Source organism: Neomonachus schauinslandi, chromosome 1 (assembly GCF_002201575.2).
Source record: "Neomonachus schauinslandi chromosome 1, ASM220157v2, whole genome shotgun sequence".
Lineage (NCBI taxonomy): Eukaryota > Metazoa > Chordata > Mammalia > Carnivora > Phocidae > Neomonachus > Neomonachus schauinslandi.
This window is the reverse complement of record NC_058403.1, coordinates 164,440,839-164,585,017: the sequence shown is the minus strand read 5'-3', so window position 1 is coordinate 164,585,017 and position 144,179 is coordinate 164,440,839. Positions and strand designations below refer to the sequence as shown.

General features: G+C 40.3%; 2 protein-coding genes and 1 pseudogene across 2 annotated transcripts; 1 reads left to right on the top strand and 2 right to left on the bottom strand.

Annotated features, from left to right (window-relative positions):
• Positions 1–37,644: 37,644 nt before the first annotated feature.
• RAD18 (RAD18 E3 ubiquitin protein ligase) lies at positions 37,645–135,852 on the bottom strand. Its single transcript, XM_021695067.1, has 13 exons — positions 135,802–135,852; positions 130,372–130,453; positions 114,750–114,811; positions 113,278–113,348; positions 98,334–98,668; positions 95,757–95,856; positions 92,475–92,659; positions 84,326–84,402; positions 82,974–83,034; positions 73,701–73,838; positions 68,153–68,327; positions 47,508–47,570; positions 37,645–37,979 (listed from the first exon to the last, which is right to left on the bottom strand). The coding sequence occupies exons 1-13, from the start codon at positions 135,850–135,852 to the stop codon at positions 37,877–37,879; spliced, it is 1,503 nt and encodes a 500-aa protein (XP_021550742.1). The 3' UTR covers positions 37,645–37,876.
• LOC110585056 lies at positions 75,016–77,339 on the top strand (annotated as a pseudogene).
• Positions 79,888–80,204, bottom strand: LOC110584880 (general transcription factor IIH subunit 5-like). The gene has a single exon (XM_044916541.1). The coding sequence runs from the start codon at positions 80,148–80,150 to the stop codon at positions 79,935–79,937; it is 216 nt and encodes a 71-aa protein (XP_044772476.1). The 5' UTR covers positions 80,151–80,204; the 3' UTR covers positions 79,888–79,934.
• Positions 135,853–144,179: the final 8,327 nt, after the last annotated feature.

Below are 144,179 nucleotides of genomic sequence, written 5' to 3'. Positions count from 1 at the left end.
CACATGCTCTTATCATACAATCAAGCAATCGTACTCCTTGGTATTTACCCAAATGAACTGAAAACTTATGTCCACACAAACACGGCACATGGGTGTTTCTAGCAGCTTTACCCACAACTGCCAAAAGGTGGAAGCAACTAAGATATTCTTTAATGTGTGAATGGAGAGACAAACTGGGTATTTTGGATATTAATCCAAATGATGGAATATTATTAAGTGATAAAAAAAAATTAGCTACCAAGCCATGAAAAGACACAGAGAAACCTTAAATAGATATTGCTAACTGAAAAAAGCCAGTCTGAGAAGTCTATATACTGTATGATTCCAACTATATGACATTCTGGAAAAGGCAAAATTATAGAGATAGTAAAAAAAAAAAGTCAGTGGTTGTCAGGGGTTTGGGGGAAGTGGGGTGAGATGAAGAGATGGTGCAAGGTCTTTAGGGCACTGAAACTATTCTGTATGATATTCTCATGGTGGATACATGACATTATGCATTTGCCAAAACCCACAGAATTAGACAACACAAAGAGTGAATCTTAATGTAAACTGTGGACTTTAGTTAATAGTAACATATGAATATTAGTGCATTCATTGCAACAAATATACCTCAGGGGTGGTATGTGGGAACTCTCTATACTATCCAACTAATACTTTTAAAAAATAAAAATTCTTCTTAAAAGGTACTCAACCTCACGCAAGGGCTGTCAATTTCAGATGAAAAACACCACATGGGAAAGTACAAGAGCAAGAAAATAAATGCAAAAGAGCCAAGAGGCAGGAATTGTGCAGGAACCAGAGAGAAGCAGACACAAGTTGGGAATGCAAACTAAGCTGTAATGAGATACCACTAAACACCTGCCACAAGGACTAATATAAAAAAGACACAATATCAAATGTTGGCCAACATCCGCTCACATATTGAAACCAGCATCTCATACAAGTGCTGTTGGGAGTTGAATTTTGTAAGAGCGTTCTGGAAAACACTGAACATTAGCTAATGACGAGGAACATATCCTGTACTTCATGACCGAGCAATTCCATTCCTAGTTACATACCCGACAGAAATGTGCATGCATGAATGCCAGGAAAATGCATTCGAGAAATGTTCACAGCAGCACTGTTCACAGAGCCTGAGTCTAATATGCGAAGTGAGAAAAACAGTAACTCCCCCCCAGGACTGCTGTAAGGGTTCAGTGTCACCTCCATGAAGCGCCCGGTGCCCCGCCCGGCACAGCTACCCACTTGGGCAATGGAGGCCGTCCTTTATTATTATTTGTGGGCTGCATCGGTCAGGTTTTCGGCTGCAAAAGCAAAAACACAAGCATTTATTCTGACTCGATGCAGCAAAAGAGGTAATAGCAAAAATGGAGAACGGAGCTCAAAAAAAAGGCAGAAACCAGGAGGTCCAAGCGGCAAAAACACAGCCCAAGTCTGGCCACTGGGAAAGCTGGGTGAGAGTATTTCCCCTGCACAGCTGCTGCTACGGCCCGCCTGTGATCTCCGCTGAGACCTCAGCTTCTCCACTTCTCCAGCAAGAATTATTTCTCACGGGACCATTGTTTTTATGAGACTCCCTCAAGATTCAAAGTTCAAGGTGAGAGCATCTGGCTACGCCCAGGTCACATGTGCCAGAGAGGCCAGCAGCTGAGGAAAGGGAACATCAGGTCCCTGCTTCGGGAGACAGGACCGAGTCTATCACCAATGAAGGATTTCTCCCAAATAAGAAAGAGTTCTGGATGCTTGCAGCCATAAAACAACTCATGTCCATTACAAGTATCCAGCCCAAATCTGTTCTGTTTGGACTTTATATCCCATCCAATGCTCTTAGTCCCATAGGGACAAGATGACCACATCTGGAAACACAGCACCTGCCTTCAAGGGGACTATGGTCTGGACAGAGAAACTATCTAAATCCCACCTCTTGGGTGGAGTGGGGGGACCGCGGCTGCAAGGTGAGTCCCGAAGGAGCAGGGCCAGGATGGCTGTCACCCCCAAGTGCAACTCAACCCAGAAGAACGAAATACACGGTCGGCTGTTGCTTTGCATAGGAAGCCGTATCCACGCAGAAGCCCTTCTGGAAGCGTTGAGATGCAGGGGCCAACAATTTCAGATGAGAACCACCACCTGGGAAAGTACGAGAGCAAGCTAATAAATGCAAGCGAGCCAAGAGTCAGGAAGTATGCAGGAACCAGAGGGAAACGGGCACAAGTCGGGAATAAGCAAGAAAGGTCTGGAGCAAGAAGACAGGTGGGTGGGTATTCACAACATTTATGATCTGTCGGTTGACAGGGATCAGTGTGTCCAGCCAGGTTAAAGGAGTAGGGTCAAGACAGACAAAAAAACAGCATTCAGTACCCATTACCGTGCCCCTCTGACGGGCATGGTTGGACCAGAGGTGTACGCCTGATCCAAATCTGGCCAAATTTCCTCTCCCCAGATCCAGAACTGGGACACCTGTAGAAAGGATCAAGCACCTCAACTAAGACTGTAAATACCATTGTATTTTATACAAGAATGGGGGGGCATCTTGTCTGGCACTTAGCAGGAGGACACCAACCTACGTTTTAAGAAACGTTCTTTTTGTTCAAGCTATAGGATAACCAAATCATTTCTTAAGATCCAAACTATCTGGATCTTTCTCAACTCAAAAATGTGATGCCCATGGTAGGGATGTCCGTGAACAACAAACCCTTCCATTCCCATGGAACTTGACAGTTTATGGTGTGGACCCTCCTAGCAGCCCTGTAAGGGACAGGCATTTTTACTCTATTATAAACGTGATAAAAATGAGGTTAAGGAAAAGGAAGCCACGTGCCCAAAGACACATAAAGCAGAGCGTGTGGTGGATTTTTTTTAAATGGCAACAAATTCTTCCCATTCCTGTGCGCATACCACTTGGCAGCCTCACTTTGCTTCTCCTTCCCTTAGGAAGTGGCATCTCTCTCTTTTCAGCCTTTGAATCTCTGCTGGCCCTTGCATTGCATTAGCCAGCGTGCCCCAGGTGGGAGTCTGAGCGCCTGTGCGGGGAAGTCTGCTCCGTCTTCCGCTGGGAACACTGAGACCCCATCGGAAGAAGCCCGGGCTGGCCTCCTGCAGGATGAGAGACCATGCTGTCAGCCATCACAGCTGCTGTCTGGTTTCACATGTGAGTTCTATCGTGGTTCAGGTGCGGTGAGGCCAACAGATCAGTGCATGACTGCCACTAAAAAGAAAGTTACAGTTCCCAAGAGGAGGGGGCTCGCCACGGCCACAGGGGGCCACGTGGGGAAGCAGGCGGAGGAGCCAGAGGGAGACATGAAGGGCAGACTTTACTCTGGTTTCCATGGGAAGGAGCGGGCAAGGCAGAGGAAGCCGGTTTAGGATTGGCCGGTTTGAATAATTTCAGGGGCTCTGGGACATAGGGGCTGTCCCTGGTTGTCTGGTACCTGCCTTGGGATAATCAGGGCAGGGGGACAGTGGCCCGGAGTACAAGAGCTCCACAAAGGAGGTGGTGAGGAGGAGTATGGGCTCTGGGCTGTTTGGTTTCCACATGAAAGGTGAGCCCTTATAGGAGAGTCTCCGGGAATACAGGCTAATTCTGGGAGGGGCAGTCCCTTGCAAGGCCCCAAGATGTCAAACCATCAAAAATACAGAAAGGGGCATCAGTCGGTTAAGTGTCTGCCTTCGGCTCGGGTCATGATCTTGCGGTCCTGGGATCGAGCCCTGCATCAGGCTCCCTGCTCAGAGGGAGTCTGCTTCTCCCTCTTCCCCTGCCCCTCCCCCCTGCTCATGTGCACTCTCTCTCTCTCTCTCTCTCTCAAATAAATAAATAAAATCTTAAAAAAAAAAATACAGGGGCGCCTGGGTGGCTCAGTTGGTTAGGCGTCTGCCTTCGGCTCAGGTCCTGATCCCAGGGTCCTGGGATCGAGCCCCGCATCGGGCTCCCTGCTCAGCGGGAAGCCTGCTTCTCCCTCTCCCACTCCCCCTGCTTGTGTTCCCTCTCTCACTGTGTCTCTCTGTCAAATAAATAAATAAAATCTTAAAAAAAAATACGGAAAATAAGAAGGCATGATTAATACACTATCCCAACTGAGGATCCAGGGGTGTGAGTGAGGCCACTTGAGACCATCCAGTCCCAGCCAAACCAGCCAAACCACAGAATTGTGAGAAAGAATAAATCCTTTTAAGCTGCTAAGTTTGGGAGTGTTATACAGCAAACATTAACTGAATCAGAGGATGACCCAAAACTGGCCTCTGACTAGTCCCAACATATTCCACTCCCCCTCCTGGTGAGCTGGACGGTAGGGCAACTGGGGGGACAGAGAAGGGATTACCAAATCAGAGCCTAGGCTGCCAGGGGGCAGGCATGCAGGAGAGGTCTCTATACATGGAGACACAACCCTCTGGAAGCTCAGGGGAAACAGTGCTCCCACCACGTCAAAACAGCAGCTCTTGTGCAAGGTAGTGACAACAGGGTCACATGGGGACAGATTTCCTGTGCCTCACTCCTCGGGATGATGGCTCCAAGGTCTCCGAGACAAAGCCACCAACATCGCCAGGAGGGTCAGAGGTCAAAAACAGGTAGCAAGTTATGTGTCCGCTCAGGAGACACCTCCAGGCCCAGAAGGTTCCTCATTACCTGCTCAAGCTGTCCCCCCTCCAGTGGCTGGCTGATGCTCAGGATCCAGGAGGGGAGAGCAGCAGGACATGTGTGTGAACGTGGCAACCTCTCCGAGTGGGGCAGGAGGTGGGGGCCGGATGGAGGAGGGAGCCGTGGGGTGCAGTGCAGGGAGAGCCAAGTGAAGGAAGCCACCTGGGTTTGGAGAGGCAGCGGTACCCGTGTGTGTGACCTGAGGCAAGTCAGATTCAACCTCTCTGAGCCTCAGTTTCCGTATCTGCACAATGGAGATGGCTAACCTCTCTTCACCCAACTTCACAGGCTTGTTGCTTCCAAGGAGATGAAGACGGTGATGGTGACGCCGAAGAGGAGAAACTGCTACCATATACTGAAGACTCGTGCGTCAGGCACCATGCTAAGCTCTTAACATAACGTGTTCCGATGAACTGTCATAATAATCTTACAAGGTGCCTTACTGCTATTTCCGTTTTGCAGATGAGGAAACCAAATCTTAGGCTACATAACTTGCCCAAAGTCACGGCTTGTACTCGGTGGAGCCAGGATTTGAACTAGGAGTGGCTGGTTGTACAGCTCAAGGTCAATGGGAGCTGCCAGTTCTAGTCCTGCCCAGCGTGAGTACTGATGGCCTGCCTCCCACCAACTGGGCTCAGGCAATCAGGATCAGGCAACACTCACAGGCTGGTGTGTAAGAATCCCCCATCTGCTTATCACCTCAAGGAAGGCGTCCCCCTTGGTTCCAGTTCTGCCTCTCACAGCTCCCCTTAACACCAGGCAGCCCCCACCGTCTCCAGCCCCTCTCATCTCAGCGAGGGAAGCCACAGGCGGGGGGCAAGGGCTAGGCTGGCGTGGGGGGAACCGGGAGCAGGAGGGAGCTGAGCCTCGTGTCTTTGAGGAGCTTGGCAAACATGTGACACGGATTCCAGATTGCCCACATTCTTCCCTGTGGGAAAGGTATGTGAAGGACACTGAACTAAAGGTCATTGAGGAAAAGAACCGAACAGAGAGATTGAGGCTCGAGCTCTCCACTGGAGACAGACTGTGGAGCTAGCCCCTGGACACCTGGGGATGACAGTCATCCTATTCACACTCTACCTGTTCTGGGGCAACTAATTATCCCACTATTTTAGGCCAATCTGTGCCCGTTCAGGGACTGATGCCAAGTGTGACTCAGGAGGGCCAAGAAGACCCCCACCAAAAGTTGCCTTTACTGCATCTTGTCAGAGCAGTGAAATCCCTCTGGCAGACATCCAGTCTTGGGGTTTCAAAGCTTTGCAAACTTCAGAGTTCTCTTAGAAAAAGAGGAGCAACACTTTAAGGCGTTTTAGTTACAAGAGAGGTTTCCAAACGTTTTCAGTTCACGGTCCCGTTGGCATCACTGGTGTTTTTTTGCAGTGCCCCTAGGCCAAAAGAAAGACCTAACAGTTCCATTTATGATGCAGTTAGATCCAAGCAGCTTAATAAGTATTTGTGTCCTGGCAACAAAAAATAATACACAGAAATTAAAAGAAAGATAATCTTTTTATTTCATTCTTAAAGAACCACAATTACTTCCTAATGGGACATATGTGCCTGTTGGGCACTGCACAAATTCTCAAGCGTTCTCAGTCTGATAGGACACTGCCACCTTTGATTCCTGTTCTACATGGATTTTTACTGGCTCTCATTTTTCACCACTGCAGACACTGAAAACCCCACTTTGCAAAGATATGATGTCATCTAAAGGAATGCAGAGTGGTCTGTTTATCCCTTTCCTGTGGGGTTGGAGAGATGTCACACACTGCTCTGTTTCCCTCAAACTTTCAAAACAACTGACTGAGCTCCTGTGAGTTCCCAGCAGCACCCTGGGCACCTCGTACCATGTGGGAACTGCATCTTAGTAGGTACGAGTCAGAGCGGCAAAACACGAGGGCCTTTGATAATGCAATACAGGATAGGGGCCTGGGGGCCCCAGGGAGGCAAAGAGGTGCTTGGGGGAGTGAGGGAGTGAAGGGTGATTGTGTAAAAGAGGCCAGAAGAGCCTAACCATCATTTAATCTCTGAGATTCTTTCCCCTTTGGTAAAAGGGCTCTAACCGCGGCCATGTCCTCCTGCCTCCCTTAAGGGTTATCACGAGTTCAAATGAGGGAATGGGTTTGGCAGTGTTTTACGAACTGTAAATCTTGGACCAAGTTTGGGATATTACAGCCAATGCACTTCCTCCCCCTCAGAGACGCCTGGAAGGACCCTTTCCCACGGATGAATCACGTACCTCCAGCACCTTGAGGGAACATGGCAGATTCTAAATGAAGCTCAAACCATATTTTGTTTCTTTTAGGTAACACCCAGCTGGTTACTTATCAGGTCTGCTGCAGGCTTCCGAAAGAGCTGTTACTGCCTCAAAGGCAAGGCGAGAGCAGATTTCAATGGCCAGCAGGGTCACTGAGGGAAGGAAGAGTAAACCCTGAATGCAGGCAAAGCCCCCCAGCATATTCTGAAACCTTCTACACGATTTCATAAACTCTGTACCCGGCTTCCCTCTTGATTACACAGGTTTCCTATCAAATATGGATGAAGAGGAGGTTGACTATATTACAAAATTAATCATGTAGCTGCCAAAGGCATTCATAACCTTAATTGCTTTTGCATGCATTCTCTTGAAAGCAATTTCGGGTTTGTCAAGAACTAGGAATGAAGACTCTCCTTGGATAATTACAGGGTCAGGCACAAAACGGGGCTTTGCTGCACACAGTTAAGTGTTGCTCTGAAAATATGTGTGCTCGAAGACCAATAAAGAGACTTTTATTTGGCCGACAAACACAGAAGAGAACACATTCTTTAAGAGAAAAATCTCCTACTCTTTGGCCCCAGGTTTTAGTTTAGAATTTCATGGATGGTTGCCAAAAGCTACCTGGGTCATGAAGAATTTCAGACTAAAGAGAGATATTATATAATCTCTACAGTCAACATATGATGTTTGCAGGGTCAAAGGTACTGGGAAGGGTAAGTGGGTGCAGTCTGAATCCAATGGCATTACAGCACTGAAAATTCCACTCATTAGATGTACATTTAGGGCTAATTCTAGGGTTCTGGGAGAAAGGAGGGGGGCTGCAAGTCTCCCCTCAGGAGAATAAGAGGAGAGTCTTCTTGTGAACACAGGACGGAGTCTCAAGCACAGACTTTTGGAGCCACTTCTTTTTTTTTTTTTAAGATTTTATTTATTTATTTGTCAGAGAGAGAGAGAGAGTGAGCGCACAAGCAGGGGGAGTGGGAGAGGGAGAAGCAGGCTTCCCGCCGAGCAGGGAGCCCGATGTGGGGCTCGATCCCAGGACCCCGGGATCATGACCTGAGCCGAAGGCAGACGCTTAACTGACTGAGCCACCCAGGCATCCCTGGAGCCCCTTCTAAGGGACAATGAGAGCAAGTCACCTGAGTTAAGAGACAGACCTCTCTGGGGCTCCCTGTAACAGATGTTGGGTCACAGAAGAAAGACTGTGACTCCGCCCCACCCCCAGGGTCTGGAGTCAGGCACCTGTGGAGTTCAAGTCCCACCTGGCCTTGAGCAAGTTGCTTCCTTGCGCCTCAGTTTCCTCATCTGTAAACTGGAGGCAATAATCCCTACAGGGTGCTAAGTTCCAGCACGGCTGACGTAAGAGGCAGAGCTTCAGAGTCATAAAATCTACACAGAAATACTTTTTTTCCTTTCTGGCTCTGGGTCCAAGCAGTCATGGATTGGTGAGCTGCCCCTGATCATCAGTCTTTTCAGTCCCTCCCACTCGGACCTTCCCCTACCCCCGCGGTTCTCCAGCTCTGGTGTGTCTCAGATCCCTCGGGAGCTGATAAAAACAGAGGCCCCCACCCCGTAGATACAGGAGGCTGTGTGTGTGGCCTGGGAGGGTTTAACCAAGTTTTCCAGGGAAACCCGATACTGTCCAAAGGTAGAGAACACTATCTAGATGTACATAAAGCCCAGGAAAACATCAGGGGAAAAAAAAAAAAAAAAAGTCTTACAGAGATCAATTATTTAAGTTAGTTTCGTGCTTCTCAAACTTGGCCACACAGTACTCGCCCGAGGTTCTTACACGACTGAGGCTGGAGACCACTGCCAAAGAACCCGATTTAATAGCTAGAGAATGCAGCCAGGGCACCTGGGATTTTAGAGCCCCCCAGGTGTTCTAATGTGCAGCAAAGTCTGAGAAGCACTGAGTTAGAGCCAAGTGAAGTGTTTGGTTGCCTCTCCTCGCCACTGCCCTTGTCCCCTCTTCTCTGCCCCAAGGCAGCCTCTGAGGCATTGCCACCAGACCTCCCGGACCTCAAGAGGACAGTGTGCCAACAAATTGGCTCCACATTTGGCAGAAATGCCCTGCCAAGCTGGTTTGTCTCAGCACATGACTTAGCCCTGGCCGAGTAGGGCCGTAGTACAGAGGGGAGCACAGCCAGACCATAGGATATTCTGGGCAGTCTGCCCCCAGCGTTGTACCCCGAAACCCCTAGGGCCTGGCTGGCAGCCTTCCTCCCGCCACTGGAATATGGGCTCCAGGGGAGGAGGGGTTTCATCGATTTCTCCAGTCTGGAGGACAGTACGTGGCACTTAGGAGGTGCTCAATAATTACCAGCTGAATCAATGAATGAATGAGTGCACGGGACTGAGAATGGGGTACGGGCTGATTGTACCCTTCCCAGTAAAATCGCATTCTGGAAAGCCCAAAAACCTCTAAAGCCCCCAAAAGATGGGATTCCAAGTATCTACTAGGTGGCTGGCCAGGAAATTCCTCAGGGTCACAAACCTCGATAGAGCTCAATTCACACCAGGTGTGGTATATACAAAGGGACGTCACCTACACCGTCCACCTGCAGTCGGCCCAGTTCGTGGGCTTCAAGCTGTGTGCTATGGAGCCCTGTGGCTTCCCGAGATCCTTCACGGCCTCCATGGAGGGGGTGGTGGGGCTGAAAGGGCAAGACACCCTGCCCTCAACACTGCCATCAACCGGGAACGCCCTATGGCTACCTGTTTTGTATTTTCAGCTCCAAGTAAGTTTCCACTGAAAAAAAGTATTTTGTTTTATTTTGTGTTTAAAGTTTGAAACAGCCCTAACTAGACTGTTTTGATAAATGAGTAAATTACACTTCCTTCATCAAGGCTGAGCACTCGTCTCCCAACTGAAGGGAAAGAAACCTGCTCACACCAAGGTACCTTCCAGAGGGATGCTTCTGTTGGGTGCTATAGGTCCCCGCAGAGTCTCTCAGTTCAAGAGGAGGAGGGCCCAAGACCAATCCCCAGATGCTCCACGTTCCTACATCCTTAGCAATTCTTATCTTGTCAATCCACACAGGAGACTTGGGGAATAAGAAATGTAATGTCATCACTCCTCGGCTCAAACTGCCCGAAGACTGGTTATGGAAAATCCCAAGGAAGATAGGCCCATACTGCCTTGTGGATGGGGTCCCAGGCCACAGAGGTCTCGCCAGCCTTGTTCTGCCTGCCGTGGAGGCAGCAGTAGGATCGGGTGATATATGTTAAGAAAACCCTCACTTGAACTTCAAATATATAGAGCCTGGGTAGTAGTGATAATAACCAATGTTACAAACCTTTTCCTCCATTAGACTGTGAGCTTGTTAAAGAGAAAAAACACTTCTTTATGTTTTCATTCCCGGAGCCCAACATGTAGTAGATGGCCCACAAATTACTGTTGTTTCACTGAATGTTATATACGTCACTTCATAGGCCAAACAATTCTAGGTTGGAGATCTTGCCGTCAACTGCCCTTTGTAATCCGGGACACTGAGCATCAGAGAGGGTGGATGATGCCCAAAGGACAATTAGTCTCAAATGGAGCCAGGAAGAGAATTAGAATCTTGACCCAAATCTTCTTGGTCTAAGTCCTAAACTCTTGTAAAAGCCTAAGCATCATGGGCAGATTCGAAACAAAGTACATCCAAAGGTTCAGTGCAGTAAAGACAGGAGTTCACGTCCGTGGTCCTAACGGCTCCAGGGAGAATCTCACATCTGCGAAGACCCAGGGGAACCATTTCCTATGGGCTCTTGGCCCAGAGGGATGAAGCTCTTTCTAGGGCGTCTGTAAGAGCCCAGCATCCTGCCTCCCCCTGCCCTGTCTCCAGCTCTGGGTCACACTTGTCAGCCTGTTCCCAGTATTCAGACTGGCGCCGTCGGCAGCTGGTGCCCTGACTCACCTGGGGAAACAGAAGAGACCTTGGCTGCCCTGGTCTAGCTCCCCATCCTTTCACATCAGTGAGGAGCAGGACATTCACCATAAGACCCTGGGAAGTGCCCCAGGCTTTGGGCAGGGTCTTTGCTAAGGTGAGAAATCGGACTGTCCAGGAAAGGGTCCCAGGTCCGTGCACCCCAAATGCCTTATGATCGGCTCTAATAATAGAACCTATCTCCAACTAGTAGGCTTCAGGGTTACACCCTAAAAAAGGCACGAACAATTCCCAATGGGAGACACAGGGTGATGGAGCTGGGTATGGTCCCTGCGATATTCACAGGCGTCACCTACAGATAAAATGACATGTGGTGGAAGGAGGCGACATCTCGTCCTGCGTACTTCTTTTTAAGGGCGTGAAAGCTCTTCCCCAGCAGACATCCCCTCCCATCTCCTCACAGAACAGCATCACATGCAGGTGCCTAAACCAATCTCTGGCAGGAGACATGGGGGCCCCCATGACTGACTCACCCCCAGTCAGGATTTGCCCCTGGAACTGGGGATGGCTCGCTCATTTCCTGAATCCTCAGCACTGGGGGCGAGATGGACAATGGAGCAAAAGACAAGGAGGAGGAGGCCAAAAACGGTTCCCTAAACAGCCGCCAGGGTCTCCTACAAAGTTCAGTCATTCTACTGCTTGCTGATCCCATGATGCAACTGCTAAAGTAACTATAAAAGGGATGTGACGGCATGGGCAAAATCTTACAATTGAATAAGAAGAAAAGAATTGGGAGGCAAAAATACATGCGCACTAGGGTGGCAGCTCACAATGAAGTCTGTATGAGGACAACACTGGGAGACCGTGTGCCGGGATGAAATTAATTCACAGATGGATTAAGACTAATGCACTTTTCGATCTCCCAAACACCCTGCCATATTAGAAAATATGAATAATTACAACCATGTGAATAATTAATAAAACAAAAAACAGCCTCACTACCGGCCGTGCTGAAGTATGGTCAAGATACTGAAATGCAAGCAGAGTGTGTGGATATTCTAGCCTAGCTCAAGGGCCACAGAGATTCTTCTGAGAGCCAGGCGCTGCGTTGGAGGGAATGACTTATTTCTCAAGGTGAAATGCTGAGCCTCTGGGCATCTCTCTAAATAAAATTGAGTTTGTCTTTTGTTTTAACCACAGCATGTTAAAAAAAAAAAAAAAAGCTTGATGGCTACATGAAAGAAATGATATGTTTTGGGTGGGCAACCTGACATTAAATAAAGGCTACTGGGTCCACCAAGAATTCACTCTTGAAGGTCCCAGAGGGAACTGGAAAAGATAAGTGCTTATCTTTTAGAGCAACTGGGACTGAGGCCTGTGTGCTACTCGGTGGGGGGAGACAAACGGGGGTTTCGCAAACCAACAGGGAGTCTGAAGTCTCAAGGGCAGACACTCTGCTTGTAGATGTTAGTTAGCAAGACCTCAGGGTGCGTAGCGGATTTTTATACATATATTAAGTAATAGTTAATAATGCCCCTGGACAACTCCAGCTGGTCCTACAATAAAAAAGGATTTGTCTAAAACAGAGACATTGATTGCCCCCAACTAGACCCAGCTTAGGAAAGGCCTGAGAGCCAGAAGAAAATGGTTGGCTTGTACTGGCAATCACAATCTGTTCTCAGAAGGGACATCCACACTCAGGAGAGCCCTGGATGTGTGCCAGATGGGTGACATCTCTCGGAGGGTCCTCTTTCCTTTGTTTCTGGTAGGAGGCTAGCAGCTGCTCGTAAAAGAATATGCCAACACGAACAACATGAATTACTTCACATAAGAAGTCCAGAGCTACGGGAGCAAACACAGCTGCCCAATGACATCATCCAGGATGTGGATTCTCTCCATCTTTTTGTTCCACTGCTTTTAGCCTGGACTTCGTCTTCATACTCACTCCCCCTCATGCAGCGAGGTCCTCAGTGTGGCATCACGTCTGGACACGGTAACATCCAGAAGAAAAGACCTCCCAGTCCTGTGTCTGTCTCCTTCTGACGATAAGGAAGCCTCTCCCAGAAACCAGCACCACACTTGCTCTCCCAGCTCCTTGACCATCCTGCACCAAGTGCTCCCGCCTAAACTAACTAGCAGCAAGGGCATGGGGCAGGCGCGGCTGTGTGAAGGGTGGCCGCATCCGCGGGAGCAGCGTTCCGTTGGACAGGGGGGAGGTAAGCAGGGCAGGAACCAAAGCGTTGCTCTCCCTACATACCCCATGCTCTTGGCATGTCCCCCTTCCCCTACAACCGAAAAACACCTCCCTGACCCCTTTTTTCATGGGCCAAACTATCCAGGCATCGGAAATTCTCTGTCTAGGTAGGTCTCACTTGGAGCAGACCGTGGCTTCTGTGGAGCTGGGAACTCCCTCTCCTGCATCCCACACCACCGTGCTTATAGTCACCACCGTCAGTCTCCTATTCTAGTCAGTTATGGGCCACCTGTTTTCCCCAAACTGGCTGCGAGCTTCCGGGGGACAGACACTATGCCTCATTGATGTTTCCATCCCCAGTGTGCAGCTCTCCACCTGGTGCTCTGCGTTTATTCACTTGAAACCACCAGAGCCTTGCATCAAGTAGCTGAGACCCAAGGACCCATCCAGCACATCCATGTCCTGCTACGCAAGCCAATGCCTATGCTCCTAGGTAAAAACGCGTGCCAGGCTAGGCAGGAGGCTGTGCCCTCCATCTGCCTGCTAGTTCCAGCACCTGTGGACGCAATCTGCATCCTTGGGATGTTCCTGAGCGGCAGATGACAGTCACATGGGCCACAATGAGCATCCCCTGCTGTTTCTCCCACCCAACCCCAGGGCAAAGAGGGCCCGTGTTCCCTCACTGCAAACATCTCAGAAATGCACAACTTGGAGGACATGGGCCAATTCTGCAGCACTGATTTCAACTCTAAAACTCAGTTCCAACCAGATCATTGTTCACTCCTATTTGGTGAGTGCTGTCCTGCCAGTCTTCAGGACTTGGCTTTACAGCTCTCCCTTCTTGCACCCAAGAGCCCATGACGCCGCTGAGGACAGGTCTCCCACCTCCCATGTCTGCTGCTGAAGCTAAGGCCTGTAACTCCTTCACGGCTCTACGCGGGATGGTGGAGATCCTCGCAGCCACCTGGCTGGCCTTGCTTATCCAAGAGCACGCTAGCTTGTCAATGTCCTCCAAATATAAGAGAGCAGAACCCGATACTCTAGTGCTGGTGCAGCCAAAGCAGAAAAGAGGTGGACTTCCCCTTCTGTAGATGTTAAAGTAACCCCAAATCACACTAATTGTCCAAGAAACTACTTCAGTGGCCATTTATGTTGAATTTACCAGTTTGCCACAAGCACTGGATTTGAAGTCAGAGATAGGTTCAAATCCCAGCTGAGCCACACTGATTAGCTGCTGCGTTACCTAGAACAAGTCAGATCACGACTCTCTGAGGGTTGGTTCCCTCATCTCTAAAACACCAATCAGGATATTGATTGATAGGGGTGTTGTGAAGACTTAATTAAAAGAGAGCGCATTCAAAGAACCGAGCATAGAATATGAACTCAACAGTGGGAGCCATGACTACTAAAAACATGAACCCCTAGGTTGTTTTTCTGCATACTGTGCCTCTGTCCCTTACCAACATGGAGACTACAGGGGTCACAGAAGGTCAGAGGTGGAAGATACCAACTTAGCTCAGGGGATAGTTCTCAGCCCCAGCGGAGTCCTATAGAGAGCTTTCCAAAAAAAATCATCTCACAGGTCCAACCACAGACCGCTTAAATCAGGATCTCTGGGGACAGAGTGGAGGCACCTGTTTTCTCTGACCAGTCTCCTCGCGGAACAGGGCGAGCACCGGAGGCCCAGAGAAGTGAAGCGATTCTCCGATGTTTCCCAGTTTGCTACTGTGATATCAGCCCTGTGTTTCAGATACCGGAACATCTTAGGGACTCTGATTCTATCGGCCAACGCCAAGGGCCCTCCCAGCCCACATGTTTGACTGGCTTGTTTTCCGTACCCTCACCCAGCTCTCTTCCGTGCGGACTGGGCAAGGCGTTGGGGGCGGTTTGTGTGATGGGCAGAGATGGACCAGATGATGGGGCGCATTCCAGGAAGCGGGAATAGAGGGGCTACTCACCTCTGCCTGAACGCTCAGTCTTCTCCTCGTGTCCCGGCCCAGCTCCCTGAAGTCCAGCACACGCTGCTCTCCCAGGAAGAAAGCATTTCCTTCCACTGCCTGTTTCCTGCTAACTTTGCAGCACTTCGGCACCTTATCCCCAGCCTCAGCCCCTGCACGAGTCAAAGGGCCCCAAGAACATTCGGTAATTGAAGCGCTACTCACTGAGCTCTTGCTCTGTGCCAGGGGCTCTGCTAGGAACGCAGATCTAACTAGTCCAACAGCGGGGGAGGCCGACTCGGGACGTGCCCTTATGGTGCCATCAGTCTAGTGAACAACCCCCTTCCGAGGAGAGGCCACCAGCCGGAACCTCAAACCAGACGCCGAACCGTCCGCCAAGGGAGGGATTGCGCTCCCTGTGGGGCACACACGGACAAACACGAGCTGCTCGCAGAGGTCCGGGGAAGCACGGGAGGTCGGGGCAGACTCCCGGCAGAGGGAACATCTACGGATTGGTTCATTTTTAGCTGTGGAACCCTGGTTACAGAAGGGTCCCTCGAGTTCAGCAGCTGTTGCTGATTGGCCCACTTTCAACGGTGGGGGAGGGGCGGCACTGGGGGCTGCTGCTGATTGGCTGTTAGCAGCACGGTCCCCGGCGTGAAGCTGTCGCTGATTGGCTGACTGTAGCCACGTTGTTGCTGAAGCCTGGACCGGGTGTGTTAACAGGTGCTGGAAGTAAGCCAGTGTGCTGCAAGGAACTCTAGAGGAAAAATAGCCAGTGTTTTCTTTCTTGATGTTAGCATATGAGATGGTTTATTTTACCCAGCTCCCCCTCTGGGTTCTTTATCCCCCAATTCTGGGTTCCAAAAGGGGGACGGTCCAGTCCCTAATCCCAAGAAGTTCATACTCTGGTTAGGAATTCAGGACACACTCCCAAAAATGGAACCAGTAGTGCCGGGTTTGGTGTTCACTCAGCAAATGTTTATGGTATGAGCTCCATCAGTGTTTTAGCCTGTGTGGAAGCACTGGCAGGGTAACCTCAAGACCAAAAGGAGAAGGGTCAAGAACAAAAGACCAAAATAAAAATAAGGCCTCTGGAATTGAAGCATTTCCAAGGAGAGGCAAAACTGACAAGAGACCACAGAGTGTGTGTGCTCCAGCCTCCTCATTTAAATGGTAAGAAAACCTGATTCCCGGAGGAAGTAAAGCCATACTCATGTTCACATAGCATGTTTCTTGACAAAGTGGGACCCAAGTACCCTGACTCCTGGTCCAGCGCTCCTTTACTGAAGCCTGCTGCCCACACACAAAGACAAAGAAGCTGGCTGCTCTCATTTAGGGTGATGGGGAAAGCCTCACAGAGGGGGTGAGCTTGCAGCTGGGCTTTGGGAGAAGGGCATGAGTGAACGTTGAGGACAGAGCCCCCTGGCACTAGCTCACCCAGACACTCCAATTCCTCACACCAGCCCTGTTCTTTTCTCCTCCCTCTGCTTGGTGCATTGCTCCTTCTTGCCGGAGCAGTCACAGCTGGGGCCCTGCAACCCAGAAGGCATGTCAGCTAGGATTTCTAAACTGCATTCGAAAGTCTGCCCCCCTGGACCTCTCTGGGGAAAGCGGAGGATGAAAAGACACAGCCTCTGCATCAGAGAGGTGAGAGGTGACCCAGCTATTGGGCAGGCACCCAGGGCGCCCCCCCCCCCGTCCCCTTGCTTCCGGATCAGCTCTTCCAGGGTCCTCTACAGATGCTCCTATGGGTGCGGCATAAACAGCTCATGTGTTAGCAGCAGCGACCCCAGGCTGGGAGTGGCATGGGATCTGAGAGAGGTGATGCAGGCAAAACTTGCCCTTGATGCCCAGACACCTCATATCTGAGCCTGCCCCTACCCTGCTCCCTGGCTCCTCCTAGAGCCCCTTACCCCTTCCCTACACCTGCTCTCCGATATAGTCTTCCTTCCCTTTTACAGAGGAACACATGTCCTGGGCCTCCTATATGTTGTGTGGTGGAGATAAAGAGACAACATCAAGGTGGGATCCTTTGGCTTCAAGTAATCATGAATAAGTCAGAGAAAGAGATTTAATGAATATATACAAAAGACCGACAACATGCCAGGCCCAGCGCTAGGCACTTCCATATTTCATTTCACTCCCAGGGCTAAGAAGCAGATGGGTTTGTGGCAAATAGACTCCTAAGATTGCCCTCCAAATTCCCATCCCCTGGTGTACACACTGTGTGTGTAAAATCCCCCCTCCTTGAGTGTGAGAAGGGCCTGTGGATATGATGGGGCATCACTCCCTTGAGTAGGTTACATTGTACAAGACTCTGATAGCAGACTGGAGATTCTCCTGCTCGCTTTGAAGAACTAAGCCACCATGGCTTAGTCACGTGGCTAGGACCTAGGGCCACATGGCCTCCGGGAGCTGAGAAAAACCTCCAGCTCACGGCCAGCAAAAAAACTGAGACCTCAGTCCTGCAGCCACAGGAACTGAATCCTGCCAACAACCTGAGTGAGCCTGAAAGAGGACCCAACTTCTAGATAATGCAGCCCTAGCTAATACCTCGATGTTAGCCCTATGACACCCTAGCTACGCTGTGCCCAGACTTCTGACCTGCAGAAACTGGGAAATAATAAATAGGTGTTCAGTCTCTGATTTTGTGGTAATTTGTGATGCAGCAAAAGAAAACTAATGCAGGGTGATATTCAAAATATTTAAGAATCAGCAGGGCAGGGGCACCAACGATCAGAGTGGACACAGGCCTTATACAACCGATAGGGTGGTACTGGCAGATTAGCCTCGAAGGAAGGCTTTATAATGCCCACTTTATAGATGTGGAAATGGATGTTCAGTGGAAATTAATTAGCCCAAGGCTTTGTAGCTGTAAGAGGCAGAGCCAGACTCAATCCCAGGCTGGAAAGCAGCTTAGCATAGCGGAAGAGAACAGGTGTTGGTGTGGTGAATGAAGAAGGGCTTTGAGAGCCATCCTTAGGGAGAAGAGTGAGCCACAGATAAACATCAGTAATACACAAGGGTCCAGCAGAAGCTTGAGTATGTGGAGGCGACAGGATGTGTGTGATTAGGAGAGGATTTGATTAGAGAAGTGATACGGAACACAGTGTTTGATAAAGAGACTAGGCTGTAAGCAGTCATGAGGGCTGGTTAAGAAGGCTAAGCAAAGCTGTGGTCTTTGCTTCCCACTGGGGACCTGGAGGCATAGGTTAGTAGTCAAGTCGGAGAGCCAGGTGTGAAGTAGGGGAGCGTGAGGACTAATGGGAATCCATGTGGCTGCCCTGCAACCCAAGAGGCAAATCTGGCTGAGCGCGCGGGGACAGCGGGGGCCCACGCCTGTCCTTCCCCGCCTTCGCTGCCACGTGCATGTGCAGCTCCGTGATGAGGCACCCCACTTTCTCTGGCATCGTCGGGGCTGGCGACCGGGAAAGACATCATCAATTCCCTACAGTTCCCTACTCCTCCGTGACCTAGAAAAACAGACCAGCAGAGAAATGTCATCCCATCTGGAGTGACAGAGAGCTCTAGGAAATATTGCACTTTATCTGGCTCTTAAGGAAGCCCTGGGAGGAGAAATGAAAAGGGCAGAACAAGCGACGCAATATGCACTTTACAGCAGTCACTGGCTCAAAGCGTTTCCTGGCAGGACGGATCATTCTGTGTCTGAGAAGACTGAGGCTCAGAGAAGGAAAATGATTTGCCCTAAATCTCACAGAAGAGATGTAGCAGAGCCCGGCTTATGGCGCAAGCGCCCTCTGTCTCCTATAATCGAACCTTCCATATTTCCTCCTTATCCCACCCCCATGCGTGTACACGAGTACATATATATATATATACACACAGACACATACACACATGTAGAGGATTCGCGATAGATGCATTAGAGACAATTTAGGAATACAGAAAACAACGAAGAAAATGAAAATCATCTAAAATGCCAAAATTCAGAAATTACATGTTGGGGTGTTTTTTTTCTATGTACACACAGAATACAGGAATAATATATAGTATACATTTTTGAGCACTGGAATTTAGTATAAATATAGATTTGCAATCTCTTTTACTCATTTACTATATCATGAGGTGTATCTACAAATATTCTTCCAAAACACTTAATAGCTTTAAAATACAACACCATATACATGGACCATATTTATTTAACTCTTCCCCTATGGATGATCTTGAGATTATTTTTATTATTTTGCAATTTAATTCACAAGGTGATGGGCAACTTCCACTTCCAGCCAAAGTGGAGTAATAGAGATCAGATTTATTCTCCCACCTGATAAAAAGTTTTCAAAACTTGCAAAAAAAAGGGGGGGGGGCGTTTAAAACAGCAATTGTCAAGAAACTGGCCCTGAGGCAATGAAGGATAGTGATCCCTGGGAGGTGGGAAACCACCAAGGGGAGTAAGCCTGTGGGTTACTCCAGCTTGTCACCCTGAGAGAGTTTTCAGGTCACAGCACAGGGATGGGGAACCCAAGCAGAGCTTGCTGAACTCCCTGAGATGAGCAGATGCAGCTGAGAGTCCAGAGAGACCAGTTAGAGACACAGAGAGATTTCTGCATAGAGAGCGAGCCCTGGAGACCTGCAGAGGGTCTATCTTGAGTCTTCAGGAGAATATTAATCAGCACACGTAGAAAGAGCTATTTGTAAAGATTAGAGGTAACAGTGCCCAGCGTTCACATACAGCTGGAAACGGCTTATTTCCACAATTGGACACAGCCTATTTCCACCAGCCAGACTGGAAATATTCATAATTCACGGGGCATTCAGCACAGTGGTCAGGAAGATCTTGACTCAATAATGGGGAAACATCAGCCTTAGACTGAGCCTTGTTCTGAACCCACCAAAAAGATCTTAAGAACAAGACCCAAAAGAATCAAATTGTTTCCAAGTAACTCAAATGCATCCCAGAAAAATGATCAAGATTATTTATAAAGATACAAAAAACATTCAGGGCCCAACAAGGTCCTGATTCACAATATCTGGCGTCCAATAAAAAATTATCAAGCAGGCAAAGAATTAGGAAAATACAACCCATAATGTAGAAGTCAATCAATTAAAACTGATCCAGATATAACACCGATGTTAGAACGAGCAGAAAAGTTCATTAAAACAGTTATTGTAACGGCATTCCACGTGTTCAGATAATTAAGTAGAGACATAGTAGAAGAGACAAAAAAGATCCTAATTACTTTCTAGAGATGAGAACTAAAATGTCTGAGGTGAAGAGTACAGTGGTTGCAATTAAAGGCAGATTAGAAATTGCAGGAAAAAAAGATTAAATAACTTGAAGTGTAGCAATACAAGGTATACAAAATGAAACATGGAGAGAAAAAAATTGTAATGACAAGAACAATAGTGAAATATGGGACAATTTCAATATTCATGTAACTGAAATCCTCAAAACAGGAGAGAGAGGGGAGGACAGAGAAATAATGGTCAAACTTTTCTAAATCTGATGAAAACTATAAACGCTCAGATCCAAGGAACTCAACAAAGCTCAAGCACAAGAAACATGAAGAAAACGACACCGACGCAGACTGTCAGAGGCATGCTTTGGAGACACTGTGGTTTCAGTTCCAGGCCACCACAATGAAGTGAAGTGAATGAACTTTTTGGTTTCCCAGTGATATAAAATGTATGATTACACTATATCATAGTCTATTAAATGTGCAACAGCATTATGTCTAAAAAATGTACATACCTTAATTTAAAAATATCTTATTCCTTCATCAAAAAATTAAAATTAGAAATACCATGCAATCCTATAATTCCACTACTGGGTATTTACCCAAAGAAAACAAAACCACTAATTTGAAAAGATAGAGATTTACATACCCCTATGTTTATTGCAGATTATTTATAATAGCCAAGATATAGAAGCAACCTGTGTCCATTAACAGACAAACGGATAAAGAAGATGTGATATAGATACACGCGCACGCACGCGCACAATGGAACATTATTCAGCCAAAAAAAAAAAAAAAAGATGTAGATCTTACCATTTGCGACAACATGGATGGACTTAGAGGGTATTATGCTAAGTGAAATAAAGACAAATGCCATATAATTTCACTTATATGTGAAATCTAAAACAAACAAAAAAGCAGAAACAGGCCCATAAATACAGAGAACTTCTGGTGACTGCCTGAGGGAAGGGTGGTGGGGGATGTAAAATGGGTGAAGGGGCGGGAGATACAGGCTTCCAGTTGTGGAATGAATAAGTCACAGGGATGAAAGGCACAGCCTAGGGAATATAGCTAATGATGCAACAGTGTTGTATGGTGACAGACAGGAGCTACACTTGTGGTGAACAAAGCATGACAGAGACAGATGGCCAATCACCCTGCTGCACACCTGAAACTCATGTAACACTGTATGTCAACTATACTTCAATTAAACAAAATATTGCTAAAAAATGCTAACCACCATCTGAGCTTTCAGTGAGTTGTAACCAATGATCACAGATCACCATAAATAATAATGAAAAAGGTTGAAGCACTGGAAGAATTACCAAAATGTGACAGAGACACACAGTGAACAAATGCTGTTGGAAAAATGATGCTGATGTCTAGTTTATGCCACAAGCCTTTAATCTGTTAAAAAAAAATTAATATCTGCAAAGTGCAATAAAGTGAAATACAATGAAACAAAGTATTCCTGTGTTACATTCAAATCCAATAAAAAAGAGAAAATCTTAAAAGCAGCCAGAAAAAAAGACATGTTACATACAGAAGAGCAGGGATAAGGATGGCAGAAGCTTTCTCACAGGAAGCAAAGCAGGTGAGAGGACAATGGTGCAATATTTTAAAATACTGAAAGAAAAAAAAGTCAACCTGTAATTCTATACTCAGATAAGATTTCTTATAAAATTCAAAGACATCCAGATTAGAAAGGAAGAGATAAAATTGTCTTGATTAGCAGACTACATGATTCTCTACATAGAAAATCTAATAGAATCTACAAAAAAAGCTACCAAACTAATAAGTTCAGCAAGATTGTGAGACACATGATCAATATGCAAAAAGCAATTCTATCTCTATAAGCAATCAATGCACAATCAGAAGCTGAAATTTAAAAAACTATACAATTAACTCTTACAACTCAAAGATTAAAAAAATTTTTTTAAATGGGCAAAGAATCTGAATAGACACGTTTCCAAAGGAGACACAGAATTGGCCAATAAGCACATGAAAAAATGCTCAACATCATTGTTACTGGGGAAATGCAAAACAAAACCACAATGAGATTCCACTTCACACTCACTATCATGGTTATAATAGAGAAGACAGATAACGACAAATGTTGGAAAGAATATGGAGAAACTGGAACCCCAATTCACTGCTAGTCATTTTGGAATATAGTTGGGCAGCTCCTCAAAATAAACAGTTACCATAAAAATCCTGAAATTCCATTCCCAGATGTATACCCAAGACAAATAAAAACATATATTCACAAAAAACTTGTACACAAATGGAACATTATTTTGTAATAGTCAAAATGAGTAGAAACAACCCAAATATCCATCAGCTGACGAATGGATAAACAATACTTAAAATGACCTATCACTAAGCAGTAAAAAGAAATGAAGCTCTGGTATGCACTACAACATGCTTGAACCTTGAAAAACCTATGCTGAGTGAAAGAAGCCAGAGGCAAAGGGCCACGTATTGTATGATTCCATTGATATGAAATGTACAAAATAAGGAAATAGACCAACAGACAGTCGATGAGTTGTTGGCTGGGGCTGGGAGGGATGGGAGAGTTGTGGGTGACAGATAAGGGGTTAAGGGACAATGAAAATGTTCTAAAATTAATTATGGCGATGGTTGCCTACTCTGCATATACTAAAAGCCACTGAATAGTATGTTTTAAGTGAATGAATTGTACATTAAGTGAATTGTATGTCAAAAAAGCTGTTAAACAAAGTTGGTTTCCAAGAGGTAGTTTCCCAGGAATTGAGCCTGATCCTTGTATGAATCTCCACAGGATCCATGGACACAACCCAGTTGATATTTCCTCCTTTTCAACCTCTTCATCCCTCCTGTTCCCTCCATTACAGGTCTCCTAAGTCTAGATACTAGTAACCCACCTACTGAGCCCACAAGTAGATGCGTGGCAGCCTCAGGACATCCTTACTTGTGCCTCAAAGGAACTGGACAGCGGTCCTTCAGAGCAGGAGCCCTTTCTCTCCACCCAGCAACAAGACGAGACTCAGACTGGCCAAGGAAATTGCATGTCACCAGGACACAGGCAGCCCCACAGCCACTGTGTGCCCTCTCTTAAGGTTCCAGAGACTCTTCCCACATTTGAGCTGTCCAGCCTCAGAGGCTGCGTTTTTTTTATCCTGTTACGGAAGCACCCAGAATGAATGCCTTCCCTTCCTGGTTGACAGCTGGGGGGGGGGGGGGCCGGGGCGGGAAGCTTCTCTTCCCCTTTGCTGGGCAGAGGGCTACCCATCGACCCCAGGGATCCCCCTCAATCTGAAGCTGGACTGGACACTAGCTCTCATTTCACAAGGGAGGGACCCATGAAGAGTGTCCAGCTCAGGAATGCCCTCTGCGGCCCTGACCTCCACCCTCCTGAGGGCGAGGAGCCTCTGGCCTCTGACTGCGGGGGTGTGCCAGACCAGGGAGGACATCAGATGACGGAGCTTAACTCGCGAAGCCTCCAGCTCACCCTTCCTTTACCATGGGGGAAGCTGAGGCCTTGAGTGACTGTTGTTCAAGGTCTCCTTCTGCGACTCCCGCCTCCGAAGTGGGAACTTCCCTGCCATCCCGAGGAAGTAGAGGAAAGAGCCCCTTTGGGGCTCCGGATAGCTGTGCCACCGGTCAGCAGAATGTACTCAGAGGGACTGCTTTCCACTTCCCTCAGACGCCCAGTGTGGGCTGGTGGTCAGGGGTCCTTTATGAGAAGTGGCCCCTCCTTAGATTTCCTCCTTCCTGCTCAGCTCAGAACAAAGAAAGCACAGATCCCCAAGCCCAGGAGAGCGGGGCCTGTAGGCCAGGGAGCAATGGGTCTCCTCTCAAGGCCTCTGGTGGTCCACAGGGGACAGTGGAGGCCCGTTAGAGGCTGTCCCACAGGGTCCATGTTAGTTCACTTCAGGCCAGAAAGATGGGGTTCCTGGAGCAAAGCTGATGGAGGGAACACCCCACAATGGTGTGTCCTTACTGATCTTAAGCAGCTGTCTTCCTCTGTCTTGGTGCCAGGCACTGAAAACATTTTCCTTCATTTTAGGGGCCAACTTTCACTTAATGGGAGACCATAGATACAATGTTCATGTCATCCTGAATACCAAATATCTCCCGTGAAGGCCTTGCCCCTTGTCCCCAAGATTATTCTAATCGTATTGCTCTCTGTGAACTTGCCTTATGCTATTCTAATTATCTGCCAACCTGCTCGTCTCTCTACCAGACTGAGCTCCTCATGGGCAAGGATTGTGCCCTATACATCTTTGTATTCCTAGTGTTAGGAAAAAGCATCGCCTGGAGGAGGCCTTGTTCTCCCTAGCTAACACCCTGTTACTCCGTTTTCAAGTTGTCAGTTTCCTGTAGATACTGTATGTGCATTGTCTTGTTTCGGTCAAAGCAGTGGGATTGATGGGCACAGGTGGATGAGGGAATATATTCTTAGACCCCCAGGGAGGAGGCCTGAGATAGAGTTGTGCTGAACTACATGCAGAGCTGGGGTCCAGACCTGGCCTCACTCTGTCCACGTCCAGTATCGTTCTACTCCACTGGAAACCCTGGGACGAGCAGGGCATCAGGGCCGCAGGGAAGGACTGGGAGTGATTTCTACACTGTGGTCTGAGGCTCCGTCTACCCAAGCCTCCTTCTCCATCCTCTCCCCCGCCGCCGCCCCAACAGGTGCCCAAAGCCTCTCCCTGCCTCATCTTGCTCCCTCACCTTTTATCCCTCGCAGGTGTTCCCTCAATAAACTTCTGGCCTAAGTCTGTGTTGGCATCTGCTTCTGGGAAAACCTGAGCTGGTAGAGTGTGACTTGGGGGCTCTCAGAGTGGGGATCTGGCTGGGGGATAGGGCAGGGTTGGAGCGGCCAGCGTTTTCCAGGGAGCCCTAAATATCCCATTCCTGACGCTCTAAAGAGGCCCAATCAGGCCACTTGATTTCCTCACCAGTTTGATATGGTTGGAAAGCTGGAGGTCTACATTGTTTTTTAAAATGAATCACATTATCCAAGGGGTTAAAGACACGGTTTTGGCTGGCAGAGAAGAGACAAAGTTCATGACAAGTGCCACCTAGTAGTTCATTCCCTTAGAAGTCATTTTCCAGGGGAGCCAAGTGGACAGCACACAGAGATGACATCAACCCTGATGGTGCCTAATCCATCCTAAACCCCCAACCATTACCAGACCAAAATCAGGCACCCTCCTGTAGAACTGAAACCGGAAACTGAATCTACAAGATTGGGTAGAGGCTGAGAAGGAATCCCATCTGTTATATAGCCCCAACTCAGTTCTTCCTCCTTTTGCAAAATGGGTATAAGACAGGCCTTGGGAATAAAATCTGAACCTTGAGAATGGTGCATGAATGGCTGGAGGGAGGGTCAGGAAGAGCTAGGCGCACCTCAGTGCTTGTAGGGAGTGTCCTGAGAATCAGGTGAGCATACAGGCACAGTTGCCTCCCCGAGTGGGGACACTTTCTAAACTTAGTTCTTCTATATGACAGGTGACATGCCTGAGGGATGGAGACCGGGGACGGATTCCTCACCTGTGCCCATCAATCCCACTGCTTTGACCGAAACAAGACAATGCACACGTAGTATCTACAGGAAACTGACAACTTGAAAACCAAGTAACAGGGAGTTAGCTAGGGAGAACAAAGCCTTCTTACACATTTCCCATGTTTGCCTTAGTTACCAAGATACTTAAAACTAAATTCAGCCAAATGCCTTTACCTCTGTTCCTCTCTCATCAGGACTGGTCTAACTTATCAATTACCGCATTACGGTGTCCAACTTTGTAAGATCCAAGGTGAAGGTAGAAATGTTTAGGTACATGGCCGAGAGTTGTGACATCGCACCCTCAGCCCTCGGGGGCGGCAGCTATTGGAAGGGGAGCACTCATGGATCGTTTGCTTGGTTTTGTGTACTTATCATACAGGAAAATTGCCTTCTTTCTTTGGTGTACAGTTCTATTTGACTTGGTCAGTGTTGATGAGTGTGGGCCCCACATGGCACAACCCCACTTGCCCTGCCTTCAACAACAGCACAAGCCCCAGCACTAGTCTGAGCAGAGTCTGAGGAAGTTCTGTGCTGACCCAGACATTCGTGGGGGTCTAAGAATATATTCCCTCATCCAACAAATATTTATTGCTATTTTGATACTTATTTTTATCATATGCCATTCATTCTGGCCCTTATAAAGACAAACCAGATGAAGGATTCATCTAGGTCAGGTTCCATGGAGTCCTTTGTGATCTATCAGTCCTGTTTGGGGGAAGCAGGCAGTCTGGGAGCCTTAGCATCCTAAAGTGACAGTGTGAGCTGTACAAAGATTTCCAAGCACCTTCATGTTTATTCCCTTCTCAGTCGGCCTAGTTGTGGTCTTGGTACTTCCTGTCTCATAGTTTTATTATGCAGACACATATTCATACCTCTTTCCCTTTACCTCAGATCCTAAGCTTCTGAGTCAAAGGGCCAGAGCCTATAATCATTTGGAAAGAAGAAGTTGAAAGCAGTATTTAAACCCAAGGCATTAAAGTGGCATGAACTATCAAAATCTTTGACCCATTAAGTTCACTTTTAGGAATTCATCATACAGATACACACAAACACACAATTCATATATATATGTGTGTATATATGGTTATTTTAGCAAAATTTATAACAGAAAAATATTAGAAATCTAAACATCTTTCAATAGGGAGCTGGTTTAGACATTATGGAACAGCCATATATGCAATCCTATGCAGCCTTAAAAAAAGAAAAAGAATATTTAATGATATTTAAAAGGTATAATGTTAGGGAAAAAAGCAAGGTACAGAACAGTGGACATAGTATGCTACTACTTCTGTGGAAAAAAAAAGGGGGGAGGCTACATATTTTCTTGCATGTGCATAAAATATTTCTAAAAACTCCACTGGGAGAGATTGGTTGGCTCTAGGGAAGGGAACTCAATGGCTAGAAAATGGTGGTGGCAGAGAGACTTCTTTTGTATACTCTTTTGTACCTTATGAATAATGAACAATGGTAATACACTGCTTAAAAATAATTAAAATTTTAAATACATTACAGGCACTATAATGATATTGCTACCCTTCCTATAAAAGGGCCAGCACTATTCCATGTATAACTGGACACAAATAATTTAATAATACCCATCTGGCCTTTTCTCCAGAAAATGGGAAGACAGGAATTGGTGTGCCTAAAGACTGATAAAGAACATAAATGAAAAAGTTAGAGGACTTACTCAAGATCCCACAGTGAGCTATGAGTGGTTTTAACAGTGCATTGGCACCCAACCCTTCACCTGTCCAAGTGGAATTTCAGCTTTTACTTTGACCGTGTATCTCCGCTGTGTGACCTGGAGAGAAGCACTCTTTCTCTCTACTGAGTACTTTCATCTCTACAACAATGAGGTTGAACTAGGGAGGCTCTGAGGTTCATTTCAAACTCCAGTTTTATGACCTCTTGAACAAAAAAACCTAAAACAATCTCAGATGTCCTTTTCTTTCATGATCACAACCACAGTAATCCTTCAGACGCCCCTTTTTCTGTTCCCTGATGAGAGCGAATCAATATGCTCCCAAGAGCAGAGCTTTGTCTCCAGAACAAAACCTCTGCTCTTGTCACAAAACCTCCAGAGAAAAGACGTGGCAGTGCTAAATACTTCAAGTTTATTTATTTGGTGTTTTGTTGTTGTTGTTGTTGTTGTTGTTTTGTAATCTCTACACCCAATTCACAACCCTGAGATCAAGAGTCACATGCTCTTTCGACTGAGCCAGTCAGATGCTCTTGTGCTGAACATTTCAATATGACACAGAGACTCTGGGACCATTTGTTAAACCAAAAGGGAAGCTATTAACAAAGTCCTTGAAGGCACCCAGGAAGACAGAGTAATAGCTTTTAGCATTAGGAGCTTCTTATCCATCTTAAGTGAAGATCTGTGTGTCCAACATGCAGGTCAACACAAAGATTCAAAGCAAAATTAAGTTTGGGCCCAAAGAAATAAGACTATAGGTAAGCATTACATAAAAATAGAAAATTCCATGACTGAGGTCCTCACTGATGTTTCCCGTAACATTTTTTAGTTCGGAGAGTATGTCTACCCTAGAACAGTAGCAAACTTTATAAAGTCAGAAAAGCATGTAGCATTGTAATGAAATAAGATGACAGTTAAGATTACTGTACAACTAAGTGCAGATACACAGAGTTGCTACTGAGAGTGATGCTGATTTGGAATAAGTGATGAGCAATCCACATACATGATACAGTTGGTGTCATTTTCATCCTGTTGAACCAAGCATTTCTGGGACAGATGTAGAGCAGGTAGAGAGGAAGATGGGAGCGGAGGGAAGGAGGAATGGCTGCAATGGCCCCCTGACCCAGTTAACCACATCTCTCTGCTTTTCAGCAAGGACTCGTCCAGCACCTCTTTAATGCTGACCAGCTGGGTTCCCATGCTGCCCCAACACCGGGGGTCCAGAGGTGAGTACCACACAGACACGGTCCCCGGGCTCAGGGGCCTCATGCTGCAACCAGGGAAGACCGACCACAAACAGCTTGTCATTTTTAGGTGACAAACAGTTTCAAGCACCTACTATGTACCAGACACTCTTCTAGGCACAGCAGACACAGTAGTAAACGTGACAGTCCCTTCCCCCCTTCCCCCCCCCCTTCCCCTCCCCTACCACGCTCTGGTAGGGGAGAACAAACCGTACGCAAGCAGGCAAATAAATAACTCTGGACAGTATATAAAATGAAGGAAAGCCAAGCCAGGCACAGAAAGGGACTTGCAGGAAGTGGGGGGGTGGGGAGGTATTTTAGAAAGAGATGTCCAGGAGGGCTTGGATGAGGTGGCATTTTGTGCAGCCCTCTGACTGATGAGCAGCAGGCAGCCATGCGGAGATCGGGAGATAATCCCACACTGAGGAGGCCGAGGAAAGGCCCTGAAGCACGAGCGAGCTAGCGTGCTGGCCTGAGTGACTATAAGGTCTGGGTGGCTACGGCCCAGCAAATGGCAGGAGAGCAGACAGGGCTCAGGTCAGCCAGGGCAGTGTAAGTCATGGGAAGCCCAGTTTCTCTAAGAAATTTGGGCTTATCTGAAATAGATTGGAGGAGCTGAAGACGCAGTATCATCTCTGTCACACATACTGTGTGTGTATTCTTGGAACACGTCTTGACTTCTGTCTCAGTTTCCCTAACTATAAAGCTTTGTTGTAATGACTGAGTTAACACTGACAAAGCCCTTAGGACAGTGCCTGTGGCAAGCACTAGGCACAATGTAATAAACATGAGCTATTACTAAGTTCAGTCATTTACATTCGGTGATTACTGGTATATTTGGGCTTATTGGACCATGTTGTTTCATGTTTTCACCACATGTTTTTATAGTTGCTTAACTTTCTTTTCTGTCTCACAGTGGTTTGATCGTTTCCCTTAATCCCAGTCTGACTTGAAAAATACTACATTGTTTCTATTCATGAATAATTACCCCTAAAAATGTGAGAGATCTTTGACTTAAAATGTAAAACAGGTCAATGCCTCCCAAACAATACCAAGGGCCTCAGAATATCTTTAATATTCTGGCCTCCCTCTCCCACAGGCCATGGCACTGTGTAATACTTTCATTCCCCCCTGTTTCGACCATACCCCATTTTTCTTTTTCTTTTGGTTTGTCTTTATTTAGATTAGCCAATGCGTTTACCAATTTCTTTGCTCACAATTTCTTCAGATACCTTTGGTATCTCACTCCTCTCCTCTGGGTTCTACTCCCTTCCTACTAAAAAACATCCTTTAGCAAGTGCTGTTGGCCTATCAAAATTTAACAGAGTGCAGCCCGGGGCTCTCGATCTAATATCTTGCATGAGGAGCACACAGGTTTAAACACTACCATCCCCCAATTCATCACTACTACATTCTGTTACTTTGCAAGAGAAATCCCAGCCCTTTTCCACTTCTGGATAGAAATTAGCAGTAGTCCAAACTGTATGATCTCGAAACACATCTAGGCAAAATGTGTCTATAAAGCCTGCATTGCTGTAAAACTGTGACGAGATGTGTAAGATGTCAGCTGTCACACAGTCTACCGTAGCCCCACCTCCTCCTTCAAGCTTTCAGCCTATTTAGATAACTCAATGCCATGAACTGAAAATACGATATAAATTGCTCTATAGACATGTCATGGTTTCAGAAATTAATGCTGCCAAATAAGAATGTTTTTAGCAGATATTCTTCAGAATTCAAACCATTATATTTAACAGCTTCATTCAACTACAGAATGCCCAGAAGTGCATTCTGTGGTTCAGACATGCTGTTCGGCATAGAAAAGTCAGGACTACTCTAAATGGTACACAAAAAATATATATAAAATTCCTTCAAGGTTGTGATGCGATTCTTACGCAACCAAAATGAAGTAATAAACAACGCCATGTGGAAGTCTGGGGTTTCACTTATGGAACTTAGAGTTTCAAAGCTGTAATACTGAGACCAAGAAAAGTCCCCTGCCTGCTGGTACTCCTGAGCCCACCTGGCCCCCCATTCAAGTAAAGAGATTCATAGGAGTATGCCAACTTTGCCACCTGTTCATCTGGCACCCAAAGCAACTGGACCCTTCTTTGGACAGCACTTGAAAAATGACAGCTCTAGAATCTTGCCAGAAAATGTATTCCGCTTGGGTATGAAACGCTGTAAAAGGGTTCTCTAGCCATCACCCTCAGAGATGCTAAATACAGTATTAGAATGCCCAAAGTATTTTGGCCTTTTATTTGCTGATAACCCTACAGAACTGTTGTCAGTCCCTGTCTATTGTGGACCCATCAGCTTTGATAGCTAATAGAAGTAGTGGCCATATGAAAGCTTTTGCACTTGCTGTGAAATTTCCACAAAGAGCTCCAATATATTTAATTACCATTAATTTAAAGCACAGACCAAACTCCCTTTAGAATTTAATATCCTAATGTCCTCTATTCTGAAAAAAACCTGCCTATATATTTTGTTAAGAGCTAATGTTTCAACAATTACATTTCTGGGAATCTAACCAAAGAAAGTAATTCTATTATTATCTATAACTGGGAAAAACTGGCAATAAATTCAATGTCCAGGAAAAGAAGACTGCAAATGTGGCACATGATCCAGATGGGTTCATGACACAATCACTAAAGAGTATTGATAATGTATTGTGAAAGTGTTCTGTGGCAAAGTGATAAAAGCACTCTGTGTGTGTTTAGCGTGGAGTCAGTTCTGGCTGGGTCATATGTAATTCTGACTTGTCCAGCTTGTCTGACATAGTTGTGAAGTTAGTGGACACATAAGCACCTATTTGCATAAGTTGACTCCAATGAGTATTTTAATATTTTGTATTCTGGACCAAAAAAGTCAGAAGATACATACACAGTGTCCGGGGATGAGGACACAGAGGACAAAGCGGGACTATGGCGATTAACTCCTTGGACTGATTTTTGAGCTCCTTATAGAGCTTATGGGCAAAACCAAATCCTTTTATTACATATTTTCATAGGGCCATGTACCTCTGCTTTATTTCACTTATCACAACAGTAATCTGTGTAATTATTTAATTAATGTCCATCTGCCATCTGGTCTGTAAGTCCCATTAGGGCAGGGTCTATCTGTTCTGCACTACTACCTGACATGTAGTCGTGACAGTCAAGGAAAGGCAGGGGAGGGAAAGAAGAAAGAGAAGGTAAAGGGAGAGAGAAAAGGGGGTAAGGAAAGAAGGAGAAGCAGCAAAATGTTTATGAAGGACACGGTGGTTCCAAGGGACAGCACACTCTCAGACTAGGGAAGCACACTTTCATTGTTTCCACTTAGAACACAGCAAGGCCAGCAATTAGTGAAATCAACAGGAAGGGGGCAGGGGGATGCCTTGGCACATGGCAAGTCCGGATTCTCTGGCAGGACCAGCAGTGTGAGAGAGCACCGGCAAGGGTGACAGAGGCCCAGCAGGAATGTGGCAGGAGAGCAGCAGCATACTGAGGCATGGATTTGTTTCTGTATTTTCAGTAGTCTGAGGCCAGGGATACCTGGACATATGGGGAAGGGGTTGAGGAAATGCCCCCATAAGGCCTAAGTGCAGGTGGGGATGTGAAGCCAGTAACATAGAGACGTCAATGCTAGTATGACCTGCTTATAACTTCAAGCAGCTATTGCTAAGGACATCTGATATGCCCCAAAACTAAAACCAAATAAAGGTTATCAAAATGGTCATTAGGTCAATGGTTGTGATGGCTTTTCCCCTCTAATGTTCATAACTAGTTACTTTTATAATAAAAAGAAACACATAATAGGAAAAACTGTCTCACCTGAAGAACTATTTTCTTTTAGCAGATGCTAAGAATTTTGTAATCCACTCTTTCTGCCTTTTCTCCAGTTCTAAGAAAACTCAAGAGTCAAATTTTGACTTCAACCACAGCAACAATTAGTAAAATAATCTAGATAATTGCTTTCTTCTCATTCTATAGAGCTGAGGGCCACCAGAAAAAAAAAAAAAAAAATTCTCCAAAAGCTTGTCTATTTTGTTTACTCCTGTTGACATGAATCTTTACTGTGCTGGGGCAGAAAATTTTTCATCTACCCTTCAAAGGTTCTTCCAGCTGGTATAACAAGTTGACATGAGACAGATTAGCAAGAGAAAATCAAATTTAATTTTGTATGTATGGGAACCCCACATACATGAGAGGTTCAAAGAAAGGAATGGGATAGAGGCCTGGGGTTTCAAAGAGGAGAAAGGCAATTCACAGGGAAATAAGAAAAAGAGCAGATGTTTTAGATGTAATTAGATGTTTATCTGAGATAGGTTACTCAGATAAAATTTTGTCTCTGGTATTAACTCTAAATCTGGGAAAGACCCCCAGTTTAAATTCTTCTAGTAGTTAAGGGAATGGCAAAAAGTTTCTCTTGGGCCTATAGGGTCTCAATTGCCTTCAGCTCAATTACCACATGCCAAATTGGCACATTTTAGGGAGACTTGCTCTGAAGCTCTTCAACCACATGAGTTAGTTCTTAAATATATACACTCCTCACTATACTACTCACACTGTTGTATGTGTATGAATCAATCACTTTTTCAATGAGACCAGTGACTCTCAATGAGAGGTATAAAGAAGAGAGAAGGGATTAGAAGATGAAAGCATGGCCTGACAGATCAGATCAACCTGAATGTCCCTTTCTAGATTACATAGCAGCTTACCTGCACCCTCCCCAAACCACAGGCATTGCTGCCATTGTGGGATTGATGTGAGAAACAAAGGCAGAAGAAAAATTATTAAATTTCCTTACTACCTACAGCCCATTGACAAGTCCTTGAAACAGGCAGAGTGACATTCCTCTCATGGACTCAGTTGCCTTGATGTAATACTTAGCTAAGGGCAAAAGGCAATCCTAGCCTGACCACGCCCCCCCCCCCCCCCACCAGGATCCTGTACGTCTACTTTAATGTATAAAAATTCCTTTGGAAACTTCCTTTATCTCTAAACCCCCCAGGCATATGGCCCACCGATAGACATCTGAAGGGTCTCATGACTAAGGTCTTATTAGGCCGTAATAAATGACCTTTTCCCAACAATAGCTAGCCCCTCAAGGTCCTGGAAACCTTGCTTCCAAAATTCTTTAGAGACTTACATTATCTCTAACCCCCTCCCAATTTGAAAGTATGTAATGGCTGGGGCGCCTGTGTGGCTCAGTTGGTTAAGCAACTGCCTTCAGCTCAGGTCATGATCCCAGGGTCCTGGGATCGAGCCCCGCATCGGGCTCCCTGCTCTGTGGGAAGCCTGCTTCTCCCTCTCCCACTCCCCCTGCTTGTGTTCCCTCTCTCGCTGTCTCTCTCTCTGTCAAATAAATAAATAAAATCTTAAAAAAAAAAAAAGAAAGAAAGTATATAATGGGCCACTCCTCATGACCCCATTGCAGCTCTTTCTGCCCACGGGTCCTGTCCCTGTGCTTTAATAAAATCACCTTTTTGCACCAAAGAAGTCTCAAGAATTCTTTGTTGGCCGTCCGCTTCAAACCCTAACGTCTTTCCTACATTAGGATGACATACCCATGGGAGCTGTTATACTCTGGAGGGAAGTTAGGAGGTAAAAAGAATTAGTAACCAGTGGTAAGGATCATTTTTCACTAAAAGATGAATTTTGGAATCAAAAGCTTATTGGTTTCAATCCTGGATTTAACACTTACCCTATGTTTCTCATTTTCAAATGGATATAAAAATCCCTTTCTTTCAATATATGAATATTAAATGTATTCTAAGTGCTAGTAAATAGAGCTCAGAAAATGCCCTTTAGGCATTATTTTTCGAGTAGACTTGAGAGCTCCTCTACACCGGAGTTTCTCAATGTTGGCACCATTGACAATTTTAATGGACCAGATAATTCTTAATGGGGGGGGGTGCTATGGGCTAAGTTGTGTTACGTGACCCTGCCACTCATATATTGAAGTTGTAAACCCTGGCACCTCAGAATGTGAATGCATTTGGAAACAGGGTTTTTAAAGTGATAATTACAGTAGAGTGAAATCGTATGAGTGGGCCCTGATCCAATATGATTGCTGTCCTTTTAAGAGGAGATTGTCACGCAAACATGTGCAAGTGAATAGGAAAGATCATCTAAGGACACAGCAAGAAGGCGGCCATCTGCAAACCACGGAGAGAGATCTCAGAAGGAACCAACCCTACTGACTTCATCTTGGACTGCCACCCTCCAAGAACTGGGAAGGAAAAAAAAAATCCTTTTGTTTAAGCCACCCAGTCCATGGCACTTGGTTATGGCAGCCTGAGCAAACACTGCATGAGGGTTGCCCTGTGTGTTGTAGTATGTTCAGAAGCATCCTTGGTCTCTACCCACTGATACCAGTGGCAATCCCCTAACGCTACAGTTGTGACACCCAAAAATGTCTCCACACACTGCCAAATGTCTCCTAGGGGCAAAATCTTCCTCCCTGTCCTATGGAGAAACAGCCCTACTGAGAACCACCATTTCGGATGGCCTCTGGTCACCTCCGTTTTCCCAGTGCTCAGTGATGCAGGAAACAAAGGCAGAAAAAAAATTATTAAATTTCCTTACTACCTATACCCCAATGACAAGTCCTTGAAACAGGCAGAGTGACATTCCTCTAGGAACTCTGCTGCCTAGATGTTAATACTTTGCTAAAGGCAAAAGGCAATCTTAGTCCAACCCCCAGGATCCTGTAAATCTACTTTAACATATAAAAATTCCTTTGGAAACTTCCTTTATCTCTACCCCCATAAGATACAGGTTGGCAATCATCCTCCAAGCATATGACCCACCGATATACATCTGAAAAGTCTCATGACTGAGTTTTTACTAAACAGTAATAAATAACCTTTTCCTAACAACTGCTATCCCTCTTTCCTAACAATAGTTAGCCCCCTCAGGATCCCGGGGAACTCTTGTTGTCAAAATACCTGGGAGGCTTATGCTATCCCTAAACCCCTCCCAACTTGAAAGTATATAATGGGCCACTCTTCATGACCCCAGTGCAGCTCTTTCTGCCCACGGGTCCTGTCCCCGTGCTTTAATAAAACCATCTTTTTGCACCAAAGACGTCTTAAGAATTCTTTCTTGGCTGTTGGCTCTGAACCCTAACATCTTTCCTACATCACTCGGCACAATGATGGCTACCTAAGAAGATAATCATATATTTTCTGAATAAAGTCACCTGCCTGGTTCCCCATCTTGGGTCTCACTACTCCCTTGCAAACTCCTTTTGCTGTGTTTAAAAAAAAAAGAAAAAGGAGGCGCCTGGGTGGCTCAGTTGGTTAAGCGACTGCCTTCGGTTCAGGTCATGATCCTGGAGTCCCAGGATCGAGTCCCGCATCAGACTCCCTGCTCCGCAGGGAGTCTCCTTCTCCCTCTGACCCTCCCCATCTCATGCTCTCTCTCTCTCATTCTCTCTCTCTCAAATAAATAAATAAAATCTTTTAAAAAAATAAAATAAAATAAATTAAAAAAAGAAAAAGGAAAAGAAATAAAAGGCTCAAAATGGAGTCACTTGCCCCCAAAACAGCAACCAAAACTTAATTGCATTGCAGGAATGTGGCCTCACACTGGAATTTCCTGATCAGCATTACTGAGGTCTTCTGCAAGATAGACCCTAGCCCTTCCCTCAAAAGGTGACCTTGCCTACACCAATCCTTTCTTTTCTTTTGCTAATGACTTCCGTCCCTCCTTCCAACCCTGTTTCTGCTTTAAAAACCATCCATTTTGTATGGCAACTTGGTGCTCCTTTCTACTTGTAGATGGGATGCTGCCTGATTCATGAATCCCTGAATAAAGCCAATTAGATCTTCATATTTACTTGCTTGGATTTTGTTTTTTACAGCTGCAATTAAAGTAGTAATTACTTCCAGTTTAATTTATAGTAGGCTGTGCAATTTTTAATAAAACAGTTTTCATTTTAGCATAATTTCTGGCAATTCAGTGACGTAAATATCACATCAATGTTAAACTTTATTTTGCTTAATATTGCTCACTTCCCTCACATCAGATCCTTTGATAGATTCAGTGAGTGGTGCTACTTTTAGTTTCCTTAATGCACCACTCATAATTTCGCAGATGAAATGACTATGACAAATTCTTACATAACCATCTGAAGCTCAGGGAACTCAAAAAGAAAACAAATGGCCTTTTAAGTGTGCAAACGCTGAACTCTAAGTCATAATGAGACTCCACACATTATCCAGAAACCCAAAGCATGCCAAAGAGCCAAAGTCAATGGAGACATTCTTTGGAAAGGGGAAGTCACAAACGCCTCTCTGGCACATTCATAAATTTGTTGTCTTAACATTGGAGCGTGTGCTGTCATGTTATTTGAAAGCTGATGTGTTTGGGCTGGGAGTGATGTGGGGGCAGGGGTGGAGAGGGCTGACCCTGAGATGGTGAAGAGCGGCGTTAGGAACTCTGGAAGAACTGGGAACTAATGGACATTTTGCACAGAGACAATTTCTGACCAAGTCTTTCCAGTGATTTGTAGCTTGTACTCAACTATCCATAAGACACTATTTCCAGGACATTATTTTAAATTGATACAGTCTCTTCATTTACAAAATTCATTTATTGCATACTTTTTGTTTAATAGTTGGGAGTCAAAGTGGTAAAGATTTGATTTACCCAAGTGAAAAAAAAAAAAAAAGACTAATATCATTTTGAAGTGCCATTTCCAAAGAATATGCCAATGTTTCAAAGTTAGTGTTTGTGACTTTTAGTTTCGATACAAACATCCTACTCCAAGTGACAAATGACTACATTAAACTCGGGCAATGACCATCACGTAACTGCTTGTGACAGGCATGCTGGCTCTGGGCATCAGGGGCTGACACGCACCAAAGAGGTGATTTTATGACAACCTGCCTTTCCAGAAATACAAAGGCTCTTAATTCCTCAGCTGCTCCTTGTGACAGAGAGGTTGAAAAGAATCCTTTTCTCAAGTTAGTTTCTACATGGAAGAGGAGAATGTCTTAAGGATATCCTGAAATTTAGAAACAAAACTCTTTGTCAAGACGTCTGTGTACTCTGCAAAGTTGGCAGACATGTGGCTGTCAATATTTTTAGAGAGAGATGCTTTAGAGATAGGGGATAATTGACCAAGTGAGGATGTTTCAGAACTTATTTTTCCCAAGAAAGGCAAAAAGTATGAAAATCAGCTAACCATCATATTGAGAAGTCAACACCTTCACTTGGGCATTTATGAATATGAAGTCTGTGTGGCAACCCAAAGTGCCACACTCCAATCACCACACTGGAAAAGTCAGCAAAGCCCTCACTAATTCCTATTCCGCTTATTTCTCGGCTCAATCTCAGCACCCTCCGCTGATCTTGTTCGACGATTCTGTCTTGGACTCATTTCTGTATCTTGAAGATCATTTCTGAAAACAGAAAAAAGGAAACAGTATCTCAGAAAATAATGATCATGATTATTCTACAGCAGCTTCTAGCTGACAAGTGCTTTCACATGCACTATTTCATTTAAACCTCCAAACAGTTCTCTACTCCAATGGCAAGTCTATAATAATTATCATTACTGTTATTATTATACACATTTTGTAACTGAGGAAACAGTGACTAAGCAAAGATTACAGGCCGTAAGTGACAGAAGCAGGAACGGAATCCCTTTCTTCTGAATCAAAATCTAGAATAGCTTTACGCTTTGCTTAACATGAAGAAAACTGCAAAAAAAAAAAAAAAAAAGGTGCTGGTATCCTAACAACAAGACAAAGTCAGTGTCTAACAAAATCATTCTCTTGATCCTGAGAGCTCAGGTTGTAAGGCAGGAAAACAAAATTCCAAAGAAAGATAAGCCCCACCAAAGAGAGGTGGACCACACAAATTCTCTCACTTTTTTTTTTTTTTAAAGATTTTATTTATTTATTTGACAGAGAGAGACAGCGAGAGAGGGAACACAAGGAGGGGGAGTGGGAGAGGGAGAAGCAGGCCTCCCACCAAGCAGGGAGCCAGATGTGGGGCTCAGTCCCAGGACCCTGGGGGATCACGACCTGAGCCGAAGGCAGACACTTAACAACTGAGCCACCCAGGCACCCCAAATTCTCTCACTTTTGACACAGAACTGGAGAAAGGTGGCTGTTGTACAACCAGATAAGAGGACATGAGCTAACATTTTAATGAATTCTGAACTATGGGCTAGTACCAAAGGCCCCTCACACAAGGAGAAGCCACATGCACTGGCAAGCTCTTTTCCAGGAGCCTCAAGTCAAGTGCTCATAAGAAAGACTGGGAGCAGGGCGGGGAAACTGAGGAAAGCCCACTTTGATGGCACAGGATAAAGCTGGTGAATGGGGGTGACAGGGGTCAGGCAGAAAGCCCTACATCTTCCTGGGACTATTCTCTCCTATGAAGTGAGAGCTTTCAGCTGCTGAGGGAAACTCACTGGCCCATGGGAATCAGGCAAAGATCTACTATCTCTGGAGGAGGGGCAGAATGCTTGAATGGGAAGTTTGCCTGAATGGGAAGAATAGGAAATCATTTGCAAGAACACTGGCAAAGATTCTTTGCTGCTGGGGAAATGGTAGAAATAAAAACCTCTACCTCTGGAGGAAGGGCAGAAAATCATCTTGGGCTGATGATCTCAAACAATACCAAGCAAAGGCTTGGGCAAGGCATTCTGACTACCATGGAGGGGGGTCGGGGAGGTGGCAGAGAAAGCTCCACCCCCAAGATCCAGGCATACAGGGCCTGCCCAAGACCACAGCTGGAACAAGACAACATAGAGCCCCAGCAGGCTCCTACCAGTAGCCAAGCACCAAGTAATAGGCAGTAGCAGTAAACTGCTGAAGGAGAGGTCAGGACATGGAGAGATGGCCCTCTGGGATGCAAGCATGCAGACAAGGCTGAAAGGTAAATAAGAACAAAATCATTGAACAAAAGCTTCCCAAAACCCAGCCCCCACACTAAGCACAAGGTAAAAGCAGCCCACTGGTTGAGGAACTTGATGCCTCTGATACACTGAAGGTCAGGTTAGGAATCAGGAAATTCCAACCTGGGTCAACTCCCCACACTAATGGCCTAAGAGAAGAAGCAGCATGCCCGTTTCCAGGCCCAAAGTCTATTTTTACCTCAGTATCTATGGCCCTTCTCAGGATGTCTAGCATCCACACAAAATGTACAATGCACAAAGAAGAAAAACCAAATAAAAAGTCCATTGTCAAGATATAAAGTAACCAAGAGACACAGACAGAATGACCCACATGTTGGAACCATCAGACTAAAACTTTAAATAACTATGATTAATATGGTAAAGTCTCTACGGATAAGCTGGAGGACATACATAGACAGACGGCTCCAGGGGTGGCTCTGAAAGACAAAGATCGGTACTGTCCCTCCCTCTCCGTACCTCCCAGAGTCTAAGAGGTTCCTCCCCCACTGTCAGCACTGTTGCTTTCTCCACCTCCACAAAATCGCATGTTCCTTTTTATTAGATGTAACTTTACCTTTTCTTTAATCATTCTCTACTCACACCCAGTCCTTTGACCCAGAAGAGTCGGATGTGAGAGGGTAAGGGCATTTTTATTAAACTTTTCAGAGACTCATTATGTTTCCCACTTTTTTTTTTTAAGATTTTATTTATTTATTTATTTGACAGAGAGAGAGACACAGTGAGAGAGGGAACACAAGCAGAGGGAGTGGGAGAGGGAGAAGCAGGCTTCCCGTGGAGCAGGGAACCTGATGTGGGGCTCAATCCCAGGACCCTGGGATCACAACCTGAGCCAAAGGCAGACGCTCAATGACTGAGGCTCCCAGGTGCCCTTATTTTCCCCACTTTGATGCATGTGGGCCATAGTAAGAAGACTCAGTGAGTAGTGTATTCTGCCAAGTCGTCACTAGCCTTTTGATTTAGGACAGGAGTTGGCGAACTCTTTGTGTAAAGGACTAGATATTTTGGGCTCTGAGGGCCATACAGTCTGTCACAACTACTGGATTCTGTTGTAATCGTGAAAAGAACCACAGCCAGCAGAGAAACAAATGTGTGTGGCTATGTGCCAATAAAACTTTATTAACAGACAGCAGGCCAGATTTGGCCTATGGGCCATAGTTTGCTGATCCCTGACCTAGAACCATATCAGTCCAGCAAGTGAATCCAACAACCTGAATCAGAATTAAGTGTGAATCCTCTAAGACCCCTCTTGGCCAAGCTGCTACCCAGAGGGTGTACCAATCTGGCCAGTATACGGTTGCTGTTAGGAGAAAGAAACAAGCATCATGCCCAGGAATAATTAAGAAGGAACCCTGAGTTTCTGAAATAGGTAAATATATAACCACAAAACCCTTTCTGTACTAATCATTACCCAGAAAGTGGCCAAAAGGAGAGGATTCCGTTCTGGGGACAGCAGCGTTTAGTGACCAAACTTCTAAGGTATGTGGACCAGAAGATGAGGGAGTTGATAATTTTAAAGGAGGCCATTCCAACATTCAATAATATTAGATGCCTGTAGATTGTAGGGAGGATAAAAAGTCCAGTGAATCCCTTGACCATCAGCGCATTATTGATTCCAGTCATTCCCTTCAAAGAATGTGCCCTTATTATTGATATGTACATGAGTGACCCAGATGATTCACTCAGCACCCTTCAGGTTTGCAGCCTCAAAGCAGGGTATCTGCCAATCTGTGGCCTTCATGACCACTTTTATGACCTGTTTAATCTTAATTACCTCTTTAAAGGTTCCATCTCCAAATATAGTCACATTGGAGGTTAGGGCTTCAGCTTATGAATTTTAGAGGGACACAATTCAGCCCATAAGAGCAGTTCAGTCCATGGATCAGGCCATTCAGTTTGACAAGAACCTAGTAGCAAGCAAACAGCTATTTTTCAAAAGGAGTGTAACTGGTAGCTATGCTAGGCTGGACACAAGTCCAAAATCCCAAAGGGTGCCTCTAGGTGGAGGCTGCCTCCCTTTCTCAGAGACTCCAATCAGGAAAATCATTAGTCTTAAGACTTGTAGCTCTAAGGGGTCATTAGGGTTGTGGGACCTCAAGGGTATTAGCACTTCTCTATGTGTGGCTCTTCCCTATCAGAGAATTTGCTCTGGCACTTATTGGATGTGAAATTAGGAGTACATAACACATCAACTCCTAAACACATCCAAATTTAAAAACAATAGTACAATGAATTAGCCCAAAGGGCCCCATCTACAAGGTCACATTAGCTTCCCTTCCCCATTGTGAACCTTACCCAAACCCCATAAAGTCAATTCAGGTGCTTCCTTTCCCCACAGGACAGGGTAGGATGGTGAATCTGGTACCTATATCCAACAGAACCATAAAATCCCTTCCCAAAGTTCAGAAGCACATCCAGACTGGAAGATAGCCTTTCATCTCCTTTAGGGACAGGGGAACCTCAACTCCACTTCTTCTTCTTTTTTTAAAGATTTATTTATTATTTGAGAGAGAGAACGGGGCGGGGAGGGGCAGAGGGAGAGGGAGCAAGAATCCCAAAGTGGACCCAATGCTAAGCACAGGGACCGACATGGGGCTTGATCTCATGACCCTGAGATCACAACCTGAGCTGAAACCAAGAGTCAGTTGCTCAACTGAGCGAGACACCCAAGCACCCCTCAGCTCCAATTCTAATCAACAAAACCAGAATAGCCAAAACAATTCTAAAAAAGAAAAATTTACTGACAACACCAAATGCTGATGAGGATGTAGAGCAAGAAAAATTCTCATTCACTGCCAGTGGGAATGCAAAATGGCACAACCACTCGAACAAAGTTTGCCAGTTTCTTACAAAATTAAATATAGTCTGACCATACAATCCAGCAATTGTACTCCTTGGTACTTCCCCAAGGGCACTGAAAACTTATTTCCACACAAAATCCTGCACTTTGTTTTTAATTAGAATATTTTATATATTGTATATATATTGTATATATATCACTTTAATCATAATTGCCAAAACTTGGAAGCAACCAAGATGTCCTTCAGTAGATGAATGGATAAATGAACTGTAATACTCCAGACAATGGAATATTATTCAGCACTAAAAAGAAATGAGCTATCAAACCTCAAAAAGACATGGGGCAATCTTAAATGAATATTACTAAGTGAAAGGAGCCAATTTGAAAAGGCTACATACTGTAGGATTCCAACTAAACGACATTCTAGAAAAAATAAAACTATAAAGACAGAAAAAAAATCAGTGGTTGTCAGGAACTTGGAGAGAAGGAGAGATGAACAGGTGGAACATAAAGGATTTTTAAGGCAGGGAAACTATTCTGTATACTATAATGGTGGATACATGTCATACATTTGTTAAGACCCATACACTATAAAATACAAAGAATGAACTCTGATGTAAACTGGAAAAAGAAAGTTAAAGGCCTCATACTAGCTGATTTCATGACATTATAAAGCTGCAGTAATGAAGACAGTGTGTGGTATTGGTGAAAAGACAAACATATAGATCAATAGAGCAAAACAGTGATTCCTGAAATAGACCCACACATATATATCCAATTGATTTTTGATTAAGGTACCAAAGTTATTAAATGGAGAAAGGATAGTTTCTTCAATAAATAAAGCTGGAACAAATGGAGACCCACATGTAAAAGAGAAAAACTGAATTTCAATCCATACTGTGCACCATTTATAAAAATCAACTTGAAATAGATTATAGACTTAAATGTAAACCCTAAAACTTCTAGAATGTAACAGAACACCACTGGGTTAGGTAAAGATTTCCTAGGTAGGACATAAAAAAGCACCATATGTAAAAGAAAAGAAAAAATTGATAAATTAGATTTCATCAAAATTTAAAACTGCTCTTTGAAAATCACTATCAAGAAAATGAAAAGGCAAGCCATAAAGTGGAAGAAAATATTTGCAAAACACGTTTCTGATAAAGAACTCATAAATCTCAAAAGTAAAAAACCACCCAATTTACTAAATGGGCAGAAAATTTGAGGAAGCACTTCATCAAAAGACATAGGGATGGCAAATACGCATGTGAAAGAAGTTCAACATCATCAATCCTTAGGGAAACGCAAATTAAAATGACCAAAAAAAAAAAAAATACTACTATAACTCTATTAAAATGGCTTTAAAAATAAAGAGCATAACCAAGTACTGGCCAAGATATGGAGCAACTAGAACTCTCATACATTGCTGGTGGAATACAGCTGGGCAGTTTCTTATCAATTGCACATACACTTACCATATTTACCAAAGAGAAATGAAAACTTATGTCCACACACAATACTGTACTCAAATCCTTCCAGCAGTTTTATTCGTAATCCCCCAAATCTGGAAACAACCCAAATATGCCCATCAGCTGTTGAATGGGTAAACAAAATGTGTTGCAAAAGAATTCTCATGGGGTTAAGATGAAATTCAGATTAACAAAGAAAATTATTCTTTTCTGATTTTATAAGAATATTAGAGAAAGCTATTTCCTAAAATTTCCTCTTTAAGGCACTATGAGATAAAGAGTTAAAACAATTCGTAAGTGAAATCCTTATCCATTCACAGGTTCTTGAAGCCACAGGAGCTGTGTCACTAACAACTAGAATCCATTAATGAGTGTATTCAGATCTAATAAACATTGACTGACATATTCACTCACTCATATACTTACTGAATGCCCATTATGGGCCACCCAGGCACTATGCTACGTACATGAAGATTCAAGGTCCAATGCCCATGCTCTCTAGAAAGGCAATCAAGCGGTACGTGCAGAGTGCTGCAGGAGCAGACTCAGGGGCTTCTGAATGGAACGGTGGAGAAAGGAATGACAATTCCCATCTAGATGAGGAAAAGGGAAAAGGCAACTGAGGCAGAAGCAAAGGCACCGAAGCAAGGTAACAGGACTCTCTGAGGTGACCATGAGTAGTTCAGCTTAGCTGAAACAAGGAGTTGTGGGGTGCAGAGGGGATGCACGCATATGAAATTCCACGAGCCAGTAGGTAGGCTGGGGCCATGACAGTAAGAGCCTTGGATGCTGGCGAGTCCCTGAAGGACTTTAAAGTCCAACAGGAAGAACAAAGGGTGTTTCATATCTCACCGGCCGAATGAACTGTAACGACTAGAGGCAGCGAGGCATGGACGGCTGTTGCAGCAAAGCTAGAGAGAAGAGCAAAGGGCCTGTAGCCAGCCGTGGCACAAAGGGCTGACGGAGATATCACAGAGGGCCTGCGCAAGGTGGGGGCCCCAGAAGCAGCATTAGCAACACTGGGGACCGTGTTAAAAATGCAAACTATTAGGCCCCACCCCAAATCTACTGAATCACTCTTCGAATTGGGTAAAGCCCAATAATCTGCACTTTAACAAGTCCTTCAGATGTCTGTGATGCATATGTAGGTCTTACCTATATGAGTTTTGCAGCTGACTGAATATGACAGGTCAGGGCAAGTGAGAGGTTGAAAATGATTCCTAGGTGTCTGGCTTGAACAGTGGGGCAGACTACCACACTCCACTCACTGAGAGAGGGGACAGCAGAGGGCCAGCAGCTCTGGAGAGAAGGGACTTAGACTCTCTGGGGCAGACAGATTTTCCTCACATTTTATATATTAAACAAATTGAAACCTAGAATTGTGAAATGATATACCAGGACCATTTCTCTTACTGTTTTCATCCTGTTTGATGTAAATATATTTTATAGATCAAAACAGTAAGATGAACCAGTATTTACAGACATAAGAACCCAAGGCCAGTCTGTAGAAAATAGTTTTTGGTTTTTTGCTGCTTATGAAAATATTGTTTTATATGGAGCACTATGTTGCTAATAGAACCTCTCAATCATTTATGGAATTAAGAGAAAGAGAATTGGAACTGAAATAGTATGTTCTAGGACTACCATCTCAAATATGCCACTTGTGGTACCACAAAACATGCCTCTAAGCTTAAGATATAGAACTGCCAATTTTTGTTTAAAAGTAAAGCTATGGAGGCTTTTCCTGATTCTGCCTCTAAAGCCACATTATGGCATAAGCTTGTTTGAACTGTTCTATGCTCAGCTGAAGTCAGGAGGCCTGGATTCTGATCTTGGCAGTGCCACTAACTAGCTGTGGACCTTGACCTGGTCAATTTACCACTCTGGAGTCCAGCTTCCTTCTCTATAACATGAAGGGATTAGATGAGATGAACACTTAGATCCTTCTAGCTGTAACATTCATTATCTATTAGGATCAATCGATGCGCTTGGTCTTCTAAGTGCTTTCTTATGATGACTTTTGGAGGCCATCGTTACTGAGAATGGGCTTGGGTGCAGGAACTCTGGCTACAACATGTCATAGCCATTGGTGTCAGGCTTAGTTCAGCATGAACATGATGGTTCCTGGTACAAGACGAAATAGTTAGCTAAGCAGTGGCCTTCTTTCCCAAAATGCAAAGTTAAATAATGCTTAGGTGAGAGTAATGCAGCCAAAATCTCAAACTTTCATAAAACATTACTGTTTGAACCACCAAATATCTCATTGGCCTGATAAACCTCCTCATAATGCTTTCCCTGGATACAGCATACTTCCCATTATCCCAGTGATTCAGCTATGAAACTACGAAATCTCAGCACAGTGAACTTCTCCTTTGTAAAGACAGTATACAGCTTAATGGTCCAAAGGGCTGACTTTTGGCACATTGGTTACAATCTTAGCTCCATCACTTACCACTTATTGCTGAGTGACCTTGGGATGGAAATTTACCTCTTCAAGCCTCAAAGAGGCTTAAAAAAGGTGAAGAGGTCAATAGTATCAAATCTGCTAAATCAATGAAGGTTTTGACTATGGATTTAGCAACATGGAGTTCTTTGATGACCTTAGTGAAAATGATTTCAGATGAATGATGGAACTGGCTGAGAATGTGGAAGAGTAAGTGGAGATAAGGAAGTGGAAAATGCAGGTAGAGACCATCCATTAAGAAAGGAAGGAAAGACACAACAGTGGCTGTAGGTTGAGATGGAGTGCGAGGAGAGACTGAATGAGTTGTTATTTGTTGCTTGGCTGGTTTTAAGATAGAAAGATTTAAGCAGGCTGAAAACCCAATGACAAAGATACAGCTGAGAGGGAGAGGTTGCCAGACAAAGAAGGTTCCTGACAAATGGGTAGGAATGAGGGAGGAGGAATTAGCCTCTGATAAGACATCCCTTTATTATAAAAGGAGGCAATTATAAAATGAGGAATAAAATATGTACACATATAGGCACATTTATACATTTGGTGTTGGAAAGATGAGGACTCCCACATAATGGCTTCTATTTTCTCTACAAAGGAAGAGAAAAGGTCTCCAGCTGGGGGTGCAGCCACTGGAAAGATGTGAGGTTTCAAATAATCCTTGTGAAGAACCAGACAAAGAAATGACCACAGAAACAGTAAAACTTCTAGGTAGTTTGGAGGGCCCACTGAAGTGCAATCACAAAATTACAGTGGAACAAAGCTTCCCCATTGTACTGCAGATCACTCCTGCAGGTGGGATTGAGAATGTAATATTCTCTGGCATTGTTCCTTTCCTCCTTACCTACCAGTAGGACCTGGAATAGGTCCCCTCCACCACTCTAATTTCCCAGCAGATTCCCAAATGCTAGCTGGAGAAGGAATCAAACTGCATTTATTCTACACTAAACACTTTTGACTGGGAACATCTAGGAAAGGACTCAAAGTTTTATAAACACTCTGAGCCAGTGCTTACGGCTAAACTGTTAATTTATCACTGGAACAATCTGTCTTTAGAAAAACAACTTCTGACAAGTAATCAGAGTTATTACAGTGGGATTCCCTTTCTAAGCAAAAATGTATAGAAACAAACAAGTAGTAAACTGGAAATCTTTACCTTAATGTGTGTGAATTATTACCTTTTTAAATCAGAAAGCACAAATATTCTTTTGTTTGAAAATCAACTGCATGGAATTATAATTTCTCAAAGTAGACACTTATTTCTTGATGATGAGAACTCACCTATGTGATGCTTCCCAGGCTTCCTCTTCTTCTAAAAGATCTCTTATGATGTCTGAACTGGAACTAAAAGGACATGTACATCAATATTGTCAGACAATAAAAAGACCATATGGTTCCATTTATATGAAATTCTAGAAAATGCAAACTAATCTCTAGTGACAGAAAGCAAACGAACAGACCAGTGATTACCTGCAGGGGCAGGGGATGGGCAAGGAGTGATTACAAAGTGGCACAAGGAAACTGTGGGAGTGGATACATTCATCATCTTGATTGTGAAGATGATTTCATAGCTGTATACATGTATCAAAACTCATCAAACCGCGTGTTTTAAATATTTGCAGTTTATTATACATCAATTTCAATAAAGGTGTAAAAAAAACTTAATAAACCAGCAATAATAAATAAAAAGTCATTAAAGCTTAAATAAATCTGTCAACATAAAACCTGCATTCAAATACAATATAGTCGCAAGCCTTTTTAATCTCCCATGGCAACCAAAGATCAAACTGTGTTTTAAAAACTGCACTCTAGTAATAAGATTCACAAAGAGACATTAAGTTCCTAAATGGCTTTTAGTCCCTTTGTAGCCAAAGTAAAGTAAAATTTAATTAATCTGAACTGTGCTAATAATGGAATTCGTTAAAATGCAACCTGGCTTAAAGTGTTGCATAATCTTTGGTCTATCTGTGCAGGGTACAGGGTAAAATAAGGTTATAGAGGGCATATATTATTTCTTTAAAAGAAAAAAGTGTTCCAAGGCTTTTAGCATCTTGTTCTTACCCAAATAAATCCTTACCAAATAAATGAAAAGAAAAAAAAGATGTACATCAATAGCAAAAAAGCATTTCTTTAGGCATCCAAGACAAAGAATGTGAAGGGCATTACATGAGACAACTCAGAAATAGGAGTCACTACCCCAGGGTGGAGAAGGCTAAAACAATGGAATAACTTTCTCCTGGATGAGAAACAACAGGATTGGATAGGTCTGTGTCAATCATCTTCTAATGATACTCAGATAACGAAAGTCTAAAAATTATGGAGACATAAAGGGCCAATGAATCATTCTCAACAGTTACTGACAAATGACTTTGAAGCAATGTTTGCCTGTGGTGCATGAAAACAAGGCAACAACCATCAATCAGTACTGCTCTGTGCCAAATATTGTTTTCAAGGGGTACTGCCCAAATCCCAAGCCTCTCAAGGAGCTACATGCAGGAGCCCTTCTGACTATGGTTCACATGTATAATGGCCTGTGTGGGGCGATTCCATGTAGTGACCCTCCAATATAGCTAGCTCAGTGGTTCGCAGGCATTTCAGGATAAGGATCCTCATACGTTTAGTATTGGTGGCTTGAGAAAATACAGAATAACAAAATATTATAAACTTAGTAATACTTTTAGTCTATATTTTATTCATTACAGTGGCACATGCTGGACAGTGAAAAAACAGTAGTACCTGCATTTGTGAGACACTCTTATTATGTCTAAAGAGAATTCTTTTTTTTTTTTTTTAGATTTTATTTATTTGAAAGAGAGAGAGAGAGAGCATGGGGCGGGGGGCGGGGGGGGCGGTCAGAGGGAGAAGCAGGCTCCCCGCCAAGCAGGGAGCCCGACCCAGGACTCGATCTTGGGACTCTGGGATTATGACCTGAGCCGAAGGCAGACGCTTAATAGCTGAGCCACCCAGGCGCCCCAAAACTGAAGTTGTTTTTTTTTTTTTTAAAGATTTTATTTATTTATTTGACAGAGAGAGACACAGCGAGAGAGGGAGCACAAGTGGGGGGAGTGGGAGAGGGAGAAGCAGGCTTTCCGCCGAGCAGGGAGCCCGATGTGGGGCTCGATCCCAGAACCTTGGGATCATGACCTGAGCCGAAGGCAGACGCTTAACGACTGAGCCACCCAGGCGCCCCCTGAAGTTGTTTTTTTTTTTTTTTTTTTTTAACAAATTGGGGTTGTCTTTTTTTTTTTTTTTAGATTTTATTTATTTATTTGAGAGAGAGAGAATGAGAGAGAGCACATGAGAGGGGGGAGGGTCAGAGGGAGAAGCAGACTCCCTGCCGAGCAGGGAGCCCGATGCGGGACTCGATCCAGGGACTCCAGGATCATGACCTGAGCCGAAGGCAGTCGCTTAACCAACTGAGCCACCCAGGCGCCCAGAAGTTGTTTTAATGTAACTTTTTTTTTCTCTTCTCTCTCCTGTCTGATACCATCACCCACTCTTCTTTACCTGGACAGAGCTAAGGCAGTGTTTCTCAACCCTTTTCCTTATCGTTCCCCACCTAAGGAGTTTTTTAGACTTTTTCTTTTTTCATAATCGCCCTTCCATGAGATTTTAATACTGAAATATAATGTGTACCTGTTTATATATTGTATGTGTCTGTGTATATATATGCTTTATACACAGAATAGGTTGGTTTTTTGTTTATGTGTGTGTGTGTGTGTTTTGGTCATCCAGCCTCCTCGCTGCCAAGAACCAAGTTCCATCCACTAGGGAGCTCCTATCGAGAACCCATGAGCTAAGGGAATGGGGGGTTAAAGGGTGGTCATGCAGCTCTGGGTCCTGGTAGGTGTCACAGGGCTAGAAGAAATAAAGTGTGCTTTTTGCCAACACCCCCAACACACACATACAATTTTTTTTTTTTTTTTTTAAACAGGAAGGTTACAAAGCATCCCTCCTGTTCTAGCTAAGTAAGCAGGACAGCTAGGCCTGTCAACTAACCTAGTAGTCTTGTGGTCAATTTACCTAGGGGCTTTCAAATCACCAGTAGAAATCACTGATTTGTTAAAGGAAAATATTTGCGGTACATTAGTGACATAAACCTAAGCAGTTTTTGCTACACTACCTCAGTGAAAACAGATGGTAGAGGAGGTTCACAAAAAACACTTCTCAAAAATGGTCTGCAATCTCCTCTTGCTCTGTGACTTCAATACCCCTGACCAGACATGCTGCCCAGCTCCCGACTTCCTCAGTTCTTGCCACCTTCCCTTCCACCCCAGCTTAGTCACTGACCTGAATGACATACACTTTGGAAGGTCTGAACTTTACCTACAGTGATGTTTCAGGATTATCTGCTATATCTGCTACTCCGATTCTAGTCACCACTAAGAAACTGAAAGTTGGGGTGCCTGGATGGCTCAGTCAGTTGAGCCTCATATTCTTGATTTCAGCTAAGGTCATGATCTCAGGGTTATGAGATCAAGCCCCAGATCAGCTTCCGTGCCGGGTGTGGCGCCTGCTTAAGATTCTCTCTCTCCCTCTTCCTCTGTCCCTCACCCCCTGCCCCCAAAAAATAACTAAGAGTTGACGCTAGTACAATTAAAACTGCAGAGAGACTTGTTGGTTCCTTTTCAAAGTAATGCATTCACCATATTCTATTTAAAAACCGCCTTCCCAAAATTATACATACTGTTCACAAAAGGGATTTTACAAACAGACAACTGGGCACAACAGTCAGTATTACTAAAAATAACAGCAACGGAGCTCTTCCTTGTGGATAGAAGTAATTAATATTTCTGAAGTCTTAGTCATTTTACTATGCCTTGGAGATCAAAAATTCCTTTCATATATTTTCAAGACATCTAAAAAATCCTCCACAGGAGAAAATAAATTGCTCACTCTGGTATACATGGGGTCAGAGCATGTACGAGCCTACCACAGCTATAGCTTTTCATTCTCAGACAAGAACTTTGTCAGAGTAAATTTGAGTTCCTCTATTATTTGGGTTTGAACATTCTGGTAGACCATGTTTTAAGAAGCTGGATGAATATGAGGTCAGGTACATGAAAGTCACAGCTCTCTATATAAGGGTGTTTAAACTGTGCTCTCTGATGTTACCATTAGTCCAGGCTAGAGCAGAAATTATTCTATAGATTAAATACACATGAGAAGGACTCACGGACAAAAATATTAATCTTGAATTCTATGGAATTCCCAACCTCTGTTCAGGAAGATTCTAGTAGATCTATTTAGAACACCCACACTTAATTTTCATACCATTTAACCTTTATTTTCAGCTCAAACTTTCAGAAGTGTAAGCTAAACTGTTTTTGGTTTGTTGGGCTTGCGCCTAATTGGTCTTTCTATAATGTTTTACTCTTGTTATTCTCTCACCAAAAGCAGTAGCACAACATTTTAACACGCAAAGGAAAACACTTTTTGCATATTTCTTTTGCAGTATCTTATTTCATCTTATTAGTCACGATTTTACCACGAAAGCTGAAAAGATGCCTAACACCTCTCACAATGGTATGACTGATAAGACTACCCAGAGGATAAGAAATCACAGATTTTAGCGTCAAACAGAGTCGAGTTTCAGGGCTGTTTCTGTCGCTTAATATGTAATACTGGGCAATTTACTTAGTCTTTCCAAGTCTTAATATTCTCACGGGTAAGGTCAGGATGGTAACACATGCAGTTCATGGGGATATTTTAAAGATTAATCAATATAACATACAGAATGGTTAGCATAGAGCTTAGCACATAGTAAGTGTTCAATAAATAATGCTTCCATTTTCATATAACCAATCTGGGTCTGAATTACATGAATAACTGCCTCAGCACTATGCTTCCATTTGCGCTAGGAACCCTGATCACTATGTGCTCTATTTTAATCTCTGATTTCCACTGTTTCTATGACACCAGAGTGCAAATTCATCAGAACTTGTTATTTATTCAGCATGGCAGGTACACAAGGTACCGCGGGGCAGAAAAAATGCAGCATCTGCTATAAAAAATCCTGTGGATTAAAGATTACTTATAAGTGGGAGTTTTCTATTATCTAATAGTTATTCCACCACCCTCCCCCACAAGCCCAACTCTTCTCATAATTATGGCATTAACCTGAGAGTGCTTGAGTATATCAAACCCAAAAACAAAAACAAAAACTCCTTAAGTATAGACCACTGGAGGACTGATGGAGAGCACACAGTGCCACCAGACAATGGTATTTAACTAAATGCTGCCGGCTCCCATGAATCCTTCCTCAAACCCTTCTTTTTAGTAATTTGTTCTTATTCTACGGGGTAAGTAGCAGCTTATATGCCTAATATGTCAGCAGCAGGCTAACAGTAAAATGTTAGAATAGTAAACATCCTATGTTCAAACAAGAAATCATTCAATGTTGACCATGACAAAAAAAAACATTTTTTGAGCAACTACTTCTACAAACCACTGTAATAATTCACCAAATGTGCATTAGCTTTAATTCATATAAGCAGCCTAGGTTTTATCTCCACAGATGGACAAAGGATCAGAGACATTAAAGTAATCAAAAAAAAAAAACAAAACAGGGATATGAATGCAAAGCTCATCTTCTTTTTACCACACTGTGCTGCTTCAAATAGTTGCAGAATGAAAAATGCTATTAATCTACAAGAGTTAAAAAATACTACTTCCTCCTATACACTCATCAATAAGGTTTATCAGACAACCATCAACAAGGCTCATGGATAAAGCAGAGCTAAGAGTTTCACTGCTCTCCATTACATCTAGAAAAATATAAAATGAAGCCAGCTTCAGATACAAGAATAAGAATTTTTTATCAAGTAAAACATGGTAAATCCTTAAGAAGAGATGAAGCAAACCTTACCTAAAACTAAGGTTATGTTCAATTTACAAAGCATTCACAATATATAATCATCTCATTTGTTTTTTAGAATCACCCAGGGAGGTTAACCCGGCAAGAAACTATCCTTCCATTTTATCAACAGGCCAAGTGAAGCCCAGGGAAATTAATCCAACAATCGGCCACATGCCGGGGACCATTCTAGAGTCAGAAAACCATGACTGAGATGAACTTCCACAAACAAAAACGCCTGCCTGCTAGGTACGGGGATCTCACAGACACACATACATTTCAAGGACTTGATGTCATAATATCTTAGGTGAGGATACGTTCCCCCCCAAAACAATGTTGCATTCATCCGAAGGACAGTAAGCTCATTTATCACCTAGTTTAAGCTCTTCTGAAAACACAAAAGATGTGACAGAACTATTCTATGTCCCCACATTTCTCTAAAAATTTCAACAAATAAAAATCACCACCTGAAACACGGTGAACCATTTAGCTTTCAGAGGTATTTTGAAATTTATAAATGTTCCCAGAAAAAAATGCTACAATAAAGTACAAGCAGTAATGTATATTAGTAGAAAAAGATTTTGTGGCAACATTAAATTCAATAAATGTCACATTCTTAAAAGTTAAAAAACCAAATGTAGTGTCAACCTTCCAAAAGCAACCATGAATTTTTAAAAATACAAGGTATCACTGAATTATAGTAACATAACTTACTGTTTACCTCGATGTTTTCTTTAGATACTGTTTTCTCTTGACCAGAAACATAAACTTATTTAGCAATTTTCCCAATAATCCCAATGTCCCCTAAATTATAAAATCTTATTAATATCTTTGTCTTACATTACTGCCTGCATCATCAAACTTCATTAACCTATTTATAACAACATTGAAGATAACAATGATTTCCAAAACTTTATTTTAAGATTTTATTTATTTATTTGACAGAGAGAGAGAGAGCACAAGCAGGGGGAGTGGCAGGCAGAGGGAGAAAGAGAAGCAGACTCCCCGCTGAGCAGGGAGCCCAACGCAGGACTCGATCCCAGGACCCTGGGATCATGACCAGAGCCAAAGGCAGACGCTTAACTGACTGAGCCACCCAGGTGTCCCCAAAACTTTATTTTAAAGAGTACAGCCTCTTTTCTGTTTAAAGTAGATTAAGATATTTACAGAGTTCAAAATCAAAATGACATAAAAAGATGTACACTGAGAAGTCTCACACTCTCCTTACTCCCCTGCCAACCCATTCCTCCCTTGTCTCCAAAATGTAATCACTTATTAGTCTGTTTATTCTTCTGGTGTTTCTTTATGAAAAACCAAACAAGGGGCACCTGGGTGGCTCAGTTGGTTAAGCAACTGCTTTCAGCTCAGGTCATGATCCTGGAGTCCCGGGATCGAGTCCCACATCAGGCTCCCTGCTCAGCAGAGTCTGCTTCTCCCTCTGACCCTCCTCCCTCTCATGCTCTCTGTCTCTCATTCTCTCTCACACAAATAAATAAAATCTTTAAAAAAAAAAAGAGAGAGAAATAAAAGGACATTAGGTTAATTCCAAATGTTGGAATCCTCTTGGCTGTCTGGAAAAATTCAATTTCAAAATACAATTAAACATGTATGCTTATGTTTTACTTACAAACTTAAGAAACAAAAGAAGACATCAACTCTGAGAGTCTAATGTAGGGGAAAATTTTTTTAATTAGCAAAATTTTCACTGCTACAACTAGATACTGAATCAAACTCTCAAGTTAAATGGCAGGGGGGCAAAATCATGATGCTTCATTTTGTTTTTATTCTTTACATTGTCAGCAGTATAATGACTGATACAAATAAAATACCGAAAGATAACAAGGTCATGGTAACAGGTTATGAAATTTAGCTCCATAAAGAGAAATAAACTAAAAGACAAGCAACAATGCAAACATGAAAATTTCCTCTACAACTTAAGAAGCTTTCATCTCATTATAAATTTCTTTGATAACAGGGACCAAGGGGCTGGATATGAAGCTCATACTGAGACTAGCATGTCTTCTGCAGAGCCAGGCCAACTTCTACATCATCTATCCACCCGTCCACCCTGAGAAGGCACATTCAACTGTGCAAATGTGGGAAGCCTGGCCAATACCAATCACGAAAATCCAATATTAAGTCAAAGTTCAGGCCATAAAACTCCAGTCTCATGATAGGAGGAGGAGAAGAATTTGAAAACTACCTTATATTGCTGGATTCTAGGCAGTGGACACTGAACCTCCTGTGACTCAGTTCCCAATAAAGTGAAGTGCTTCACTAAATGATCTACTGCATAAGAATTATCCCTCCAAAACTGTACTTACACCAAATTTTAATGTTCTGATACATACTCTTAATTTTGTATTTGTATTATTACCCATACTCCAATAACACATTCTAAATGGCTCTAATAAAATGTGCTTACTAGGACAAGAGAAGCCTACTACAGCACACATTAATGCAATATTAAAGGCTTCTATAATTGACTTCTGTAGAATTGCCTTTACAAAAAGGCTTCTGCACTTGAGGCCTGTTATGCTTTAACACTCAAATCTCTTTGAGATACAAGGACAATGTGCACCTCTCATGTGGTAAAATCAAAGGAGGAAGCGAAATCAGCAATTTTAAATTTTGTGACTGTTTGTGTGGGAATAAAGAGAACAGAGAACATGTGCAAATTAACACTACATGTCCTAACAAGGCAACCGTACAATCTATCATCTAAACCCAGACACTCTGGAGAGTAATATAGTGTGCTATTAATAATGACGCCAGGACAAGAAATGGAAACCAGCCCATCGCAGGGAAATCAGAACATATGATTATTCTATATCTAACTGATATTTTGAACAATTCCATTAAAATGCTACTAGCAAAGGAAGCAATGGTGCCTAAGACAAAAGTCCTGCTGCAACTAGTGTTGTCATCGGGGAAAAACCTGGGCTGAGAATTACTGGCTTCCACTTTATCCACTGACTTTGGGTAAGTCCCCTAACCTGTCCAGGCCTCCATTTCCTTACCTGTGGTATGAAGTTACTATATTTAGTGACTTCTTGTGTTACCTTCACAAGGTAACACAATGTTTGTATTCTACCCTAATGTGTCTTTTCCCCAGGTTCTGAAGGTCTCCAAGGAGACCTCATATATCTGTTCCTCTGATTTAAAAGCAAAGGTAGTATGAAATGAGAAGGCGGGGGGGAAAAGCTCTGATTTTAACTTCCGAGACTGTAACAAATTATAAACTAGATCAACAGACTAAAAATACAAAATTCCAATAGCATGATATATAAATTATATACTTCTGTTCCATCCAAATTCATTCACCAGAACAGGGCTCTGATTTTCAATTTTTTGTTTTTTGTTTTTTTAACTACAGAAAACTCTTACTTGGCTGTCCACAGTCGGGGGTCTGGGAGAGTTAATCCAAAATAGTGATTGCATGCCTGCTAACATTTAGAAGAAAGTGGTAGTTCCTTCAAGGTCTCATACTTGCTCTTCTCAAAGCACTCTGAAAAATACACTATCAGATACTTTTTTTTTTTTAATGAAAAACTGAATTCTGAACCAGTCAAAAATGTATCTCAGTTTTACATATCAAGCTAAATATATTCAGAAGCATATGGAACAAAAATTCATATGTAGTTTATGAAATGTCTGAAAACTAAAAAAGGGAAACAACACTTTAAAAATGTCAGCTTTATGCAAGTATTACCTTGTCATGCCAACCAAAACTCTCAATGTTACAGTCATAGTACCAAAACCTTGGGTGATGATCAGACACTGCTCCAAGCTATGACAATGAAGGTATCACTGGGTAAGTATGGAACCTGGGAGGAATTGCCAGTTTCTATAAGCATTTTAGATACACAAGTAATAATAATTTAAAAACTCCTGATATAGGAAATTAAAGGGCTCAAAGTAATTTTACAGAGGATCTCTGTATCATGGCAGTTCATGAATTTGGTAAAAACAAATGAAAATATCTGCCACCTGGATTGACTCAGAAGGCCGAAAAATCAAGAACTTATTATAAAACAACAACAAAGTTACTCTAAAGAAGCTCCTCAGATTACCCAACAAAAATGCATAATAAAAAACTTGCAAAAGGGGCTAACATGAACTGCCTGAGAGTAAAAGAAAACCTTATTATTGAACAGCAAATATCCTTTGGCAATGAGTACTGGAGAAAAGATAAAACTATTTGTCCTTTCACGTTGTTCTTGGAGGATCACTACTGAACTCACTTTTACAAGTATATGTTCACTAATAAAACTATGGTAACTGAAGAGGATGAGGCATATTGTAAACTGTGCATGTCTTTTCTTATGAGGAAACGCAAAGGCTGGGCTACATCCTTGGAGGGGAAATCATTCTACTGAATAAAAGTATTAGTACAAGAAAGCAAAACTGACTTAAAAAAAATGGAGAGGAAAGTAGAATTCTTCCCTCAGGCCACATTTATGGATTAAATTTTAACATAGCACAAAATAATACCTTTATATAATGCATTAAAACAGGATTTTATTAATTTATATGACTAAATGTAACAAATAATGTTAAATGAAAGGAAAAAAGGAATAGTTCAATAATCTTACTACAACCCAGAAAGTGTCCAATTTGATGTCTTAATTACTTTTTTAAAATAAACTTTTTATTTTAGAATAGTTTTATATTTACAGAAAAGTTGTAAAGATAGTACAAAACGTTCCCACATTTCAATTTCTTCTACTGTTAACAGCTTACACTAGTCTGATTCATTAGTTATAACCAAGGAAGCAATATTAATACATTATTATTAACTGAAGTCCCACATTCGAATTGTATCTCTTTCATCTCTAACCAATGTCTTTTTTGTTGTTGTTCCAGGACCCTATCCAGGACACCACATTCCATTTAGTCATCAGGTCTCCTTAGGCTCCTCTAGACTGACAGTTTCTCAGATTTTCCTTGTGTTTGATGACCCTGACAGTTTGAGGAGTGCTGGTCAGGTATTTTGTAGACCTTCAGCTGCAGTTTGTCTGATGTTTTTCTCACAGTTTGACTGAGGTTATTGAGTTTGGGGGAGGAAGACCACAGAGATAAAGTGTCATTCCCACCACATCATATCAAGAGTACATGCCATCAACATAACATCACTGTGGATGATGACCTTGATCTCCTGGCTGAGGTAGTGGCAGTCAGGTTTTTGTTTTCTCTTCTTTTCCCTTCCTTTCTCTTCTCTTTCATCCCTCCTTACCCCCTCCCCACACCTTCCTCCTTCCCTCCTCTCCCTCTATTTTTCTCTTTCTCTCTCTCTCTTTTCTAACACTTTCTCCAGCATTGTCTTGCTTCCTGCCCCAGCCCTGGAATCAGCTATTTCTCCAAGAAGCAGTAGTTCCTTCTTTTGGGGAATGTTATGAGAAACCAAGATCAGGGCACTAGGTGTGCTGATTCCAACTGCAGTGAGCTTGCTTCTTGGCCCTGGCAGCTGACAGGGCAAGGAAATACATGTTTGTATATTAGCTCACTTCCTTACACAGATCTATAAATAGCTCTATATGTATCCCTCTGAGTTTATAGTAAACTAGCCATGAGTTCAACCTGTACCACACTGGAAGCTTTAGCCTTGCTTGTCTCCAACGATGTGGCTCCCATTTGCCACCCATTTTAAGAGAAGGACACATAGCTAACATGACAGAAAAAAAAAATTATGCTCAACTACAGATAAAAGTCTTCTGAAATAAGTCAGGGAGAAACTTCAACATATATATGTTAGGGAAGTATTTAAGATCCATACATCAATGCAAATCAAATAGTATAGGTAAGTACACTTCAAAATACCACTTTGTACGTCTTAAACATAAATAAGCACCTGTGTGTAAAAAACATTTAAAAATGATTAGCATTAGATGTGCCGAGTAGAAGGTTAGATTTTTTTTTAATGTCCAAGGAGGGTTCAAAGTCACACAATATTGTCACTTATTAGTAAGGTACTCCAAAAGACCTTCCTAAAAAAGACCAGCAGGCCTATTGTCCTAGAGACAGGAGAGTAACTTCAGAAGTGGGAGAGGATGTCCATATACACAAGGCCCAGTAACAGTACAGTTATCTCTATTAAGGAGAAACAAAGCGGATAATAAGGAAATATGCCTGACAATCAAAGAAATCCCAGTTCTGTGCTTATGGTTTTCTGCCTACGGCCAAGAGATTTTTATTCAGTATGTTGGTAAACTTTAGTATGATGATAGATTATTTCATACTTCGGTTTATTATCACACAAGATGAAAAAGTAAATTGTTTCTCATCAACAAGCACATTTTCTCCCATCAGTTTGCGGACTCACTTGTCTCAGAGCTTTCTAGATAATGTCCCTTTCTCCCCCTAACATTTCCTTGTCTATTACTTCTTTAATAGCCCCCAGACATCCTTATCTCTTCCACTCCTGGCAGCAGTGGGCAAGTGTGCTTGGCAAACAGACGTGCAGAGGCATAGTTAGCTCTGGAATGCCTACAGACATTCCTACACTCTTTTGGACTAGAGATCTAGGCAAAAACCTAGAGCAGCCCCATCTGTATTGATAAAGCATACATAAAACCGAACCATTTTCCTATCTTCAGTTGGAATCACTGCTTTGGCAGATCCCATTGGTACCCTGCCCTGATCCCTTTACCTTTCCTTATCCCTTCAGTGTACCAGGCTTGACTTGCAACTGTCAGGGCCTTTGTTGGATTGTCCTCTCCCTGTTGGAGGCTGCTCTGTCACCAGCATGGGAGGATGCAGGCAGCAGAGAGCAGCCCCCAGTCAAGTAACTGACTCCCTTACCCCTTGCCTGGGTTAACCCAGGTGAGTGTTTTAAACCAGCTCCTAGTTCCAAGGAGTTTTAATAAAACTCCAGCTGCTCATGGTGGTATCTGGTTTGATAACATGCCCCCTTCAATACTGTCTTCCCTTTCCTGTCTCATGTGCCCACTCCCTATAGTGGTTCCTTCACCTTCCAAATTAACTGCTTCCCTCAAATTCTTGTCTCAGGGTCTTCTCAGGAAATCTAACCATTTCAATATCTGTGTATTTCTACTCTTTAAAGAATGTTAAGAGCAAGCAAGCTTGGTCACAGCAGCATTATCAGTCAGGAGAACTTGGATTCTGAGGTAAACTATACCTGGATTCAAATCCTGATATTGCCACATAAAATACGTACCACCCGAAGCAACTTATTTAACTCCTTTAACCTTTAGTTTCCACATCTTTACAATGGGTTTGCCTGTAGGCTAAATGATATAATACATGCAACACTCTTAGTACTCAAATAACATTTGTCAAAATCACACACCTTACTGCCCATATTAATAAGGCTTCACCAATATACTTTACTATTCCAGGAGACTCTTGCCTAGGAACATAAAAAAGTTGTGAAAAACTTTATTGTTGAGTCCAAAAACTTAAAAGACCCCATCAGCTTTTCAATAGAAAGCATGATAACCCCAGGATTCTTTGCACCCCTTACCTCTTGAAATCCTCATATTGTTGTATTCATCAATTCTCAACGTAGGTTTACCCAATCCTAACCAAGACCCACATGGAAAGACCTGTCTGAAACCAAACTTCGAAATCTCAACACACATCTCAAGTTCGACCTTCTGGCTAGAAGAGACCACTCTGATCGATGATAGAGGTACTGTTTCCCGTTTCCTTCAGTAAGTCATAAACTCGACTTGGTCTTATCAACAGGCTGATGATGCCAGTATTCAACATTCCTTAGATGAATGTCACAATAGCACCTTTTCTCTTAAGATTGTGCCATCATTCTTCAATTTATTCAGAACTTAGGAAAGGCTGAATTTTACTCCTTAAATTTTCCAACAAATAATAATCAAGATTTCTTCACATTTTCGTGTTTTTGTTATTGTTCTCTTGCTCTCAAGAATTCTGGACAGACAGCTCTTCCAAAAATGGCTGAGAAGTGAAGAAAAGCTGCACCAAAATATATCAAATACATGGCCAATGGTTAATTTAAGCCTTTCAGTCAAAGAGCCCGGTGTTCTGTGCCTATGTCTGTGTTGGACTTCCTACAAAATTGCTGCTAATTTAGCATCAGAGAAGAGGCAACTGTTTCTGCCAGAAATTGTGAAAAGTTAAAATGTATCATTCACACCTTATCTGACTCAGATTCTTTTATGACCAACACCTAGAATCTGCAAGAAGGTTCACGTAGGTTGCCAAGTGATGAAATTAGTTGGTCTTTGTTTATACTGAAATCCCAGTCGCCACTTCATTAGTCCAAGATCTCTAACATGCCAAACCAGAGATAACCTAGCTGGACTGGTCCCGAACTGACTGAGTTACATTAAGACCACACTCACCACCCTATGTAGAACACTGGCTACCACTTTTCTTGGTCAATAAATCATAAGTATAAATCTTTCCTTTAGAAAATTTCCTAGTATAAACAAACTTCTTTGATTATGGACAATGACTTCTCAGTACATTTTTTAATTTTAATAATTTCAAAGCTACAAAAAGTGACTCTGTATGTGTGCACATGTGTGCTCACACACATACTGTTATTTTTTTAACCACTAAAAGTACGTTGGAGCCATCATGCCCCTTTAAGCCCCTCAGTGTGCACTTCTTCAGAACAACCACATTCACTTATATGACCACGATGAAATGATCAAAATCAGGAAATTAAATACTGACATAGTTAATATTATCTAATCTATAGACCTTATTCAAATTTCTTAGTTAGGCCAAAACACAATGTCTCTTTATAAGTTCTTTTGCCTAGAGCTAAAGTGCACAAATACGTATTTTTAAAATAATCATCTGAAGATTCTTCTAAATAAAAGTATGACTACTGTTCATCTCTACATGAAGATAAAGCTTCCTCTAAAGGATCATAATCAAAAGCATCTTTTCTTATAATGTAGCATTCAATAAAAATGCATTTTTTTCTGCTTGCCAAAAACTCAGGGAACAAAAGCTCTCTTTTTTTCATTAAGAAGAACAATAAGTTAATTTACAGAAATCGGGACAAGTCTCTTGAACTCCCAGAAATCATCTAGCAAGAAGTTGTACAAAAATATAAAATTCTAATCAATTTGCTTATCATCTGTCTTCAGGTTGGCAACAGAGAATCAATACAGCATTCATAATTCAAATTCTAAAAAAAGTACTTAAGAGTTAAGAATCAAGTTAGCAACAAAACAGTTTCACTCTAATAATTATCTGGATTGGATAGACCTACTGGGTCTTAAAATAACATCTTAGTTGTCAGTCTGCCATATTATGTAAGTCTGAATATTGTTCTAATACAAAGAAAACTAGTATCTTTATTCAACAATCTAGTAAGATCTATACTCTGTATTAAAGCATGACTGCATGAGTTCAGAAATATTCACAATATATTTGTACTCACATTAGACCTAGAATAGTGTGACTTTTTCTCTTTAAAAAAAAAAGAGTAAAAAAAATCACAAAAAATTATAAAATACTATGATCCTTTTGTTTTAAAAATGTTCACCTATCTATCCATCTGTCCATACCTCTATCTTTAGAAGGATCTACACATGAAAATGTTAACATGAAATTATTTCTGGTTGATAAAATTCAGGAATTTTATTCTTTTTGTTTACCTAAATTTTCTATTCTTCACAACATACATGCATAACATCTAATTTAAAGGGGTTTTGAAAATTTGGGGCTTTACAATGAAAGCAACAAAACTATCCTAAAAAGAAAATGAGAAAATTTTTGTAAAAATGAAAGGGATAAAGATAGAAATGCTTTAATATATGAGGAATAACCATAACTCTAGAAGGTTGACTCATGATCTGAAATGAACGAGGGGTAAAAGAACACAGGTAACTTACCAACTATTACACTCATCAAAAATAACAGGATTATGGAATTTTAGGGTTGGAAAAATCTCAATAAGGGTACTAACCTTCTATCATACCTCAGTAAGTAAGTAAATAAATAAATAAAGATGACTTACCTCTAATATGCTAAGAGTCTACTAAAAGCATTTGGTTGTGATGGATACCCTTCTCCCTTTGAATTCTTTTCCTAATTATTATGGTGCTAATTACCTCAATCGACTGGGTATCTCTTTTGACTATTTAGGTTCTGTAATCACTAAATAACACTGGAATTAACCAGTGGATCACTATACTTCATGACAGTCTTCTGCCAGGTTACCACCAACCAGTATTATGACATTCTTTTTAAGTTTCCAACTACGTGATGAAATTGTATTTGAAGTGAGTCAGAGACCTTATTCATACTCAGATACTACTTTCAAAAACCTAAGACAGGGGTGCCTGGGTGGCTCAGTCTTTAAGCGTCTGCCTTCGGCTCAGGTCGTGATCCCCCAGGGTCCCGGGATCAAGCCCTGCATCAGACTCCCTGCTCTGTGGGGAGCCTGCTTCTCCTTCTCCCGCTCCCCCTGCTTGTGTTCCCTCTCTAGCTATCTCTCTCTCTGTCAAATAAATAAATAAAATCTTAAAACAAATACCTAAGACAACACTGATGGCAAGATGAACCATTTTTTTGTCACTTAGAAAAAACTGAGGTCAAGTCAACTATGATATAAGACTTCCTGGGGCACCTGGGTAGCTCAGTCGGTTAAGTGACTGACTCTTGGTTTCAGCTCAGGTCATGATCTCATGGGTCATGAGATAGAGGCCCACATCGGGCTCTGCGCTCAGCAGGGAGTCTGCTTTAAGAGTCTCTTCCTCTGCCCCTCCCCCCCACTCTCTCTCTCTCAATAAACAAATAAATCTTTTAAAAAAAGACTTCCTTTTCACTTAGAATTTTAAATTTACGTATCCAGAGAGTTCTACAATTGTATGTAGACATACGTTTTTATTTTATACCACTGTTGTACATATATAAAAAAAAGAACTGACATAAACTGGTTAAAGTATTCCCAAAACGTCTTCAGATTTGAAGCCCAACTCTTCATCATTTTCTGACTCACTATCTATGAAGTCTGCGTTTTCCCTCACAAAGTTACCAACAGCACCAGAGATACAGCATTTCTCAAAAATACTTGACTGTCTCCAGGAATTTCATCTAAGGCACTGACATCCACTCTGCAAATTCATTTCCTAAATTTGTCTCTTTCCTCAATCACATTGCATGTGACTAGAAGCAGCTTCTTTTCAAAGACATCAAGAAGGGTCTGACAAACTGATGTGGGACACACTAACAACAGTCTTTTGCAACATGTGAATCAGTCATCCTGTTATTACTTTGAAATTTCTTCTATTTATTCCAAGGGATTTAAACATTTCTCCTGCATTCAGTTGGTCATGTAACAGAAAATCCTTTGCACATAGTTCATTAACAAAATTATAACAAGTCTTCAGACTTGTGGGTATCTTTCTTTCCTATGTCCTGTAAATCACTTGATTGTTTTTCAAGAATGGAATTGCAGCATTCATCCAATGATGAATATTAACTTGCTAACATCAAACTTACACTCTGCTGCACTTTCTTCATACATTTTTCTTTTTTTCTCTCATTACTTTGTGGAAGGTATTTTAAATGACAAACCAATGTAATGCTAACAATGCATGTAACTCAAGTGAAATGACAGTCTGAAGAGCCATGATGCTCACAAACTGGTAAATACATCACGACCACAACTTGGTGGGTAGCAACTGTAAGACACCATTGATTATAATACACATCACAATTTCAGACATTAAAATGTAAAACAGAAAATGTTATGTCTTACAATCAATAAATCATTCACTAAGTGAAGGTCTAGTAGTAGCAGACTAGTGGTAAACCGTTGGCAGGAAATTTTTCTGAAAATGAGTGACAGACTCAATTCTTAAGGACTTTGATGGATAATTATAGGAATGACAAAGATACTCAAATAACTAAATACAAGAAAGGATTTGATTTAGATAACCTGCTATGGAATTCAGATACACTGTTACAGGAATTCACAGAAGAAGTAGAAAATACTTCCTGCTTAGTGGGAAGAATGAGAGAAAAAGAGATTAGAGGAAGGCTGAAAGGGGCCATCCAAGAACAAACCTAAGGGATGACTGGCAAAGCAATGTCTTAGAGGAGGTAGATGAATTTATCTTAAGAAATAATATGTCTCCTTTATAGCAGCAGTATTTTCAATAGCCAAGATACGGAAGCAGCCCAAGTGTCCGTCAATTGATGAATGGATAAAGAAGGTGTGTGTGTGTGTGATGGAATATTATTCAGCCATAAAGAAGAATGAAATCTTGCTATTTGCAACAATATGCAGTATAATGCTAAGTGAAATAACTCAGTTAGAAAAAGACAAATACCATATGATTTCACTCCTATATGGAACTGAAGAAACAAAACAAATGAACAAAGGAAAAAAAGAGACAAACTGAGAAACAGACTCATAACTATAGAGAACAAACCGATGGTTACAAGAAGGGAGGTAGGCAGGGGGAGGAATGAAACAGATGAAGAGGATTAACAGTACACTTAGCATGACGAGCACTAAGCAATGTATAGAATTGTATACTATACTGTACACCTGAAACTAATATAACACCGTATGTTAACTACACTGGAATTAAAAATGTAATAAAAAAATCTTTTTTTGAAGAAATGTCTCTTTCTCATTGACAAGAAAAATTTTTTAGAAACGTCTTAAGAAATACGTCTTTCTGTTATGTTAAACAGGAAAGAAGAGATCAGAAATTACAAAAAAACCTTAGAAGGGAAAAGAAGAGCTGGAGGCAGGTCAGACTAGCTGGCCTTGGTGAACTGCAGACACGGCGTCCATCGACAGTGAGGAAACACACAGGCAACTGGTGTGGAAGAGGTGCCATGGGAAATGCAACAGAGAGTTACTAAGAAGACTATGCCTCACCAGTCAGCGCCCAGCTTAGGCCGGATTAAATGAATTTTGAATGGAACTAATTAGCCCAGGCTCAGAGCTTTCTCAAACAAAGTTCAGAACAGAAATAGGGAGGGAAGAAAAAAAAAAAAGAAAAAAAGATAACCTGTGGGATTTACTCTATGATACGGCTGAAGATTCAGAATGAAGGAGATGCAACATCCAGCCAGAGTCCCAATTTTTGCAGCATTACTGAAGGAAATGTAACTGATTTCATCTTTATAAAAGTAGAATAAACACAGTTATCAAGATTCTCAAATCTATTACCTCAATTCATCTTTCCAACAGATCTGAAATATGATATTTTTCTATGTTTATATGCCAAGATGTCAAACAAAACTCACCCTACTAACCAGCCTCTCACCACCAAATACATAAATACACATCTGCTGCCATGTATTTCCTCCTACAACTTCTCCCATTCTCCCACTTCAAGTTCAAACTCACCCTGGCATTCCCAGACATGCAGGCATTCTGGGACTATGGTTAAAAATGAACTCTTACTCCCCTGAACTCTGATTTTCCTCCATTTTTACCTTGCATTCCTCCATGACTTGTATTTAAAAATAAATACTGCCTACTGGACTTGCAGGAACAGGCTGATGTAGAGAAACCGGGCAGCAGTATCATGCCCTCAGACAAAACGGGACAACATGCAGGTCACTTACCCAACTTGAGATATGTTACTGACCTTGAAAACATTAGGGATGAGATGAGATTTTCCCCTCCTAATACCCGACCCTGAATAATTTGTAACAGTTTCCCAAGAATCCTAGGAAAGCAGAGGGTCTTGGGGTATACTCCTCTTAAAAAAAATTTCTTAATTTGATGTTTCAGTTTAGACATAGTCTATTATTCTAGAGCACTTTTAATTTTTTAAATGAAGAAATATCAAAGACTAAATAATTTTTAAAACACATTCACATGCTGATGGTAGCATTTAAAATTGGTATAATTCACTCAGAAGGCAGCAACACCTACCATTATCAAAATAGTGTTAAAAATAATTTATTAGAGGGGCGCCTGGGTGGCTCAGTCATTAAGCGTCTGCCTTCGGCTCAGGTCATGATCCCAGGGTCCTGGGATCGAGTCCCACATCGGGCTCCCTGCTCAGCGGGAGGCCTGCTTCTCCCTCTCCCACTCCCCCTGCTAGTGTTCCCTCTCTCGCTGTGTCTCTCTCTGTCAAATAAATAAATAAAATCTTTAAAAAATAAAAAATAAAAAAATAATAATGATTTATTAGAAACAGAAGACTACATAGAGAGAGCTTTACCACAGTTTTAGGTGTGTAAATAGAACACTGGGAAAAATGTAGATATCTAACAGAAACTGAAGAATCTGGTCATTTATGGTACAGAACTAGAAGAGAATGCTGCACCCACTAAAAAACAGCTATAAAGATGAGGTAGAAACATGGGTACAAATGGTTTATGATATAAAATGAAATGCCAGAACACAAATTTATATACATATACATATATATACATATATTGTATACATATATACAACGATTTAACTCTATGTCATCTTTTAAAAATACGTCAACTTTCAAAAATCTTTTTTTTTTTTTTTTAGATTTTATTTATTTGTCATAGAGAGAGAGGGAGACAGGGCACAAGCAGGGAGAGCGGCAGGCAGAGGGAGAAGCAGGCTCCCCGCTGATCAAGTTGCCCAATGCGGGATTCGATCGCAGGACCCTGGGATCATGACCTGAGCTGAAGGCACACACTTAACCAACTGAGTCACCCAGACATCCCTTAAAAATATCTTAAAAAATCATTTGGAAAAACCACTCACTTCCAAATCTCTCATTTTTAAAGCCCATCTGTTCTTACTTGTTCAATTAAATTATTCTTTTTTGTTTTACTCTCCTATGCATTGTCTTTCTGGTCATTTCTATTTTCTAGTACAGCTGTCTTTATCTTCTTCACGCACTGTCTTGACAAAAACATCACTGCCTATCATGCTCTCTTTTCCAACTCCAGGAAAAATATCCAGGGCCACTGTAATACTCTCCCACATGCTTCCCTGCTTGCTATCCGTGTGCAAGTTACAAAGCAGAAGAGGAGACTGAAGTGGAAGAACAATGAACTGCCTCAGGCCTCAAAGTTATTTTCTAATTATTTTTGCCTATCTTAGCATGCGCAGGACATAGAAATTTAAAATAATCAGGTAATACAGGTTTCTTACCTATTGAATGAGTCTGAATCTGATGAAGAGCGAGCTTCTTCTTGAATATCAGCACAACTGGAAGAATCATCTGGTCTATCAGACTCCATTCTCCCTGGGGATTCCAGTTTTGACTGAGAGAAGTGGTTTGTTATGGGGGAAGTATCTGAGAATTTCATTTTTTTATCTTCCTGTTCTAAAAAGGAAAAAAGAAAGAAAAAAACATTCAAGCGTATCATAAAATCTATGACCTATGTTTATTATTTCTACAACATTTAATATTGTTATTTATACTTAGTAAAATGGAAGCTTATGTAACATTGATTCCAAAACTCTAGCAACAGTCAGAGAATAAGGATCAACACTACCATGTGCCATCTAATTATGCTGTCCACCCCATGTATTTCCATTTTAATTAATTTAAAAACAAAATTTCCTGGGCACCTGAGTGGCTCAGTTGGTTAAGCGTCTGCCTTCGGTTCAGGTCATGATCTCAGGGTCCTGGGATCAAGCCTGTGTCATCAGGCTCCGTGTTCAGCAGGGAGTCTGCTTCTCCCTCTCCCTCCGCCTACCGTTCCCCCTGCTTGTGCTCTTGCTCACTCACTCTCTCAAATAAACAAATCTTAAAAAAAATAATAATAATAAAAAATAAAAACAAAATTTCCTTTTAAAACCAGGAGTAGTGAACTGTATAATTCTTTTTTTTTTTATTCTTATGTTAATCCCCATACATTACATCATTAGTTTTAGATGTAGTGTTCCACGATCCATTGTTTGTGCATAACACCCAGTGCTCCATGCAGAACGTGCCCTCTTTAATACCCATCACCAGGTTAACCCATCCCCCCACCCCCCTCCCCTCTAGAACCCTGTTTGTTTTTCAGAGTCCATCGTCTCTCATGGTTCCTCTCCCCCTCTGATTTCCCCCGCTTCATTCTTCCCCTCCCGCTACCTTCTTCTTTTTTTTTTTTCTTAACATATATTGCATTATTTGTTTCAGAGGTACAGATCTGAAATTCAACAGTCTTGCACAATTCACAGCGCTTACCAGAGCACATACCCTCCCCAGTGTCTATCACCCAGTCACGAACTGTATAATTCTAATGAGGCTTCTATTTACAGTATTACTAAAGAATTCCTGCATATTTCACAGATCAGAGAAAACTGACAAACATATGAAGCACAACAAAAAAGGATTAAAAATTCAATTAATAAGAGAACCATGGGCTTGGGGCACCTGGGTGACTGTCGGTTGAGCGTCTGACTCTTGGTTTCAGCTCGGGTCATGATCTCATGGGTCCTGGGATCAAGCCCCGTGTTGGGCTCGTGCCCCTCCTCCCACTCTCGTGCTTGCTCTCTTTCTCTTTCTCTCTCAAATAAATAAATAAATTTAAAAAAAAAGAAAGAACTATATTTGTCACTGACTACTATGTGGTAGTGAATCCATCTGGATATTTCTCTTAGTCCACTAAATAGAATCTAATATTCAATATGAAAAAGGAAAACTAATCAGACATAACTAGTATTTCTGTTTGATCTAATACATGTCATATTTCTATGTATTCCTTGTCGTATTCTGAATTTCTGAGGTTTCCTGCTGCAGATAAAAATAAAGGAAGCTGGAGGCATGCAGACAGTGTTTGCAAGAATGTGACATACAGGTATGACCAAAGATCTGCAAATACAAGTGCAGAAAATAATATCCATGAAGGATTCCTCAGTGCCCAAGACTCTCCCTCACGACCTGTTTCAGGACTCTGCTAGGATTTCAGCTGCACTGTCTTTAAGAGTCAGCAACTGGGTAAGTACTGAGCATGCACGCCACATGTGCTAAGAGTATAGAGCCCCCTTTCATGAGTTCCCTCACAGAGAAGCAGAGCTTTCACACATCACTCAGCCAGTGTGCGTGTACAGGCAAGTGACCTTCAACAAAAGACACTAAAAAAGCTGTCAAGGCTTTGTCATAAAGAGAAATTTTATGGAAAAAGAATAAGATTCTTCAAAAAGAAACCTTTCCAAGTCTATACAGTCAAGACTTTTCCAGAAATAAGAAGTTTTTGTTATACTGAAGAAGAGCATCACAAAAGTGTAATTTCTGTAAATAAGCTCTTGATGTTGTCGGGCTTTCAACAAGCCAAATCATTACCAGAACAAAACTGTACCCTTTAATGTTTATCTGGGAAAAGGAAAGAAGAAGCTAACCACAAAAACCATCCAGGAGCTCGAAGATCTCTTGTAAACAGACACCCCAGATCACATTAAGAAGAATCAATCACCCAGTAAACGCATGAACCTAGACAATTCAACACTCAGCTGGACTGGAGAATGCAATCAAGCTGACAAACCAGGGAGCAGGAATTCAACTTAAAACTATCTTTTATTTTTGCACCTGACTTACATTTTTTTCTTACTTCTTCCCCTCTTATATAAGCCTCTCCAAGATAAATTCCCTCTTGGGGATTAGTATCATTCAACAATTTGTGGGTATTAAAAGTCAGTTATCTTTCATATCTGTCCACAGATGTCAGAAAAGGACATCAAACAGAGCCTGCAACTCTGAGGCTGTGACATCAAGCCTCCCTGAAGACATGTGACAAAAACAGATGAAGGATTTACTTGAGAGAACATGTATCTTACTCACTTATATTGGCACTTCAATGAGCAAGTTTACTCCAAAGAACAAAAATTACACTGGTTGTATGATGCTATACAGACTTCAACTTCCCAATCAGTTGTGCTAGTCTGTCTGTTGTCCTTGCTCTCACACACTCCACCTCTCTCAGACATGTGCATTCATGCACAACAACCCACCAGCAGCAGTCATCTCTGAACCCCACGGAGAGCAGTATTTATGGGCATATACACATATAATGCACAGCCCTGAGTATAAGCAATTAATCATTTTCAAGAGACATTCAACCAATAAGCAAAAATGTTCTCCCAATCTGAGATATTAAGCCAGATTTTTTTTTCAGGAACTAAACTACTTTCTAAGAAAATCCTTTAACAACTTCACGAACACATTCAAGTTGTTCACAAAGAGCATGAGTTACATATTCAGGCAGCAACCTACTAAATGATACCAGGAGAATTTAGGGAGGAAAAAAAAAAAAAAAGAATGTACCAGCATGTAAAACAATAAGACTCAGGAATAAATCTAACCAAGGAGGTGAAAAACTAAAGTGCTGAAAACTACAAAACATTGTTGAAAGAAATTAAAGAAGCCATAAATACATCCTGCGTTCATAAACTGGAATACAATACTCTTAAGATATCAAAAGTACCCAAAGCAATCTACAGCTTTAATTCAGTCCCAAAGGTACTTTGTGCAGAAATAGAAAAATTCATCCTAAAATTCACATGGAATCTCAAGGGACCCAAATAGTCAAAACAACCTTGAAAAGTAAGAATAAAGTTGGAAGACTCATGCCTCCTGACTTTGAAATGTATTAACAAAGCTACAGTAATTAAAACAGTATAGTACTGACATGAGAAGAGACATAGAGACCAGAGAGTAGAACAGAGAGTACAGAAATAAACCCTCACATACGTAGTCAATTGATTTTCAACAATATCAAGAGCATTCCATGCAGAAAGAATAGTCTTTTTAACAACTGGTGCTTTACACATAAAAGAATGAAGTCGGACCCTTATCTTATACCATACACAAAAATTAACTCAAAAAGGATCAGGGACCTAAATGTTAAAAACTAAAACAAAAAATTCTTAGCAGAAAACAAAGAGGAAAATCTTCATGAACAATTTGGCAACAATTTCATGGATATAACACCAAAAGCACAGGCAACAAAAGAAAAAATGGATATAATGGACTGCATCAAAATTAAGCACCTTTGTGCATCAAAAGAAACTATGAAGAAAGCAAAGAGGCAACGAAGAAAATATTTACAAATATTTGCAAATCATATACACGGAAAAGAATTAATATCCAGAATATATAAAGAATTCCTTAAAAAAACAACAAGAAAACCAACTGAAAAATGAGCAAAGAGCATGAACAGACATTTCTCCAAAGAAAAGCACATAGCCAATAAGTATATGAAAAGATACTCAATATTATTAGTCATTAGGAAAATGTAAATCAAAACCATGAGATATTCACTTCACACCTACCTTGATGGCTATGGTTTAAAAAAAAAAAAGGAACAGGTGTTGGCAAGGATATAGAGACACTGGAATTGTTAAGCACTGCTGGCAGGAATATAAAATGGTACAGCCACTTTGGAAAGAGTTTTGTGGTTTTTCATAAGGTAAATGTAGATTACCATAAGAATCAGAAACTCCACCCTTAGGTATATACCCAAGAGAATGGAAAGCAAAGACTTGAACAGATATTTGAACACCAATCTTCACAGAGCATTATTCACAATAGCCAAAAGGTGAAAATAACCCATTACAGATGAACAGATAAACAAAATGTGGCATGTACACACAATGGAATATTATTTTGTCATAAAAAGCAATGAAATTTTGATATATGCTACAAAAGGACCTTGAAAATATTACGCTTAGTGAAAGAAGTTGACACAGAAGGACAAACATTAATGATTCCACTTATATGAGGTACCTAGTATAAGCAAATTCTCACAGAAAGTAGAACAGAGATTACCAGGGTCTGACTGGGAAAGGGCAAGAGAGTTATTATTTTTAATGGGTACAGAGTTTATGTTGGATGATGAAAAAGTTTTGGATCTAGATGGTGGTGATTGTTATAAAACATTCTGAATGTATTTAACGCCGCTGAATTATACATTTATGAATGGTTAAAATGATAAATATTATGTATAGTTTATCACAATAAAGAAAAAAATAAGGAATTTTCATGTGCACTTTCCTCCATTATGATTCTGTTCTGTTCACTGGCCCAAAGCCCTGGCAACAGAAATATAATATTAATCTCAAACTTAAAATGGATCCCAATTAAGGACATGCTGTATATGGGCACACCAAGTTTATAAGCTTCAGACTTTTTAGCAGAACATTCCATCCAAAATAAATACCAGTGATCTAAAACAAAAATTATTCTAAGATAAAATTATTTGTAGGATATTTGAAGATGTGCAAGCAATAAATCCTATACCTAGAAAACACCCTCAGACTGAAACAACTAAGAAACTTCTGATTTACCATTAAATCAAAGATTTTAGAAACTTGTCTTCAGGGCATTCTCCCAATCATTTTTCCCACAGTAACAAACTTAGTTTACATTCAACAACTCCTATATGTCTAAAAATACATTTTTCCACTTCAGATACCTAATAAAAAGGTAAACTCCCATGGTTTTGTTTTTTTTATATTAAAAATAAATAGAAAATTCAGGGGCACCTGGGTGGTTAAGTGTCCAACTCTTGGTTTTGGCTGAGGTCATGACCTCAGGGTCATGAGATCAAGCCCTGCGTTGGGCTCTGCGCTCTCTCCCCTCTCTCCCTTTGCCCCTTTCCCTGCTCTCACACATACACATGCTCTAAGACAAAATAAATAAAATCTTAAAATAAATAGTGAAATCCAACATATTTCTGTTTTTAGTTACTAACTGTAATTAGTCTCTTACCCACGCATACAGGTAATAGCTTTTCTGTAGATCCATCTTCTTCTTTTGTTACTTTTTTTTTTGACATTTCAACAGTTTTCTTGTATCCTTTTTTGGCCTGATCCACCAGAAGTCGAAATTCATTCTGATGTTTTTTACCTAAAATTCAAAAGATCTTCTCAGTAAAGCAAGAACTGTAAGTTTTATTTTTGTTATGCTGACAAACTGAGTATCAAGAAGTATACAAACTTGCTCAAGAACAACATCCCTGGGGGCACCTGGGTGGCTCAGTTAAGTGTTGGTTAAGCATCTGCCTTCAGCTCAGGTTATGATCCCAGGGTCCTGGGATGGAGCCCCAAGTTGGGCTCCCTGCTCAGTGGGGAGTCTGCTTCTCCCTCCCCCTCTGCCCCTACCCCCCTTGTGCTCACTCGCTCCCTCTCATAAATAAATAAAATCTTTTTAAAGATTTATTTATTTATTTATTTGACAGAGAGAGAGACAGCGAAGGAGGGAACACAAGCAGGGGGAGTGGGAGAGGGAGAAGCAGGCTCCCCGCTGAGCAGGGAGCCCGATGCGGGGCTCGATCCCAGGACCCTGGGATCATGACCTGAGCCGAAGGCAGACGCCTAATGACTGAGCCACCCAGGCGCCCCAAAATCTTTAAAAAAAAAAAAAAGAACAACATCTTTGGGAATCACTTGCAATAAATTTCAAAGCTGGCAAGCACAAAAATACAAAGGGCTAGGGGTCATGGAAGCCTCTCCTTCTTATCTTCTCCTTTCCTCAGATACAAACATGGAAACAGGATATTCCTAGTTCGCTACTGTAAGTTTTTTCCCCCAAGCCCCATACTCTGAAGGCTTTTGAGAGAGCATGAAAGATACCACTTTCTTATATATATCCAAAAGACACCATTCTAACTCCCAAGAAAAGAGTACTAACATGAAGAACACTAACTGAATATAAAAGCAGAAGCCTCCAGGAAAGCTGGATTATAAAAACAAAGGATACCCATTTTGATTCCCTTTTTCCTTTGCATTTCTTGCCTATTTCCCATCAAGGTCCCTTTAACATCCACTACCCCACCCCCAATCCACCTTATCTCAGGATATCGTAATTACACCAATCTTAATAACACCTGCTACTTTAACACATCTGAAGATAATGTAAGCCTGATCTCAAGGTCACCATTATTAATGTACATTAATCTACTCAATAAAGAATAGCCAGGCATTGTTAGAGCACAGCCTTCAGGACATCTATTTGTGATCCTGAACTATAGTTCAGATAGCTGAGAATGCACTTGACTTACCCAGCACCCTCAAACACTTAAGTCATGGTTCCAAATGATGTCATAAATCCTGTAAAAATGTATTTTAGAAAGAATCATACTGCAAATAGTTCAAGTTTTGAGACCGTTTTTATACAGTAACCAACACTTTCCCTGTGGCACAACATTAAGAATCAATGAGTGTAGGAAAAAATTTGTGCTTTTATTGAAAACTATGCCTTTTCTAGAGCTACCCTTCCAGGATTCCATTCACTGCCTTTGAGCTTTGTCACAGCTCTGTAAATTGTAGATGATGGCAACGAAAAATAATTCTTGTCTACAGACATGCAAAATCCTATGGGGTGAAGGCTCAATTGACCCCCTCCCTCCCACTGGCAGAAGCCCATTTTGCCTCCATTTGCACAGATTTCAATATTCCTGATCTATAAATATGACTGTTCTTTGGACATTAGAGAGGAACTGCTCCTAATCCCAATATATTTATGTGCATGGTACATGTAAAACTCCCTGTGAAACTGGTATGTTGGCTTGGAAAGTGGTAAATTTTAAATAAGAGACTGGTTAAAATTCCAGCAAGAAATATGGGCTGGCCATAAAGATTACTGGGAAAAGTTAGCTCTTCAGAAATAAATGAGATCCTATCTAGGAAATAAGCTAGGTGATTTCTTTCAGGTCCTATTTAACTCTGTGCATTTCAGGATAATTATTTTATACTTCCCTCAGCTCCCCAGAGTCAGTGGGCGACAACCACCACCACCAGTATGTGGTTTCTGTTAGGCAAGGGTATCACAGCACTATGGGGTCTACGAAATTTGGTCAGACCTGGTCTAGGTCTTCTCCCAGTGAGGCCACTGTGTACAAGGGAATTATGGGTGTAAGAATTACTTAAAAAACTTGCTCAAGTAATCTCATTAAGAGTTAAGGAGGCTTAATGACTTTCTCTTCTAAAGTAATAAAATCCCAGGTTTAAAAGAGATTTTCTTTGTTTAATCTGATTACCCCTACAGCTAGGCTGGAAACCAAAAAGTAAATGGCAGCCACTGCTCTGGCTTTGGCCCAAGAAGTCCAATAACCTCTGCTCAAAAGATGAACAATGCCAAGAGATTATGACTAATAAAATTGTTCCCATTCATCTCTTCATCTCATTTTAGGAGCTGTGCCATATGGCAAGGAGTACTTTAGAGTTTAAAATCTCAGTTCTGCTAATTAGATGCCCTGAATTTACCTCTTAAAAATATTAAGTGGCTGAGATCATTGTGGGAGCTGATGAATAAGCCCCACATTCAACCAACTCATATTTTCAAGATTTTTAATACTTGAATCGTATCACCTTTTCTGCCTCTCCAAGTCAAGCCCTTCACTCTTTCACCACCCCTTAACTACTTTTTTAGACCTGCTTTTACAGCCAAAGCATCTCTGGATCTGCCTGTGAACTCCGAGGTACACAAGACCAAAGCCAGGCTCTCACAAGAATGGGACAGACTCACCCTCCAAAATGATGACACTGAGATACTCATCTACTTTAAGTCACAGAACAAGTTTGGAGTCAGTGTCTCTCAAAGTACAATCTCATGCATTTTTCTCACCAACCATCTAGGACCCTCAAGCATCTAAACCTGGATGGAGAAGAGATTAACTGTAATGGCTAACGTTCACTAAGGGCTTATTCATTTAGCCCTGAACTGACCAGTCTCACTTGAAATCCATGACATAAGCCTAAAATGGGCACTCAACACTGCTGTACAACTTTTTCACCTTTCTCTAGCAAACTCTGCTTTACTACAAAATGACCATTTCACTCTTTTCACACCTGCAACACTCCCTTCTCAGCCAGCCTCACACTACTTGGAAAGCACAGAAACATTCTAACAGGAGCTCTGTCATCTTCCAACTACCATTACTTCATCTGTGCACATATGCTCTATCTTCCTTGTATGGAACAAGGAATGACTGTCCTTGCAGCAATTAAAGGCCAAACCCCGGCCATCTTGGAACCTGTGGAGGCCTGCTGGGAACAGGACTCCTAAAACGACAAATAGGTCTGGGAGGCTGTGGTCCAAGGCCATTTTTGCTAGCTATCAGCCAGGTCTCCAGAACCAGAGGGAGCACACAGCTCTTCTTAAAATTGAAGGTGTTTATGCTTGAGATGAATCTGAATTCTACCTAGGCAAGAGATGTGCTTATGTGTACAAAGCAAAGAACACCACAGTGACTCCTGGTGGCAAACCAAACAAAACCAGAGGAATCTGAGGAAAAGTAACTCGTGCTCATGGAAACAGTGGCATGGTTCGTGCCAAATTCCAAAGAACCTTCCTGCTAAAGCCACTGGCCACAGAATCCGTGTAATGTTGTACCCCTCAAGGATTTAAACTTACTGGAAAATAAATAAATAAAGGTATAGATCTATTCTCTTGGGGGAAAAAAAAAAAAGGCCAAGCCCTAACTTATGCCCTGGATTTCATCACTAAGGCCTTCTCAAAGATACAGCACCTGTGATTACTCTCTCCCTGTCTTACATCATCAATTTTCCTTTCCCACTGGTATACAAATACACCTGGGACTGTTCTGCTGGAAGTGAGAGTGTGGGTTATGAAAACAATTAGGTATAGCCCAGTGTTTTTTCTTAATGAAATAATAAGAGTAGAATGGAAGGTACCAGAGTACATTAAAAATGGCAAGAGTAAGCAACCAAGATGTCATAGTTGAATGGATAAGCTATAGCACATGTAGACAATGGAATATTATTCAGCACTAAAAAGAAAAGCACCATCAAGCCATGAAAAGACATGGAGGAACTTTAAATGCATATTGCCAAGTGACAGAAGACAATCTGAAAGGACTACATATCATATGATGCCAACTATATGACATTCTGGAAAAGGCAAAACTATGCAGATAATAAAAAGATCAGTGGTTGCCAGGAGTTTTGTAGCAGGTAGGGTATGAATAGATGAAGCACAAAGGATTCTTAGGGCAGTTAAAATATTCTGCAGGATACCACAGTGATGCATGTCATTGTATCTCTGTCCAACACCAAGAATGAACCCTAAAGTAAAGTATGGACTTTGGTGACTATGATGTGTCAATGTAGGTTCACCAAGTATAACAAATGTACCCTCTGGTGGGGGGTGTTGATAATGGGAGAGGTCATGAATGTGTTGGGGCGGGGAATATGTGGGAACTCTCTGTACCATTTCCCTGCTCTAAAAACAAAGTCTTACTTAAAAAAAAAAAGAGAGAGAGAAACAGAGTAGGATGCAGTATGGATGGTTTGGATAAGCATAACCAACTGGCTTTGGAACATAATTATCCCACTACTTATATTTTTTTCAAAGTCAATGAAATTTTGAGAGAAAAATTATAGAAAACAATTTTTCTAATGTTGGGGCCATTTAAGGTTGGGGAGGGGGAATGCAAACATCATTTGGAAAACATCTGAATACAACCTTTTAAAAAAATGAGAAGGGTAAATATTGCTTTGTGAAACTTCTATTTCACAAGGTAAAATGAGAACTACAAATATAGCACTTCTGCTACATACCCAAAGTACCCTGAAGAAGCACTTGTGTAATTATTTCAGTTGTGAGCTAAATTAGCCACTTTTTAAATGAACATTGTTTTTATTTGAAAGAACAGTAGACAAACCGTGATTATTCAGACTTGGCTAATACATTTTCTCAAAAATGAATGAGGGAAGTTGTCATTTCAAGAAAAACAATTAACAGTATTTGCTGCCAAATATAAAAGAATATCTTTCAAGTGAAAATCAGAATTTTGGATGACTGGTATCCACCATTATGATCTAACAACTTCCCAATACTTAACTTTTCTGATAAGACTGGTGGTGAAACTAAGGAATGCTGTTTTTTATACAATATAAATGCAATATAAATATGCAAACATTTGCAACTCAATGAATCAATATTTTCCAAATAACCAACAAATGATGCTACAAAATCATTCACAGGTAAAAGGTGCACTCAAAGCAACAAGATAGACCAGTGGATTTTTATGCAATAGAGTACAGAAACTTCATTAAAATGATTTCAAATTCCATTGTAAATAACCTTTCTGAAATAACACTTGCCAAGAATATCCATGATTACCTAAAAAATCTACTGAAACCCTTTCCTGCATCAGGCTGGATATTTTTCATATACTTAAACCAAAAAACACATGGCAACAGTTTAAATGCAGAAGCTGATATGAGAATCAAGATGTCCTCTATTAAGCAAGACATCAAAGAGATCTGCGGAAATAGAAAAGAATGCCACTCTTGTCACTAAGTTTTTAAAATGAGACTTCCTGAGAAATAATGTACACACAATAAAATTCATCAATTTTAAGTGAACAATCTGATGCATTTTTTTTAAAATGTGCAGTCATGTAACTACCAATAAGTCAGATAAAAGAGTCCCTCCATAATCCCCTTTTCCTCCCACCCACAGCAGCTGGCAGTACCAATTTGCTTTCAGTTACTAATCGCTGCCTTTTCTAGAACTTTATATAAATGGAACCATTCAAGATGTTGCCTTTTTAGTTTGGCTTGTGTTGTGACACAATGTTGTTGACATCCCTCCATGTTGTTTCCCATATGGAGAGTTAATTCTTTTTTTTTTTTTTTAACTGACTAAGGCATATTCCATTATATTCTTAATGTACTAAATTGGTATTAAAAAGGTAGGAAAACCATTTACATTTATATTTTAATGTAGGATAATAAAAGCCAAATTACAGACAACCATTGAAGTTTTTTTCTTTCTTTTTTTAAATTCTAGGGTACATGTACTGGGGAAAAAAACAAGAAAATTAGTTCAGGGACTTTTTTCTGAACAAATGACATCACAGGTTTCCCATGATATGTCCCTAAGCCGCTAAGTCTCATCTGTCACACAGGACACTGAATGGTGACTGTCTCTCACATTTGTTACTTGTAATTCCTAAGTGGTCAATATGGAGTATCTTCATTTCTGGGTAAGAAAAAAAACATTTTGGTCCATTAATTCACCTACTCGCTCCTGGAGGACGTTAACCAACTCTGCAATAACAAAGACATGAGTGTCATCAATATCTTGAATGATGAACTTCTTCCCTAAGGCATTTAATTCATCCAAGTACAGCAAGAACTGCTTCATGGCAGGGTCACATTCTATTAGCACTCCTTTCAAGACGTTGACCATCTTTTCCCAGTCCAAAGGTGCAGATGACCTTTAAAATGCTCCACCCTCAGAACCAGCAGCACTTCGAGTTAATTCTTTTTTATTGTTAAGTACTGTTCCATTGTATACAGATGTATCATAATGTGTTTATGGATATTTAGGTTGTTTTCAGTTTAGGATAATATGAATAAGCTGCTATAACATGTGTCAATAATATCCTTCAAATTGTTCATTATAACTGATGAATTTTATTTTTTGGAAATTGTATCTCAGTAAACCTGCTTTCAAAAATCTCTGTGTGGACATATGCTTTCATTTCTCTTGAATAAACAGCTAGGAGTAGAATGACTGGGCTATATGTAGGTATGTGACTTTAAAGCAAACTGCTAAATGGTTTACCTAAGTGACTGTGTCACTTTGCATTCTCACCAGCAATGTATAAGATTGCCATTTGCTGTACATCCTGACCAGCAGTTTGGTATTATCCTTTTTTGCTTTTTTTCCATTAAAGTAAGTACATAGTATTATTTAATTTATTTTTTTGTATTATTTCATTTAAAATTATATTTTCCTAAAGACTAATAAGATTAACCATATATTTTCATGTGGTTATTTGGTTTTCGAATACCTATTTTGCTGAAGAATGTTTAAATCTTTTGCCCTCGTAAAAAAAAATATGGCATTTGCCTTACTGAATTGTAAGAGTTCTAAAGAATATAGTACATATATAGAACATAATATAGACACTAGTACTTTGTCAAATATAAATTTTACAATATTTTCTCACAATCTGTAGCTTGATTTTTCATTTTTTTATTTGCCTTTTAAAGAGTAAAAGTTTAATTCTACTGAAATATAACTTATCACATTTTCTTTAAGCTTTTTCTTTTATGATTCAAACTATTTGTGAAAGATGATCATCTCGGCTGTGAATATAGTTTTATTCCTTCTGTTCAAATCTGTATACTATTTATTCCTGCTTCTTCACACTGTAAATACAATGTTGAACAAAAGAGGTGAGAATGGACACTTCCACCTTGTTCCCAATCAGAAGAAAAGCATTTACTATTTCATCATTAATTATGATGCTAGCTGTAGGTTTTCTGTAGATATTCTTTATCAGATTGAAGAAATTCTATTTTAGTAAGAGTTTTTATTATTAATGGGTGTTCAATTTTGTCAAATGCTTATTCTGCACCCACTTAGAGAATCATATAGTGGTTTTTTTTCAGTCACTTAATACAATGAATTACAATGATGAATTTTCTAAAATTAAACCAATCTTGCCTTATTAGAATACATCCCACTTGGTTATGATGTATCATCCTTTATATGTACTGCCAGATTTAATTTATTAAAATCTTGTTAAGGATCTTTGCATCCGTGTTCATGAGGATTACTAGTCAGAACTTTTACTACATTGTCTTTGGTTTGTAGTTTCATGGAAACTTCAGCCTCATAAAATGAGGTAGGAAGTATTCCTTGCATTTCAATCTTCTAGCAGAATATGTATCGAATTGATATTATTTCCTTCCTTACATATTTCATGGAATTCACCAGTAAACCCATTTGGACCTGGCATTTCTTCAGGGACTGCAAATTCAATTTGCCTATCTACTTCTTCTTGAATACGATTTAGTAATTTGTATCTTTCTAAGAATTGTTCATGTATTTTTTTTTTATTAGATATGGAGGTTTATTTTAGGGCTACATGCATTAATTTAATACGACCTACCTAGTGAAGTTAGACTTTTTTTTTATATGTAAATGGGGAGCAATAGATAGTTGTATATTTTCTTGCCTAAATCTAATCCACATTTTTCTCAGTATGGCATTGTTTCTCAGTATGGTATCCTTTTAGTGATTTAAATTACTTTCTCTCCAAGCAAATTTTCTGGTATCCTTATTTTTACAGGACTTATTTTTGACAATTCAATGATCATCTGATAGTCTCGATTTCCTATCTCAAGAAAAATCATGTTGACTTCCCAAAACTTGATTAAGGACGCTCCCATTACATTTATCTAACAACAGAAAAACAGTGACTTTTGTTGTTCAGTCTGTGGTCCATGAATACTTGAGGCTTCTTTTCCTACTCTAGTAAGGCACAGGCCATCACACCTGTATCTAGTGCCTGTGTACTTTATTCCCCCCTCCCCAAGCAGATCAGTACTGAACTTACACATTCAAAGCTTAAGAACTAAAAGAAGAAAACAAAATTCTCTTAGCACAACGAAAACATATCTCGTGTGGAATACTCATTCAACAAAAATTTATCAACTACCTGCTTGTAAGGCACTTAAATTTAAACTAAAAATGCAACCAACCAAGCAATAATAGCTACCGAATTAACAAAACATTGAAGCGCTGGCCCTGGAAAAGATACATACAAAGGCCTAATAAGGAAAAGGAAGTAATTTGGAAGTTGGTAATAACTGATAAAATGAAAAATATTTTTGGCACAAATTTGCAAGCCACAGAAGTGCTAAAATTCTTCACAAAAGTATTGCCAGTGAGTGGCCTGAGGACAGATGGAAAGTCAGGAAAGTTTCCATTTTAATTCCATTTTATTTTCAGAGAGATGCTTTGAGACAGCTAATTAATATTTTACAAAGTGCTTAGTGATAAGCTCAAAGTAGAATGTTAGAAATCAAAAAGCAGGCACACGGACCTACAGAAAACGTCACTGAATAAACCACTCAACCAAAATTCAGTTGCTTAGGTAATAATAACAAGAAATGTTTATATCAAATATTACTATAAAAATTTATTTTAAAAAATTACTTAAGATGAAAATCTGCAACCCAAGTTCTCTGTAAATAAAGAAGATGCCACACAACTTACGATATTTACTGTGAATTTCATCTATTTCCTTTTCTGTTTGGTCCTTTGTAAAAACCATTATCTAAAATAATCCAAAAAAAAATTAATTAAAAATTCAAAATATGACAAAAACAGAAATCAGTATTACAAACTTTAAAATCTCAAATGTGGATGTTTAGAACAGGGGAAAATAATCTCTTATCTCTGTTTTATAGAAACCTAGGAAGAATAACTCCTGTGAACTTCCCTTGAATAGCATAATTAGTATACCTTTTACTACTGTTTTCTTATGTGTAGAAAATGCAACACTAATATACAGATTAACACTAAGATGAAGTATTAACACAACAATTAAATTCCTATTTTCAATATTTAATTTTTCACATTCATTAATACAAGTAATATTTGAAACTACAAGACTGAAGAAGCATTTAGCAGATCATTAATAAGGCAGATTTTCTTGTTTGTCTTCTCCCTTTTCCAACCTAACTTCTCCAATTCTACTGGAAAGTTAACATATAAAGAAAATATGATATTGTAAGACTTTAGGCACATTAAATTTCTACTTCCACTTTTGAAAATCTTAAGACTTAAAAGATCAGAAATCTACTTACATGATTCATTATAGCTTCCATCTTACAGTTAGCACACAGGTAATGATAAAGTCAATGAAAATCTCATTTTTTTTCTACTATCTGATTATAAACTTACTTCCCTAAGGTCGTAGCTTTCCTTACAGACACATTACCGATGGTCTAGGGAAAAAAGTCTACTTGGGAGAGCCCAAAACACTTCCTCCAGTGTCATAGGACACAATGACTATTTTCTTCTTTGGTATCCTTTCCTCAAGTTTTGGACCATCAAGCTAGAGGAAGGCAATAGTGAAGAATTTTAAGTCTCTGATTCCCTCAATAAGCTCAATAGATACTCAATCCTCATAAAGTTTTATAATTACTTAATTTCTCCATCAGTATAATCACAGAACTGCAGAATGCCAGAGCTAAAGGGGGATCTTAGAGATCGTATAGTTCAACCCCTGAGTTTTACAGACAAAGATCCCAAGGGCCACAGATATTAAAGAGCTCATCAAACGCAACCAGCAGAGAAAGAACTAATATCAAGGCCATCTGATGTACAGGCATATGCTTTTTCTATAGGACTATAATTGTATTTTGTCCTAGAAGACTGCTAAATGTGACAGAATTCTGTGCTAAAAATGAATTGCAAGTAAATCATAACACATTAAATGGAAATATGTCCCAGGACATTTCCTACTGAACAGATTTAATTCTGGCATGCTTTAATTTTATCAGGGCACTCAATTTTTCTTTCCATCGTTTCTACCCAGCTAATGAAAGACACCATCAACATACGCTTTCATTGAGTTTACTAGCTTCAAGACGCATCCTAGTCTTCTCCATATTTTCAATTTCTTGAACTATTTCAGCAGCTGTTAAAATAAGGACACAGAGCCAATGTTAATTATATGGTTTTCATCATTGTACTATGGTTATGTAAAGTGTTAACTCTAAAGCTGGAAGATGGGTATATGTGAACGCCCTGTCCTACTCTTAAAATTTTTCTCTAAGTCCAAAGTTATTTCAAAATAACACATTATAAAAATAACATGGAATAAAACATTGAATTCTTACACATGCAGAACAGTTTAAGACACAACTGTAAGAGTACAGTAATTTTGCTCTTTAAGAATATAGGTATAAATAGCAGTCCCAGTGGAATATGAAAATTAACTTGTTAGTGTGAATCCAATTCTTAGCAAGATATCCACTCAAATTCCAATGTACTAAATATAAATTTACACTCTTAGATACAGAGCACTAACAGCTATGGAGCAATATCAAAAAGCCTAACATACATGTAACAGAAATCCCAAAAGAGGAAGAAAAAAGGGAAAAGAAAAAATATTTTAGGACCCAATGGCCAGAATATGCCAAATTTAATTAAAGACACCAAACCACAAATATATGCAGAATGCAAAAACAAAACAAAAATACAATAACATATATACACACTGACACACAGAGAAAATCTGTGTGAGCCAGAGAAAAAGAGTGTATTACATAAAGAAAAATCAAGCATTATATCATGCTTTTCATCAGAAACCATTCAAGCCAGAAGACAATGGAGTGATGAATTAAAAGTATAGGGGAAAAACCCTGCCAATCCAGAATTCTATACCAATGGAAATATTTTTCAAAAGTGAAGGATGAATAAACATTTTCTGAGACAAACAAAAACAGAGAATGTATTATTAGCAGACCAATACCATAAAAGCGTTAAAGGAAGTTGCTTAAGCAGAAGAAATATGAAACAAGAAACTTATCTCTTCTTTATCTCTTCCTATAAGAGAAAATAAAGAGTGCTAGAAATGGTAAAAGTGAAGGTAAATGCAAAATATATTCTTCTTATTTTAACTACTCTAAAAGATAACTGTCTGTTTAAAGGAAAACAAGATATTGTGTTAACAGCATAGGTAAAAATGTAAAACTCATGACAACAACACAAAGAATTAGGCATTGGAAGTATACTGTTGTAAGGTTCTTATACTACAAATGAAGTATATCATTTGAAGGTAGACTGTGACTACTTAAAGGTGGTTATTACAAACCCCAGGTCAACCACTAAAACTTTCTGAAAAAGAGAAAATAAGCCCAAAACAGAAATAAAATGTATTAGTAAAAAATACTCAGGGGCGCCTGGGTGGCTCAGTTGGTTAAGCCACTGCCTTCGGCTCAGGTCATGATCCTGGAGTCCCGGGATCGAGTCCCGCATCGGGTTCCCTGCTCGGCGGGGAGTCTGCTTCTCCCTCTGACCCTCCCCCTTCTCATGCTCTCTCTCTCTCTCTCAAATAAATAAATAAAATCTTTAAAAAAAAAAATACTCAATCCAAAAGAGAATGAATGAATGAATGAATGGAACGAAAAGCAGACAGAACAAGCAGAAAACACTTAGCAAGATTTTAACTGTAAAGCCAACTGTTACTGATAATTACATTAAATGTAAATGATCTAAAAGCAAAAATAAGAGACAGAAAATGCAGATTAGAGTAAAAAAAATCAAGAACAAACTATATGCTTTCAGCAAAGAACCCATTTTATTTTTTTTTAAGATTTTATTTATTTATTTGAGAGAAAGAGAAAGGGAGCATGAGCAGGGAGAGGGACAGAGGGACAAGCAGACTCCCTGCTAAGTTGGGGCTGGATCCGAGGACGCTGAGATCATGACCTGGGCCTAAGATCATGACTGAGCCACCACCCCAGCATCCCCAAAGTACTCACTTTAAATAAAAGATATAGACAGGCTCAAAATAAAGGTATGGAGAAAGATGTATCCTATAAATACTAATGAGAAGAAAGGCAGAATAGCTGTATTAATATCAGGCACAACAGACTTTAGAAAAATCAATGTTGTCAAGGATGAAGAGGGAAATTATAGGGACGCCTGGGTGGCTCAGTCAATTAAGCGTCTGCCTTTGGCTCAGGTCATGATCCCAGTGCTTCTCCTTCTGCCTGTCGCTCCCCCTCTTGTGCTCTCTCTCTCTCTCTCTCTCTTTCTCTCTCTGATAAATAAATAAAATCTAAAAAAAAAAGAGAGAAGTTATATAATGATAAAGGGGTTAATTCACTAAGAAAACATAAGTTTCCTATATGTGTTTGCACCTAGAACAGAAATTAAAAATGAACAAGAACTTCTAGTTCTTTTTCTTTTTTTAAAGATTTTATTTATTTATTTGACAGAGAGGGACACAGCGAGAGAGGGAACACAAGCAGGAGGAGTGAGAGGGAGAAGCAGGCCTCCCGCCGAGCAGGGAGCCGATGCAGGGCTCAATCCCAGGACTCTGGGATCATGACCTGAGCCGAAGGCAGACGCTTAACGACTGAGCCACCCAGGTGCCCCCAAGAACTTCTAGTTCTGAAGAAGATGGACTTGACTCATTTCTCATATTCTTCCTAAGTATAACTAAAACCCTTAGATGTAATATAATAACAGACAATTATAAGAGAACTCTGAAAGATAGAAGAAGGAAGACGGACTGGCTAAGGGTCTCAAATTTAGGGAACAACATGATGGTGAGTTCCCTAGGCTTTCTCTTTATCTTCTATATATCCCAGACTGGGCACTGGTGAAGCTGCAACCCAGAACCACCAACTGTCACACACACACATACACACACATATACACACACGCACACATACACACACACACAAATCTCCAAGAAAGCATTTTCTTTCTAGCAAAGGACTATGAAAGGAAGAGACCAAAAACTTTTTGACAATACCTGACCTACTCCAACTAAATCCGGCCCACTAAAGTATCATGAGAGAATAAGTGTAGGGTGTGGATTCCACTCCCCTTCTCCCCCAGCAGTAACAGGAAGACTGGGGACAGTTTTTCTCTTCCAGCAGCACTGTGCCAATAGAGACCTAGTGAGTAACCTAGACCTCTATCCCTCACCCACCAGTAGCAGGCAGCACCCTCCCACCCCCTAACTAGTGATTAGAGTGAGGATCTCAAAGAGAAAAAACCTGAAGAAAAGCATTCTTTAAACCTGCACAGCACATCCTAAACACACTCCTGACCCACTCACATGTGAAATATTCTAAAATTAATAGGCCAGGGGCGCCTGGGTGGCTCAGTCATTTAAGCATCTGCCTTCGGCTCAGGGCATGATCCCAGGGTCCTGGGATCGAGTCCCACATTGGGCTCCCTGCTCAGCGGGGAGTCTGCTTCTCCCTCTGCCTGCCACTCCCCCTGCTTGTACGTGCTCTCTCTCTGACAAATAAATAAAATCTTTGAAAAAAAAAAAATTAAATTAATAGGCCAAAAGGTCTGAGAACTGAAGCACAGTATGGAATACCAGGTTTTCTGAGTGCCCCCCAGGTAGCAATTAAATGAAGCAGCTCTGAACAACACTGCAAGAGCTCTGAAAACTAAATTGTCATTACAACCATAGTCCACAGAAGCAAGCCTGGATCTGCAAACTAAACCTAAACAGAGTGACTGCCTGCTAAAGTAGAATATTAAAAAAGGAGCTAGAGGGGCGCCTGGGTGGCTCAGTCATTAAGCGTCTGCCTTCGGCTCAGGTCATGATCCCAGGGTCCTGGGATCAAGCCCCGCATCGGGCTCCCTGCTCGGCAGGAAGCCTGCTTCTCCCTCTCCCACTCCCCCTGCTTGTGTTCCCTCTCTCGTTGTGTCTCTCTCTGTCAAATAAATAAAATCTTTAAAAAAAAAAAAAATTAAAAAGGAGCTAGAATCTCATATTACAGTCAAAATGTCTAAGACACAATAAAAAACACTTGTCAACTAAGAAGGAGGAAAATCATAACTTCAATGAGAAAAGGCAATTGACAAACACTGAGATGATTCAAATCTTGAAACTATCTGATAAGAATTTTAAAGCTACCATCATAAAAATGCTTCAAGAGTACACTGGTATGTGGAATTTAAGAAACAAAACAGAGGATCATATGGGAAGAGAGGAAAAAATAAAACAAGAAGAAACTAGAGAGGGAGACAAACCGTAAGAGACTCTTAATCACAGAAAACAAACTGAGGGATGCTGGGAGGGGAGGTGGGTAGGAGGCTGGGGTAACTGGGTGATGGGCATTAAGGAGGGCACGTGATGTACTGAGCACTGGGTATTATGTAAGACTGATGAATCACAGACCTGTACCTCTGAAACCAATTATCCATTATATGTTAATTGAATTTAAATAAAAAAAATGTTTTAAAAAACGCTTCAAGAGTAATTAGGAGCACTCTCAAAACAAAACTGCTATTGTATGTAATATATTTATGACAGCCAGTGGTCCATTATAAAAATATATCTTCTTAAAGTAGTTTAAATGTTACATTTAAGTTATTAATGTCTTATACTTGGAAGGGACAACTAAATAACAACAATTAGAAACAAAGTGAAACAAATGAACCCCACCCTATTTCAGTAAAAAACCAAATCACAATGAAGAAAGATAAAAAGGAAATTATGAACACAATATTTGACTACATACCCTCAGTCCAACAAAGAGAGGAGGGGAGAGGAAGTCTGGGAGAGAGAACTAAAAATATCCTGAATTCTTTCTTACAGATAGGTCTGTTTTGCAGTGGTGTGGTAGTACTGATGAAGCAATTCTGAAACTATTTTAGATGTGCTGTTGTAAATGTGCTAATGCTATTAAAGGGAGGATTCTCCCCATGGCAGAAAAAAAAAAGGGAAATATAAATATGTAATAGAGAAAGGTAAAGAACTCTGTGGGGTTGGACTGTAAGCACAGGTATCAGTATGTTCTCATGATTTCTAATGCATGTAACTGTAAATGGATTTACATGGGTACATACACATATAGTACACAGGCATACGTGCATCATGAGATACCACTACATATCCAACAGAATGGCTAAAATTAGGAAGACTGAAAATACTAAGTGTTGACAAGGAAGTGGAGCAAGTGGATCTCTCATACAATGAAAAATACTGTAGCCATTTAAAAAACAGTTCAGCAATTTCTTTACTTTTAAGCATACACTTACCATACGACCCAGTAATTCTACTGCTGGGTATTTATCCAAGAAAAATGAAAACATATGGCTATCCAAAATCTGTAAGCCCATGTTCATCGAAGCTTTATCCATAATAGCCAAAAACTGGAACACTGCTTGACAACAAAAATGAGTGAACTACTGATAAATACAGCAACACGAATAAATTTCAAGAGCACTGCACTAAGTGAAAGAAGCCAGATATAAAAGACTACATAATGTACAATATGTATAATTCCATTTGTCTGGCATTTTAGAAAAGGCAAAACTATAGAAACATAAAAGATCAGTATATCCCAGGGCCTTACAAAAGGGCAGAGGAACTTTTGGAGAAGAAAATGTTCTATATTTTGACTGAAATGATAGCTAAATGACTCTGCATACATTTGTCAAAACTCATCTAACTGTACACTCTAAGAGGATGAATTACAGGAGCACCTGGGTAGCATAGTCGGTTGAGCGTCCAACTCTTGGTTTCAGCTCAGGTCATGATTTCAGGGTTGTGAAATCAAGCACCTTGTGGGGCTCTGCACTCAGTGTAGAGTCTGCTTCAGACCCTCTCTCCCTCTCCCTCTGCCCCTCCCCACTGCACTCTCCCTCTCTCTCTCTCAAATAAATAAATCTTTAAAAAATAAAAATAAAAAATAAAAGGATAATTATACATCAATTTTAAAATGTACACATAAAAAGTGAATAAATAACAAGTTGCTAGGTACAAGATATGTATAAAAATTAGTTATATTTTTACATACCAATGACAAAAAAATAAAAATTGACAATTTAAAATAAGACACCACTTACAACTGCATCAAAAACAACAAATACCTATAAATAAGTCTTTAAAAAAAAACCCTTCATACTGAAGACTATAAAACATTACTGACAGAAATGAAAAACTAAAGGGATAAACCAAATTCATGAACTGAAACACTCAAATAGTGTACAGATACCAACTTTCCCCAAATTGATCTACAGATTCAACATAGTCCCAATCAAAATCCAAGCAGATTTTAGTTTCTTGATGAGATTTTATAGGCTTATTCTAAAATTTACATGGAAATGCAAAGGGCCTAGAAAAGCCAAGGCAATCTCAAAAAAACAAAACTAGAGGAACCACATTGCCAGGCAGCAAGATCTATTGAAAATTACTCATGAAGGGGGCACCTGGGTGGCTCAGTCGTTAAGCGTCTGCCTTTGGCTCAGGTCATGATCCCAGGGTCCTGGGATCAAGCCCCGCATAGGCCTCCCTGCTCAGCAGAAAGTCTGCTTCTCCCTCTCCCGCTCCCCCTGCTTGTGTTCCCTCTCACATTGTCTCACTCTCTGTCAAATAAATAAATAAAATCTTTAAAAAAAAAAAAATTACTCATAAAGTAATTTAGACAACGCACTACTGACAGAAGGCTAAATGTGACTTAATGGAACAAAACAACGTCCAAGACCCACACACACACAGTTACCTGATTCTCAGTTAAGATGTACTGACAATTCAGCAGGGAAAGGATAGTTTTTCAATAAATGGTGCTGTATTGATTGGCTATCCATATGGAAAAACAGGAGAATCTTGCCCTTACCTCACAACATATGCTAAAATAGATTCCAGATAAATTATAAGTCAAAATGTAAAAGCAAAAACAATAAAGCTTTTAGAAGAAAAGAAAATCCTCCTAATTTTGTAGTAGGCAAGGACATAAAAAGCACTAACCAAAGGAAAAATGCAGAAGATTAAATAGTACAATTAAGAACTTGTATTCTTGAATGAAGTCATTTAAGAGAGTGAAAAGGTGAATGAAAGAAGAGATTAGATACACATATATGCAGCAAGATCTGTATACAGAAAATTTCATGCACTCCCTCAAATACATAAGAAAAAAAAAGGATACACAGCATAAAAAAATTGGTCGTAACACTTAAAAGGGTATTTCACCAAAAAGGATATCCAGATGGTCAATAAGCATATAAAAATGTGCTAAACATAGGGCGCCTGGGTGGCTCAACTGGTTAAGCATCTGCCTTTGGCTCAGGTCATGATCTCAGGGTCCTGGGATCGAGTCCCGAGTTGAGGGGTCCTTGCTCAGTGGGGAGCCTGCTTCTCCCTTTGCCTCTGCCTCTCCCCCACCCCACCCCCGCTTGTTCATTTGTTCTTTCTCTCTCTCAGATAAATAAAAATGTTTTTTAAAAGATGTGCACTTTTCATTTATTCCTTTCAAAACACTATGCAGTATGCAGTATTATAACCCTTATTTTATGGATGAGAAAACTGAGATAATAAGTAACTTGCCCACAGTCTTCTGGTCATAAAGCTGCAGAACTGGGATTATAACCCTGGCTCTCTAGATCAACTCTTCATCCCACACTATCTCTGGAAAGATATACGAAAGAAACCGGAAGCAGTGGTTGCCTCTGAGAAGGGAATAGTGACTGAGAGACCGGCTGCGAGAAAGGCTTATCAGAGAATACTCTAGGTACCTTTTTTTTTTTTTTTGCTGACTCCCTGAAGATTTTTTTTAAATTTTATTTTATTATGTTAATTACCATACATTACATCATTAGTTTTTGATGTAGTGTTCCATGATTCATTGTTTGTGTATAACACCCAGTGCTCCATTAAATACGTGCCCTCTTTAATACCCATCACCAGGCTAACCCATCCCCCCACCCTCCTCCCCTCTAGAACCCTCAATTTGTTTCTCAGAGTTCATAGTCTCTCATGGTTCATCTCCCCCTCTGATTTCCCCCTCTTCATTTTTCCCCTCATACTATCTTTTTTTTTTAACATATAATGTATTATTTGTTTCAGAAGTACAGGTCTGTGATTCATCAGTCTAGGTACCTTTTGAAGGAATTCTCATCTATTATCAAAATTGTATTTATTAAAATTTTTTTCTATGACTTATCATCTCTGAGCTACACAAAATTGCTTTAACCAGAAAACAAGAAGAACTAATTGCTTTATTAGTTTACCTGATTTAGGATGCAAAGCATCGCACTGGGCATTGTACATGTGTACAAATTCTTGGTGCCTTTTAATGAGCTGTTGTTTATTTCCTTGAATAGATAATCCATGCTGTTTTAGCTTTTTCTTTAAATCACGATCTGAGAGCAAGTTATATACAGTTTTGGGCAGAGGCTTCCTTTTGTGAACAGAACTAAAAAGGGGGGAAAAAGAGATTACTTAGAGTTATTGTGTATTATCAAATGCTCTTCACATAAAACAGTTAATTTGCCTTCTGATGCAGTACCAGTGTGACTGGGAAAATAGTGGAACCATTAAGATAAAAATGGGAAAGAGAAGAATTAAATTTGCAAATAAGGTTGACAATGTTGGACATGAAGCATCTGAGGTGCCCACAGCACATTCAGCTACCAGGGTCTAGGTGGCAGCCAACCTTAGAGAAATATAGGTCTCAGAAAGAGGTCAGGCCTAAAGATGCAGACCCGGGACGCCCATGGAAATGTGCACTAAATGCTGTAAGAACCTCACTTCAGAATCACACTTACATCGACTTCCTCAATTCTCCACTGCTTTAAAGCATGTTGTCCTAAAATGTGCCCATGGTTTCCATGCAAAATATCTGCAAAAAACCATTACCTCAGATGATCAGAGTACAAACACTATTGAGATTAGACTACAAATTTAAGAATATATCTGCTTTAGAAAAAGTGCTGATCCACAGGCAAAACTGCCCCCTCAAAGTGGAGGCAAACATTGTACAAAATTTCTAGAATAAAAGATGTGTTGAAATGGTTAGCTTTACCCAATTATTAACTGCCAATGAAAAAAGAATTCTGAAAGTTGACAGGTAGATAATATTCTTATGGCATCATCTTCAAAGAACACGATTGAAAACAATAGCAAGAAATACAAGAGGGTTTATTCCCTTCAACTTCAATTAATTATATTAACAAAAAATAAGGATTACAAGTGTATTAGCAAAACCACCACCTGGCTCTTCATTCTATTTATATAATTAATACACTGACAAGCACTAAGCTACAATTTAATATAGCAGAGCCCTATTAAATGACTTTTTTCTGCTCCCTCCAAAAAACCAGTTAATAAACATTACTTCTTAAAATGGAACAAAAGTCAAGCTACCTAAGGGTATCAATGACTTGAGATAATTTTATAAACAGGAACTCCTTAGTGAGCTTTAATCTATTTAATCTGATTATAACCTGGCTCTCTCAGTACGTTACTTGGCTCAACACCATGGCAATTAGGTGCTTAATAAATATGCATTCAAAGTAGTCATTACAATTCCAATATTTCAAAATTAAAATACCAAAGTTTCCAGTAAAAATTAATAAGCACTTGAAAGTAAACAGTTTATCAAAAAAAACCTCATGATTTTACAAAGGACTTGTATATAACTAGTTTGCCTTCAAGGCCATGCTACCCAAACTGGAGTGAATCTTGGAATCACCAAGAGAGTTTATTAAATTGCAGATTCTTGGTCACGTCTCCATAACACCCCCCAATTCTGATTTCGTTCTGAAGTGGAGACCTAAAATCTATGTTAACAAGCTTCCATAGGGTAAATCTGATGTAAATGGCCCAAAGACTATACTGAGAGAAATAGTACAGTTGAATATATGTAGACTGAAAACAACCAAACATTTTTCTATTAATCAACAGTACCATTCCCTGACTAAATTATTTCTTTTATGCTTTATCAATAACGTCTAAAAGCCAGAGATAATTATTTAACTATAGAAGGACCTACAAACTCTCAAGAGATTACATTTTTCTGAAAACTACCCAGTGGGCTCTACAAAACAGGTAAGATTACAGCTAAATAAAATCACAGTGGGTAGCAAGAGCTGAAACATTTTGTAGGAATTTATACAAGCACACTGTGAGGGATAGTTCATTAAGCCTGTATCTGAAACATTTATTTTATCAAGTACAGACAATTAAACTGATGACTGTGAAATTCGAATGGGAAACTGTACTGTTCACTGGCATTTACGATGAAAAGCACCCGCAGATATCAACAATTTCTATCCAGAATTTTAAAATATGAAGCCTGATAGATGATTCCCAAAACATGAAGATAACACTGATCCTTCTTCCATGATTTAGTGAAAATGAGTAATGCATTTAAGGGTCCTCAGAATCTGAAGACATCAAAAGGAAAAATATTCTTTGAATCAACTCTGATACGATTCTACATAGCGGGTTAAGGGTTATCACCCCTAACAAGGAAATGGCCTGTCAGGGTGTTGTAGATAAAATGTTCTAAATGTCACAGTATCTTTTATTTGACCAGACAGACCCCAGGACCCGGATGTAACTTAAGAGAAATGCAGCTCAATGTTCCCCTAAACATATCTTTACAAATTAGTTTTTTAAGATGTAAATTATGAGAACAAAAAGGTTTTGGGGTCAAGGGGTGCCTGAGTGCCTCAGTTGGTTAAGCGTCTACCTTTGGCTCAGGTCATGATCTCAGGGTCCTGGGATGGAGCCCCACAGCGGGCTCCCTGTTCAGTGGGGAGTCTGCTCCCTCTGCCCCTCCCCCTGCTCATACTCTCTCTAATAAATAAATGAAATCTTGGGGAAAAAAAAAAGATTTTGGGGTCAAATAATGTAGTAATTACTGGATTAAATAAAATCCAACAATTACCTTTGATGTAGGACTTCTCAGATCCTTCAATACACTCACTGGTATAGTGAATCTTTCCCTAAGAGAGATATGATATGCAGTGCTTCTAAACTGCAAGCCAGAGCAAACGGCAGGACTACAGTATTCCAAGGAGCGGGGTTTGGAACCACTATTGGAACTTGAACTTAATTATGTATGGATGAGTATGTCTTTGGATAAACTGACAGAACTAAATGTATTAGAAGAACTATGAAAGATGCATCTAGAAAAAGAGCAGTCCAAGCAAGAGTATCAGTGTTGACTTCTTACTATTCAAGGAGAACATGCTCAGCCTTTACACTTGAAACTCATTCCTCAGGAAGAAACATTTCTTTTTTTTTTTTTAAGTGGGCTCCATGCCCAATGTGGGGCCTGAACTCAGGACCCTGAGATTGAGAGTCACATGCTCTACTGACTGAGCCAGCCAGGCGCCCCAGGAAGAAACATTTCTGAGGAGAAATGCAGGTCACCAGATTCTCATGGTTTATGGGAAATAACCCTCAGGATGAAGGAGACAGAACGGAAGAGGTGGCAAATAGTTTATAAAGTACAAGAAGTACCTTGTTAAAGTAGCTCAATGGTTATGCTTTAACTTTCTTACCTTCTGAGGCTTTCCTTCTTCTCCTCACGTGTTAAACAGCTGTCTAAGTGCTTATTAATGTGATTTTCTGGAATATTAACCCCGCAAACAGGACAATCCACTGTATTTTTTTAAAAAGAGAAAGAGAGACTTTATTATTTACAGAAAGGGCAAAAATAATGTATAACCTGTCATCTTTTAGCAATTAATATAAAAAAAAAAAACAATCCCAACCTTAACATGCACTTAGAAAAGCAGAAGAGAAAAAGAATGACACCTCAAGGCAACAGGATTGGGAGAGACTGTTCACTGAGTAATGGCTAAATTGTGGTAAGTCACATAATTAGAATCTGCGGCCTACAGGAAGAGATTGCAAAGAAGTCTGGGGATTCATTTATTAGAAAATGCTTTGGTTAAGTCTTTTCTACAGAGGTGTGACCAGCCTATAGAACTAATCTTAAGTTTTCTGGTCCAGGAGTCATTCATATGTAGCACTGTAGCAATTGTAACAACATGAATAAGATACACCTGGCTGGGGATGAGAGCGTATGCAAAGCTAAACTGAAGCATTTGTTGGTTTGGGCCAACTACTGTTCAAATCAGCAATGGTTACAAATTCGATAATTTAACTCTCATTTGTAATTACAAATGTAGTGTTGCCATTAGGAAACACAATCATTCTCAAACTGTTTCACGAAGTTGCAGAGAACTATGGAAGAATCTTGGGGCCCAGAGGCCACCATGATAAAGGCTGGGATGAAGCAGGAGGTCAGGGCCTCCATCTCTACTTCAATGGAGCAAGGCCAATTTTATCTATTTTATGTTTTACAGTTCATGGTAAGATTTCATTTGAAAAAAACTGGTCTGTTAGGGGGAAAAAATTAACTATCAAGCTAAAAACACTACAACAAAAACTGTCAATTGATAGACTGACAAAAGATAGGGTAGGAAATGCAAGATCCACATATCCTTAAAAATTTTATTTTTTTTAAGATTTTATTTATTTATTTATTTGAGAGAGAGAGATAGCAAGAGAGCGAGCACATGAGCAGGGGCAGAGGGAGAAGCAGATTCCCTTGCTAGCAGGGAGCCTGATGCAGGGCTCAATCCCAGGACCCCGAGCCCCTCCTTACAAAATTTAAACCCTTGAGTATTAATACACTAACTTCAATCTAAGTTTAATAACCACTACTTGCAGGGCGCCTGTGTGGCTCAGTTGGTTGAGCATCTGCCTTCGGCTCAGGTCATGATCTCAGGGTCCTGGAATCGAGCCTGTGTCATCAGGCTCCGTGCTCAGCAAGGAGTCTGCTTCTCCCTCTCCCTCTTCCCCTCCCAACTGTTCATACTCTCTTGTGCATGCTCTCTCTCTCCCTCTCCCTCAGATAAATAAATAAAATCTTTAAAAAAAACTAAAATGAATAACCACTAATTGCCCTGCACTATGTATGATGTGGGCATACCAAAGATGTCTAAGACATAGTTTCTGCCTAAAAGGTGATCTGAACTTCCCGGGTAAGAGGAAACATGGAAACAATAGGTTAAACAAGCTGATCGAGTCATCAAAAAAGCAAACTATACACAAAATAGTCCAGAAAACAAGTGCCGTAACACTTTCGTGATGTGAGATGTCAATATTGTCTAACATAACCAAAGAATGGTTAGGATCTGGATAGAATCTAGAAAGATAAAACAGGTGTCAGCAAAATTTTTTTTTTTTTTAAGAGAGCAAGAGCGTGCAGGTGAGTGAGCACAGTTGGGTGGGGATCTCAAGCAGGCTCCCTGCTGAGTACAGAGCCCAATGCAGGGCTCGATCTCACAACCCTGATATCATGACCTGAGCCAAAATCAAGACTTGGACGCTTAACCGACTGAACCACCCAGGCGCCCCAGCAAACCTTTTTAGTTAAGGGCCAGTTAGTAGAGATTTTAGGCTCTGCAGGCTAGATGGTCTGTGTTACAACTACTAATCACTGCCATGGAGCATGAAAGCATTCATAAAAAATATGTCAACAAATGGGTGTGGCTATTTTCCAGTGAACCTTTACTTACAAAAATAAAGTGTCAAGCCAAACTTGGCCTGCAGCTTGTAGTTTTTCCAATCTCTGGGTGTATTCAAGGAATAATGGAAAGATCAGTTTGGCTAGCGCAGAAGGATTTTTGAGACAGAGGTCAGACATCTAGGGGAGGGGTCAAATTGTCTATGGCTATAAATGCCAGTCAGAACAGCTTGGAAGTGTTCAAAAAGGGGTATAAGAAGATAAAACGAGCTCGTTAAGATTAAACTGGAACTGATATGAAAGATGAGGAGGGAAATTAAAAGCTGAAAAATAAAAAGCTACTGCCATAGTTAAAATATGAGCTAACTAAAATTGTTCCATTTTTCCAGCAATCAGCCTGAATTCCTATTCTGTGAGAGAGAAAGAGTATAAAAATATCTTGCAGCATTGCCTACATCAATTTCTGAGACTGTTATAATGTAAAATTTGGTTTGTCCTTTCCCATTCCATCCCCCTCAAGATGCTTATTTATTCTCAGGTCATATGGGATGAAAAGATTTCCATTAAGTAAGAAAATACATATATGAAAATAATTTCCTACCTTTGGTAACCTGTTTCAAAGTTGATGTAGAGGGTGTCTCAGGAACATGAGCATCTAAGGAACACGGAGCCGCCTTTTCTATAGGTGTCTCTTTGGTCTTTGAAGAAGTGCTCACCTCTTTCTGAGGGGTGCATTTACTCTCATTCTCTTTTATCAACAACTCTGATGTGGAACCACCAGTTTCTCTGATCAAGAAATTCTCCATTAACCTGCTTCCTTGCTTTAAAGAACGTCTGAAGGCTACAGGAGTGTGTACTTTGGAAGCAAGGTTCTTTGAAGAGGAAGAAGCAGGAGATATGGGTGGTGACTCTAAGGCAAACTGCAACAGATGATTCCTTGAAGCACAAAAAATACAATGGATAACGAAGATGTCAAGTTATATACAATAAGTTAACTGACATAAGCTGTTTACCCAATTAACACTTGCTTCTGTGAAATACAGAACTTACTCCATAATGGCAACCAAACCAGTATTTCTTCAAAGCAATAAATCTGACTTAAAAAGCAGTTAATCTTTTATAAAGGAAAATGGAGATACTTCAGAATCTGGCCATGAAGAATACCTGGTATAAGACTTACTCTCCAACCATACGTAACTTTAAAATTGAACAAAACACACAAAACAAATGTTTATAGCATGGACTATAATCAATACAAGGCTCCAATCACTGAAAGAAAAGAGAAACACGAGGTGATCCAACATTCCCCCAAGAACTTCCCCTGGAAGCATCTTCTTGGAATTAGGTATTGAAATGAAGTCCAAATAGAGACCAGAGGGAAGAGAGATCAGAGTCCTGGGCAAAGATGGCTAGGATTACCCCCAAAGAAAGAGAACCCCAAAAATCTGCACAGAAATTCTCATCCACTCCTGATCACCTCCAGGGCTTCAAAAGCCTGAGAGAGAGAGAACAAGAGAACCTCGTAGAAAGCACATGTTGAGAAGCTGAGAAAAGTTGAAAAGTTGTTGGAGTTTGAGCCCAACCAAATTGGAAAGATCTTGGAAAAAATCCCAGACATTCAGTTGAAACCCCACAAAGGCCACACCTTAGGAAAAATGACCATACTCTGGAAATATAAAACATTAATAGACCAAACCCAACAAAACACTAAATAAGGCCCTAACAGAATAAAAGTGAAGAGCTGGTGGGACACCAGCTCAATCAGTTAACCATCTGACTCTCGATTTCAGCTCAGGTCTTGATCTCAGCATAGTGAGTTAAAGCCTCGCATTGGGCTCCACACCAGGCATGGAGCCTACTAAAAAAAAAAAGTGAAGAGCTGGTAATTTAGCCACCCGTCAGAACAGAATCCAACATCTTTCAAAGGAAGATAATTCACAGCCTCCATAACATTTCATCAAAACACATTTTAAAATGACTAGACATGCAAAGAAACAAGAAATTAGCCACTAATCAAAAGATCAAATAGTCGATGGAAGTAGATCCAGAGGTGATCCAAACAGTGGCATTAGAAGGACTTCAAGATAACTACAATCAATATTTAAAAAAAAGATGAAAAAAAAAATGAATAAAAAGATAGTGTACTGTTAGGGGGAATTAAAATCCATCCCAAAAAGGATAAACAAAGAAAATAAAACCTAGGCATATACTAACCAAACTGCTAAAAAATAAAAGAGAGAAAATCTCGTACACAACCAGAAAAAAAATAAGACATGCGACCTCTAAGGCACAGTGTCTCAACCTCGGCACTACTGACACTTTGAATCAGAGCCTTTTTTGCTGTGAATTGTGCACTGTAGGAATGTCAGTAGCATACACCCCACCCTGGGTTGAGACAACCAAAACATATCCAAACATTACCAAATGTCCCCTGGGGTAGGGGTAAAAGGAAGGTAAAATCACTCCCAGCTGAGAACCACTGCTCTAAGAAACAATAAAAACATTACTGACTACTCAACAAAAACAATGAAAGCAAGAAGATAATAGAATGACATCAGGACATCTTTAAAAAGCAAAACTACCAAGAGTTCTATTTCCGCTGAAAACAGTGTTCTAGGGCGCCTGGGTGGCTCAGTTGGTTAAGCGTCTGCCTTCGGCTCAGGTCATGATCGCAGGGTCCTGGGATCGAGTCCCACACCAGACTCCGCTCTACAGGGAGCCTGCTTCTCCCTCTGCCTCTGCCTCTCTCTCTCTGTCTCTCATGAATAAATAAGTAAAAATCTTTTTAAAAAAAGAAAATAGTATTCTAAAGTGAGAGCAAAATACATTCTCCAACTAAGAAAAGCTAAGAGAATTCCTGACTGGCAGACAAGAAATACTACAAGAAATGTTCTTCAGCTTAAGGGAAACAATTCTAGAGGGAAGCACAAAAATGTCAGCAAGAATCAACAGCTCCAGAAACGGTAAATACGTGGGTAAAAACAAAACTACTGACTGTTTTCAACAACACTAACAATGTCTTGTTGAGATTTTTAACATACATGGAAGTAAAATACATACAAAAACATTGCAAAAAAAAAGGGAGATTAAATGATATAAAAATACTGTAAGGTTCTTGCATTGTTCAGGACATAATAAAAGTACTAATTTATGGTACACTATCATTAGGATGTATTTTGTCATTTTTTTCAGTAAGGACTTAAAAGAGTGACACTAAGAGGTATAATGTAAAAACTAACAAAGGAAATAAAATAATAAAAATACTCAATTTTGAAAAGAATGGGCAGGAATAAATAAATAATTTTTTTAAAAAAGGAACAAATGGAGAAAGAAAACAAAAAGCAACATGGCAAACTGTAATCACATTAAATGTAATGGATACATACTCCAAAAGACAAAGATGGTCAGACTGGATTAAAAAATAAGATACAAAAGATACAATTATATACTGTTTGAAAGAAAACACTTTAAATATAAAGACCCAGGAAGGTTAAAAATAAAAGGATGGGAAGAGATGTACCATGAATACTAATGAAAAGAAACCTGATATGGCAACATTAGTAACAGACAACATTAAGGCAAAAAGTATTATGAGACATAAAGAGGGACATCTCATTTTGACAAAATGGTCAATTTAATTCAAAGCCATAAAAATCATAAATTATATTCACTTAATAGCATAGCTTCAAAATGTAAAAAGCAAAAACTGACAGACCTAAAAGGAGAAACAGCCCATTCACAATACTGTTTGGTTTAAATAATAGTGTGTATAAATCCAAACACACCTTTCTAACTAACAAAACAGATAAAAATCAGTAAGAGTACAGAATATCTGAACCAACCCAATTAATCGAATTGATGTAATTAACAAAAAATATTACATCTGACAAATGCAGACTACACATTCTTTTCAAGTATACATGGCACATTTACCAGCATAGACCACATTCTAGGCCATAAAGTAAATCTCAACAAATTTACAAGGAATGAAATAATTCAGTGTATCTACTCTGACCACTGTGAATTCACGTGACACTCAATAACAAAAAATAACTAGACAATCTCCAAACTTTAAGAGATGCACTTTAGTGTGTTAAGCACCACACTTCCAAATAACCCTTTAGATCAAAAACAATGCAAATTAGAAAATATTCTGAGTTGAATGACAACTTGGAGGTTTGCTAAAACAGTCCCTAGAAAACAATTTACAGCTTAATAGAAAAATTGAAAATCAACACTCTAAGCTTCCAACTTAAAACATTAGGTAATGAACAGCAAATTACAACAAAAGAAGGATGGAAATAATAACATATTAATGAAATAGAAAATAAGCATATGAGAGGAAATAAGCAAAGCCAAAAGTTGGTTTTTTGAAAAAAAATTAATGAAATTAATAAACCCCTACCAAGACTGAACGAGAAAAAAAAAAGCGAAAATACAAACTACAAAAACAAAGAATTATAAGGAGGCATCATTACAAATCCAACAGAAATTAAAAGATAAGAGGATATTATGAAAATTTTATATCAATAAAATCAAAATTTTAAATGAAATGGACAAATTTCTTGAAAAAGACTACTCATCAAAACTGCCAAAGGAAGAAACAGAAAATCTGAAGAGCAGTATTATCTATTAAAGAAACTGAGCTGTAATTAAAAACCTTCCTACAAAAAAAAAAAATCCTTCCTACAAAGAGAACTCCAGGCCCAGATGGTTTTGCTGGTAAATTCTACCAAATATTTATGGAAGAAATAATAACAGTGTTACACAAAATCATTCAGAAAATAAAAAAAGAAGAATATTTCCCAACTCATATTAAAGCCAGCATAACCTTGATAACAAAATCTGACAAGCACATTGTAGGAAAATAAAATTATAGTCCAATAATCTCAAATATAGACACAAAAATCATAAATGAAATATTAACAAATAAAATCTGGAGACAAATAAAAAGTACAATGCTTCATAACCAAGTGGGATTTATTCCAGAACACAAGGTTGGTTTGCTATTTGAAAAATCAATGTAATTCACCACATTAGCAAAATAAAGGAGAAAAACTATACAATCATTACAATAAATGCAGAAAAAGCATTTGAAAAAATTCAATACCCATTCATAATAAAAACACTTTAGAAAACCAGGAATAGAAGGAAACTTTTTTTTTTTTAAAGTAAGCTCCATGCCCATCATGGAGCCCAATACAGCGCTTGAACTCACAACCTTGAGATCAAAACCTGAGAAGAGATCAAGAGTCAGATGCTTAACTGACTGAGCCACTCAGGCCCCCCAAAAGGAAACCTGCTTAATCTGATAAAAGATACCATCAAAATAACTGTGCTAGGGGCGCCTGGGTGGCTCAGTCGTTAAGCGTCTGCCTTCGGCTCAGGTCATGATCCCAGGGTCCTGAGATCGAGCCCCACATCGGGCTCCCTGCTCTGCAGGAAGCCTGCTTCTCCCTCTCCCACTCCCCCTGCTTGGGTTCCCTCTCTCACTGTGTCTCTCTCTGTCAAATAAATAAATAAAATCTTAAAAAAAAAAGAAAAGAAAAGAAATGTCTGCTGAAGACTTTTAAAAAAAACTGTGCTAATATTATAGTCACTAGTAAAACTTCGGATATCTCCCCTTAAGATTGAAAACAAGACAAGGATATGTCTACCACCACTACTTCTCTTCAAATTGTACTGGAGGCTCTAGCTTTTGTGGTAAGGGGAAAAAAAAAAAAAAATATATATATATATATATATATATACACACACATAAATACACACACACACAATAGGAAAAAAAGAAAATTTTTTATTTGCAGGTGACACGATTATGTTCATAAAAAATCTGAAGACTCTACAAGCAACTAGAATAAGTGAATTTTTGCAAGACCCTGGACATAATATCAATTAACAAAAATTAATGCCTATATATTAGCAAACAGGAAATGAAATTTTAAAGGAAATACCACTTGAAATACCATCAAAAACATTAAATACCTAAGAATAAATTTAACAAAAATGTGTAAAATTTTTATCTTGAAAACTACCAAATTTGCTGAGGGCAATTTTAAAAAGGCCTAAGTAAAGAAATACCCTATGTACATGGACTAGAAAACTCAACAATGTCAACATGCCCATTTTCTCCACATTTATTTATAGATTCAATACAATGCCAATCAAAGGCAACTTTTGGGGGGGTGGAAATTCATTCTAACATTTACATGGAAATCAAAGGCCCCAGAATGAAAGTAGTTTTAAAGGAAACCAAAGTAGAGTACTCGTACTACAGATGTTAAGAACTTAACGGCACAGCTACTATATTAAAGACACTGTAGTATTAGCTGAAAGAGACACAAAGAGAATGTGTCCAGAATTAGCCCAACACATGTAGTCACTTGATTTACAACAAAGGAGCCACTGCAATTTAGTGAGTCTTCTTAGTAAATGGTGCTGAAGCAACCGAGTATCTGTCAAGAAAAAAAATGAATCCTGACTCTTAACCTCCATCATACATAAAAATTAACTTGAATAGGTTCACAGGCCTAAGTGTAAAACTAAAATTATAACAATTCTAGGAAAGAAACTTAGGACAAATCTTTATGACCTGAGGTAGGCAAAGATTTTTTTAGGCAAGTTTTTTTAAAAAGTAGTAATCATAAAAAAGAGAGAGATAAAACAGACTTCGTCAAAATAAAACTGTCTGTTCATCAAAAGATACCTCTAGAAAATGAAAAGGCAAGCCAGAGACAGGAAGAAAAAAAATATATATATATGACCAAAATACATAAAGAACTGCAAATTAGTAAGAAAAAAAACAAACAATACCATTTCTAAAAATTGGGTAGAAATTGAACAGATACTTCACCAAAGATATAAGAGTCAATAAGTACATGAAAAGGTACACTAGTCATCAGAAAGTGCAAATTAAATCCAAATAAGTTACCATTTCACACCCAATAAAATGCTTACAACTAAAAGGATTAATGATACCAAATACTAACCAGGATGTAGAGCAACTGAAATCCTCATACACTGCTGGTGGGGGTGGTCCAACCCACCTGGAAAACTGGCAATTTCTTATGAAGTTCAATATACACCTAGCATATAAGCCAGCAATTCCATTCAAAAACATGTACCCAAAAGAAATGAAAACAGATGCCTGCACAAACACTGCACACAAATGTTCACGGCAACCTTTACCACACTAGCCACAAACTGGAAATAATCCAAATTCATCAATAGATGAATAGATAAGCAAATTTTTTATATTCATACAACAGATACTACTCAGGAAAAAAGAATGCTTACTGATATAAGCAACAACAGACAAAAACAGAAAGAGTATGTGAAGCAAAAGAGTAAATGTATACTGTATGACTCCATTTAAATGCACCATAAGAACAACCTGTGATTAAAGAAGCCTGAATGACGACTGTCTATGGGGGTGGGGGAGGGAGTGACTAGAAGCAGAATAAGGCAGCTATGGTGATGGAAATGTTCTGTATCCTGACGGTAATGGTAATTACACAGATGTATGCATTAACCAAAATCCAATGACCAAATTCAAACTTACTGTATATATTTTGCCATATGTAAATTTTACCACAGTTAAAAGAATCAAGAAATAATAAAAGACAATAATAATTTCAAAAATCTCACTGACATACTAACCAGGAAAGCTAAAATTACAATGACTGGAAAGACTAAGTGTTGGTGAGGATATGGAGCAAATGGAACTCTTATACTTTGCTGGTAGTAGTGTACTGATTTTAATAATTTAAAAACTAGCTTTAAAGATATAACAAGTAGGGGCGCCTGGGTGGCTCAGATGGTTAAGCTCTGCCTTCAGCTCAGGTCATAATCCCAGGGTCCTGGGATTGAGCCCCACGTCGGGCTCCTGGCTCAGCAGGGAAACTGCTTCTCCCTCTGCCTCTCCCCCTGCTCATGCTCTCTCTCTCTCTGTATCTCTCTGTCTCAAATGAATAAATAAATTCTTTAAAAAAAAAAAAGACAAATAAATGAATGCCTACTTTCTGATCTAGCAATTACACTTGTAGATATATGCCAAAAGATATATACAAGAATGTTCAAAGCAACAGTCTCTGGAATAACAAAAATCAGAAACAATCCAAATGTCTCCCGTTATTTCCACCACATCTGCAGTTACTTCCCTCCACTGAAGTTTGAACCCTTCAAAGTCATCCATGAGGGCTGGAATCAACTTCTTCCAAACTAATGGCATCTACAATGATGAATCCTTTCCAGAAGGTTTTCAAATGACTTCACCCAGATCCATCAGAGGAATCACTATCTATAGTAGCTATAACTTTATAAAACATATTTCTTAAATAATAAGACTTGAAAGTTGAAATCACTCCTTGATCCATGGGCTGCAGAATGGATGCTGTGTTAGCAGGCACAAAAACAACATTAATCTCATACATCTCCACTGGAGCTCTTGGGTGACCAGGTACATTGTCAATGAGCATAACCATGTTGTAAACAGATACATTGTCATCCAGGCTCTGTTGTTCCATTTACAGAGCACAGGCAGAGTAGATTTAGCGTAATTCTTCATGGCCTTGGGATTATCTGCATGCTAAATGAGCACTGGCTTCAACTTCAAGTCACCAGCTACATTAGCCCCTAACAAGAGAGTCAGCCAATCCTCTGAAGTTTTGAAGCCAGGCATTGACTTCTCTCTAGCTATGAAAGTCCTAGATGGCCTCTTCTTCCACTAGAAGGCTGTTTTGTCTACATTGAAAATCTGTTTAGTGCAGGCACCTTCATTAATGATCTCCACGAGATCTCCTGGATGACTTGCTGCAGCTTCTATATCAGCACTTGCTGCTTCACCTTGTACTTTTATGTTTTGGAGACAGCTTCTTTTCTTCACCCTCATGAACCACCTCTGCTAGCTTCACACTTCTCTTCTGCCGCTTGCTCACCTCTTTCAGCCTTCACAGAACTGAAGAGAGTTAGGGCCTTGCTCCCCATTAGGCTCTGGCTAAGGGAATGTTGTGGCTGGTTTGATCTATCCAGACCACTAAAACTTTCTCCCTATCAGCAGTGAGTTTGTTTGCTTTCTTATTATCCCCGTGTTCATTGGAGTAGCACTTTTAATTTCCTTCAAAAAACTTGGCTGTTTGGCACAAGAGGGCTCGCTTTCAGCCCATCTCAGTTTTCAACATGCTTTCCTTACTAAGCTGAATCATTTCTTGTTTTTGATTTAAAGGGAGACATGTGACTTTTCCTCTCACTTGAACACTTAAAGGCTTTGCAAGGTTATTAACTGGCTTAATTTAAATACTGTTGTGTCTCAGGGAATATGGAGATCCAAGGAGAGGGAGAGGAATGGCCAGTGATTGGAACAGTCAGAACACATACAACATTTGTCAATTAAGTTTGTGGTCATATATGGGCTGTAGTTTGTGGAGCCCCAAAACAATTACAATAGTAACATCAAATATCATTGACCACAGATCATCATAACAAATAATAATGAAAAATTCCAAAATATTTTAAGAATTGCCAAAATTTGACACAGAGACACAAAGTGAGCAAATGCTGTTGGAAAAATGATACTGATAGACTTGGCTCAAGGCAGGGTGGCCAAAAACTTTCAATTTGTCAAAAAATGAAATATCTGCAAAGTACAGTAACGCAAAGTACAATAAAACAAGGTATAATTGTATATGCTGATAAAAAAAAAAAGTGGCAGAGAGGGGCGCCTGGGTGGCTCAGTGGATTAAGTGTCTGCCTCTGGCTTAAGTCATGATCCCAGGGTCCCGGGATCGAGCCCCATGTGGAGCTACCCCCTAAGCGGGAAGCCTGCTTCTCCCTCTCCCTCTGCCTGCAGCTGCCCTTGCTTGTGCTCTTTGTCAAATAAATAAAATCTTTAAAAAAAAAAAAAAGGTGGCAGACAGTTGCACTATTGCAATGATAAAATTACGCCCCTCGCCAAAACTGAAACTCATTAACTTCTTCATGTGCCCACTACTTTTGGGGTACTTTCAGCAGTGGAAATATAACAAAGAACAAAATTGTCTGTCCTCACAAAACTTACACTATAGTAAGGGAAGAGACCGGAGATGCTCATGACATATATGAAAGTGCTATGGCAAAAAAATGAAGCCAGTGAAGCCATGCATGAGGAGAGGATGAGCTTGATACTCTTTACAGGATGGCCACAGAAGGCCTCACTGAGACCATGACTTATGAAAAACAGGGCCGGAAGAAACTGAAGGACTAAGCCATGTGACTATCTGGGGAAACACTGTTTCACCAAGAAATAACATTAAGTACAAAGTCTCTAAGGTCAGAGTATGATTGACATGTTTGAGAAACAGTCAAACGCGGAGTATGTTTGACATGTTTAAGAAACAGTCAAACACGCCTGGAGCAGAATAAAGGAGGGGCAGAGAAGCGGGAGAGGAAGTCAAAAAGGGAGAGAGGACTGCCACTGAGGGGAGAGGACTCAGGCTTTTGCTCCAAATGAGATGGGATACCACCTCTGGCCAATATTAAGTAGGATGTGACTTTTTAAAGGACCCCTTTTTAAAGGATCACTTTGGTTGCTGGCCTCAGTAGGACTATCAGAGGGCAAAAACAGAAATAAGACCACCAGAAAGTGATCGCAGAAGTCCAAGCTGACGCTGGCTTGGGCAGGGTGATGAAAAGCTTCAGATTCGGGAAGTCTGTTAATGATAAAGCCAAGAGGATTTATTGACGGAATGACAGATTAAGTGTGAAAGGGAAGGGTCAGGGATGACTTCGAGGTTTCTGGTCTGGGCAAATGAAAGGACGGAGTTGCCATTTAACGAGATGAGAAAGACTGTGGGAGCAGTACATTTGGAGTGGAGGACGGCAGGCAGCATAGAGAATCAAGAGTTGCTTTGAAGAGGTCCAAGCAGAAATGTGAGGTAAGCAGTTGGATATATGAGTGTGAAGTTTTGGGGTGAGACCTAGCTGAAGATACAAATTTAGAAGCCATGAATAGACACATGGTATTTAAAACCATGAGACTCCTGCAATTCATACACCTTAAATATGACCTGTGTGAAAATATTAATTCCAAAATGGATACTTAAACTAAATTGGTAACTTCTCCTTTCATTTCCATCACTCCTATAAATTTAACTTAAAGAGAGTTGGTATTATAATGCCTAATAGCATTCATCATAAATGCTCAGATTTTGGGGGTGAATTACAGACCTTCAGAATAACTGTGACTCCATGAAGTACAGGAAAATCTTGCCCATTTGTTAACTATACAATAACCTTACCTCTTCAGAATGCAGCCAAGAATCAAGAATCAAAATAGGTCTTTGGGTAGACACAGGCAGTCATGAAATCCATGCAATCAAGTCCATGGACTTCGTTAACTAGTAAAAGTCCCTGCAAATGCAGTTCTGATCCAAAACATGCAAACAGCAGTCTAGGACTATTTGGTTAAAGAGGCAGAGGCCCACCAAAGCACAAATTCTTATTAACACCTTAGGGCATCAATCTATAATATAGGGGAAGACAGTATAAATGCAGATAAAATATATATGATAATAATGACAGCAATCTTTCCTTAGCTTCCTTTGTTCTAGGTATCTTTCAGTATAACTCTTCATTTCTAATCCTTACAACAATCCCTGAAAGTATCAATAATATTATTCCCACTTTTCAGATGGGGAACAGAGGCCAGAGAGGTTTAATATTTTGATCACAGTCATATCACAACTAGAAGGGCCAGAACTAGAACCCAGTTGTGCCTGAATCCAAAGCCAGTATGCTTCAAACTATACCATAAGAAAAGGTATATTCTATATACTTTTTATAAGATGCTAAAGGAATTATCTATTACAATTATCATCTAAAATGTTTAAATTCTGGGACACCTGGGTGGCTCAGTTGGTTAAACGTCTGCCTTGGGCTCAGGTCATGATCCCAGGGTCCTGGGATTGAGCCCCCTGCTTGTGCATGCCCTCTCTCTCTGACAAATAAATATATAAAATCTTTAAAGTAAAATAATGTTTTTCAGAAACTGTGGTGTTGAACAAAATTGTTTAGAATATTTTTGTCTAAGTGGAATATCATTCTTGATCTAAGTAAGAAAATACTGCTTCTGTATTTTTGTGTAGTAGCCAGTCTACATCAATATCATTTTTACAAATTGAGAGTGTAGTGCATCATTTATTGCTTTAGTGTATCCCCATCAAGGTACGAATTTTTCTCCAGGTACTTACTCCAAGTTTAAGAATTTAAACATTTTATTTTATTTTATATTTATTTATTTATTTTATTGGAATTATTTCCAATACTCTTTTATTTCAGTTTAGAATATTAAAGTTTTCAAAATCATCATGTATTAAAATGGCAATGACAGAGAAGAAACAAAATTGATGAACAACACAAATGTCTTACATTTTAGTCATAAGATTCAACTTCTTTCCTCATCAATCTTAAACCAGATGTCAAACAAGCACTGAAATGGATTAGCTTGAATTTCATCCTATTCAATTTATTGCAGTGAAGTACCACAGCACTTTAGATATGACAAATGTCCACCATAAGGCAATTCCAAGGCAGAAGGAGAAAGAAATAATAAAATCCATCCCAAATCCACAAAGAATGCTTCTCTCCCTGCCACAGCCACTATAATGAATAATTAAACAACCTATTCCTTTTGGAAGGAGGCGGGATAGGGGCGACTTCAATCATTCCAAGGCCTCCATTTAAGTTATCAAAAGGCCTATGAACCCAAAGATACTGATCACTTCTCTTCAACAAACAGGAGCTTGCTTTGTGACACTCCCTTCATCCTAGCAGGGAAGTCATTATACTTTCAGTACCAGCTAAGAAAAAAATAAGCCTTGAGATTCAATTTTACTATCTCAGGGAAAATCAAACAGCTAATAAATTCCTTTCTAGACACAAAAATTGGTAACAGACACATGAAAAAGTGCTCAACATCACTCAGCATCAGGGAAATACAAATCAAAATCACAATGAGACACCACTTCACGCTGGTCAGAATGGCTAAAATTAACAACTCAGGAAACAAGAGATGTTGGTGAGGATGCAGAGAAAGGAGAACCCTCTTACACTGTTGGTGGGAATGCAAACTGGTGCAGCTACAGGGAAAGACAGTATGGAGGTTCCTCAAGAAGTTAAAAATAGAACTACCCTATGACCCAGCAATTGCACTACTGGGTATTTATCCAAAGGATACAAACATAGTGATTTGAAGGGGCACAGGAACCCCAATGTTTAAGCAGCAATGTCCACTGCAGCCAAACTATGGGAAGAGCCCAGATGACCAATGACATTTGAATGGATAAAGAAGATGTGATACACACACACACACACACGAATATTACTCAGCCATCAAAAAGAATGAAATCTTGCCATTTGCAATGACATGGATAGAACTAGAGGGTATTATGCTAAGCGAAATAAGTCAGTCAGAGAAAGACAAACATCCTATGATTTCACTCATATGTGGAACTTAAGAAACAGAACAGATGAACATACGGGAAGAGAAGGAAAAATAAAATAAGAGGAAAACAGAGAGGGAGACAAACCATAAGAGACTCGTAAGGAACAAACTGAGGGTTGCTGGAGGGGAGGTGGGTAGGAGGATGGGGTAATTCTGTGATGGGCATTAAGGAGGGCACTTGATGTAATGAGCACTGAGTCTTAAATGCAACTGATGAATCACTGAATTCTACCTCTGAAACTAACAGTACAGTATATGTTAATTAAATTGAATTTAAATTTAAGAAAATATTTTTTATTTTCTTTCTAAAGACATCCTTTCTCAAAATCTAACTGGTGAAAGACTTTAAAATAAGAAAAGCAACAACTTGGGCGCCTGGGTGGCTCAGTTGGTTAAGCGACTGCCTTCGGCTCAGGTCATGATCCTGGAGTCATGGGATCGAGTCCCGCATCGGGCTCCCTGCTCGGCAGGGAGTCTGCTTCTCCCTCTGACCCTCCCCCATCTCATGTGCTCTCTCTCTCTCATTCTCTCTGTCTCAAATAAATAAATAAAATCTTTAAAAAAAAAAAAGAAAAGCAACAACTGTAATTATAAGAATCAGAAATTCTCAGAGTTTTTTTTTTTTTTTTAAGATTTTATTTATTCATTTGTCAGAGAGAGAGAGCACAAGCAGGGGGAGTGGCAGGCAGAGGGAGAGGGAGAAGCAGGCTCCCCGCCGAGCAGGGAGTCCAATGCAGGACTCGATCCCAGGACCCCAGGATCATGACCCGAGCCAAAGGCAGTCGCTTAACTGACTGAGCCACCCAGGCGCCCTCTCAGAGTTTCTTAATCTAGGAAATAGCATCTTTTTAGGACTCTGTTTACGGAAATGACTAACCAGGCCAATTTCCAGAATGTCATATTAGGCAAGTTCAGAGGACTAAATCTGATCATTTTCAGGACACAATCCAATGAAATAAATGTGTGATTCTATTGGAAGAAACCTCTTTACATTTTCAGAACCAATGTAATATACCTCCAAAACTGTCCCAACAGCTAAGAAGTCATATACTTAAGGAGATGGGCACCTATTAACTATACACAGTATATTCATAATAAAAATTCCTGATTGATTAGCATGATTAAAACTAAAAATAATTCAAGAGAATGTTTGGTAAAATATGCCTTTTTATATCTCTTTGGGAGACCAAACTCTTTCACCATCATGCTAAGAAGTAAAGCTACGTTTCTGAGCTGTATAAAGTACCAGCAATTACCTATTTCACATGGCACACCATCTTATACATGCTGAGTAAATCAGATTAAGAATTAATGGGTTAGGGGCGCCTGGGTGGCTCAGTCGTTAAGCGTCTGCCTTTGGCTCAGGTCATGATCCCAGGGTCCTGGGATCGAGCCCCACATCAGGCTCTCTGCTCCGCGGGAAGCTTACTTCTCCCTCTCCCACTCCCCCTCCTTGTGTTCCCTCTCTCGCTGTGTCTTTCTCTGTCAAATAAATTTTAAAAAGCTTTAAAAAAAAATTAAAAATTTAAAAAATTTAAAAAAGAATTAATGGGTTAATATATAACAGCCACAGATATGATCATAGATAAGCGTGTACACATGGGTTAGTACACACATATGTATACATGCATATGTTACCCAGCTCTGTTCACTGAGAGCTTAGAAGCAATGACATCTCAGTAACAATGATCATACCTAGCTCAAGATCCTGATTCTAAATACCATTCTCCAATAAAAGGAACCAGGGCTCCTTGGAAAAATGGATGATTCTAGGGGTAGGACAGGAAAAATAAAAGATGAAGCTGGAGCATCTTTTTAGTACCCAAAAGTAAGTGCTCAAATCTGCATTTTAACTTTGTTTTTCATGATGAGACTTTTGTTAAGTAAAGGAAGAAAATATTATTACCATTAGATTGTCCATGAGTGATTAATGACTGTTGTTGCTTCCTTTCTTTTACCCAAAATATGCAACCCTGCATTCTCTAATCCCCAAAAGTTCACACAGTAAAGAGGGGACTCATATAAAAGGGCAGAGCAGTTAGGGGTTAGTCACAAAATTAAGTCATACCGTGCAAAATTCAAGCTTTTTACCAGTTCATCTAATATGCGGTTATTTTTTAGTTCCGGCTCTGTGACTGTCTAGAAAGGAAAAACAACAGATGGAAAAAGGTCAGAAATAATAAAATAACTTGTCATAATCTTGTTTTGAAAATGTGTGACCCATCCTCCTGAGACTCCCCATCCCACTAAGTCTTACAGGAAAGCCTCAAAATAAAGTTCATTTATCTCATACTAATAGGGAATTTTAAAACAGTGAATCAGCATCTGCTGACTGGAAGTCTGAGAGAAGTTCTCCACAGCCTCTGATAAAATCGTATATGCTTTGTACCAACTAAGATAAAACCTAATATGAGCAAGGATCCTTATTCAAACTGCCATCTCAAAAATTTCTCCTGAAAAAGCAGAACAGAGATGCTCTTTTAAGTGACCACATAGGGAGAGGCATTAGGTGTTACAAGAAAGTTTAAAAACAAGGTTGGTGTTCAGGAATGCAACAGAAAAATGACAGATTTCGTAGTTATTTGGCATGAATGGTATTCAGTTCATCTCCTTGATGATACCATCTTGGCAATGGCAAGACACCAAGCTGTAAAGAGATTAAACTTGGAAGCCAAACTGCATCATTTTTAATGTAGGGAAATAGTTCAGAGAAGTTCCATGATATCCTAACACCATGTACCTACCAGAGGCACCAAACTAGAACCCAAACCCTTCAATAAGTCCCAGTATCCTTTCTATTAGACCTCATTGTCTCTTCTTTTTCCTTTATTCCTATTTATGTTTACTTGCCCTTTTTACCTACCTTTTTGCCTACTTGAAATGCTTCAGAAACTCTAACATCAAATTTCCTACTGTTTTCCATGAAGGTCTGGTTTGGGAAAGAAGTAAGGGACTGTTATGGGGCGCCTGGGTGGCTCAGTCAGTTAAGCACCTGACTTTTGATTTCAGCTCAGGTCATGACCTCAAGGTTGTGAAATCAAGCCCTGTGTCAGGCTCCATGCTCAGTGCAGAGTCTGCATGAGTTTCTTCCTTCTCCCTCTGCCCCTTCCCCCCACTCCCCCTCTCTCTCTTTTTCTAAAATAAACAATCAAACAAACAAATAAATAAATAAAATCTTTAAAAAAAAGAAGTAAGGGACCAGTTAGGCTCGGCTTGGCCCAATGGCCATAAACCTTTGCCTTCCACAAATACTTAAATACCAATCCTATGCAAATGAAGCCATAAAAACATAGATCATAAGATTTAATGGATGCTACATCCTGATCCTAGAATTAGTTTCCACTTCCTAAAATATATTTAGGTTATCAGAAAGCCCAGTTCTCCATATATGTGTTTTAGAGGTCCTTTCTGAAAATGTCTTTTATGTAGCTTAATTCAATAATTATACCTCTTCCCTTGGGCTTTTGTGTATATGTGATACAGAAATATTTGCATCAATCAATTAAGTTTACAAGAAAAAAACCAGAAAGAAAAACTTACCACACAACAAGTTGGACATTGTGTTTTATAGGACAGAAATTTTCTTATACAGAGAGAACAGTCTGCAAAAAAAAAACAAATGCAACATAATAAATTAGTTAAGCTATATTAATAATATAGGAATCTGACTTCTAACAAAATCTGACTTAAGGGCTCCTGGGTGGCTCAGTCGTTGAGCATCTGCCTTCGGCTCAGGTCATGATCCTAGGGTCCGGGGATCGAGCCCTACATCGGGCTCCCTGCTTCATGGGAAGCCTGCTTCTCCCTCTCCCACTCCCCCTGCTTGTGTTCCCTCTCTCGCTGTGTCTCTCTCTGTCAAATAAATAAATAAAATCTTTAAAAAATCTGACTTAAGCCCTAGAATATTTCCATCATCTAAGGCATATCACTATAATCTCAAAATTCTAACACCTCTACTCTACCTATGCATACTTGCAAAAGTCATGAAACAGCATTTTCAGGAGAGAGAAAGGTACCAAATAATAATAATCATGAGTCCCTAGGATATCACAACCCCATAAAATGTAGGAAACATACATGTAAGACCTGGGATGGATACTGTATAAACGTGTTAGATATCCCTATGCCTAACAATCTAAAATATAAATTTTGAGATAAGATTTATACACATGTTAAGAAATAATATATACCTAGGTTATCAATTAGGGATTTCTACATCCTAACTCTACAAATGACGTTGATCATCCCACATATAACAAGTACTTTTTGGCAAGCACTAAGAAAAGAAAAATATATAAGGGAAGGTTCTTGACCTTAAGGAGCCAACAAAGTAGTGAGGTAATTTCAGTACCATTCAGTGTAATAAATCCTAAGGATTTAAGCAGGAAATCGGCATTAATTAAATTCTTCACACCCAAAGCAGTATAAAATAATCTCCCAAAGGAAAAAAAATTGTGACTAAATAGAATGGTCCCTTAATGGTAGCTAATTTGCTATCAGTCCAAATTCAGCTTAGTGAAGGGGCCTCATTAAAAAGGATTCAGTTTAAAGAGGAGGAGACTGTATGATTTCGGGTATAGATATCCAGGAAATGAACAAGTTGTGGCAGCCTCAGCAAGAGCAACCAGGAGGAAAAATGAAAGAACATGTTAAAAGAGAAGATAAAACAGGCAATGGGTTAATTAAGTTTTGTGTGGAAGCAAAGACAAATAAAGGGGAAATTCTGGTTTCCAGGTTTATAGGTAAGGAGTTTGAAAGTCATCACCCCATCTCCATCTAATAACAAGTAAAAAGACTGAAAAATCAACTGTAACAAGTAAACAAGTAAAAAGACTGAAAAATCAGCTCTTCTTAGCTCCATCAGAGAAGTGAGGTTACAGGACAAACTGTTGCTCCCAAACTAGAGAGCCAGACAGGCTGGATACGGAGAATCAGAACTTAGCAGAGCAGAAACTTCCACAAGAACCAGAGAAAGAGCCTCTACTAGAACCAGTGCTGGGGCAGGAAGACCTGAACTGTAATTGGCAAACTGCTGGAAACTCAGCAGGGAAGAGTCTGAGAGTTAAAAACTCCAGGGGGTCCAAGATATAGGGTAGGTCCACACATACATGAATTTCAGCTCTAGGTTCTACCAGGTACTCAAAAGTGACAATCTGAAAAATCCCCTGCTCCTTCTGCGGGGGGGCGGGGGGTGAGTAATCATTTTGCAATACACCAGAGCACTCAGTTCTTTTTTTTTTTTTTAAAGATTTTATTTATTTATTTGAGAGAGAGAGAATGAGAGACAGAGAACATGAGAAGGAGGAAGGTCAGAGGGAGAAGCAGACTCCCTGCTGAGCAGGGAGCCCGATGCGGGACTCGATCCCGGGACTCCAGGATCATGAACTGAGCCGAAGGCAGTCACTTAACCAACTGAGCCACCCAGGCGCCCCCACTCAGTTCTTCTTAACAAGGCCTGCCCTCAAGAGAAACTACTTTACCAGACCCAAGTCTCTGGGGTATACTCAGAGCCCAGCTGACCTGGGGGAAGGGAAATAATGGACTCCAGCTACCTCTACTCATCCTGTCCCAGCTAAGGGGAGGAACAAACTGAGAAGCACTTGCAAAGTTCACAGTCCGGGGCACAGACTCACTTAATGACAGGCGTAATCATAGAACTACAGAGCACTGCACTTCTGACATCTCATGGCCATGTTACTAAAGGTCTATTTATTACAGTTCCATTTCCCTGGTACATCATGACTGGTTATTAGGAAAAAACTACAAGGCATACTAAAAAGCAAAAGACATAGCTTGAAAAACTGAACGTATCAGAATCATAGCCAAATATGGCATGAAAGCTGGAATTAAAAAACGAGGAATTTAAAACAACTGGACAAAGTTGACGACATGGAAGAAAAGATGGGTAACGTAAGCAGAGAGATGGAAATTCTAAGAAAGAATCAAAAAGAAATGTTAGAGATGAAAAACACTGTAACAGAATGAAGAATACCTTTGATGGTCTCAATAGATAAGACACAGCTGAAAGAAAAATCACTGCACTTGAGAATATCTCAATAGAAACTACAAAACTGAAAAGAAAAAGACGGGGGGAAAAAAACAGTACTTAGCATTTTGTAGCAGGATATACAAGGTGTGATATACATGTAATAGCAATACCAAAAGGAGAAGAAAGAGGGGGGAAAAAACAAGAAATATTTGAAGCAATAATGACTGAGAATTCCCCCCGAACAGTCAGAAAGCAAACCAGAGATGCAGGAAGCCAAGAGAACACCAAGCAGGAAAAATTCCAAAAAAAAAAACCCCAAACCCACAAAACCCTCATATTTGAGCTGCAAAAAATCAAAGATAAAGAAAATAATCTTGAAAGAAGCCAGGGGTGGGGGGACACCTTAGCTATAGATAAGCAAAGAGAAGAATTAAATCCAACTTCTCAGAAACCATACAATCAAGAAAAGAATGGAGTATTGAGAGAAAAGACCCACCACCAACCTAGAAGTTTATGTCCTGTGATATAATCCTTTAAAAGTGAAAGAGAAACAGACCTGCTCAGACAAGTAAAAGTTGAGGGACTTCACTCCCAGTAGACCTGCATCACAAGAAATGCTTTAAAAAGTTCTTCGGAGAGAAGGAAAATAATTTAAGTCAGAAACCTGGATCTACGGGGCACCTGGGTAGCTCAGTCAATAAGCGTCTGCCTTCGGCTGGGGTCATGATCCCAGGTTCCTAGGATGGAGCCCCACATCAGGCTCCCTGCTCTGCAGGAAGCCTGCTTCTCCCTCTCCCACTCCCCCTGCTTGTGTTCCCTCTCTCGCTGTGTCTCTCTCTCTCTGTCAAATAAATAAAATCTTAAAAAAAAAAAGAAAAGAAACCTGGATCTATATAAACAAAGGAAAGGCACTGGAGAAGGAATAAATACAGGTAAAATAAAAACTTTTATTTTTCTTATTCTTAATTGATCTAACAGGTAACAGTTTCTTCAAACTGTTTCTCCAGTTTCTTCTTTTATATATATATATATATATATATATATATATATATACACACACACACACACACATACATACATACACACACACACATATATATATTCATTCTTATGTGTGCTTATGTATAAGTGGAATGAATGACATCAATGATACAAAGTGCTGGAGGGAGGAATTAGATGTCTTAGTCTGCTTGGGCTGCCAAAACAAAATAACAAAATACCATAGACTGGTGCCTTAAAGAAATTAATTGTCTCACAGTTCTGGAGGCTAGAAGTTCAATATCAAGATGCCAATATGGTCGGTTTGTGGTGAGGACTCTCTTCCTGGCTTGTAGGTGGCTGCCTACTAACAGTGTCCTCACTTGGCAGGGGGAGAGAACAAGCTATATATGTCTCTTCTTTTAAGGGCACTAATCCCTTCATCAGGGCCCCACCTTCATGGCCACAACTAAACCTAATTATCTCCCAAATACTATACACTGGGGATTAGGGCTTATGAATTCTGGGAGGGACACGATTCAGTCCAGAGCATTCTGCTCCTTGCCAACTGAAAATCCATGCCCTTCTCCTGTGCAAAATATAATCATCCCATACCACCAGTCCCAAAAGTCTTTAATTCATTCCAGCACTGACTCTAAAGTTTAAAGTCCAAAATATCACCTAAATCAGATATAATGGAGACATGAGGTATGATTCATTGTGACGCAAAATTCCTCCCCAGATTCATTCTCTTGACTATCAATGTTATTCCCTTCACAGTATAAAAAAATCTCCTGGGCAATACTATAAATCAAAAATTCCCAAACCTGGCTACATATCTGAATCACTTAGAGAGATTATTGTCGGTTTTAATTTAGTTTCCCAGGCCCTACCCCAGTCATATGGATTCAGTGGATTTTGGCCAGTAAATTGCATCCATAATATGTGATTCTGATTGAACAACAATTATTTTTTAAAACTTAGTATGTTTTTGCTATTACATTTTAACTATATAAAATTGTCATTTTTTGGCAAATCAAAAAAGAACAACTATTGGCAATGTCATGTGGTTTAACATAACACTGTGCACTTACTATGTGCTCTGTTTTAAGCATGTTTTATGTATGAACTCTTTTGATCCTAAAAACAACCCTGAGGCTGGTACTAATATTAGTCCTATTTTACAATAAGTAAAATGCAGCATAGGGTTCACCCAATTTGACCAAGATCACAAAGGAAATAGGTGGCAAAGGCAAGTACCAGAGCTCATGCTTTTAACATATTAATTATTTAAAACATATATAATTTGTTTATAAAACACATTTATTATATATACTTATATAATACAAATAAATATTATTTCATTAACAGGATCACATGTACCAGAGTATGCATAATGAGACTACTGCTTTCTCTTCTGCATAATCTTGTATGTGTTTTATTTTCACATATGGAGAACCAGACACAGGCCCAAAGTAGATCGAGCTCTTAGCTTAATTTCAGTCTGCTAGTTTACTACCAAATATGTACTGGTGAGCTGCAGACCAGCATAATGCATTCTCTAGTGAGCAACTATCATATTCCAATCAAAGTAGAGCTGTTGAAGAGCTCTGGACTATATATTCCTCAGTGGCTTTATTTAAATCACCTGTGAAGTCTATTTTTCCTCCCAAAATCCAACTATGAGCTCTGTGGACAGGGTGGAAGAGGGTAGAATAAAACAGTGATGTAAAGGGTAGCTTCAGGGGCGCCTGGGGGGCTCAGCTGGTTAAGCGTCAGACTCCTGATTTTGGCTCCGGTCATTCAGGATCGTGGGCTCCACGCTCACAGGGAGTCAGCTGAGAGTCTCTCCTTCTCCCTTTCCCCCTCTCCAACTCGCATCCTTCCTCCCTCTTTCTCTCTCTCTAATTAATAAATAAATCTTTAAAAAAAAAAAAATGGGTAGCTTCACAGAAACACCCAAGCCTTGGGGAAGGAAGCATTTCTAATCTCAAACAGGATATAGCCAACTGCTAGCTTTCAAATATCAAAAGAGCCTAGCATCCTAACAGAAAAAAGTAAATTTCTAAAAGTTAAACCAATTACTTTTGTGTGTGATCTTAAGGTTTGTATGAGAAAATGAACCATTTCAAAAACAGTTCTCGAGTGTCCAGTTAACAGAAGAAAATCTAGTTCCCAGTTTGAAAGGAATAGGTCCTGGAAAGCTGAGAAAGCTGGCCTCTGCCTTCAGTTCTAGGGTTAAATGACCAGCTAGCTGCTAAGAGAATACCATCCCTCCTGACAAGCAGAACTCCAGCATTCCCATATATGCAGTTCTGCATGACTGTATGTGCCACCCATATGTGTAGTTATTACTCTTCTCCCATCTTGTTCACAGTGCTGCCTCATAAGAATATAAAAGAAGAGAAACACAGTATTTGCCTAAGGGAATCTTATATTGCCTCTTAATTTAGCAAAGGTCAATAAATGGAACATTTCATATTTCACTTTAAAAATAAAGAAATTAAATTGCCTTTTATTCCAACAGAAGCTTCAATTAATTCTGTGCATCAAAATCCACAAAACAAAAAAGAAAAATGATTGCTGATCTATCTTTAAAATAATGGCAATCCAACAGTGTCTACAAGCAATGATTTCATCTAGGAGTAAATATTTTGAGCATCTGCCATTATCAAGTCAGAAACACTGGGCAAGTGCAAAGAAAACTGGCACTTGAACATATCAATCTATTAGTGAGAACATTTCTCACTTAATTGTTTTATAGATTGGAATAAGTCCATTCGCTCTCCCCCAAAAAAGTACTCTTTAAAGCATGATTTTGGATCAATTTAACTACTTGCATTCTGCCAATGCACCCCACTCCAACCTTAATAACAGCAGAACTGCAAACGTAGAAATGAACACATTAACCATATCTAAAAAAGCTAAACAGAGCAAAACAGAATAAAGTGACTAAAATGATAAATCCTGAAATATTTAAGGAGCAGCAATAAATGGGGAGGATTCTGGGTCACCAATTCCAGTCGATCCAGGACAACAGCAGAACATGATTGCCATATCTAGTTCCTATTAAGTTCTACGGGCTTTTGTGTCATTAAAACAATACTACAGACCCAGAGCAACTTTTGGTCTTGCAGGAACCTGTGACAAATATGTTTAGTAGAAAAGGCCTACCAAATCATGAGAGGTACAATATGAAAAATAAGTGCTCATAAAATAATTACTGAAAGTACCCTCCAGGGTATGTGCTATGGTGAGCGCTGTGAATTGTGTAAGACTGTTGAATCACAGACCTGTACCTCTGAAACAAATAATACATTATATGTTAAAAAAAAAAGAAGAAGAAGAAGAAGATAGCAGGAAGGGAAGAATGAAGGGGGGGAAACTGGAGGAGGAGACGAACCATGAGAGACTATGGACTCTGAGCAACAAACTGAGGGTTCTAGAGGGGAGGGGGGTGGGGGGATGGGTTAGCCTGGTGATGGGTATTAAAGAGGGCACGTTCTGCATGGAGCACTGGGTGTTATATGCAAAAAAATGAATCATGGAACACTACATCAAAAACTAATGATGTAATGTATGGTGATTAACATAACATAATAATTAAAAAAAAAAAAGAAAGTACCCCCAATGACGTTCTCTTAAATAAAAAATGACATCAGTGACAACTGTAAGTGACAAGGAAACAAAGAAAAAAAAAAAGAATGGAAGTAAAGCCTAATTTTTTCAGCTAAGTAGAGTTCACTGAATTCATAAAACGTAGCCTTTCATCTACAGAAGGGATGCCCATTCTGTCCATGAGAAAGTTAACAGGGTCCAGAATTACGACCCTTCCATAAACACTAAAACACTGGAGGGAAATACGAAACAACTATTTTCAGACTTTGGACAATGGAAGAAATGAGAAAGTTCTATCACAGCCCAACCTTTGTCTAGGGGCAATTTCCTGACCACAGTACAGGGAGAAGAGCCATACAGCCCATCAGTCTTGCTAGTTGAAGCAGCAAAGATGAGAATGCAGGGCAATCCAGGTAGCTAGAATTTCTAGGGCAAAGTACCAGAAAGAAAGAGGCTGTCCCACACATATAGAGTCAAATGGTCTTTGACAAGGATGCCAAGGGTACACAGCGGGTAAAGGACAATCTCTTCAACAAATGCTGGTGGAAAAACTAGACTTCCGCATGCAAAAGAATGAAGATTGGAAACTATAAAACTCTTAGAAGAAAATAAAAGGGAAAAGCCTCATAACATCATCCTTGGGAATGATTTCCTGGATATGATAACAAAGGCCCTGGCAAAAAAAGTGAAAATAGCTAAGTGGGACTTCATCAAATTAAAAAGCTTCTGCAAAGGAAACAATCAACACAGTAAAAAAAACAACATATGAAATAGAAAATATTTGCAAACCATAGACCTGATAAGGCGTTAATATCCAAAATACATAAGGAACATCTATAACTCAACAACAACAAAAATAGCCCAAAACAAGATTTGAAATGGGCAAAGGATCTGAATAAACATTTCTCCAAAGACATACAGTTGGCCAACAAGTATATGAAAAGATGCTCAACATCACTAATCATCCAGGAAATGCAAACCAAAACCATAATGAGATATCACCTCACAGCTGTTAGGGTAGCCAATTATTAAAAAAAAGCAGAAAATAAAAGTTGGTAACACTGTAGAGAAATTAGAACACCTGTGCACTGTTGATGGAAATGTAAAATGGTAGTCACTATGGAAAACAGTATGGAGGTTTCTCAAAAAATTAAAAATAGAATTACCATATAAGCCAACAATCCCACCTCTGGGTATTTACCCAAAAGAAATGAAAAAAGGATCTCAGAGATATTTGCGCTACCATGTTCCAATCAGCATCATTCACAATAGCCAAAAGGTGGGAGCAACCCAAGTGTCTACCAACAATTGAATGGATAAAGAAAATGTGATGTATACACACAATGGGATATTATTCAGCCTTTAAAAAGAAGGAAATACTGTCACATGCTACAACATGGATGAACCTTGAGGACATTAAGCTAAGTGAAATAAGCCAATCACAAACGGACAAATAATGCAAAATCCACTTATATGAGATATCTAGTCAAACTCATAAAAGCAGAAAAAGGAATGGTTGTTGCCAGGACCGAGGTAAGGAGAAATGAGGAGTTCCTGTGCAATGGGTACAAAATTTCAGTCACACAAAATGAAAAAGTTCTAAAGATTTCCTATATAACAATGTACATATAGTTAACAATACTATACTGTACATGTAACAATTTGTTAAGAGGATAAATTTCATGTTATGTGTTTTTTACCAATCCCCCAGCAACCCCCCCCCCCCGCAAAAAACCAGCCCTATAGAAAAGGCTACTCTAAACCCACACTAACAAAGCTTAAAAACAAAACTTGACAGGATCAATCTAACCCACAAGTAACTTACCTGCCTGCCACAACACAGCCTGACACTCCAATAAGCTACACAATAAAATCTACCCACTCAAAAAGGTAAATACTATAATGGCAAGCATCTAACCAAAAATTGCCAGTCATGCAAAGAAACAAGAATATGTGGTTTAGAAACAGGAAGGGTAAAAAAAAAAAAAAAAAATCAGTCAACAGAAACAGACTTAGAAATGACACAGATAATGGATTAGCAGATAGAGAGGTTAAACTAGCCATTAGAAGTATGTTCAGTATATTCAAAGCTTAAAACACACACACACATGAACCTAATGAGGAAAGAAGTGGAAAATATTTTTAAAATGAAATTTCTAGAAATGATCAATACAGTATCTGAAATGAAAATTTCACTGGATGAGACTAACAGCTGATGAGATACTACAGAATTAAAAATGGATAAATCTGAAGTCATAGCAAAAGAAATTATCCAAAACTAAGCACAGAAAGGCAGGGTGGGTGTGAGGGGGGAGACCAAAACAGAAAAAGAAAAAACAGAGAGTCTCAATCTCTGTAGGTAAATATCAAGCAGTAAAGTAAAGAACAGTTAAGGTCTAACAAAATTTAACTGGAATCAGTATTGGAGCATGGGATGCGTATGTGAACAAAAAAATACTCAAAAGAAACAAGGACTAAAATCTTTCCAAATATAAACCCAAAGCTCAGGGGCCCCAAACAGGACAAATACAAAGCAAACCAAACTAAAGCATATTACAAATTTCTGAAAACCAGTGATAAAAAGAAAATAAGAAAAGCAGCCAGGGGAAAAAGGCATATTATATACAGAAAGCTATAAATAAAAAGACCACACCTGGTTTCATCTGAAACCAATAAAGTCAGAATGACATTCTGAAAGGGAAAAAACATTAACCCTGAATTTATACCCATTGAAAACATCTCTCAAAGAGCAATGAAGTAACTTTTTCAAACAAAAGCTGAGAGAATTCTTTGGCAGCTTATGTACATTACAAGAAATGTAGCGGAGAGGATAAAAATGATACCAGAAGTTAACTTTGATATATACAAAGGAGAGTACCTTTTGTATTTTTGTATTTACAATACAAAAGACATTTTTTAATTTGTTTAAAAGATAATGGGCTGTCTAAAGCAAATATAGTAACCATGTATTGTAGTATCTACAATATATGTACACATAAAATGAAAGACAACAATAAGATGACAGGAAGAGGACAGAAGTACACATCTGTAACAGTTCTACACTATTCAGGTGGCATAATATTGTTTGAAAGGAAATTGTAATAAGTTAAAGTGGCATACTTTAAACTACCACTAAAATAATAAAACAAAGAAGCAAAGCTAGTAAGGCAACTCTGGAAAAGATTTAATACTTAAAAAATGTTCAACTATTTCTTAAAAAGGCAGAAAGAGAGGAAAGAATAGGTGGACAAATAAAAAACAAAATGGCAGTATATGTAAATCCAGCCTTATCAATAATTACTTTAACTTTATGCAATAATGGAAATGTTACTTATCTGCACAGTTTAACACAGAAGCCACTAGCCACATGTGGCTATTCTGCACTTGAAATGTGGCTAGTGCAAGAAACCAAAGTTTTAATTTTATTTAACTTTAATTAATTTTAATTAAAATGTAAATAGTCTTATGTGGTTAGCAGCCACTGTATTAGACAGTATAGGTCTAAATATTCCAAGTAAAAATAGATATTGTCAGGCAGAATTAAAGGGCAAGACCCAAATATATGTTGTCTACAAAAAGTTCAAATGAAATATAAAGACACAGGTAGTTTAGAAATAAAAACATGGAAAAAGATAAACCACACAAACACTAATTTTAAAAAAGTGGGAGTGGCTATAAATAACATCAGAAAAAAGCAGACTTGAGAACAAGGAATATTGCCAGGGTTAAAGAGGGGCATTTCATGATAACAGTCAATTAATCAAGCAAAATAACCATAAATGTGCATACATCTAATAAAAACATTGCAAAATACATAAAGCAAAAACTGACAAAAGTGAAAGGAAAACTAGACAAATCTATAATATAGTTGGAGATTTCAACACTCCTCTCTCATTGATAAAATAATAAAGAACCAATAGAGGTAAAGATTAATTAAAGATCACTATCAACCAACTTGAGTAATTGACATAGAATACTCCACCCAACTACAGCAGAATAGACTTCCAAGTATACATAAAACATTAATCAAGAAATACCATATGCTGGGACACAGAACAAGTCTAAGAAAATTTTAAAGAACTGAAATCAAACAGATTATGTTCTCTAACCAGAATACGTTCTCCAACCAGAACATAACTAAATTAGCATTAGTAACAGGAAAATATCAAGAAAACTCCCAAATATTTAGAACAGACTTCTAAATAACTCATGAGTCAAAGAGAAATCACAAAGCATATTCGAATATATTTTAAACTGAATAAAAATTAAAACACAGGGGCACCTGGGTGGCTCAGTCGTTAAGCGTCTGCCTTTGGCTCAGGTCATGATCCCAGGGTCCTGGGATTGAGCCCCGCATCTGGCTCCCTGCTCCTCGGGAAGCCTGCTTCTCCCTCTCCTACTCCCCCTGCTGGTGTTCCCTCTCTCGCTGTGTCTCTCTCTGTTAAATAAATAAAATCTTAAAAAAAAAAGTTATAAATTTAAAAAAATGAAAACACATATCAAATGTGTGAGATGCAGCTAAAGCAGGGCTTCGAGGAAAATTTATAGCTTCATATGCTTTTATGAGAAAATAAAGATGTAATATCAAATAAGTAAAAGGAAATAATACAGATGAAAGTATAAATCAATGAAACAGAAAAAAGACAAAATATAGAGAACAATTAACTAAAAGCAGGTTCTCCAAAATGAGCAATAAAATTGATAAACCTCTAGCTAGATCAGATAAGGAAAAAAGAGAACACATTTCTAGTATATGGAATAAGAAGAGCCATCACTACAGATCCTTCAGACATGAGAAGGAAAAGAGTAATAAGGAACAGTATGAAAAAATTCTGTGCCAATAAACTCAACTGCTAAGATTAAAAAGGTAAATTTAATGAAAGGAATAAAAGGTTGTTTTAACAATCAAAAAGCAATTCTATAACATTATAAAGGAAGTAAATCATGAGCATCTCCATAGATGCAGAAAACACACTTGACAAAATTCAACACCCATTTATGATTAAAAAAAAAAAAAAAACCTCTCAGCTAATTAAGAAAGGAACTGCCTCACCTTGATAAATTTATGAAAATGTATTAAGAATATAACACTATAGCTAACATAGTATTTAAAAGACTAAATGATTTCCCCAAAAAATTAGGACTAAGAAAAGGATGTCCACCCACATCACTTCTATTTAACATTGTACTAGAAGTACTAGCCTGTGTAAAACAAGAAAAAAATACGAGGCATGGAGATTAGAAAGTAAGAAATAAAGGTGTTTTTATTCACAGATGACATGATTGTGTATGTAAAAATTCTGAAGGAATCAACAAAAAAGATGCTAGAATTAAAAAGTGAATTTACCAAGATCACAAGATAAAAGGTCAATAAAAAAAATTGTATTTCTATGTTCATGGCCTGTGCAATGAGAACTAAGCCATATTGTTGAGAGAAATTAAAGCTATAAAATGGAGGAATATATCAAGTTCATATACTGAAGACTCAACATTGTTAAGAAGTCATTTCTACCCAGATTGATCTCTAAATTCAGAACAATCCCAATGCACATACAGCAGTGTTTTTTGTAGAAATTGACAATCTGATTATAAAATTTATATGAAAATGCATATAAGATGCAAAGATCCTAAAAGGGTCAAATAATTTTGATAAAGAAAAACAAAATGGGAGGCCTTAAAATGTCTAACATCAAGATGTATTACAAAGCTACAATAATTAAGACAGTGTGGTATTGGCACAAGGATAAACACAGAGAACAATAGAACAGGAAAGAGTCCAGAAACAGACACAGACATTACTGCCTGAGGCTATATTGACTAAGATGGGGAGTGCTCTATCATGGGAATGAAATGTACTATATCTTAATTGTGGTGGTTACATGGTATATACCTTTGTCAAACCTCACTGATGCTTGTACACTTTATTTTGCATTTAAAATGGATGTATTTTATTATATGTAAATTACACCTAAATAAAGATTATTTTAATACATATTTTGAAACAATCCCCCAAACTTATCTTTACTAATGTGAATCTAACGTAGAAAGGAACTAACAATTATTAAGGGCCTATAACATGCCAAACACTGGGTTCTGCACACTGAATTTTCACAATCATCTTCTAAAGTAGAAATTATTCATCAAATCTTTACATTTGAAGAAATGTTAGCATTTGCAAATTCAACCAGCTGTAAGTTGGGGAGTCAAGAATCAAGCCTAAGTACACCTCTAATACCCATGTTGCTACCACCACCACCCTCTTAGGTCTTTGCTATAGAAACTTCTTACCAAAGCTACTACTATCCACCAAAATCATTTTTTAAGCCTACCTTGTTGTTGTTGTTTTTTAACCTTCCAAGACAAATCACTTGAAAATAGCTCCTGAATAATGACAATGACAGGCTCACCACTATGTGTTAAGCACCTCAAGCTACAGAATAAAAAATACATAATAGACTCATGAAGCTAAGTACAAGCAAATTTCAATTTAAGAGTCTTTCCAGCCTCACACAGCAAGGTAAGTGATAAAATTGTAATGCTCTTTACTGGTAGATTCTCCCACTGGGATTTTTAAACTTTGAATATATTTTTAAACTTTGAATTATATATTCGTGCCAAGGACTACATGGTTGAACTACCTATGCATTAACCTGTTACAAAACAAAAATTCTGAAATTTAACACCTAAAAGTATTAGGCAAACAAAGAACCACAAATAGTGACCAAGATCTTTACTGCCCTAATGTTACAAAAGGCGTAAAAATATCCAAGAGGAGACCCAAGGAAAGAATATGGGAGAAGATGGGATTTGAGATGAACACGAAAGGAAGAGATTTACAGATGGCCTGAAGACAGCTGACATCAGGAACATTCCTTGTCCTATGGACTTTCTTAATTCATAAGTCTTAACTGGGAACCACAGGAGATGATAGTTCCAGGAAAACATACTTTTGCTGTCTTTGCTTGTAACAGCAAGAAATAGTGCCACCAGAGCTCTGCTGCCAGTATTACTCCTCCAAGTGTTCTTCACTCCCATCTTTGGTCCCAGGAATACCCCTTGGCGAAATGAGTGTGATGACTAAATAGGAAACCGATGGTATCGCTTCTACCACCATCTTCAAATCCAAAAGACAGTCTTCATAATGTACATATATTCCTCTTACGTGTGTTGGACTGGATGTTCCTCACAGATCAAAAAATTGGACTGGGAAAGCTCATGTTTCAAAGTTACCTAGAGGGTGTCACTAGAGAGAACTGTAAGCAGACATGCTGACTGCTTTCCCTGTTGACACTGGACTAAAACTTGGAAGCTTGAATGATGGAGATGTTATTACACAGAAGCTCAGGATGGTGTCATCGTAAGGTTTCATTTCAGTGTTCCCATAAGTCTTAAGTGCACATATTTATAACTTTCACTTATCACTTATCAGGGTAAATTTAAAATTGATTCATAAAAAATTATCTTTTTCTGGATTTCCAAGGACACAGAAATTTGTGAACAATAGTATTTTTACTTCTTAAATGCTTTTTTCCCCTCCTAATTCTACTCCCCAACATTATCTGTTAATGGAGTTTTGTGCATATCCTTTTGGGGTATACTGATAAATAAAGTGATATGCAAATAGTCTCATGGGCCCATACATTAGTTTTAATTTTCTATGCAGTGAACATGCTTATATATAGATTATTTTTAATTTCTCCACCTAATTTGTTGAAATAGTCCCAGTAGTTCCACTTCATTGGAATTAAGGATATCCAAAATTTATATTTTGAGTCAAAAGTAGAGGTTTCCCCAAAATAGTAGATTGTCACCAATCTTATCCCCCAGTGTTTGCCTACGAGACTTCTTCTAAAACAGTACAAACATTAGATGTCAGTGTTTTAATCTTTGATAATATGACATTACAAAGAAATTGCTTTTCTTTTGTTATTGCTAAGTTCAAACATCTTCATATATCCTTAAACCTTACTACTCTTTTGTTATTTCACTTTCCTCTGTGTTTTGTTTTGTTTTTTTCATTTCCCTTGGAATATTAGTGTCTTTGTTACCGGTGTCTAAAGAGATCATTTATGACTAAGGATGTCAACCATTTGCCAAAGGAAATACCACGTTTTCTCACCAACATTTTACAGTGATGTTTTACTTTTTGGTTGTACAGAAGTTGCATTTTGAAATATAATAATTTTCTGCTTTAAAAAAATGTATACCCGGGGCGCTTGGGTGGTTCAGTTGGTTAAGCGACTGCCTTCGGCTCAAGTCATGATCCTGGAGTCCTGGGATTGAGTCCCGCATCGGGCTCCCTGCTCAGCGGGGAGTCTGCTTCTCCCTCTGACCCTCCCCCCTCTCATGCTCTCTGTCTCTCATTCTCTCTCTCTCAGATAAACAAATAAAATCTTTAAAAAAATAAAAATAAATAAATATATACCCAAGAGGAAGGCAGCAGAAAATATCGTCCGAAAACTTCAAGATAGAGGAGGTAAAGGTGAGAAATAAGTGTACTTACATTGGGTGTTAAATTAACACTACCTTGTGTAAAAATCACATTTTTACTAACTCACATAGACAATGCATACTTACAGTTATGTGAACATTGAGGAATCATCATTGCAATGTTGAAATATTCAAAGCAAATTCCACACCGCAGCAAATCATCTATTGTCTGAAATGCAAAAATACATATATACCTATCAGAAAAACACCAAGACTGGAATGTCTGCCACAGAACTCTTTCTCCATCCCCTAAAAAAAACAATTTAAGAATACTCTTCTGTCAAATATACAAATTCAAAATTAACTCCACATAAACTGCAAGGAATCTTGACAAATCAAGAAAAACCTTCCTCATATGACTTACACATTCAATCGTCAAGTTACCGAAAAAGCTTTCGACAGATAAAGTGGACACGGTACAGACTCCTGGTCCATACTGTCAACCCTTTACAAAAGGGCTACTCCACTTCTGTTCCATTAACCATGTGTTTCCAACTTACTCCAAGCTTCTTCCTCTTCAGACCCCATTCCCTGGCCCACAGTCACTGTTGGGTGAAAGGTACCAATAACCATTCACCACACAGGTTAAGAACAAAATCAGAGACTATTAAAGCCAAACATCAGAAAGCATCTAGTTAAAACCCTTACTTCACAAGTGAGGAAGCACACACAAATAACTGGGCATGAGTTAAGCCAGGACTAAACTTCCTGTCTCCCTGCTGGCAGTCAGTCCAGTGCTTTCTGCACGGTCCCACATGTTAATTACTACATGGTGGAGCCAACTGAGGAAGCCCTGGAAAGAGCTGGAGCCAGTGGTGGCAGAAGAAGGTAAAGACGTGGTCAATCTGAGAAGTCAGACATATGTGTGTCAGCCTGGAATGCAATCCAAATAGGAAAGGATCTATTCTCACAATGCAAAATCTTCTAAATCATTTAAAATTTATTCCATTCAGTAAGAATACTGAGCGGTTTTTAAGAGAAAAAAAAAAAAAGACAGAGCTCACTCATGTACCAACATGGAAAGATTGCCAAAATAAGTGCAAAAAAGAAGTCAGGTAGGGGCACCTGGGTGGCTCAGTCAGTTTAGCGTCTGCCTTCAGCTCAGGTCATGATCCCAGGGTCCTGGGATCGAGCCCCTCGTCGGGCTCTCTGCTCAGCGGGGAGCCTGCTTCTCCCTCTCCCTCTGCCCCTCCACCCCACACATGCGCTCACTCTCTCTCTCACTAATAAGTGAATAAGAGCTTTAAAATGAAATTTAAAAAAAGAAGGTATGCTACTGTTTGTTAAAAAAAAAAGAGAGCGGAATAAAAATGTATTCTATTTTTACCTTGTATACATATAAAGAAATCCTGAAAAGTTACACAATAAAGAAATAATAGTAACAGAAGTAAAAAAACTGGATAAAGGACAGATTGGGAGGGAGACTTTTACTCTTTGTTTCACATTTTTAAACCATGAGTGTATTACCTAAATTTTAAAAATACAAACAAAAAAAGACTAATGTCACTAACAGTCTATATGATGAAATATTATGTAGCCACTTAAAAAAAAAAAACAAAACACACTTTCAAAGAATAATTAATGCCATGAGAAAATGTTCATGTTTTAATGGAAACTTAAAAAAAATCATAGAACAAATCTACAATACATTACAATAGAATTATACAGTTTAATCTCCCTAACAATCTTATGAAGTCTATAGCACCTATTCCAGTTTTACAGATGAAGCCTACAGTGCTTATAAGTGGTCGAATCAAACCCAAGAAGTCAACTCCAAAGTGATCCCAAATTTTAAATGCATATACACATCATACACGCACATTAAACAGCAAAAATATTAAACCATGGTTACCTCCAGATGGTAGGGTGATGGGGAACTTTCATTTTCTCCTTTATCCTAATAGGAATTTTAATTTTTTCTACTATATACACATACTCCATTTATAATCTGCCAAAACCAAAAGTCCTGTTACTATAAAACCAGGGAAATAAACATAAAAATGCCAAAATCTTCCATTATTTTGGATGGTAAGCTACCATTGACACAAAAAGCTAGAGGACTGTGTTGCACACCAATTAAGAGCAGAGGCGGGGCTAGAAGCCAGAGTCCTGGCATCTCTATTGTGCTTTCTTCTATATACCACCCTCTTCTGGAGGAGTGGTTCTGACACATACTGAGCAAGATTTGTGGAAGGTGACACTGTATCAGATGAGCTATAATATTTGTATACAAACTTCTAGTCATACCATTTCAAGAGCGTAACATGCACTCCACTAAACAGAGAGCAGTTAAGTGGATGCTCTAGGACTTCTTCAACTTAGAAGAGGGGAAAGTGGAAGGGGAAAGTAGAAAATGAGTGAAAAGACTTAATACCTAGAGGAAAGGTTCTTAAGTTTTTTGGGTCACAGATCCCCTTATACATATGAATAAAAACTACGAACTCTCTTCTCAAAAAAACCTACACAAACAAAACTCTTATAAATAATTCTGGATACGAAAGTCTTTCCATGGATCCTAGGTTAGCAACCATGGATTTGGAATCAGATTTTATTTAGTATAAGAAAGAATTTCAAAATTAGCTGCTACTTCCAGGAGCAGCTAATTCCTGGAAAAAGTTCAAGCAAAAACTAGGTGAGAAATTGACAAATACATTACAAAGGGATTAAAATACATAGATCAATGGAAGAGGAAAGAGAGCCCACAAATAAACCAACACCTATACAGTCAACCTACAACAAAGGAGGCAAGAATATACAAAGGGGAAAGGACAGTCTTTTCAACAAATGGTGTTGGGAAAACTGCAAAAGAATGAAAACTAGACCACTTTCTTATACCATACACAAAATAAATTCAAAATGGATTAAAGACTTAAACGTGAGTCCTGAAACCATAAAACTACTAAAAGGAAAAATAGGCCGTAATCTCTTGGACATCACCTGAGCAACATATTTATAGATATGTCTCCTCAGGCAAGGGAAACAAAAGCAAACATCAACTATTGAGACTACACAGAATAAAAGGCTTTGCACAGCAAAAGAAATCAGCAACAAAACAAAAAGGCAACCCAGTGAATGGGAGAAGATGTTTGCAAATGATATATCCAATGAGGGTCAATATCTAAAATATAGAAAGAACTTACACAACTCAACACCAAAAACCCCCAAATAATCCCATTAAACATGGGCAGAGGACCTGAATAGACATTTTTCCAAAAAAAGACATACAAATGGCCAACAGATACATGAAAAGATGCTCAACATCACTAATCATCAGGGAAATGCAAAACAAAACCATCCTGAGATACCACCTCACACAGGTCAGAATGGTGTGAATCAAAAAAAGAAATAACAGGTGTTTGTGAAGATATGGAGAAAAGGGAGCCCTCCTGCACTGTCGGTAGGAATGTAAATTGGTGCAACCACTATGGAAAACACTATGGAGTTTCCTCAAAAAACTAAAAACAGAAATATTATGTGATCCGTAATTCCACTACAAGGTATTTACCCAAAGAAAATGAAAACACTAATTTGAAAAGACACATGCACCCCTATGTTTATTGCAGCATTATTCACAATAGCCAAGATAGGGAAGCAACCCATGTCATTGAATAGATGAGTGCATAGAGAAGATGCGGTGCATATATATACAATGTAATATTACTCAGCCCTAAAAAAGAATAAGATCTTGCCATTTGTGACAACATGGATGGACCTAGAGGGTATTATGTATGCTAAGTGAAATAAGTCTGACAGAAAGACAATACCATATGATTTCACTTTTATGTGGAATCCAAAAAACAAAGCAAATGAACAAACAAAAAACCGACTCTTAAATACAGAGAACTGGTGGTTGCTGGGGCGGGGGGGATTGGGCAAAATAAAGAGTAGTAATAGGTACAAACAATTAAAATAAAATAAAGAGCTATTAAAAAAACAGAAAAGAAAATACTGGAGGGGGCTGGCTTTCCACCATGATTCTAATATGGGCTCAATCAACTCCATCACTGAACACTCTCAGGTGCTGTGGTGAGACATCAAATCCGTAGAAGACATGGAACCTGCCTCTAAAGAACTCTGGAAGTTGTGGTAAAATATGCTTAAATCTACAAAGCAAGAAGCTTTACAAACTACAAAGCTTTTACTTCCTTTATCCAATTCAATCTTCAAAATAACAAATAAAATAACAAATAAAAAGGGGGGAAAGAAACAACACATGTTAAGTGCTAATAATTATAATAAAGACATATTAACTGAATGCTTACTCCTTCCAGATACTTAGAACCTTCAACCAATTAGCAAATAATCTTTAAGCATGCACTATGTGCCAGACATTGTGTTAAGCACAGTGAATAAGCCAGCTAGAATCCCTATTCACACAGATCAACTCATTTAACCAACACTATAAACTGTTTATTTTTGTCTCCACTTTACAGTTGAGGAAATTCAGGCTCAGAGAGGTTGAGTAACCAACCCAAGATAACACAGTGAAATAAGAGCCAGAGACCAGATTTAACCCAAGACCACTGGAACTCAAATCTATGTTCTCCTCCAAAGTACCTTGATACCAAGGCCACCACAACTCCAAAACTACATCTTTCCTAGATCCTTCCCCAATGTCAGCTTTTCACGATGGGGCTATCTCAAGTCCCCAAGCACCGTAGATGACACTGGTGATGGAAAGAAGAAAGGCCTTATACTTACTTTAACCTCCCCCAAGTCCCTTCACTTAATCCTCAAAATCAGTCTTATGAGTCAGCGGGGACAGATACCATAATCCCCGTATTTACCACACTGAGGAGTAGAACTAGAAAGTGATCTTGCACACAGTCACAAACAGAAATATATAATTACAGATCAAGAAGAAAAACGAAGTAACTGATTCTTAGCTAGCACAGCAAAATGTGTTTGCTCTTCTTGATCAAGCACACAGGGCTCACTGCTACTGTAAATGGAACTGGAATGCCCTGCCAAGAACAACCATGTTATTTAAGTGAAATAATATAATGAAATGAAAGGCTAGTGCTGAGCATGAGCCCTGATCTCGTTTAAAAGAGATACAAACTGTTAAGAGGACACGTCAGGAGAAGCCAATCAGCACTAGGTAGTTATAAGAAATGAAAAAATGTAAAGGAAATGGGAAATTCTCAAATAATGTGCCGCAAGAGTTTACATATGCTTGACAAGTAGTAGGCCCTCAGAAAGGGTTAGCTGTCACTGTCGTTTTCACTGTTTAGAGTGACTATTTTTCTCGAGGTCATTGTTATTGCTGTGGCTGAACCGCTTAATACCCGGTTCCATAAGACGGCCAACCTAAGCTCAGCACGAGGGACCGAGGCCTGACCCCGTCACTTCTCGGCAGGAGGAAACTGAGGCCCAAATCTACCAAGTCGCTAAGTGGCAGAGCAGAGCCGGGTACCCTGGCCCAGCTCGCACCTCGCGCCTCCTCTTTTCTCCGTCTCACACCGGGACTGGCCTCCCGCGGACACCCGGGAACTCCCACATCCCCAGAGCACTCACCTTCATGACTGCCAGGCCTGGAGGCCACCGAGGCTCGACTAGGGAGTCCATGGTCTCTCCTAGGTAGGCCGGTGGGGGTTCCAGCACCCACTGGCCTCCAGCGCTCCACCGCTACTCGAAATTCCCCGCGCTACGGCGTTACGTCACCAGTCAGCGACGCGCCTGAAGCGTGTGCGGAGCCTGCTGGGAGTTGTAGTACAAGGGCAGAGCGCGGCAAAGACGCTCTCACTGCGCACGCGCCAAGCTTCCCCTTTGCTTCTCAAGGCAGGTAAGTGGCTAAAAAGCCCACATCATGTTTTGTAGCAGACCCTTGTTAAATAAATGCCTGTTGACTGTTAGGAAAAGACAGTCAGGAATCAAACTAAATCCAGACCTTGACAAACCGTTCAAGGTCTAGCCTCATGCCTCCTCCTCACGTTGCCCTCCGTAATTGCTATACGGATCTGTCCCTGCTCTGAGTAGGGGTTTTCATATCTATTATTTCATCTCACCCATCACAACACTAAGAGATAAATGTTACCATTGTTAGTCTACACAAGAGAAAGCTTCCGCTCAAAAAAAGTGAATAGAGTTTCCTTGAGTCATAGAGTGTCATTGCCCAGACTACAAATAAGGGCCTCTGGACTTTAAACAGGAGTGCTTTCTTTTCTCAAAATAAAATTTTAATTTTATTGTTTTCTGCAGGGATAACCACCTTAACTCTGGCGTGTAGCCTTTCAGATGTCCAATGCAGATATACAGATACAGCTTTTTCCCCCACAAATATTATTATATTAAATGCATAGCTTTGTCAACTTGAGTTTTCTGTTTATTTAACCATACATCTTAAGACCTCTCTGTATTAATAATGTACATATTTACCTCATTCTTTTTAATAGCCACATAGTCCATAACATAGATGTACCACAATTTATTTGCCTACCATACTGTGGAGCATTTGGGTTATTTCCAGTTTTTCACTATTGCAAAGAGTCGCAATGAACACACTACCTATATAAATCTTGGTGCACTTGGGCCAAGGTATCTGGGGGATGATTTCCTATAAATGGAATTACTAGGTCAATTTGTGAATTTGTTTCCTCTTTTAAAATTATGATAGCACTATATGATTTTCCAAAGACGCTGATTTATACTAATACATTTATACATTTATACTCTCACCAGGCAAGTATAAAAATGCCTGTTATCAAAAAAAAAAAAAAAAAGAATGCCTGTTATCCAAATGTGAAGCTGACCAGCACACCATCCAGTCTGCCCATTTGACTCAGTACTCACCCACGGCTTGATGTGGGTCTCTGTTGCACCAGGTCTCAAGACCAGCTGGTCAGCAGTTACGTTGCTCAGGGCAGACCCCTGCTGCTTGCTACTGCTGCCCAACATTGTCCATGCATTCATTCATTCAACTTTTTTTAAGTGCTTACCCTTGTCCAAGCACTTGAGCTACCCTACGAAGTAGGCAGAGGTGAAGTTGTTGTCGTCATCATGCAGACAAAGACACTGAGGCTCAGAGAGGTTAAGGCTTTGCTTTTTTCGGCCATCTTCATAAGAAACTCTGGCCTCCAAGCCAGAGCTGTATTCAATTGATTTTTCCCAGCCTGTGCCCAAATATTCATTGGGCAATAATATTAACAGCATTTGGACAAAGGACTTTAATACCCATTACAATAATAGCTGACATTCATTAGGCACTTGCATGCAAAGTACTGTTCCAGGTGTTTTTATACAATTTGACTTATTTCAGACTCACTCCAACCAAATGAGGAAAGGGGACTAAAAAGATAACTTGCTTAGGGCATTCTGCTGGTAAGTGGAAGAGGAAGGATTTGAACTCAGGCAGTCTGGCTTAAGAGTCCATATTAACCATTACAGAATAGTCTCATAAAAAAAAAATCATCAGGGACGCCTGGGTGGCTCAGTCGGTTAAGCGTCTGCCTTCGGCTCAGGTCATGATCCCAGGGTCCTGGGATCGAGTCCCGCATCGGGCTCCCTGCTCTGCGGGGAGCCTGCTTCTCCCTCTGCCTCTGTCTCTCTCTCTGTCTCTCATGAATAAATAAATAAAATCTTTAAAAAAAAAAAAAAAAATCAGGAGAATTATTCCCATTTTATAGATGAGGCAACTGAGTCTCAGAGAGGTAAAGGGATTCATTCAAGATCACACAGCTTGTCAGTGGCAAAGTCCAGCCTTGAATCTGGGTCTTTTAACCCCCCATAAAAGATCATCCGCTGACACTTTACGGCGGAGTAACTGAGCAGACAAGGCCTCCCAGGTCAGAGGTCTGAGACTCCCAGGGTGCCTCACTTTGTGGGCCTCCAACAGGACGGTGGGGAGTGGCCGAGAGGGGTGGAGGGTCAGGGGGCTGCAAAGGGTTTGTATCAACCAATCAGAAAAGGGCATGCAAATGAACTCCAAGAGGCGTTGCCGGAAGTGGATAATGGGGCGGGGGACACAGGCTTGGAGAGACTAAGAGCAGGTCCCAGAGCTGACTGCACTAGTGATCTCCCCTTTATATAGTACTTGTAGGTTGAAGATGACAAAAGGCTGAGAAGGTGAGAGAAAAAGAAGAGAGAGAAAAGAGAAAAAGAATAAGGAAGGAGAAAGAGAAAGAAAGAAATGCATTCTTCCCGTTGATTCAACCATGAAGACAGATTTGGGACAGGCATCACTTATTGGTCCTGGGCTCCAGATCCATCTCTCCATCTCTGGAGAGCCTCCAGGGCAGCGCCGAGTGCCATTCATCTCTGAGTTCCTGCCACCAGCTGCTCAGTGCGACTGAGGAAGTGAATCACCGGAATCAGCCCACATTCCCGTGAATCTCTTCCTCGCAGGCTGAACGATACACACTTCCTACCCTCTTCGACAGTGCCTACTCAAGCCCAACTCTGGGCCCGGAAAGGAAAGTCCAAGCAACAGCACAAGCAGCTTCTGGAAGCAGCTCGGACTTCAGGACAAGGCATTTGCTTTGCCCTCCCCATGGTATTTACCCGACCCCTTGGAGCTAATCTGCTCTAACAAGCTGCTGTTTTCGCAGACATTCTCCTTCTGTTAGATCAATAAAGAGACTACTTCCTTATTCAGGAGTGAAAACAAAATGTTCCATATTTAAAAAGCAGGCTAATGCTCAGAAGAATCTCCCTTTGCACTTACCACAAAGTGACGATCTGGGGTAGGACCACCAGAGAAAATACAGGATGCCCTGTAAATTTCAATTTCAGATAAACAGCAAACAATTTTTTCGGGGCACCTGGGTGGCTCAGTTGGTTAGGCGACTGCCTTCGGCTCAGGTCGTGATCCTGGAGTCCCGGGGTCGAGTCCCGCATTGGGCTCCCTGCTGGGCGGGGAAATTGTTCCTCCCTCTTATCCTCCCCCCTCCTGAGAGAGCTCTCAAATAAATAAGTAAAATCTTAAAAAAAAAAAAAAAAAAAAAGAACAGCAAACAATTTTTTAATATAAATATATCCCAAATATTGTACATGACATATTTACACTTAAAAAGAGATTCACAGGGGTGACTGGCTGGCTCAGTCAGTAGAGCATGCGACTCCTGATCTCAGGGTTATGAGTTAGAGCCCCACGTTGGGCATAGAGATTACTTTAAAAAAATAAAATAAAATCTTTATTTTTTTTAATTTTTTTTTAAAGATTTTATTTATTTATTTGAGAGAGAGAGAATGAGAGAGAGCGAGTACATGAGAGGGGGGAGGGTCAGAGGGAGAAGCAGGCTCCCCGCCGAGCAGGGAGCCCGATGCGGGACTCGATCCCGCGACTCCAGGATCATGACCTGAGCCGAAGGCAGTCGCTTAACCGACTGAGCCACCCAGGCGCCCCAAAATAAAATCTTTAAACAAAAAAAGATTCACTGTTTATCTGAAATTCAAACTTAACTGAGAATCTTACAGTTTTATTTGCCAAATCGGACAACCCTAATCAGGGAAACATCCTCCCAGGGGATTGTGGAGGGCAGCCAGGCTGCACCCCGAGGCCTCCCAAGGCCCCGAGTTCCTTTGCAGTGTCTCTCTTCATCACATTCCTCTCTGTTCTGCATTCTCTCCCCCTGAGGACCCATCCTTGCTCTGGTCCTGGGAGGGAGGACTAAAGGAGCTTGGGACCTAACCCTCCTTTCTTCCCGCCCTTCTTCCCCTCCCCTATTGAGCCGCTAGGGGGTGCTAAAGCAGCCCTTCTTGTGGAAGGGTGTGGAATCACCTTCTGTGCTGCAAGGTGGAAGTGAACAAGAGAGCCGTGGTCCCTGCTCTCAAGGAACTGACGCCCTGGGGGGAGGATGGGGCCCAGACAGAAACAAGCAAGAATGTAAGAAAGTGAATAGAGAACTTAATAAAATGCTTAAGTGATACGGAAGCAAAAAATGATGATGTCATAAAGAGTGGGGAGCATTATAAACTGGCTGATGTGGGAAGTCCTCTCAGAGGGTGACATTGGTGTCAGGACCCAACTAATAAGACAGGGGCAGCCATGCAGAGACCTGGGGGTGGAAGGCTCTGGGCCTTGATAAAAAGTTTGGATTTTAATCCATGTTAACTCAGGCAAGTTATTGAACCTCCCTGCACCTCAGTTTTCTTATCTGTAAAATGGGGATGATAATAGTATTTGCCTCATAGTCACGTCATGAGAATTCCATGAGTTTTTGTAAGGAAGGTGCCTGGCCCAGGGCCTGGCAACTAACGAGAGCTGTGTAAGTATCAGCTGCCATTGTTAGAATGCGGCTGTGGGCACGGAGGGAAACCCTGGGGGGTTTGGGGGGGGGGAATAACATGATTTGACTTACATTTTATTTTTTTTAAGATTTTTTATTTATTTATCTGACAGAGAGCGAGCACAGGCACGGGGAGCAGCAGGGACAGGGAAAGGGAGAAGCAGACTCTCCGCTGAGCAGGGAGCCCGATTCAGGACTCTATCCCGATCAGAGAGGAAGAACTTTTAAGGGAGGGAGCTGTATTACTCAGGATTCTTTTGGTTACAAGTGTTGAGTTAGAAAGCCAACTCAAAATGGCCTCATCAAAAAAGGGGATATATTAGTTTATGTAACTGGAAAATCCAGGAGTAGGTAGGTATTCAGGTGTGGCCTGATCCAAGTGTTTTCAGATTAGTCTCTTTCCTTTCCTCTCAGTCTCTCTTTCTTAATGCCTTATATCTGCTTTCTTCAGTGTAGGCTGAACAAGCAGCCACTTCGGGTGTGGCGGCAAACACAGCTTCCAGAGGCTCTGAGACTGTATCCTGCTAGCGCAGCTGCCTAAGCAGGAAAAAAAGCCCTCATTCCCAATAGTCTCCAGCTAAAGTACCGGGTTGAATCTCATTGGCCAGAATCGGGTCCCACGCCCATCCTTTGCCCAATCATTGTGCCTCAGATGGTCTAGGTCTGAGTTTGGGGGTAGGGGTGGATACCCCAAATGAACACTGGGGTGCTGTATACAATAAAAGAGGGAATGGCTGCTTGTAAACAGGCAGATTGCAAAGATGGTTGTAAATTCTTCCCCTTCCTGTATCCACGCCTCTTTATGATATGACTCCTTCCTTCAAGACAGGAATCTGTTTTCCACGCCTTGAACCTGGGCGTGGTCATGTGACTTGCTTTGACCAATGACATTAACAAAGGCGAAGGGAGCCAAAGCTTGAAAAGTGCCTTTGCACTAGAGCTTGCCCTTTCTCTTGCTGCTCTTGGAAACCTTACCACCACCACCCGAACAAACGCTCAGAGTTCCTTGGACAATGAGATAGGTGGCCAAGTCATCTTTGTCATCCCAGCTGACACAAAGCCACCTACAAGACATTGTGAGTGAGGCCATCCTAGACTATCCAGCCCCAATCAAACCCCCTGCCATCCCAGAGATCAGCTCGGCCAGCCCTGACCAGAAAACTGCTCAACGTATCCACAGGCTCATGGTAATAATAAATGTTGATTATCTTAAGCCACTAAGTTTGGGAGTGGTTTGTTACACAGCCACAATGGCTAACTGCTACAGTGAGCAAAAATCACAGTGGCCCTCCACAGGAATCTTCTGCCTGCCTGGAGCCTGCCTTTGGAGCCCCCAGACACAGAACTGTGGGAGCCCTGGTCTTATTGGTCCCTCATCTTCCCCACTGCAATCTTCTCCTGCTCTCTGATCCAAAAACTTACCTTCACTCTGCTTCCGATCTAGTGGCAGACTTTATGTGTCCCAGGGGCATGACAGCCCTTCTTGTGAAGAGCAACTCGTACTCAACTCTTCTCTCTGCAGGCTTCCAGCCATTCTTCCTTACAAGGAGGCACCAGCTATCAGGAACAAATTGAAGGATGTGTAGCTGAGTCCTGTGTCTCCACCATCTGTCCTAATATCTGGATACATATCCCCCATTCAAGCTCCAATTTTTTGGGTTTTTTTTTTTTAAGATTATTTATTTATTTATTTGACAGAGAGAGACACAGCGAGAGAGGGAATACAAGCAGGGGGAGTGGGAGAGGGAGAAGCAGGCTTCCCGCGGAGCAGGGAGCCCGATGCGGGGCTCAATCCCAGGACCCTGGGATCATGACCTGAGCCGAAGGCAGACGCTTAACGACTGAGCCACCCAGGCGCCCCCAATTTTTTGGTTCTTAAAGGCTAGATTCCCAGAGCCCCCTGGGAGAGTTGAATGTTCCTCTGGGGGTGCTAAAGCAGGTTGTACCTCAAAGACACTCTATGGCAATGACTTAAGTCTCCCAACAGGACCATCCATGCCCTCGCTCAGCTGTAAATGAGGAAGGGGCCCCCACAAGCACTCACAGGAGGGATCCCCTGGAAAGATGCCAAATGAGCATTGGGACACAGGGAGCAAAGCAAGGAACCAATGAAAGGCAGGGTGGAAATCCCAAAGACAGAATTTTTTTTAAAGATTTTATTTATTTATCTATTTGTCAGAGGGAAAGAGGGAGAGAGCACAAGCAGGGGGAGCAGCAAGTAAAGGGAGAAGGAGACTCCCTGCCGAGCAAGGAGCCCAATGCGGAACTCGACCCCAGGACCCTGGGATCATGACCTGAGCTGAAGGCAGATGCTTAACCAACTCAGCCACCCAGGTGTCCCCACCAAAGCCAGAATTCTCACAAACCATTATGGTCTTTAGCGTCTCAGGGACAGGACTGAGAGTCACACAGACCCCAATTTGCATCCACACCCTTCCACTTACCATGTGAACTTGCATAAGCCACTTATCTTTCAGAGTCTCAGTTTCCTTTTCTGTAAGGTAAGAATAAGAATGCCTACCTCTGAGGGTTGCCATAATGATTATGTTTTTTGGATGTTGGGAAGCACCTGGCAGGGCATCTGACAGTGGCTCTGGAAATAGGAGTAACAGTCTCAATTATTACTGTCATTGTCACTAATACACATTATTAACCAGAGGACATGGAGGTTAAGAGCCCTAGCTCTGAAGTCAGGCTGCCTGGGTTCCAGTCTCAGCTCCACTGAGTGCTAGCGCACAAACTGTGGTTTCCAAATACTGTTTCCATGGAAAGGAATCTGGGCTCCTTGGAGACATGGCTGATTTGAGGTCTGGGGGCAAAAGAGGTGCAAGATGAGCCTGAAGCATCTTATTGTGCCCCCAAATAAGGATGATGTCAAAAACTAATAGAACTGGATATTTATCAGGTTCCAAATGACCAGACCACAATTTACTTGCTGTTAATAGGGAAAATTCAGCTTTTCAATGGAGGGATGAGGGTGAATCCACCTGAACCTACTGGTCAATCTTACCATCTGCAGAAGTGGGTACCACAGGGGCGCCTGGGTGGCTCAGTCGTTAAGCATCTGCCTTCGGCTCAGGTCATGGTCCCAGGGTCCTGGGATCGAGCCCCACATCGGGCTTCCTGCTCTGCGGGAAGCCTGCTTCTCCCTCTCCCACTCCCCCTGCTTGTGTTCCCTCTCTTGCTGTGTCTCTCTCTGTCAAATAAATAAATAAAATCTTAAAAAAGAAGAAGAAGAAGAAGAAGAAGTGGGTACCACATGGCAAACACTTCTAGATGTGATACAACATGAAGCAAACATCATCTAGGGAGCATTCCTCCCAAAAATGGTGAGCCTGAATCTAATCAAACATTTGGACCCAACTTCTAGTCTACAACACATACATGGAGGACAGCAACCAGGGAATTGAGATAACAACCAGACAAATCCAGACCATGGGGCATTCTATAAGAAAACGAATCAGAATAATTCAACAGGTCATGAGCAGAAGTCACTGTTCTAGAATAAAATCTATAAAGAACTTATCAAACTCAACACCCAAAGAACAAATGATCCAACCAAGAAATGGGCAGAAGACATGAACAGACATTTTTCCAAAGAAGACATCCAAATGGTCAACAGACACATGAAAAAGTGCTCAACATCGCTCGGCATCAGGGAAACCCAAA

What these genes read in the sequence shown, in the direction of transcription:
- LOC110584880 (XM_044916541.1), bottom strand. Translation starts at nt 80,150, where the DNA reads ATGGTCAACGTCTTGAAAGGAGTGCTAATAGAATGTGACCCTGCCATG.
- RAD18 (XM_021695067.1), bottom strand. Translation starts at nt 135,852, where the DNA reads ATGGACTCCCTAGTCGAGCCTCGGTGGCCTCCAGGCCTGGCAGTCATG. An exon ending in TCCTCAATGTTCACATAACT is followed by an intron (nt 114,812 to 130,371) that starts GTAAGTATGCAT and finishes TTTTTTTTGCAG; the next exon opens with ACTGTTCTCTCTGTATAAGA. An exon ending in TGAAATTCACAGTAAATATC is followed by an intron (nt 73,839 to 82,973) that starts GTAAGTTGTGTG and finishes TTTGAATTTTAG; the next exon opens with GTAAAAAACATCAGAATGAA.